The sequence below is a fragment of the Mauremys mutica genome, chromosome 17 (genome assembly GCF_020497125.1).
Source record: "Mauremys mutica isolate MM-2020 ecotype Southern chromosome 17, ASM2049712v1, whole genome shotgun sequence".
Classification (NCBI taxonomy): Eukaryota; Metazoa; Chordata; order Testudines; family Geoemydidae; genus Mauremys; species Mauremys mutica.
This window is the reverse complement of record NC_059088.1, coordinates 17,065,324-17,194,720: the sequence shown is the minus strand read 5'-3', so window position 1 is coordinate 17,194,720 and position 129,397 is coordinate 17,065,324. Positions and strand designations below refer to the sequence as shown.

Below are 129,397 nucleotides of genomic sequence, written 5' to 3'. Positions count from 1 at the left end.
ATGTCCATGCAGGACTGAGTTCCTTACCAGCCAAGCCACATTCCTGGGAAAGCTCAGATGTGGACTGGTGTCTCCAAGTTCATTCTTGGCTTCAGTATTTCTTGATGGGGCACTTACTGAGAATAGTTTTTTCTCAGGAAGCCAACCAACTGCTTCACTACAGCCGACTTAGCATCAAACAAGTATGCAGCCAATATTCATAACTTCAAATACAAAGATGATACATGCCTACAAATAGGATTAATAGATGTAGTAGATTATGACCTTTATAGAGATGTTACCTGGTATATGTAGCATAAAACACATTCTAGTTATGTTATATATATACACATTTATAAGCATATTTCCATAAAGCCTTATGGGTGGCACTGTCACACATAGAATACCAGGGTTGGAAGGGACCTCAGGAGGTATCTAGTCCAACCTCTTGCTCAAAGCAGGACCAATCCCCAACTAAACCATCCCAGCCAGGGCCTTGTCAAGCCGGGCCTTAAAAACCTCTAAGGCTGGAGATTCCACCACCTCCCTAGGGAACCCATTCCAGTGCTTCACCACCCTCCTAGGGAAATAGTGTTTCCTAACATCCAATCTAAACCTCCCCCACTGGAACTTGAGACCATTACTCCTTGTTCTGTCATCTGCCACCACTGAGAACAGTCTAGATCCATCCTCTTTGGAACCCCCTTTCAGGTAGTTGAAAGCAGCTATCAAATCCCCCCTCATTCTTCTCGTCTGCAGACTAAACAATCCCAGTTCCCTCAGCCTCTCCTCATAAGTCATGTGCTCCAGCCCCCCTAATCATTTTTGTTGCCCTCCGCTGGACTCTTTCCAATTTTTCCACATCCTTCTTGTAGTGTGGGGCCCAAAACTGGACACAGTACTCCAGATGAGGCCTCACCAATGTCGAATAGAGGGGAATGATCATGTCCCTCGAGGGAGGCGATGGTGGCTGGGGGGTATGGGCCAGCCCCCACACCCTGTGCAGCGGGGGTGTGTGTGTGTGCAGGCCCCATGCCTCAGCAGCGGGAGTGGCGTGACATCCAGCCCCAAAGCTCTGAACCCCAGGCAAGGCAGGGCTCTGCCTGGTACCCTACTTGTCAAACAGGAGTCACAGCTCTCACCCGCCTGACTCCAGCCCAGCCTTGGCAGGGGAGTGGGGTCTAGTGGTTAGAGCGGGGTTGGGGAAGGTGCTGGGAACCAGGACTCCTGGGTTCTGTCCCTGGCTCAGGGAGGGGAGTGGAGTCTGGTGGTTAGAGCAGGGGGTGGGGAGGTAGGAAGCCAGGACTCCTGGGGTCTGTAAAGAATGTCCCCTGACAGTGGGTGTCTGACCTGGCCAGGTTCCCCTCTGGCCTTGCTCTCAATAAAAGACCCAGCACCTGGGTGTGGTGCAGGGGCCCCTCCCTGCCCTGGGACCCATGGAGCTGCCCATCCAGACAAGCTGGTCCAACCTGCTTCACTCCCTGCCCTGCCAGAGCCGGCTGCAGCCAGGGCCTCCGCCCCAGGGACCCTGCAATGTGGATGACAGGGGTGGGGGGGAGCTGGGGCTCACAGCAGCTCTTGTCACGCTGCCCTCTAGTGGTGAGAGCTGTTCCTCCCCCCCCCAGCCCACTGAGGGGATTGTGTGGCCCTGCAGCCTCGGCCCCGCCAAGGGTGCTGGGCTCATACCTGGCATATGCTGCACCCTTGCCCAGCGTGGACACAGGCTCGCGGCAACCTCAGGCCCAAACGCTAAGGCCAGGAGCTTTTGCAGCCTGTGAATGCTGAGGCTCTGCGGGATGTGGTGGCCCCCAATGGAGCCCTGTGGCCCTGACTGCCCCTGTGCCTTGGTTTCCCAAGTTGCAGCATGGGGGTCACACATCCATCACAGGAGGGGGCTAGCGCAGCCATGGCCAAGGGGGCCGTGTGTACAAGGGCTCCAGGACAGTCACTAGCTAAGCTCCCTGTAAAATGAATGTTTCCAGGCCTCAGGGCCACCGTGCCACAAACAGCTGCTTGGGATCAGTCTCAGCAATGCTGCCGGAGGCTGTTGAGAGCCTGCGCCCATTGCTGGGTGAGAGCGAGTGTGACTTGCACCCTACGAGGCTTTATGGAACTATGCTTCTGAATGTATATATGGCATAACTGGAATATGTTCATGCTACGTATGCCATGTGACATATCTCTGCAAAGGTTATGATCTACTGAATCTATTCCTCCTATTCATATGCATGTAGCATTTTTGTGTCCGAGGTTATGAATATTGGCTGGGTACTTGCTTGATTTCTAAGTAGCCTTAGTAAAGCATTTGGGCAGCTTCTTGAGACAGGAATGCGCAAATTAAGTGCCCAGTCAAGAAACACTTAACGAACAATGGATCTTGGAAGGCTCCAATCCACATAAGTCTACTTGAGTACGTTCAAAGTAGCATGAGAACCATGGCTGCTACCGGTATGTTCTGAGTCATGCATGGACATGTGACTTGCCCATGAAAGTACAAAACTCCATTTTGTAGCTGGGATTCTACACAGCTACAAGGGGAGGGAGGAGTGTCCACCCACAAGAGAAAGTCTATTTAAACCCCTGGGAGACCCCTCCATTTGGTCTTCAGCTGGCTCCAGAGATAGCCTCTCCACCCCAAAGGATGCCTGACAGAGACTGGAACAAAGGACAGTAACTACAGGGGGTGTGAGTGACTGCTGGACCCAGACTAGAAGGAGATTAGTCTGTAAAAGGAAGTTTACTGGAACACCTCTGAGGGTGAGGTTTATCTGTATTCAGTTTTATTACTGTATTAGGCATAGGCTTGCGTGTTTTATTTGATTTTGCTTGGTCATTCACTTTGTTCTGTCTGTTACTACTTGGAATCACTTCAGTCCTACTTTCTGTATTTAATAAAATCACTTTTTGCTTATTAATTAACCCAGAGTATGTATTAATACCTGGGGGAGGGGGGGCAAACAGCCGTGCATATCTCTCTATCAGTGTTACAGAGGGCGAACAATTTATGAGTTTACCCTGCATAAGCTTTAGACAGGGTGAAACAGATTTATTCGGAGTTTGGACCCCACTGGGAGTTGGGCATCTGAGTGTTAGAGACAGGAACACTTCTTAAGCTGCTTTCAGTTAAGCCTAGAGTTTGTGGGACGTGGTTCAGACCTGGGTCTGTGTCTGTGGCCGGCAAGCGTGTCTGGCACAACCAGGCAGGGCTCTGGAGTCCCAGGCTGGCAGGGAAGGCAGGGGCAGAAGTACTCTTGGCACATCAGTTGGCAGTTCCCAAGAGGGTTTCTGTGATCCAGCCTGTCACAGCGAGGATGCAGCAAAGGCTGGATATGAGCCCAGTGCCCTGGCGGGGCCGAGCCTGAGGCCACACAATCCCCTCAGGGGTCAAGAACAGCTCTCACCACTAGAGGGCAATGTGGTAAGAGCTGCTGTGAGGCCCAGCCCTTCCACCCCCAGTACTGCCCCCATCTCCATTGCAGGGTCCCTGGCAGGGCCCCAGCGGGGCAGGGAATGAACCTGGCTCAACCAGCTTGGCTGAATGGGGCAGCTCCATTGGTCCCGGGGCTGGGAGGGTCCCCTGAACCCCACCCAGGTGCTGGGTCTTTTATTGAGAGCGAGGCCAGAGGGGAACAAAGAAGTCTGGGCTGGATGAACGGACTATAAGGTGGATAGAAAGCTGGCTAGATGGTCGGGCTCAACGGGTAGTGATCAATGGCTCCATGTCTAGTTGGCAGCCGGTATCAAGCCGAGTGTCCCAGGGGTCGGTCCTGGGGCCGGTTTTGTTCAACATCTTCATTAACGATCTGGAAGATGGCATGGACTGCACCCTCAGCAAGTTCGCAGATGACACTAAACTGGGAGGAGTGGTTGATATGCTGGAGGGTAGGGATAGGATACAGAGGGACCTGGACAAATTAGAGGACTGGGCCAAAAGAAATCTGATGAGATTCAACAAGGACAAGTGCAGAGTCCTCCCCTTAGGACAGAAGAATCCCATGCACTGTTACAGACTAAGAACCGAATGGTTAGGCAGCAGTGCTGCAGAAAAGGACCTAGGAGTTACAGTGGATGAGAGGCTGGATATGAGTCAACAGTGTACCCTTGTTGCCAAGAAGGCTAATGGCATTTTGGGCTGTATAAGTAGGGGCATTGCCAGCAGATCGAGGGACATGATCATTCTCCTCTGTTCAACATTGATGAGGCCTCAGCTGGAGTACCGTGTCCAGTTTTGGGCCCCACACTACAAGAAGGATGTGGAAAAATTGGAAAGAGTCCAGCGGAGGGCAACAAAAATGATTAGGGGGCTGGAGCACATGACTTATGAGGAGAGGCTGAGGGAACTGGGATTGTTTAGTCTGCAGAAGAGAAGAATGAGGGGGGATTTGATAGCTGCTTTCAGCTACCTGAAAGGGGGTTCCAAAGAGGATGGATCTAGACTGTTCTCAGTGGTAGCAGATGACAGAACAAGGAGTAATGGTCTCAAGTTGCAGTGGGGGAGGTTTAGGGTGGATATTAGGAAACACCATTTCACTAGGAGGGTGATGAGGCACTGAAATGGGTTCCCTAGGGAGGTGGTGGACTCTCCTTCCTTAGAGGTTTTTAAGGTCAGGCTTGACAAAGCCCTGGCTGGGATGATTTAGGTGGGAATTGGTCCTGCTTTGAGCAGGGGATTGGACTAGATACCTCCTGAGGTCCCTTCCAACCCTGAGATTCTATGATTCTATGAACCTGCCAGCCCACCCTACCGGGATACGAAACTGAGTTACCTTAATGGGCATGGGACAATTATAGCAGCTGCCTTGTCACCCGCGGGGGGGTGGGGGGCAGTTGATTATCGCCCTGCTGCTGGCTGAAGCGACCTCTGCTAAGGTTGCGCTCAATAGAGGCCAGTCTCTGAGCATCTCCACCAGCTGTAGCCGCTGCCCATCTTGTGATCCGGGTCTGACACCTCGGCCATCCCACGTTACACATCTCTACCCATCAGCCAGGACAGTTCCTCCCAGGCTGGCTAAGGTACAGCTAGGGTCAGTGTATGCCCAGGCCAAGTCCTCCCTCCCCCTCAGTGACCAGCCCGCCTGGCACTGGCAGGTGCCCCCAGAAGGCCAAAAGGGAGAGCCAGGAACTCACTGAGCCCAACTGGGGTGGTGAAGGCAGATTTCAGCTAGGCGACTGGAGCCAAGGGCACCAGCCAGTGGCCCATGGTGAGGTCCATGTTGGTAAGGAAACAGGGCTCCCAGCTTGTCTGGAATCTCGTCCGTCCCAGGCCCATGGCAGGTGTCAGACACCGGATCTGACTGACCCTTCTTTGGGGACCAGCACCATGGGAGGAGGCCCAGGGACTAGTAGACACTGGATCACCCCTAGGGCCAGCATGTCCCTGACCTCTCTCTCCAGGGCCTGGGCTGTGTTCCCAGTGACTCTGAATGGGGAACACCTGATGGGAGGGTTGGCTCCTGTGTCCACCCGGTGGACTGCCAGGTTAGTGAGCCCAGGCCAGTTGGAGAACAGTGGCCGGTAGGAACGCAGCAGCTCTCTGATCTCTGCCTGCTGGGCAGGGGTTAGCTGGGCAGAGAGGGGAATTGATTCCATTGGGCGGCTGGCTCCTGGCACAGCCCTGAGACCCACCAGGGTGTCTCCCCCCTTCTCCCACTGCCCACACACAACCAGCACCAACCGCTCCCTGTTCACGTACGGCTTCAGCAGGTGGACATGGCGCACTCGGTGGCTGTGGGCCCGTTTGGACAGCGCCACCATGTAGTTCACCTCATTCAGTTCTGTGATGCCCTTAAAGGGCCCATCCCAGGCAGCTTGTAGCTTGTTCTGCTGCACTGGGCTGAGAACCATCCCCTGGTGCCATAGGCGCGAACACATGCTGTGTGGTCATACCAGGTGGGCTGCCTCCCTTGGGCCCGGAATAGCTTCTCCCTGGCCCAGCCCATGACCTCAGTGAGCCTTTCCTGAAAGGACAGCACATACTCCACCACTGATTCTCCATCGGGCGAGACCTTCCCCTCCCATTTGTTCCTCACCAAGTCCAGGTGTCCCCTTCCTCTCCCCCAGTACAGCAATGCAACAGGAACCCTGTGGATTCCTCGGGAACTTCCTGGTGTGCAAACAGCAGGCGGGGTAGATACCTGTCCCAGTCCTGCAGATGCTGGGCTATAAAAGTCCTCAGCATCAGCTTCAGGGTCCCATTAAACCTCTCCACCAGCCCATTGGACTGGGGGGGATGTGCCGGATCCCACATTTCCCTCACAGCCCCAGAGCAGGGCTGGCATGACATTGGACCCCTAATCTGTAAGGACCTCCTGGGGGAACCCCACTCTGCTGAACATGGTCAGCAGCGCATCTGTCACATGTCTGCCTCGCTGGAGGACAGAGCCACCGCCGATGGGTGGTACAATCTACTGCCACCAGAATGTATTTCTTCCTGGCCCAAGTTGGCATGCTGAGGGGCCCCACTATGGCCACAGCCACCTTCTGAACAGGTCCCTCTGTGAGGGGCAGGGGTCTCCAGGCTGCTTTACCTTATCCTGGGCCTTCCCCACCCTTTGGCAGGGGTCATAGGACCTGCAGTGCTGCCTGACTGTGTCACGTTCTGCAGCAGCCTCTGCCTGGTGTGCTGGATTCCGGATGTCCTGTCAGAGGCCCTGTAAAATAGCCAGTGGTGGCACTTCTGGGAGACCCCCGCCTGCCTCCTGATCGCCCACAGTTCAGTTTTCCCCAGGGAACCTGCTCCAGGAATCCCATGTCCCCCAGGAATCCGGCCCTGCTGGCCTTTCCCCGGGGTCCTGCCGCACTGCAGCCAGCCAGGGCCCTCAGCTCTTCCAAGCAGGGATCCTTCTGCAGCTCTGGCTGAAATTTGGCTGCTGGGGTAGAGGGTGGGAGTCCCTCCTCGCTGGCCTGGGGTCAGGGCCCTCACTGGCTGTGTCTTGGTTTCCCCACCTTAGGACAAAGCCTTGAGCCTTGTTAAGCCCGGTGGATCCCTTCCTCTGGCACCAAGGCGGGGTGGCCGTCCCTGGCTTTAGCTCCAGGACAGACCAGGGCGCTCTGGGCATCACCCAGCCAGGCCATCAGCTCATTCCCCATCAGCCCCGCCTGCACCCCAACCTCTTTGGGCCCCTCTTTGGCCCCACCATCTCAGACCCTCGCTACAGGCACCATAACCAGGGGCTAAGCCCCCTCCCCCCGCCCCCAGAGTGAGGGATCATTGCCACTAACTGGGCTGAGTCCACCACCTGGGGCCAGGCCAGCATCCCCTCAGCGCCCATGGCCTGGTACCCCAGGACTCTCCTCCCTTCCAACTCAAGGGGCGGGGGGGGGGGTGTAGTGATTGCTCCCTGGAACTGCCCTGTGCCCACCCTGTAAATTGACTGCACCTGGCCCGCCCCCAGTGCGCAGCCATCCACACCCGCCTGGGAAGCTGGTGCCCCCTCTCTGCCTGGGCGCCCTCCCCAGTTAACCCTTCTGCTTGGCCACTAGTTCTTTACCCTTTGGGCCCCGTGCCCACTTGGGCCCTGTTTGCCCATAGTAATTACAGCTCAGGTCTTGGTGGTCTTCCCCAGTGGCCATCACTCCTGATTTGGCTTTGCCTGACTCCCACTTCTGGGGTGCCCGAGTGACCCCCCCCCGTCCTAGGCCAGTCCCCTTTGGGTCGCTTTTCACACCCAGCCCTACTGTCTGCAAACGCAGCTGCCCACCTGCCCTGTGCAGATCCTTGGACTTCAGGCTCCCTAACCCCATTGTCAGGGCCTGAGGCCAGAGCTCACCCAGCTGCGCCAACCCAGCCAGGTGCACCCCTCCCCCCAGCCTAGCAAGACCTGCACCCTTGCCCCATTTGCAGCCTGGGTCATATCACAGGCCTGCCCCACAGCAAAGAACTAGGTGTCTATAGTCCTCCCCCCGCTCCCAGTATCTAGGTTCCCTACGGAAGTGGCATCCGGGGGCCTTTCCCAACTCTCCCCTCGGTGGGTCCCTCTGCCTCTCCGTGTCTCCAGTTCCAGTTTATGCTGCCACTGCTTCTCCCACGCTTCCAGCTCCTTCACGCTCAGCTCCAGCACAGGACAGACAAGGTGTGAAACTCCCCTGCTGGACGGGGAACTGGGTTTGGGGGATGCCCAGCTGCTGCCTCTGCTGCTCCTGGAGCCTTGTGACCGCCCACTTGGGCCTGGAACCTGCTTCTCAGAGCACTCACCCTTCTTGTGCAATCGGCTGCATCTTACTGAGCCTCCCCGGGCCAGCCCCTTACTCCCAGTCCAGCTGGGCTGGCTACAGGCCATTTCCGGCTGCCAGTCCCTTCAGCATCCATCCAGCCACTGCTGCCTGTCACAGCTCTGCAGGCCTGGTGCCTTGGGGGTGGGCAGCTGTGGGCCAGCCCCCCTTATGGTCTCTCTCTGCCACCAGGGGAAGCCACTTGGCTTCTCCGTCCCCTGGGACTGACCCTTGGGGCCTCCAGCCGCCTGCTCCTCACTGGGGGCTCCCTCCAGCGACTCCTCCTGTGGGACCACAAGGGAGACGTGTACCCCCAGAGGGGGCCCAGCCCCACCCAGCCAAGCATCCATCACACTGGGGCTAAGCAGCAAAGCACCCACCTTGTCCCATCACCTAGTTAGCAATGCAGCATATGGGGGAACTGAATGCCCACTCCAGCACACTCAGCCCCACGCTAACCCTCTAGACCCCACTCCTCTCCCGGAGTTGGGGATAGAACCCAGGAATCCTGGCTACCAGCCCCCCCCCCAAACCAATCACTCAACCCCAGTCCTCTCCCACTCCCAGAGCTGGGGATAGAACTCAGGAGTCCTGGCTTACAGCCCCCACCCCCAAATTGAAGAACATAAGAACGGCCAGACTGGGTCAGACCCAAGGTCCATCTAGCCCAGTATCCTGCCTTCCACCAGTGCCCAGTGCCAGGTGCCCCAGAGAGAGTGAACAGAACAGGTAACCATCAAGTGATCCATTCCCTGTTGCCCATTCCCAGCTTCTGGCAAAGAGACTAGGGACACCATCCCTGCCCATCCTAATAGCCCTTGATGGACCTTTTCTGAACCCTGTTGTGGTCCTGGCCTTCACAACATCCTCTGGCAAGGAGTTCCACAGGTTGACTAGGCACTGTGTGAAGTCGTCCTTCCTTTGGTTTGTTTAAAACCTGCTGCCTATGAATTGCATTGAGTGACCCCGAGTTCTTGTGTTGTGAAGAGGAGGAACTACATAGGCAGCTTGGGTTTTTGTTTTTTTTGTCTTTATTAGTTAATGGGGTTGGTTTAAACCATTTAGTACAGAATCGGGGGAGGGCAGGATCTTCAACAAATACACTCACCAGGGGAACAGTCACAGCAGCACCCCAGTGGGGATGGGGCTGAATTAGGTGAACCAGGATTAGCCCCTCCCCCAATCTGTGGGATTTTGGCTGGGCGGTGGGTTATAGGATTAGGGTATTGGGAGAGGTCAGCACTCCCAGGGCAAACCCACCCACACTGCGCCCAGCTGGTCACAGCACTGCCCCTTTATCATGTGGGTGGGGGGTACAGGGTATGGGGGGGTCAAAGGTCATAACTCCCAGGGGACCCCCCCCCCAAAGTCACAATGGGAGTTAGTGCAATAAAATCAGACAGCTGCCACCCACCCCCAGCAATCACCGCTCTCAGCCACTGGGAGGATCAACAGGGAGTGCCCCCCGACACCTTCAGCTACCCCATAACATACCCCCACACATACACTGCGGTACTGCCACAACCAGACAACTACAGCCACAGCCACACAACACAACCAAGCACCAACCATCACACCCCCCAAGCAGGGCTCAGCTCCTCCAGCAGGGGGCAGCAGGCACACCCCTAATCTAGCCAGAGACGTACACCCCCCACCCCAGCCCATGGGTCATGCTGACCAGGGAGGTCAGACAGGCAGGCTGGGGAGAGATTTTTTTCCTTTAGCCTCCCTCCCCTCCCCTTGGTACCGCCCCCGGGGTCCCATCTCAGGGTGGGGGTGTTTTAATTGGGTTAATGAAGGGTTAAAACGTTAGAAATCTTGCTCAGCTTTAAAAACTTTATAGAACAGCCCCCCCCATCCCGCCCACAGGGGGTCAGGGAGGGTCCCCCTATTACCAGGGCTGGCAGCAGGGTAAGACCCCAAGAGTTTTATGCCCCACACTGGCCCCAGGGGGCAGTCAGGGTAGTGATGTCATTCATGGTTCTGCTGATGTCACCAGTGCCCCCTCCCTATGTCACACTGAGGCGGTTGCTATTAGTAGGTGAGGGCCTAGCCAAGGTGGGCAATGATGCATACTGGTTGTGATGGAAACTGTAGCCCAGTGGTGTCGTATGGGATGTGGTGATGTCACTGAGGGGCCCTGAGGTCATTGGAGAGCAGCTGTTACATCATTGGGGAGCAGCAATGCAGTTGGGCTGCCGTCACATCAGGTGTTCATCCCACCATTGATGGCCCTGTAGCGATGTCACTGTACCAGTCCTGTTGCCATTGGTGGCCTCATTGTGATGTCACAGTGCCCATCCTCCTGCCATTGATGATCCCAGTGTGATATCACTCCAGCCCTGCAGCAGCTCAGGCATGTCATACAGACTTTGGGTGACATCATTGGGGCCTCCCGTGATGTCACAGCCCGACTGTCTCAGCAATGGTCCCCAGTCAATGCTCAGATCCTGCACCTGGGGGGGAGGGGGTGTCAGCACTTGGGGAGCTCAACACAGGTCCTCCAGCCCCCCAGCCAGGGTCCCTCGTGGTCCAGCCCGGGCCCCCCCTCAGCAGTAGCTCCGAGTCTGCCCCTCAGAGCGCACTGTCCAGTTGGGAGCCAGGCATGCGGGCGGTGGGGGAGGCCCCTCCTTCCTCTCCACATTGCCATACTGGGGGGGCAGGTGCTCAGCGTAGGGGGAGTAGGGCCCCAGCCGGTAACCGTCCACCAGGCCAGGGCTGAGGAGGGCAGGAGGCCGGGGCGAGGGCTCAGCGTAGGTGGTGAAGCGGGGGGTGCAGGCGGCGGCCGGCTCCCAGCCAGGTGGTGCTGGGCGGTAGAACCGCAGCATGGTGCTCCCACAGGGCAGCACATCTAGTAGCTGGCGGTAAAGTCCCGGCACCGCTGGCGGTCTGTAGGCCCAGCCTGGTGCTGCCCGCAGGCCCTGCCTCTGTTTCTGCGGCAGGGCTGGCACTGGGGGGCGGCGCAGGGCGGTGCGGGCAGCGCCAGGGTCAGAGCGGCTGCGCAGGTGCCCGCCCTCCAGTGGAGGGGAGGACGAGGTGGAGGACGAGGGGCTGGCCCTGCCGCGGCGGTGCCCCCCGGCCTCTGGCCCTACCGCAGGACCAGCAAAGGGGACATTGACGTAGACGGGCTCCGGTGGCTCGTAGCGGACGCGCCCATCCTCGAAGATGGCCCAGAGGGGGGGTGTTGGGACTGAGGGGCTGGGCCTGGGCTGCTGGAAGACACCGTAGGAGGCGTTGAGGGCGGCCAGGTACTCGGGGGGTGCCGGAGGGTGCGGGGGGCCCAGGGGCCAGGGCCGGTACACGGGCGGCTCTGGGACGATCTCGTAGTACAGGTTCTCGGCTGCGGGCTCCAGCAGCGGGCGCCGGGGAGGGGTGGCAGCGCCGGGGGGGCGGGGAGCTAGGAAGTGGTGGCGCTGGTGCAGCTGTGGCTCTGGAGTGGCAGCGCAGGGGGGGCCCAGCCCCAGGGGGATGGCGTTGAGACAGGCTGCAGGTGGGGGGTGGAAGTGCAGGGGGGCCTGGGGCTTGGGTGGGGCCTGCGGGTGTCGGGGGGCAGGGTCCAGCGCTCGGGGGAAGGGCAGTGGCTGGGTCTGGCAGGGCGGGTGGGGTTCGGGGCCCCAGTGGTGGGTGCTGGGGGGGACTTTGCTGTAATGGGGAGGGGCTGCCAAGCTGGCCCTGCCCCCCTCCCCACCCGGGGCAGAGGCCTTGGCCAATGTGACCTGTAGGGAGCGAGAAGGAGGGTTAGTGAGTGGGGGTTCACACACACACAAGTCCCGCCTCCAGTTGACCCCCCAGCCTTCCATCACAGCCCCAACCTCAGCAGCCCACTGTACCCCCAAACCCTGCACTGCACCCCAATCCCCCAGTCCCCTCACCCAACCACAACCCTTCAAACTGCCCCTGCTGCAGCCCCCCCAATCTCCCCAGCCATCAACAATCGCCTAAATTCCCTCACTGTAGCCCACCCACTGCACCCCCTATTCCCCCAACCAGCCGCAACCCCACTGAATCTCCACAGACACCAAACCTCACCCCAACCTGACTGCCTGTCTGCCCCCAACCATTACTGCCCCCAGCCCAACCCACTGCCCCGCACTGTCTCCACAACCCCCCAAACCTCACCACCTACCTGCCCTCCTCCCAGGGCCCCCAAATCCCCCTTGTTCAAACTGGCAAACCCCCCTGCCCCAACCCAGCCACCAATTCCCCCCCACACACCCTAAGGGTCCAATGCCCCTAACTCCCTCCCGCCCAACCCCCCTACCAGCAATCCCTCCCCCTCCCCCTCACTCACCTGGGGGCCCCCTGCCCGCTCCTGACGCTGGCTCCGGGGTTCCCCCTCACTCTGCTGGCGCTGCAGAGAGGGGCCAGGGAGCTGGGCAGCAGGGCCAGGGCGCACCACAGAGTACAGGGTGCCCGGTCCCATCGCTGCCCCCTCCCCGCCACCTTCCAGGGACAGGGAGCGCCGGAACTGGGCCCGCTGCTCCCTGTGTGGCACCCCCTGCTGCTGCCGGGCGGCCCGGTGTGCGCTCTCCGCCAGTGCCAGTGCCATCAGCCGAGCTGGGTTCTTTGGGGGCGGCGGGGGCGGAACGTGCCGAAACAGGCACAGCGCCCCGGGCAGTGGGGGGGAAGCCTCCGACTCAGGACCTGAAGGGGGAGAGGAGAAAAGAGGGTGGTCAGTGCCAGCCGCACCAACAGGGGGCGCTGTAGGGGGGTGGGGCTGGCTGCTGGCTGTGTGGGGAGCTCCCGGCTACGCCAGCCCTGGCCTCGCCCAGCAGGAGGTGCTGTAGGAGGCTGGGGTGTTGTTGCGTGCTCCCCAACTCCCCCAGCAGGGGACATGGGGGGTTCTGTTTGGGGGTTCTGGGCAGTTCTGACTAGGGGTTCCAGCTGTGGGGGTTCTGGCTGGCGAATCCGGCTGGAGGGGTTCTGGCTAGGGGGGCGGCCATGGGATTCTGGATGGCGGGGGTCCGGCTGGGGCCTTCTGGCTGAGTAAGTTCTGGCAGGGGGGTTGCGGCTGGTGGGGGGTTCTGGAGGTGGCTGGGAGGTTTTGGCGGGGGGGGGAGTTCTGGAGGGGGCTGGGAGGTTTTGGCACGGGGGGGAGTTCTGGAGGGGGCTGGGAGGTGTTGGCGGGGGAGGGAGTTCTGGAGGGGGCTGGGAGGTTTTGGCAGGGGGAGGGAGTTCTGGAGGGGGCTGGGAGGTTTTGGCGGGGGGGGGAGTTCTGGAGGGGGCTGGGAGGTTTTGGCGGGGGAGGGAGTTCTGGAGGGGGCTGGGAGGTTTTGGCGGGGGGGGAGTTCTGGAGGGGGCTGGGAGGTTTTGGCGGGGGAGGGAGTTCTGGAGGGGGCTGGGAGGTTTTGGCGGGGGAGGGAGTTCTGGAGGGGGCTGGGAGGTTTTGGCGGGGGGGGGAGTTCTGGAGGGGGCTGGGAGGTGTTGGCGGGGGAGGGAGTTCTGGAGGGGGCTGGGAGGTTTTGGCAGGGGGAGGGAGTTCTGGAGGGGGCTGGGATGTTTTGGCGGGGGGGAGGGTTATGGCGGGTGCAGGCAGCTTATGGCAAGGGGGGGAGTTGTGGAGAGGGCTGGGAGGTTTTGGCGGGGGAGGGAGTTCTGGAGAGGGCTGGGAGGTTTTGGCGGGGGAGGGAGTTCTGGAGAGGGCTGGGAGGTTTTGGCACGGGGGGGGGAGTTCTGGAGGGGGCTGGGAGGTTTTGGCAGGGGGAGGGAGTACTGTGGAGGGCTGGGAGGTTTTGGCGGGGGAGGGAGTTCTGGAGGGGGCTGGGAGGTTTTGGCACGGGGGGAGTTCTGGAGGGGGCTGGGAGGTGTTGGCGGGGGAGGGAGTTCTGGAGGGGGCTGGGAGGTTTTGGCAGGGGGAGGGAGTTCTGGAGGGGGCTGGGAGGTTTTGGCGGGGGAGGGAGTTCTGGAGGGGGCTGGGAGGTTTTGGCAGGGGGGGGAGTTCTGGAGGGGGCTGGGAGGTTTTGGCAGGGGGGGAGTTCTGGAGGGGGCTGGGAGGTTTTGGCAGGGGGGGGAGTTCTGGAGAAGGGGGAGTTCTGGAGGGGGCTGGGAGGTTTTGGCGGGGGAGGGAGTTCTGGAGGGGGCTGGGAGGTTTTGGCGGGGGAGGGAGTTCTGGAGGGGGCTGGGAGGTTTTGGCGGGGGAGGGAGTTCTGGAGGGGGTTGGGAAGTTTTGGCGGGGGAGGGAGTTCTGGAGGGGGCTGGGAGGTTTTGGCGGGGGAGGGAGTTCTGGAGGGGGCTGGGAGGTTTTGGCGGGGGAGGGAGTTCTGGAGGGGGCTGGGAGGTTTTGGCGGTGGGGGGATTTCTGGAGGGGGGGAGGTTTTGGCGCGGGGGGAGTTCTGGAGGGGGCTGGGAGGTTTTGGCGGGGGGGGGAGTTCTGGAGGGGGCTGGGAGGTTTTGGCGGGGGGGGAGTTCTGGAGGGGGCTGGGAGGTTTGGGCGGGGGAGGGAGTTCTGGAGGGGGCTGGCAGGTTTTGGTGGGGGAGGGAGTTCTGGAGGGGGCTGGGAGGTTTGGGCGGGGGGAGGGAGTTCTGGAGGGGGCTGGGAGGTTTTGGCAGGGGGGAGTTCTGGAGAGGGGGGAGTTCTGGGTGGGGCTGGGAGGGTTAGGAAGGGGGGGGTGTGCTGTAGGGGGCTGGGAGGTTTTGGAGGGGGAGGGAGTTCTGGAGGGGCTGGGAGGTTTGGGCGGGGAGGGAGTTCTGGAGGGGGCTGGGTGGTTTTGGTGGGGGAGGAGTTCTGGAGGGGGCTGGGAGGTTTGGGCGGGGGAGGGAGTTCTGGAGGCGGCTGGGAGGTTTTGGCAGGGGGGAGTTCTGGAGAGGGGGGAGTTCTGGAGGGGGCTGGGAGGTTTTGGCAGGGGGGGGAGTTCTGGTGGGGGCTGGGAGGTTTTGGCGGGGGAGGGAGTTCTGGAGGGGGCTGGGAGGTTTGGGCGGGGGAGGGAGTTCTGGAGGGGGCTGGGAGGTTTTGGTCGGGGAGGGAGTTCTGGAGGGGGCTGGGAGGTTTTGGTGGGGGAGGGAGTTCTGGAGGGGGCTGGGAGGTTTGGGCGGGGGAGGGAGTTCTGGAGGGGGCTGGGAGGTTTTGGCAGGGGGGAGTTCTGGAGAGGGGGGAGTTCTGGAGGGGGCTGGGAGGTTTTGGCAGGGGGAGGGAGTTCTGGAGGGGGCTGGGAGGTTTTGGCAGGGGGGGGAGTGCTGGCGGGGGCTCGGAGGTTTGGGCGGGGGAGGGAGTTCTGGAGGGGGCTGGGAGGTTTTGGCAGGGGCTGGGAGGTTTTGGTGGGGGAGGGATTTCTGGAGGGGGCTGGGAGGTTTTGGTGGGGGAGGGAGTTCTGGAGGGGGCTGGGAGGTTTTGGCAGGGGGGGGAGTTCTGGAGGGGGCTGGGAGGTTTTGGCAGGGGGGGGAGTTCTGGAGGGGGCTGGGAGGTTTGGGCGGGGGGAGGGAGTTCTGGAGGGGGCTGGTAGGTTTTGACAGGGGGGAGTTCTGGAGAGGGGGGAGTTCTGGAGGGGGCTGGGAGGTTTTGGTGGGGGAGGGAGTTCTGGAGGGGGCTGGGAGGTTTTGGCAGGGGGGGGAGTTCTGGAGGGGGCTGGGAGGTGTGGGCGGGGGGTGGGAGTTCTGGAGGGGGCTGGGAGGTTTTGACAGGGGGGAGTTCTGGAGAGGGGGGAGTTCTGGAGGGGGCTGGGAGGTTTTGGTGGGGGAGGGAGTTCTGGAGGGGGCTGGGAGGTTTTGGTCGGGGAGGGAGTTCTGGAGGGGGCTGGGAGGTTTTGGCAGGGGGGGGAGTTCTGGAGAAGGGGGAGTTCTGGAGGGGGCTGGGAGGTTTTGGCAGGGGGGAGTTCTGGAGAGGGGGGAGTTCTGGAGGGGGCTGGGAGGTTTTGGTGCACTCACTCTGGGCCAGGCTTCCGCTCTCGGCTCGGGTCAGTTTGCGCTGCACCTCACGCTGGCAGCTGTCAGTCAGCATCCCGTCGCCAGCCTGCAGGAGCCGGGAGATCATGTGGGGGGGGCTGCGCGTCCCCCGGTGCTGTCCGGGCCTCAACACACCCCCAGCCTCGCCCCCCCCCAGCATCTCCAGCACCTTGGCGGGCAGCGAGATGGCCACGGGCTCCGAGATCTCCAGGGCAGCTGTGAGGGGCTCCGGGCCGCGGGGTGACAGCGCCCGGGCCACCTTGCAGGCGAAGGGAAGGCGGGCAGGGCTGGAGGCAGAGTCAGAGGCCTCAGAGAGCGAGGGGTGCCAGGGGGGGCTGCGCCGGAAGGGGAGCAGGTCCAAGTCCAGGAAGCCAGGGGGGCTGAGCTCTGGTTCCGAGTCCAGCTCGCCCTCATCGTCCAGCCAGAGGGAGGCGCGGTGATGGGGTGCCAGGTTCTCGCTGCAGCCGCCAGAGGCCGAGGAGCTCAGCGACTCGCAGGAGCGACAGGGCTTGAGGGGGGCTTGCGGGGACCCGGGGATGGCTCCAGGCAGGGCTGGGAAGGCGTCGCTGCTGGAGCGTGGGCGCCGCAGGCGGTTCAGTTTGTGCAGGCCTTGGGGACAGATGGACAAACAGCAGCGTAAACAACCCTGACATGACAGGCAGCTGGGGAACAGCCACACATAATGCCGCATGGGAACAGCTCACCTGGCACTGAGATGCAGCCATCTCTGGGGCGGGGCAGCTGGGGAACAGCCACACACAACACCATACAGGGACTGCTCGTCCAGCACTGGGACACAGTCACCTCTGGGGTGGGGCAGCTGGGGAACAGCTGTACATAACGCTGCATGGAGACAGCTCGCCCGGCACAGAGATGCAGCCACCTCTGGGTTTGGCTTCCCCCTGAACATCCCCTCCCGCCCCGGCGCTGCCCCTCATACCCGCAGTGCTGGACTGGGACGTGAGTGACTCCTCACTCTTGGCGGATCGCAGTGTGACAGTGTCGGCCCGGAGCCCTGCAGGGAGAGGGGAGGGGTGAGAATATCAGGCCCCCTAGCCCTCCCGCAGCCCTCCACCTCCGTATCGATCCCCTGCCTGGACCCCACTGACATCCTCTACTCCCACCTCTCCTGCCCCCAGCACTGCCCTGTCCCCACCCCAGACTGGCCCCCCAACACTCCTTCCTTCCCCCAGAAAAAACGGTTCTTCTGTAACTGTTGCTCCTTGAGATGTGTTGCTCGTGTCCATTCCATGGTAGGTGTGCACGCGCCCACGGGCCCGGCTGCCGGAGATTTTTCCGTTAGCAGTATCCGTAGGGCCGGCTCTGGCGCCCCCTGGAGTCCCGCGCCCATGCACCGGTATATGGGGCACCGCCGGTCCCGCACCCCCTCAGTTCCTTCTTGCCAACAACTCTGACAGAGGGTCAGGAGGGCAGGTCGTGGAATGGACGTGAGCAACGCAACCTGAAGAACAGCAGTTCTGAGAGGGAGGTACCGTTTCCTCCTCTTCAAGTGCTTGCTTGTGTCGATTCCAAGTTAGGTGACTCCCAAGCGGTATCCCTGGAGGTGGGCTCTGATTTCATGGACGTGCTGCTTGCAACACTGCTCTGCGAAGCTGGCCTCATCCTGGGCCTGCTGGCTGATGGCATACGGACCGAGGACCAGAGGCGGCTCTGCAGATACCCCGGATACCTGTGCGAGGAAGGCTGCTGACAAAGTGTGCGCTCTGTGGAATGGGCAGGCTGGATGGCCAGCAGTGACACTCTGCTGGCTCACAGCAGAGCCTGATACAGGCGGTTATCCACAAGGAGCAGACACAGGCAAACCTTTCATCCTGCCCGCCCTGCGACGAGGAGCTGTGTTGATTTACGGAAGGGTTTGGTCCCCTCAGTGCAGAAGGCTAAGGCCTGCCTAACATCCATACAGTGTAACCGATGCTCCTTGTTCGCCTTCGGGAAGAAACCTGGGAGGAAGAGGTCCTGATTATTGTGAACTGTGACACCACCTTAGGTAAGAAGGCTGGGTGGGGGCTCAGCTGGACCTCGTCCTTGTAAAACACCATGTAAGGGGGTGCTGACGTCATGGAGACCCTGTGGGCCGACGTGATCACCGCCAGGAAGGAGACCTCCCATAAGAGGAGCAGCAGAGAACACGAAGTCAGCAGCTCGAAAGGGGGACCCATGAGCCTCGCTAGCACCAGGTTTAGGTCCCAAGGAGGGATGGGATCCCAAACCTGTGGATATGGCTTCTCCAGATCCTTCAGGAACCTGATCGTCATGTCATGAACCAAGATTGACCGGCCCTGGATCAGAGAGTGAAAGGCTGAGATGGGCGACAAGTGAACCCTGATTGCCAGGCCCTGGTGCTTGAGGTGGAGCAGGTATTCCAAGATGGATTGTAGCAATGACCGGGAGGGAGAAAGACCTCGATCCGTGGCCCTTAGTAGATGAAGCGCTTCCACTTGACCAGGTAGGTCGTCCTGGTGGAGGGCTTCCTGCTACTCAACAGTAGCTCCAAGCAGGCCTGTGTTCAGCCATGCCATCAGACGCAGCGACGCTAGGTTCGGATGGAGCAGACAGCCTTGGTGCTGTGAGAGCAAGTCTGGGCGAAGCGGGACCTCTAGTGGGGTTGCCATTGAGAGATCCGAAAGCTGCCGAACCAAAACTACCATGGCCAAGCAGGAGCTACCAGGATGCCCTTCGCTTTGTTCCTAGGACCTTGTGAACTGGGAGTATCAATGGGAAGGTGAACAGCAGGGCCCCATCCAAGGGCGCAGGCAAGCCGGGAAGGCAGGGAGCCGCTGGCTAGCCCGTAAAATGAGCACAACTGCTGACACGTCTGAGTGGCCACGAATAGGTGCACCTGGGGAGTCTCCCACTTGGGGGAGATCGTGCTGACGCCCTTTGGGTGGAGTGACCACTCGTGGCGAGAGGAGAAGTACCTGCTGAGGGGATCCACCCGCGCGTTCTGGGCGCCCGGGAGGTGCGAAGCCTTGAGATGAGCAGTCTGCTGCACACACAAGTCCCACAGGCGAAGAGCCTCCCGACACAGGGCAGACGAGTGGGCCCCGTCTTACTTGTTGAAGAACATTGCTGCTGTATTGTCCATCAAGATCTGCACCACTCTGCCCCTTAGATAGGGAGGAATGCATGGCCAGCCGAGCGTATCGCCCTGAGCTCCCTGGCCTTTCTGTGAAGAGAACCAGAGACCTTGGGTACTGCAGCTGCCAGGCTGGGCTCCCCACCCCTGATCTGACACATCAGAGACCAATGTTACTGATGGGAGTGAAGCTACGAAGGGGACCCCATCCAGAAGAGCTCGCAGGGCTGGGCACCGAGCCAGAGATGACAGGACGTTCGACAGAACTGTAACCATTAGCTCCAAGTCGTGAGAAGACCGACTCCAGCCACATCTGGAGACTGAGCCGCAGCTGTGCACGTTGCACCACGTTGGTACATGCCGCCATGTGACCCAGCTGCTGGTGGCATACCTGGGTGGCTGTGAGCGACTGGGCTCTGACATGCCCAGAATTGGGACTCCGGCAGGTGGGCTCTGGCATGGGTGGAGTCAAACACTGCTCCTATAAACTCTATTCTCTGAATGGGGGACAGAGTCGACTTCTGGTCATTGAGATGCAGGCCTAGATCCCGGCATGTGCTGCACGTGAGCCTGGGACCTGCCTTTGACCAGCCAGTCCTCAAGGGATGGGTAGATTTGAATGCCGCGACACCTTAGGCCAGCACCACCAGGCACTTTGTGAAGACCCTTGGAGCAGAAGAGAGGCTGAATGGCAGTGCCGTGAACTAGTAGAGGCGCTGCACCACCACCAAATGGGGGAATCTCCTGGGGCCATGGAAGATGGAAATATGGAGGCAGGCGGACGTTAAGTCAAGAGCAGCATACCAGCCTCCTGGGTCCAGAGAGGGGATGATGGAGGCCAGGGAGACCAGGCAGAACTTTGACATCTTCAGATAACTGTTGAGGCGACACAGGCCTAGGATGGGTCTGAGGCCCCCCTTGGCCTTTGGGATTAGGAAATACCGGGCATAAAACCCTTTCCCCCTAATGTCTAGGGGAACCTCCTCCCTGGCCCCCAGACGTAGGCAGGAATTCCCCTCCTGTGAGAAGGGTCTCTGAAGAGGGACAGAGAAGAGAGGTGTGAGGGGGAGATGGAGGAAAACTCCAGGGTGTAGCCAACTGCTATGGTGTTGCGCACCCAGCAGTCCGAGGCGACCTTGGCCCATGCAGGAGAAAGGGAGACAGGCGGTCCCGGAAAAAACAGGGGGACAGATCCTGAGATGAGACTGTAACTCCGGCCTCAGGCACGCCCTCAGAATACCTGCCGACGGCCGCCTGAGCAATGTGCAGGGCCTGGCTGGGCAGCCGCGGGCGCTGGGGAGGGGCGGCAGCATTTAAAGCCCCTGGCTCTACCACTGAGGGATGGAGAATCTATGTGGCCGGAGTCCCAGGCGTTAACACCGTCTCTCCCCAGCAACGCCTGCCGGCCGGAGTCCCAGACGTTAGCACCGTCTCTCCCCTGCAACGCCTGCTGGCCAGAGTCCCAGGAGTTAGCACCGTCTCTCCCCAGCAACGCCTGCCAGCCGGAGTCCCAGGTATTAGCACCGTCTCTCCCCTGCAACGCCTGCCGGCCGGAGTCCCAGGTGTTAGCACCGTCTCTCCCCAGCAACGCCTGCCAGCTGGAGTCCCAGGTATTAGCACCGTCTCTCCCCAGCAACGCCTGCTGGCTGGAGTCCCAGGTATTAGCACCGTCTCTCCCCAGCAACGCCTGCCGGCCGGAGTCCCAGGCGTTAGCACCGTCTCTCCCCAGCAACGCCTGTCGGCCGGAGTCCCAGCATTAGCACCATCTCTCCCCAGCAACGCCTGCCGGCCGGAGTCCCAGGAGTTAGCACCGTCTCTCCCCAGCAACGCCTGCCGGCCGGAGTCCCAGGTATTAGCACCGTCTCTCCCCAGCAACGCCTGCCAGCCGGAATCCCAGGTGTTAGCACCGTCTCTCCCCAGCAACGCCTGCCGGCCGGAGTCCCAGCGTTAGCACCATCTCTCCCCAGCAACGCCTGCCGGCCGGAGTCCCAGGTGTTAGCACCGTGTCTCCCCAGCAACGCCCGCCAGCCGGAGTCCGAGGTGTTAGCACTGTGTCTCCCCAGCAACGCCTGCTGACCAGAGTCCCAGGTTTTATCGCTGTGGTGGCCCCGGCAATGGTGAGCAGTGCCGGGAGGCAGTAGTGTAGCTGGGGGGAAGCTCCCCCACTGACCACAAGTGGCGCCTTGTCAATTTCCTGGCGCCTTTGTACTCACCTGGTAGTGATAAAAAACAAAAAAAGGTGCCACCCACTGTGGCGCTTTTATTTTGCTCACCCGGCAGCGCTCCGGGTCTTCGGCGGCACTTCGGCGGCGGGACCTTCAGTGCCGCCGAAGACACCCGGAGCGAGTGAAGGGCCCACTGCCAAGGACCCGGAGCACCGCCAGCTGAGTAAAAGCGCCACAGCAGGTGATGCCTTTTTTTTTTGATTACTCCCCCTGTTCCCTCCACCTCGGTACGCCACTGCCAGGAGGAACCTGGTGCCGGTGGGGCTCGCCGTAGGCAGAGGGACTCAGCGCTGTGTCGGAGTGGGAGGGTTCTGAGGCCTGTCTGAGAGTCGCCTCCGGGAGAAGGGCTTGGAGATGAACGGCCCTGTTCTTCCGAGTGTGTTGTGAAGCCCTGACAGATCTGGCACTTCCCTTTGGTGTGGGATTCCCCCAGACACCTCAGACAGCTGGTGCGGGGCTCACTGACCTGCATAGGTCTATGGCAGACGGCTGGGATCCCGGAGAATGGGGCAAGCCCCATGCTGGGGACAAAGTCCCTAAGGGGACTAACTGTCCCCTTACTAAAACTTAGTGGGATTTTTGGTTGGCTACCTCCCAGTACCAAAAGAAAGGGGAAGGGGCAATGGAAAATCAGGACCCTGAGATTGACAGTCCCCAGGAGCAATGGGGAGAGGCCAATGCTACAGGTCAGCCTGATTGACAGGGTGGGCAGGCTAATCAGGGACTCAGGAGGCCAGGGCGGTCCTGTCCTCCTGTGAGCTGGAATTGCCTGGGTCAGACAGAATGGGGCCTAATGGATAAGGCACTGGCTTCAGAGCTTGTGGGTTCACGTCCCAGCTGGGGTGAAAAACTACCCTCAGCGGGGAGGAATAGCTCAGTGGTTTGAGCACTGGCCAGCTAAATGCAGGGTTGTGAGTTCAGTCCTTGAGGGGCCATTTAGGGATCTGGGGCAAAAAGCTGTCTGGGGATTAGCCCTGCTTTGAGCAGGGGGTTGGACTAGATACCTCCTGAGGTCCCTTCCAACCCTGATATTCTAAGGAGAGAGCAGGGGCTCATGCTGTGCTGGGAGCAGAGCTGCAGCAGCTGGGGAGAGCGAGGGGGACCCTGGGCAGTGGGCCCAGCACAGGGAGATGCCTCTAGCCAAGAGGCCTGGCAGGCCAGACTTGGAGGGGGATCGTAACCCTAACAGGGTGGGAGTGACACTGGGAAGAAGGGTCCTGCCACCTCAAGCCTGAGCAAGTGTCCAACCTGCAGCATGGCCTGGGATGTGTGAGGAACGGACTGAACTTCCCTGAGATGCTGGTTGCAATGTCCCTGTGCCACAGAGCAGGGTGAAAGGTTTTCCTTTAACCTTTCCTGTTTCTTCCTTATTTTTTAAAATGGGGTGCACTTTAATAAATTGTATTTGCTTTGAACTGTATGTAATGGTCAGTGAGTCAGGGAAGCATCCAGTGCAGAGAGAGCACCACGGAGTGGGGACACCCTAGCCCCTGCCCTAAGTGACCATGACAAGGTTGGGGGTCGAGCCCCCCAGGAATCCTGGGCCCAGCCTTGTTGGGGTTACGAGGACTCTGCCACACAGGAGATGGAAGGGGAGCCCCTGAGGAGTGGGAGCGAGGACTCAGATCCTTTCGCTAGCCCATTTCACCGGGGTAGTGCATAAGCCAGGAAAGTTCCCCATAATAGCGGGACCATTCCCCCACTTACATAACTATCTAACCTAATTACTCACCTAACTAACTACTTCATGATCTAGATCCAACTATATCCAACACCTATAAAGTTACACTGCTTGGAGCACTTTGGAATTGCAAAGGGAGACGAGGAACTGAGGGGTGCGGGGCCAGCAGTGCCCCATATACCGGCGTGTGGGTGCAGGGCTACATGGGGTGCCAGAGGCGGCCCTACGGATACTGCTAAGGGAAAAATCTCCGGCAGCTGGGCCCGTGGGCGCGTGCACATCTAGCATGGAATGGACATAAGCAAGCACTCAAACATACACCCCCCATCCCCACTCCATGGGGCAGGGGGAGAGACAGAGAACAGGAGGAAGAGCGATGTGGGGCTGGGAGGTCGGTGTGGAGCTGGGGGGAGGTTTGTGGGGCAGGGCTGGAAATGGGGGGTACGTGGGTCAGGGGGAAGCTGGGAGGCTGTGTGGGGCTGAGGGAAGCTGTGGGGGCTGCATGGGGCAGGAATCAGGGGGGTTGCGTGGGGCTGGGGGGCTGCATGGGGCAGGGCTCACTCACCCGTCTGCCCGCCCGGAAGCTGCACTCTCTTGTGGCTGATGGCAGGTGCCCTGCCCAAGGCAAAGAAGGTTTTCCAGCTCCCGCCCCGCGCCTGGCGCCTGTGGAGAGTCAGCATCAGCCCAACCCATGGCCCTGCCAGCCCCATTCCACACACCCCTGAGCCCACCACCTTCTGGGGCCAGATGGGGGCCAGCACCCCCTAGGGAGGGAAAGGCCCCCATGCCCCATCCCCCCTGAGTTCACCAGCCCCCACCCCAGAGCCAGCAACCCCAGTGGGGGAAGGCCCCATTACCTGTCATGGGGAGAGTCCAGCGCGAGGGGCAGCCTCCCCGGGGGCCCCCGTCCGGTCTCGGCCTCAGGTCTCTTGGCCTGGCCAGGGGCCGTGTGCTGGGCTTGGGCTTGGGCTTGGGCTTGGGCCTGGGCCTGGGCCTGCGTCCGGGCCTGGGCCTCCTCCAGCGAGAGCAGGCGGGTTGAGGGGCAGCTGCCCAGCAGGGACTTGGGGCGTGGGAGGCAGGAGCGCCCTGGGGGACAGGGACACAGACGGGGGGGAGGTCAGCTGGGCCTGCCCCACAAGAATCTCAGTCCCTCGCTGGAGCACAGAGCCCCCTACTGAGCCCCTCTCTGCAGCTCCCCCGCCCCGCTCCCCGCAGCCCAGCACCCCCTGCTGAGCCCCCACCCCGCTCCCCGCAGCCCAGCACCCCCTGCTGAGCCCCCACCCCGCTCCCCAGCGCCCCCTGCTGAGCCCCCGCCCCGCTCCCCAGCGCCCCCTGCTGAGCCCCCGCCCCGCTCCCCACAGCCAGCGCCCCCTGCTGAGCCCCCGCCCCGCTCCCCGCAGCCCAGCACCCCCTGCTGAGCCCCCTCCCCGCTCCCCAGCGCCCCCTGCTGAGCCCCCGCCCCGCTCCCCGCAGCCCAGCGCCCCCTGCTGAGCCCCCTGCCCCGCTCCCCACAGCCAGCGCCCCCTGCTGAGCCCCCGCCCCGCTCCCCGCAGCCCAGCACCCCCTGCGGTGCCCCCGCCCCGCTCCCCAGCGCCCCCTGCTGAGCCCCCGCCCCGCTCCCCGCAGCCAGCGCCCCCTGCTGAGCCCCCTCCCTGCTCCCCGCAGCCCAGCGCCCCCTGCTGAGCCCCCGCCCCGCTCCCCGCAGCACAGCGCCCCCTGCTGAGCCCCCTGCCCTGCTCCCCGGAACCCAGCGCCCCCTGCTGAGCCCCCACTCCGCTCCCTGCAGCCCAGCGCCCCCTGCTGAGCCCCCGCCCCGCTCCCCGCAGCCAGCGCCCCCTGCTGAGCCCCCGCCCCGCTCCCCGCAGCACAGCGCCCCCTGCTGAGCCCCCTCCCTGCTCCCCGCAGCCCAGCGCCCCCTGCTGAGCCCCCGCCCCGCTCCCCGCAGCACAGCGCCCCCTGCTGAGCCCCCTGCCCTGCTCCCCGGAACCCAGCGCCCCCTGCTGAGCCCCCACTCCGCTCCCTGCAGCACAGCGCCCCCTGCTGAGCCCCCACTCCGCTCCCTGCAGCACAGCGCCCCCTGCTCCTCTCCCTGCAATACGGCACCCCCTACTCAGCCCCAAGCACTATGGTGCCCCCTAGTGCCAGCAGCAGGACAGGATTTAACGCCCTGGCAGGCTGCAGGGATCTCACTGTGGAAACCAGCGATGGCACTGTGAGCCCATGGGGAGAGGCGGGCCAGGGGGAGGCTCGACTCCGCAGAGACGCAGCAGCGCAGCTGGGCACTGGGAGTTGTTACCTGGGTGAGGGGCGGGGAGCCAGGTGCCAATGCAGGGCCCAGCCCCCTCAGCATGGCCGGGCGCTGGGCTCAGGGCTCCGCAGGTCCCAGCTGGTCAGCACAGAAGGCAGCTTCCCCGGTGTGTGTGTGTGTGGGGGAGGTTGCCCCCCCCCACTGCAGCTCACGTTGGCCTCGGCCTCAGCCCCCCAGCATCCAGGCCCAGCACTCTATGGGCCCCCCCAAGTTCCACACCCCACTGCATTTGGTCGCAGGATTGTCCACCCCTCCCTCCCACCACAGGGCTAGCCTGTCTCGGCACCTCCCAGCCTACCTGGGCATCCCCAGAACGCCCCTCCCCAGCCTGCCTCGGTGCCCCCAGCACCCCCTCCCCAGCCTGTCTTAGCACCTCCCCACCTCAGCACCCCCTTTCCTAGCCTGCCTTGGCACCCCCTAGCCTTCCGTGGTGCCCCCCTAGCACCCCCCACCTCAGGCCCCCACCTGCCTCAGCACCCTCCTCCCCAGCCTGTCTGGGCACCCCCCCCCAGCACCCCCCTCCCCAGCCTGCCTCAGCACCTCCAGCAGCCCCCCAGCTCAGCAACCCCCTCCCCAGCCTGTCTCGTTGCCCCCCTAGCACCTGCCTCCCCAGTCTGCCTTGGCAGCCCCCCACTTCAGCAACCCCCCATCCCCACCAGGCTCAGTGTCCTCCCACCACCAGGCCCAGTCAATGTCAGCCCCCCATCCCCACCCCCAGCCAGTTGTCTCCCCAGGGCGAGCCGCTGGGTGCCGGGCACCATGAATCACCAATGCGGGGCATTACCAGCTGGACATTTAATGTTCTCTTGTTCTCAACAGGAGCTGGTTAAATCCAGGGCCTGAGCCTCCCTGCCTGGGTGGGCACTGACCCTGTCCTGCCCTGCCCCAGCCCTGAGAGCCCATGGGGCCCCACGCAGGGAGAGCTGTGCCACCCTGCTCCTGCCCCACAGCCAGCGACCTGGGCCGCCAGAACCCCCTGCTATGGGCACCTCCCCACCGCAGTGTCTGGGATCAGCGCTTATCTGGGGGTGCAGCTGACTGCACCAGAGCGGGGGGTGGGGTCACGGAGCCATGGTACCCCACAGCCCATGTAGAGGGGCCGGTGGGTGGCAGGGAGGGGTCAGGATACCGGGGGGTGGAGGGGCCCGTGGGTGGCAGGGAGGGGGCAGGATACTGGGGGGCAGAGGGGCCCGTGGGCGACAGGGAGGTGGCAGGATAGAGGGGTTCATGGGTCCATGAATCTGATCCAGGGGGAGTGGATGATCCCCCCCGCCCCCTTAGTCCCCCTGTTCCTCCGGCACACCCCCCACCCCATCTTGCTGCGTCTCCGGCTCCCTCTGGGCCTTGCTCAGGGCTTCGGGCAGGGTGAGCAGCCGGCCGGTCTTGGGGGGCCAGGCCAGCTTCCGGGGTGCCGGCTGGGGGGCTGGAGAGAGAACAGGGTTAGAGGGTGGTCGGGGGGGCATCACGCCAGAGCCCAGGGGCACCCCCATGCCCAGAGCAGAGCCCCCTCTCCCTGGGCCTGGGATCCTGACATGCAGCAGGGGAGCGGGGGTACAGCCCCAGGCTAGGGACCGGGGGGTAGCTGCAGAGAACAGATCAGCTTGCTACACAGAGAGCAAAGCACAGGGTGGGGGCGGGTGGCACTGGCTGCCCCAATAGCTCCCCATGGCCCACTGCCCCCAAACTTCTCCCACTGCCCCACTGCCCCCCACCCCTCCAAACCCCACTGCCTCCAGCCTTCCCCAGTGTGACAAAGTGGGAATGTTCTTAATGTTTTCTCTGAAAACTGGTGTGTCTCAGTTTCCCCATGTGGTGGGATAAGGGGGGGTGATCGTTGCAGAGACCCCTAGAGGGCAGGTGTGACTGCTGGTGGGCTGCAGAGAATGGCCCACACGCCGTATCCTGGCAACTGAGGGCCGGGCCAGGCCCCCTCCTCTGCAAGAACCAGCCCGAGTGCTGGTGCAGACCAGAGACCCGGGACCTGCTGGCCCGGGAAAGAAACAAAGGAAGGAGAGGGGGCAATGGGCAGCTGAAAGGGTCAGTCCCCTGGTTTGGGACTGGGGGGAAGGGGGAGGAGCCAAGGGCTCTGGACGTCCCCCCAACCCCTCCAGATGGACTCTGGTGAAAGTTCCTGATTTCTGTGCTAACAAGATCCCCCGACTAATAAACCTCCTGTGTCACACACTGGCTGAGTCCCTGTGACTGCGGAGTGGGGGTGCAGGGCCCTTTGGGGGGTGAAGGTCCCCAGGTGGACTCGCTGTGGGGACCTCAAACCCCACTGCCCCCAAACTGTCCCCCCAAACCCACTGCCCCCAAACTTCCCCCAAACTGCCCCATCCCCCTAAACCCCACTGCACCCAGCCTCCCTGTGCCCCCCACCCCCCAAACTGCCCCATCGCCCCAAACCCCACTGTCCCCAGCCTCCCCAATGCCCCTCCACCCCTCCAAACCCCACTGTTGCCAACCTTCCCCAGTTCCCCCCACATCTACCCCTCAGAATCCCTCAGGTGTCTCCCTCCATCCCTTGCTGCCCCCATCCCCCCGAGCCCCTCCCTGCCACACCCCCAAGGACACAAGACAGCGAGAGGGCACAAAGCTGGATCTGGGGGGATGGGGTGAGGCAAGGAGACCACCCCTCAAATCCTGCTGCTGGCCATCCCCCCTCACGCACCCCGCCCAATGCCACTGGGGACAGGTCCCCACCCTTGGAGCAGCAGCCTCCACCCAGCCCCACCCCAACCCCCTGCTGGGGGCCAGGGAGCAGGTCTGAGTGGGGGGGGGGTGCCCAGCAGCGCAGCATCACAAACAAGGCAGCAGACAAAGATCCCAGCCTCCTCTAGGGCAGAGTCTGTTCCCCCCCACAGCTCAGCAGCCAGCCAGTCTCTGTATGCCCCCCCACCACTGAGCACCTTGCTCCCCCCCGCATGCCCTCCATGCTGCCCCCTTGGGCTGAACCTCCCCTCCAGGCTGTGCTGTGCTACCCCCAGGGCCACCCCATGCTGCCCCCCAGCTTCTCCTAGGCTGGTCCCCAGCACTGCCCCTCCAGCCTGTACTGTGCAGTCCCCTCCCACATGCTGCCCCCCACCCCGGCTGTCCTTTCCACATTGTCTACCCCCCACTGCCTCTCCATGCCCCGCCCCCCACTGCCCCACATGGCTCCTGTGCCCCCGATGGGCCCCCCACATGCCCCACCTGCGCTGTCCTTGCCGATGGAGGTGAACTTGTCGCTGAACAGCACCTGGACATGGCTGAGCAGGAACTCAACCACCACGGACTGGACCCGCACCTCGTGGAAGGCCTCTGCCCCGCTCAGCCCCACGGCCTCCAGCTCCAGCGACCTGGGGGGCAGAGGGGAGCGGATTGGAGCTGGCACGTGGGGCCTGGCAGGGGTGCACTCACCGGAGGAGGCTGGAGGGATTGGAGCCAGCATGGGGGGGCTGGTGGGAGGAATTCAGTGGAGCAGGTTGGGGGGATGGTAGCCGGTGCGGGGGCCTGGCAGGGTGGGCGGAGGGGAGCCGGAGGGGGGTCGGAGGCACTTACAGCAGCAGGTTGGGGTGATGGTAGCCAGTGCGGGGGCCTGGCAGGGTGGGTGGAGGGGAGCTGGAGGGGGATGGGGGTGCTCAGCAGAGCAGGTTGGGGGGATTGTAGCAGGGGCAGGCTGGGGGGCCAGAGGGGGGTTGGGGGGGGCACTTACCGAAGCAGGTTGGGGGGATGGTAGCTGGTGCGGGGGCCTGGCAGGGCGGGCGGAGGGGAGCCGGAGGGGGGTCGGAGGCACTTACCGGAGCAGGTTGGGGGCCCATACGATGGCCAGGTTCCTGATGTGCATGCTGGTTTCTGGGCTGTGTGTGGCCACCCGGGCCAGGTGCCGCAGCAGGAACTCCAGGGTCCTGAGGGGGGCGGCAGCTGGTGAGGGGGACCCGGCCCCAGCCTGCCCTCCAATTACCCACAATCCCACAGGGCCCTGAGCCCTCCAACTGCTATCCACACCCTTTGGGGTCCCCTAGCCCTCAGCCACCCCCCCCCGTCGTCACCCACAGACCCCTGACCTCCCCCCCCAGCCGTCGCCCATGACCCCGTGGGGCTCTGACCCCGCTGGGCATCACCCACCACCCCAGCCCCCCAGCTGTCACACACGGCTCTGCGACACCAGACCCCCGCGGCCCTGTGGGGCAGGTACCTGTAGTGGGGCGGTGGCAGCTGCTGGATGACATCATGCACCCGCACCAGGCGCTCCTCCTCGCCGGGCACTGCCACAGCTTCCTGCAGGGCAAAGGGGCTGTTATCAGGGCGGGGGGGGAGGGTGTTAACATGAGGGTGGGGGGATGCGGAGGCAGGAGGCTGGGGAGCAGCCCTGGACTCACCGCGAACTTGTGGTAGAGCTGGTAGGTGAGCAGCGGGTTGGGTTAACGCGAGGGGTGCGGGGGCGGGAGTAGCGGAGTTGGGGGGCAGCCGGGGCATCCCGGGCTCACCGCGAACTTGTGGTAGAGCTGGTACGTGAGCAGCGGGTTGGGTTAACGCGAGGGGTGCGGGGGCGGGAGGGAACGCGGGAGTTGGGGGGCAGCGGGGGCATCCCGGGCTCACCGCGAACTTGTGGTAGAGCTGGTACGTGAGCAGCGGGTTGGGTTAACGCGAGGGGTGCGGGGGCGGGAGGGAACGCGGGAGTTGGGGGGCAGCGGGGGCATCCCGGGCTCACCGCGAACTTGTGGTAGAGCTGGTACGTGAGCAGCGGGTTGGGTTAACGCGAGGGGTGCGGGGGCGGGAGGGAACGTGGGAGTTGGGGGGCAGCAGGGGCATCCCGGGCTCACCGCGAACTTGTGGTAAAGCTGGTAGGTGAGCAACGGGTTGGGCAGCTCGCGGAAGTAGAGCTTGCACAGGGAGCTCACGCAGTGGATGTCCTGCAGGTAGGTCGCCCGGCCCAGCTCTGGCACCCGCTCGCTGTCAAACTCGTGCCTGGGAAAAGGGGAGAGCGGGTATGGCGAGGCCAGTGCCTGCCCCCAAACCCTGCCCCCCTGCCCCAGCCACCCAACCCTGCTCTCCTGTGCCCTGCCCCCTGCGCCCTACACTCTGCCCCCCAACACTGCCACCCAACCCTGACACCCTTCTTCCCTTGCCTTGCCCCTTCACCTTACCCCCTAACCCTGGGGGCCAGTCTGGTACCACCCCACACAGTGCCCTGCACCCCCCACCCTCCCCTGCCTATCGCCGCGCCCTGCACCTCTCCCGTGCCCAAATCCCCTGGCTGCCTGCCACTCCCCTGTGCCCCCCTCCTGTGCCCACCCCCAACTCCCCATCCCCGGGCCTCACCGCAGCTTCTGGATGTTGGAGGCGACGCCTGAGAGGCGATAGATCCCATCCACCATGCCGTGCTTCTCGATGAACTCTGAGCAGCAGCGCAGGACCTGGGGAACTGTGCGAGGCACGGGATAAGCAGGGGGTACGGGAACGGGTGGCAGCATCAAGACCTCCAAAGCCAGGCCAATGGGGTGGGGGGGCGCACGGCTGGGGGGATGGGAGGCAGAGTCCCATAGTGCCAGGCCAGGAGATAGGGCGCGGCCGAAGGACGGGGCGCAGCCGGGGAGGTGGGGGTGGGAGGCAGTGCCCCATAGCGCCAGGCTGGGAGATGGATGCAGCCAGGGTGCGGGGTGCAGCCAGGGGTTTGGGAGGCAGCGCCCCATAGTGCCAGGCTGGGGGGACGGGGCAAGGGCAGGGCTGGGGAATGGCCGGGTTGGGGAATGGCCGGGGGCATGGGAGGCAGTTCCCCATAGCGCTAGAATGGGAGATGGGGTGTGGTGGGGGGGATGGCAGGCAGTGACCCATAGCGCCAGGCTGGGGGAAGGGGGTGCAGCTGGGGGAGGATGGGAGGCAGTGCCCTATAGCGCTGGGTTGGGAGATGAGGCACGGCCAGAGGACGGAGCGCGGACGGGGGGATGGGGAGGCAGTGCCCCATAGCGCCAGGCCGGGGGATGGGGCGCGGATGGGGTATGGGAGGAGGATGGGAGAAGAGGTGTGGCCAGGGGGGGCACAGCCGGGGGAATGGGAGGCAGTGCCCCATAATGCCAGGCTGGGACAGGGGGCACGGCTGGGGGGGGATAGAAGGCAGTGCCCCGTAGTGCCAGGATGGGAGCAGAGGCGAGGCCAGGGGACGGGGCATGGCCAGGGGGAAAGGAGGCAGTGCCCCGTAGTGCCAGGATGGGAGCAGAGGCGAGGCCAGGGGACGGGGCATGGCCAGGGGGAAAGGAGGCAGTGCCCCATAGCGCCAGGATGGGAGCAGAGGCGAGGCCAGGGGACGGGGCATGGCCAGGGGGAAAGGAGGCAGTGCCCCATAGCACCAGGATGGGAGCAGAGGCGAGGCCAGGGGACGGGGCATGGCCAGGGGGAAAGGAGGCAGTGCCCCGTAGTGCCAGGATGGGAGCAGAGGCGAGGCCAGGGGACGGGGCATGGCCAGGGGGAAAGGAGGCAGTGCCCCATAGCACCAGGATGGGAGCAGAGGCGAGGCCAGGGGACGGGGCATGGCCAGGGGGAAAGGAGGCAGTGCCCCATAGCACCAGGATGGGAGCAGAGGCGAGGCCAGGGGACGGGGCATGGCCAGGGGGAAAGGAGGCAGTGCCCCGTAGTGCCAGGATGGGAGCAGAGGCGAGGCCAGGGGACGGGGCATGGCCAGGGGGAAAGGAGGCAGTGCCCCATAGCGCCAGGATGGGAGATGGGGCATGGACGGAGGACAGGGTGTGGCCGGGGTGGATGGGAGGCAGCGCTCTATTGTGCCAGGCAGGGAGACAAGATCTGGTCAGGGGGATGGGAGGCAGTGCCCCACAGCGCCAGGCTGGAGGATGGGGCACAGCTGGGGGGATTGGAGGCAGCGTCCCACAGTGCCAGGCTGGGAGACAGGGCACGGCTGGGGGGATTGGAGGCAGCGTCCCATAGTGCCAGGCTGGAGGATGGGGCACAGCTGGGGGGATGGGAGGCAGTGCCCCACAGCGCCAGGCTGGAGGATGGGGCACAGCCGGGGGGATTGGAGGCAGCGTCCCATAGTGCCAGGCTGGGAGACAGGGCACGGCTGGGGGGATTGGAGGCAGCGTCCCATAGTGCCAGGCTGGAGGATGGGGCACAGCTGGGGGGATGGGAGGCAGTGCCCCACAGCGCCAGGCTGGAGGATGGGGCACAGCTGGGGGGATTGGAGGCAGCGTCCCATAGTGCCAGGCTGGGAGACAGGGCACGGCTGGGGGGATTGGAGGCAGCGTCCCATAGTGCCAGGCTGGAGGATGGGGCACAGCTGGGGGGATGGGAGGCAGTGCCCCACAGCGCCAGGCTGGAGGATGGGGCACAGCCGGGGGGATTGGAGGCAGCGTCCCATAGTGCCAGGCTGGGAGACAGGGCACGGCTGGGGGGATTGGAGGCAGTGCCTCAAAGCGCAAGCCTGGGGGAAGGGGCGCGGCCATGGGGATGGGAGACAATGTCCTATAGGCCAGGGGTCCCACCGTCGTGCCCCGAGTTCAGGAGATGCTCCCCCAGGTCGCAGCCGAAGACACGCTCACGCAGGATCCCGCGCTGCTTCAGTCGCTGCTTGCTGGGCCGTGACTTCATGAAGGTGCGAAGAAAACCAAGGAGCTTCCCGTGCTTCTTACACACTGCGGGACAGAGACCGTCACGACCCAGGAACAGCCGCACATAACACTGCATGGGGACAGCTCGCCCGGCACTGGGACACAGCCACCTCTGGGGTAGGGCGGACAGGAACAGCCACACATAACACTGCATGGGGACAGCTCGCCCGGCACTGGGACACAGCCACCTCTGGGGTAGGGCGGACAGGAACAGCCACACATAACACCACATGGGGACAGCTCGCTCCATGCTGAGATACAGCCTCTCTGGGGCGGGGAAGGTGGGAACAACCGCATATAATGACACATAGGAACAGCTCCCCCGGCCCTGGGATGAAGCCACCTCAGAGGTTATAGCCGCAGATACTACTGTGCAGGGACATATTGCTCATTGCTGGGACGCAGCCACCTCTGGAGCAGGCCAGCTGGGTACAGCTGCATATTACTCCACAGTGGGACAACTCGCCCAGCGCTGGGACGTAGCTGGTGGGGAGCGGGGCAGCGGCCGCTCCCCCACTGAGCACAAGTGGCGCCTTGTCAATTCCTTGGTGCCTTTTGAATTTTTACTCACCCGGCGGCGCTCAGGGTCTTCGGCGGCACTTCGGTGCTGGGCCCTCACTCGCTCTGGGGGTCTTCGGCGGCACTTCGGTGCTGGGCCCTCACTCGCTCTGGGGGTCTTCGGCGGCACTGAAGGACCCGCCGCCGAAATGCCGCCGAAGACCCGTGGAGCGAGTGAAGGTCCCGCCGCCGCGGTGCCGCCGAAGACCCGGAGCGCTGCCGGGTGAGTAAAAGCACCACCCCTCCAGTGAAAACGCTGCAGTGGGTGGCCCCCCTTTTTTTTTGTAAAAGCAGCAGAGTTCTGTGGCACCGTATAGACTAACAAAGCTCCCCCTGTTCCCTCCACCTGGCTACGCCACTGCAGCCACCGCTGGGGCGGGAGAGCCAGGAACAGCCACACAACTCCTCATGGGGATGGTACGCCTGGCGCTGGGACGCAGCCACCGCTGGGGTAGGGCGGACAGAAACAGCCACACAACACCGCCCGGGTACAGCTCGCCCGGCGCTGGGACGCAGCCACCTCTGGAGTAGGGCGGACAGAAACAGCCACACAACACCGCCCGGGTACAGCTCGCCTGGTGCTGGGACGCAGCCACCGCTGGGGTAGGGCGGACAGAAACAGCCACACAACACCGCCCGGGTACAGCTCGCCCGGCGCTGGGACGCAGCCACCGCTGGGGTAGGGCGGACAGAAACAGCCACACAACACCGCCCGGGTACAGCTCGCCCGGCGCTGGGACGCAGCCACCTCTGGGGTAGGGCGGACAGAAACAGCCACACAACACCACCCGGGTACAGCTCGCCTGGCGCTGGGACGCAGCCACCTCTGGAGTAGGGCGGACAGAAACAGCCACACAACACCACCCGGGTACAGCTCGCCTGGCGCTGGGATGCACCCACCTCTGGGGTAGGGCGGACAGAAACAGCCACACAACACCGCCCGGGTACAGCTCGCCCGGCGCTGGGACGCAGCCACCTCTGGAGTAGGGCGGACAGAAACAGCCACACAACACCGCCCGGGTACAGCTCGCCCGGCGCTGGGACGCAGCCACCTCTGGAGTAGGGCGGACAGAAACAGCCACACAACACCGCCCGGGTACAGCTCGCCCGGCGCTGGGATGCAGCCACCTCTGGGTCGGGGTAGATAGAAACAGGAGCACGTGCCACCACAGAGGGACAGCTCGCCTGGTGCTGGAAAACAGCCACCTATGGGGTGGGACAGCTGGGAACAGTAGCACATAACGACTCATGGGGCCGGTTCGCCTGGCACTGGGTCGCAGCCACTTCAGCAGCAGGGTGGAGAGGAACAGCCACACACAACTCCCCATGAGGACGGCTCACTCAGTGCTGGAGCACGGCCACCTCTAGGACAGGGCAGGGGGGAACAACTGCACATAACGCCGCAGCTTGCGCGGTGCCGGGACACAGCCGTGACAGCCGGGAAGAGCTGCACATAAAACCACATGGAGAGAGCTTGCCCGGCTCCAGGATACAGCCACCTCTGGGACGGGGCAGGGGGGAACAACTGCACATAACGCTGCAGCTTGCGCGGTGCTGCGACACAGCCGTGACTGGGCTGGGACAGCCGGGAAGAGCTGCACATAAAACCACATGGAGAGAGCTTGCCCGGCTCCACGATACAGCCACCTCTGGGACGGGGCAGCTGGGAACAGTAGCACATAACACCGCATGAGGACAACTTGCCCGGCGCTGGGACGCACACACCTCTGAGTCGGGGCAGCTGGGAACAGCCGCACATAATCCCTCATAGGGACGGTTCACCTGGCACTGGGACACAGCCACCTCTGGAGTGGAGTGGACAGGAACGGCCACCCCTAACACCACATGGGGATGGCTCACTCGGTACTGAGATACAGCCATCTCTGGGGCAGGGCAGGTGGGAACAGCTGCATATAACGACGCATTGGGACAGCTCACCGGGCACTTGGACGTCGCCACCTCTGAGGTGTGGCAGCCAGTAACTGCCGCACATAACACTACACAAGACGGGGTCAGCTCACCTGGCACTTGGACACAGCCACCTCTGGGGTGGGGCAGCTGGGAACAGTCACACACAACTCCTCATGGGGATGGTTCGCCTGGCACTGGGACAAAGCCACCTCTGTGGCAGGGCAGCTGGGAACAGTCACACATAACACCACACTGGCACAACTCGCCCAACGCTGGGACACAGCCACCTATGCGGTGGAGCAGCCAGGAACAGTTGCACATACTGCACAGGGACAGCTCGCGCGGTGCCAGGATGCAGCCACCTCTGGGGTGGGACAGCTCGGGACAGCCACACATAACAGCGCACAGGGACTGCTCGCTCAGTGCTGGGACGCAGCCACTGCTGGGGTAGGGCGGACAGAAACAGACACACATAACACCACATGGGGACGGTGTCACGGAGTGTGGGGGAGTCAGGGCCCTGCACCCCCCACTTCCTACGATTCACCGTGACTCTGAGCCAGCCAGTAAAACAGAAGGTTTATTAGACAACAGGAAGACAGTCCCAAGCAGGGCTTGTAGGTACAACCAGGACCCCTCAGCCAGGTCCCTCTGGGGGGCAAAGATCTTAGACCCCAGACTCGGGGTTCCCTGCCTCTTCCCAGCCAGCCCAAAACTGAAAAAACCTCTCCAGCAGGCTCTCCCCCTCCTTCTCTCCCCCTCTCCCTTTGTCCAGTTCCCCAGGCAAAGGTGTCGACTCCCCCAACCCCCGCCTCAGGTTACAGGCTCAGGTACCGTCCCTCACCTAAAGTCATCCCCTGCTCTCCATTCCCCATGCAGACAGTCCCAGTAAAACTAAATGACATTCCCAGGTCAATCCACCCCGCTCCCTCCTGCGTCACAGACGGCTCACTTGGTACTGAGATACAGCCACCTCTGGGGCAGGGCAGGTGGGAACAGCCGCATATCATGCCACATGGGGACAGCTCGCCCGGCGCTGGGATGAAACCACCTCTGCGGCAGGGCAGCTGGGTTATAGCCGCAGATAACACTGCACGGGGACATATCGCTCATTGCTGGGACACAGCCACCTCTGGAGTGGGGCAGCCAGGAACAGCCACATATAACACTGCACAGACAGTTCGCCTGGCGCTGGGACGCAGCCACCGCTGGGGCAGGAGAGCCAGGAACAGCTGCACATAACACCACAAGGAGACGGCTTGCGTGGTGCCGGGACACAGACACCTCTGGGGCAGGAGAGCCAGGAACAGCCGCACATAACACTGCAGGGAAAGAGCTCGCGCAGCACTGGGAAGCAGCCATGTCTGGGGCGGGGCAGCCAGGAAGAGCCGCACATAAAGCCACACTGGGAGAGCTCGCCTGGCTCCAGTACGCAGCCACCTCTGGGGTGGCACAGCCGTGAACAGCCGCACATAACACCACACGGGGACGGTTCGCCTGGCGCTGGGACACAGCCATCTCTGGGGTAGGGCGGACAGAAACAGACACACATAATACCACATGGGGACAGCTCACTTGGTACTGAGATACAGCCATCTCTGGGGCAGGGCAGGTGGGAACAGCCGCATATCATGCCACATAGAGACAGCTCGCCCGGCACTGGGATGAAGCCACCTTTGGGGCGGGGCAGCCGGGTTATAGCCGCAGATAACACTGCATGGGGACATATCGCTCATTGCTGGGACACAGCCACCTCTGGAGTGGGGCAGCCGGGAACAGCCACACTGGGACAACTTGCCTGGCGCTGGGACGCAGCCACCGCTGGGGCAGGGCAGCGGGGAAGAGACGCACATAACATTACAAGGGGACAGCTTGCCTGGGGGCGGGTCACAGCCACCTCTGGGGTGGAGCAGCTGGGAACAGGCGCACAAACCACTGTGACAAAGTGAGGGATTTTCATGGTTTTTTCAATGGTTTGCATGCAGAGGGGTTGGGACTCAGTTACCCCGGGTGTTGCTGGTTTAACAAGGTTATAGGAGAGGGTTTGTTGTTACACAGGACCAGTGAGGGAACTAGGGACCCCGGCCCATGGCCTGGAGAATGGATACGCCAGCAACTGGTGACCTGGCGATTGGGAGGCCCAGCTCAGGAGTCACAGCCAGTTCTGGCCAGAGGCAGGACAGTGGGCTGTGCAGAGAGGACCCCGGTGACCTAACCAGCTGGTTCCAGCCAGAGGGGAACAAAGGACGGCTGAGAGGAGAGGAGGCCCAAGTGACCCTGTTTACCTGGACAGAGGTAGGTCTAAGGGAAGGTGCTCTCAGATTCTCAGCTGGAAAGTCCAGGGTCTCTGGGCTGGGAGAAGAGAGCAGGCAGAGCCCACCTGGATGCAGGGGAGACTTAGATGTCCTGTGCTGAGGGAGGCCAGGCCCTGAGAGTTTCCTGTGCTGGGTTCAGACGCTCCATAAACCCTCCTGTTTTACGCTGGCTGAGAGTCGCTCTGGTCCAGAGATCAGGGTGGCATTATTCCCTCTGGGAGTGGAGGCCCCGGGGGTCCAGAGTGAGTGGACACCCTGAGGGGGCTCACGGTGCGAGACAGGTGTGCTAAGGCTCAGAGAGGTGCGGTTCCAGGAGGCTGAGGGGCTTAACTCCCGAGAGAGAGTGGACCCCCGGGAAGGGCTGTCACACTGAAGGGGGTTCCCCCCAGGGACCGTACGGGGCCAAGAGTGGGGCACAACCTGTGAGTCTGTGACAATGTAGTAGCAGAGGATGGTTTGTGGATGCACCCTGTAGACAGCTGGCTGTGAGCACAGTCACTTTGCAGTGAGTGGCTGCCAGCAATAAAACGAGGGAACTGAAGGAACCAGCATGGAAATGGCCTATAACCAGCTCCGTAAGAGAGACCTGGCATGTCTGTGCAGGGAGGGAGGGCTGAGTGTGGGGAGACTCACTAAGGAGCAGCTGATGGCTCAGTTTGTAGAGAATGACCAGCCTGAGGAACAGGCGCCAGACCCCAGCAGGGGCAGCCGGGGAGTAGCCATGGGGGCAGTCCATGTAGCAGCTGGGAGTCTATCAGACCCGACTCCCTGGAGCTGGAGCTAAAAGTGAAGGAGCTGGAGATGGAGGAGCAGCATGAGTTGGAGGAGAGGCGGGCTGTGACGAAGTGGGAATGTTCTTAATGTTTTCTCTAAATACTGTGTGGGTGCCTCAGTTTCCCCTATGCATTTCTTAAGTATCTAAGGGTGTGCGATTGTTGCAGAGCATAGAGGGCAGGGATGTGCAAAGGTCTGCACAGAGAATGGCTGACACCCTGTCTCCTGGCAACTGATAGCCTGGGTCCCTCCCTTGCAAAGGTGCCAACTGAAGGTGTTGGAGAACAAAGAAATCAGGTGGCCTCCTGGACTGGGAAAGAGACAAAGGGAGAGGAGGGGCTGGAGAGTTTCAGTTTGGAGCTGGTTGGGAAAATGGAGGGGAGGCCAGTCAGACCTCCTGGCCTCCCCTGCTCCCCCAAGATGGACCTGACTGAGGAGGTCTTGTTGTCTGTACCTGCAATACCTGTCTTGGACTGTGTTCCTATCGTCTAAATAAACCTTCTGTTTTACTGGCTGGCTGAGAGTCATGGTGAATCGCAGGAAGCCGGGGGTGCAGGGCCTTGTCTCCCCCAACTCCGTGACACGGGCCAAGAGGGCCTTCCGGGGCGGCTGGGGGTACGTGGGAAACGGCCCCGAGACACCAGTTTTGTGGGGAATCTAGATACCAAACTGCTACCTCAGTTTAAGGAGGCGGGGGGGGGGGGGGGATATTGATGCCTACCTCACAGCCTTTGAGAAGGCTTGGGATCTACACCAGATTGATCCCACAGACAGGCTCTGCTGTCTAACCCCCTCCTGGGTCCCAAGGCCATAGAGGCATTCAGCCAAATGGATGGTATTGAGATGGGGGACTATGACCTGTTCAAACAGGCTTTGCTGCTGAAGTTTGAACTGAGCCCCAAGGCGTATAGGAAACGATTCCAGGGTGTAGGCAAGATCTCAGGTGTCACTTACAAGGAGGTCACCAACCTGCTGTAGGAACATCTCCACAAGTGGGGAAAGGGCACAGGAGCCACTACCGCAGAGGATGTGTATAACCTGGTGGGGTTGGAGCAGCTGTATGACATCTGCTCTCCAGACCTTAAGGTGTGGTCAGTGGACTGGAAGCCCAAAGATCTGCGCAGTGCGGGTGCAGTTTGAGGACAGCAGATGGGATGTAAGGAGGGACCCAAAGAGGCTGGGGTGCATGATCACCTAAAAGGCAGTCAGCTGTGAACCAGCTGAGCAGCGAACAGCGGAGAGGCTCACAGAGGGAGTTTGACTGGGAGTTCGCCTGGGGAGAGCCCACTGAGGCATTCAACTTGCAGGCTCCTCTGAGTAGTTGCTGCAGCAGCTGAGGAAGCTCTTAGAAGGAAAGTGCTATGGATGGTGAGTGGTCAGCTGTTGTGACCTGTGCCATGTTTGTCTTTCTTCCACAGGACAGAAGCGACTTTGTCTGTACAACGTGCAAGCTGGTCTCCATATTGGAAGAGAAGGTTCAAGGTCTGGAGAAACAAGTATCGACCCTGCGTTGCATAAGAGAAAATGAAGATTTCCTGGACAGACGTCAGGATATGCTTCTATGGGCACAACATTCTGAAGAATCAGAGCAGGCTGCACAGCAGGGACAGAAGGACGGTGAAGAAATTTGGCAGCATGTGACCTCCAGAAGAAGAAAGAGGAGCATCCATGTACCAGAAATGCAGATACAGGTGAGCAACCATTTTCATGTTCTTTCCACAGGTACTAATGCAGAGAGTGGACTAGATGATACATCTGAGGGAAGGGAGCAGAAGGAGACTCCACCGATTGGAAGGCATGAGATGCACTGTCCTAGGGATGGGGGTTCCACGAGCACCGCTCCCAAGAGGAGGAGGCAGGTGGTGGTGGTCGGGGACTCCCTCCTCAGGGGAACTGAGTTATCTATCTGCCGTCCCGACCGGGAAAACTGAGAAGTGTGCTGCTTGCCAGGAGCTAGGATTCATGATGTGACGGAGAGACTGCTGAGACTCATCAAGCCCTCGGATCATTACCCCTTCCTGCTTCTCCACATGGGCACCAATGATACTGCCAAGAATGACCTTGAGCGGATCACTACAGACTATGTGGCTCTGGGAAGAATGATAAAGGAGTTTGAGGCGCAAGTGGTGTTCTCGTCCATCCTCCCTGTGGAAGGAAAAGACCCGGGTAGAGACCGTTGGATTGTGGAAGTCAACAAATGGCTACGCAGGTGGTGTCGGACAGAAGGCTTTGGATGTTTGACCATGGGATGGTGTTCCAAGAAGGAGGAGAGATAGGCAGAGACGGGCTCCACCTAACAAAGAGAGGGAAGAGCGTCTTCGCAAGCAGGCTGGCTAACCTAGTGAGGAGGGCTTTAAACTAGGTTCACCGGGGGAAGGACACCAAAGCCCTGAGGTAAGTGGGGAAGTGGGATACGGGGAGGAAGCACGAGCAGGAGAGCACAATGGGGAAGGACTCCTGTCTCATACTGAGAAAGCAGGACAATCAGCGAGTTATCTTAAGTGCCTATACACAAATGCAAGAAGGCTGGGAAACAAGCAGGGGGAAACTGGAAGTCCTGGCACAGTCAAGGAATTATGATGTGATTGGAATAACAGAGACTTGGTGGGATAACTCACATGACTGGAGTACTGTCATGGATGGAAGGACAGGCAGGGCAGAAAAGGTGGGGGAGTTGCACTGTATGTAAGAGAGCAGTACGACTGCTCAGAGCTCCAGTATGAAACTGCAGAAAAACCTGAGAGTCTCTGGATTAAGTTTAGAAGTGGGAGCAACAAGAGAGATGTCGTGGTGGGAGTCTGCTATAGACCACCAGACCAGGGGGATGAGGTGGACGAGGCTTTCTTCCGGCAACTAACAGAAGTTACTAGGTCACAGGCCCTGGTTCTCATGGGGGACTTCAATCACCCCAATATCTAGAGCAATACAGCAGTGCACAGACAATCCAGGAAGTTTTTGGAAAGTGTAGGGGACAATTTCCTGGTGCAAGTGCTGGAGGAACTGACTTGGGGCAGAGCTCTTCTTGACCTGCTGCTCACAAACTGGGAAGAATTAGTAGGGAAAGCAAAAGTGGATGGGAACCTGGGAGGCAGTGACTATGAGATGGTCGAGTTCAGGATCCTGACACAAGGAAGAAAGGAGAGCAGCAGAATACGGACCCTGGACTTCAGGAAAGCAGACTTTGACTCCCTCAGGGAACTGATGGGCAGGATCCCCTGGGAGAATAACATGAGGGGGAAAGGAGTCCAGGAGAGCTGGTTGTATTTTAAAGACTCCTTATTGAGGCTGCAGGAACAAACCATCCTGATGAGTAGAAAGAATAGTAAATATGGCAGGCGACCAGCTTGGCTTAACAGAGAAATCCTTGCTGATGTTAAATGCAAAAAAGAAGCTTACAAGAAGTGGAAGATTGGACAAATGACCAGGGAGGAGTATAAAAATATTGCTCAGGCATGCAGGAGTGAAATCAGGAAGGCCAAATCACACTTGGAGTTGAAGCTAACAAGAGATGTTAAGAGTAACAAGAAGGGTTTCTTCAGGTATGGTAGCAACAAGAAGGTCAACGAAAGTGTGGGCCCCTTACTGAATGAGGGAGGCAACCTAGTGACAGAGGATGTAGAAAAAGCTAATGTACTCAATGCTTTTTTTGCCTCTGTCTTCACGAACAAGGTCAGCTCCCAGACTGCTGCACTGGGCAGCACAGCATGGGGAGGAGGTGACCAGCTCTCTGTGGAGAAAGAAGTGGTTCGGGACTATTTAGAAAAGCTGGACAAGCACAAGTCCATGGGGCCAGATGCACTGCATCCGAGGGCGCTAAAGGAGTTGGTGGATGTGATTGCAGAGCCATTGGCCATTATCTTTGAAAACTCACGGCGATCGGGGGAGGTCCTGGATGACTGGAAGAAGGCTAATGTAGAGCCCATTGTTTAAAAAGGGAAGGAGGATCCAGGGAACTATGGGTCTGTGGATGAGGGGAAAGCAGTGGACGTGTTATTCCTTGACTTCAGCAAAGTTTTTGATATGGTCTCCCACAGTATTCTTGCCGGCAAGTTAAAGAAGTATGGGCTGGATGAATGGACTATAAGGTGGATAGAAAGGTGGCTAGATCTTTGGACTCAATGGGTTATGATCAATGGCTCCATGTCTAGTTGGCAGCCGGCATCAAGCGGAGTGCTCCAAGAGTCAGTTCTGGGGCCGGTTTTGTTCAATATCTTCATTAATGATCTGGAGGATGGCGTGGACTGCACCCTCAGCAAGTTTCCAGATGACACTAAACTGGGAGAAGTGGTAGATACGCTGGAGGGTAGGGATAGGATACAGAGGGACCTAGACAAATTAGAGGATTGGGCCAAAAGAAATCTGATGAGGTTCAACAAGGACAAGTGCAGAGTCCTGCACTTAGGATGGAAGAATCCCATGCACTGCTATAGACTAGGGACCGAATGGCTAGGAAGCAGTGCTGCAGAAAAGGACCTAGGGGTTACAGTGGATGAGAAGCTGGACATGAGTCAACAGTGTGCCCTTGTTGCCAAGAAGGCTAATGGCATTTTGGGCTGTATAAGTAGGGGCATTGCCAGCAGATCGAGGGATGTGATCATTCCCCTCTATTCGACATTGGTGAGGTCTCATCTGGAGTACTGTGTCCAGTTTTGGGCCCCACACTACAAGAAGGATGTGGAAAAATTGGAAAGAGTCCAGAGGAGGGCAACAAAAATGATTAGGGGGCTGGAGCACATGACTTATGAGGAGAGGCTGAGGGAACTGTTTAGTCTGCAGAAGAGAAGAATGAGGGGGGATTTGAACCTGAAAGTGGGTTCCAAAGAGGATGGATCTAGACTGTTCTCAGTGGTAGCAGATGACTCAACAAGGAGTAATGGTCTCAAGTTGCAGTGGGGAAGGTTTAGGTTGGACATTAGGAAAAACTGAGGCACCATCAACCAGGGCTGTACCCTCAAACCCAGCAGCCGAATTCAGATGGAGCTGCAGGAGGATCTCTCTTTAGAGAAGCTGAGGACCACAGCAGTGCAGGATCCCAAGGGAGGACCGCCAGGAGATATTCTTGTGGGAGAAGGGATTCCTGTACCGGGAACGGGCTGGTTTGGGGCAAACTGAACCTTGGAAAGCCAGGAGGCAGTTGATGGTTCCCAGAGGTACTGCCGCAGACTGTTGTACTTGGCCCACAATATTCCTTAGAGGTTTTTAAGGTCAGGCTTGGACGAAGCCCTGGCTGGGATGATTTAGTTGGGAATTGGTCCTGCTTTGAGCAGGGGGTTGGACTAGATGACCTCCTGAAGTCCCTTCCAACCCTGATATTCCCCTTTCAGGGCATCAGGGAGTACGGCACAACAGGCAGAGGCTGCTGCAGAACTTTTACTGGCCTGGGGTCTTTGATGCTGTCCAACAGTATTGCAGGTCCTGTGACTCCTGCCAGGGGGTGGGAAAGGCCCGGGATAAGTGTAAAGCACCTGTGACGAAGTGGGACTGTTCTTAATGTCTCCCCTGAATATTGTGTGGGTGCCTCAGTTTCTGGCCCGCCCTCTGTCGCCTAGCAACTAATGGCCAGGCCCTTCCCCCCTGCAAGGTGATAGCTAAAGGTGTGGGAGAACAAAGAGGTCAGGTGACCTCCTCGCCCAGGAAAGGAACTCAGCAGAGAAGGAGGGGCTGGAGGGGGTTTCAGTTTGGGGGCTGGCTGGGGACGAGGAGTGAGGGCAGACGTGGGGGTCTGCCTCACTGGGCCCCAGAACGGACCCGGCTGAGGGGTCCGGTTCTCTGTACCTACAAGCTCTGTTTTAGACCATGTTCCTGTCATCTAATAAACCTCTGTTTTACTGGCTGGCTGAGAGTCACGTCTGACTGCGAAGTGGGGGTGCAGGACCCTGTGTGGACTCGCTGTGGGAGGCGCATGGAGGGGCAGAGGACGCTGAATGCTCCAAGGAGAGACCCAGGATGTGAAGCTGTGTGAGCTTCTTGCCCTGGAGACAGTCTGCTCCAAGGAAGAGGAGGCTCCCCAAAGTCCTGACTGGCTTGGTGGGGAGCAGTTCCAGAGCATCACCCGGGAACTCCGTGACAGCACATCTGAGACCTTTGCCCATCATAGATGAGCCTTTTCAGAAGGTGGCCATGGACATAGTGGGGCCCCTCAGCAGGGTGAGTGTTGGATTTCGCTTCGCACTACCCTGAGGCGGTGGCCTTGTCCTCTATCTAGGCAGACACCGTGGCAGATGCACTGCTGCCCATTGTCAGCAGAGTGGGTTTCCCCAAGGAGGCCCTTACAGACTTCATGTCGGGCCTGCTCCAGTGCTTGTGGGAGAAGTGTTGGGACCAGCACACCTGGGCCTTAGCATATCACCCTCAGTACAATGGGCCGGTGGAGAGGTTCAATGGGACCCTAAAGATGATGCTGAAAACCTTTATGGACCATCACCCGCGGGACTGGGACAAGTATTTACCCCACCTGCTGTTTGCATACAGGGAAGTGCCCCAGGAATCCACAGGGTTTTCCCTGTCTGAGTTGCTGTACAGGAGGAAGGTGAGGGGACCCCTGGACTTGATGAGGGACAAGTGAGAGGGGAAGGCCTCTCCCGACAGTGAATCAGTGGTGGAGTATGTACTGATCTTCCCGGAAAAGCTCGTGGAGCTCATGGGCTTGGCTAGGGGAAACCTAGCCAGGGCCCAGAGGAAGCAGAAGGTCTGGTAAAACCGCTCAGCACGTGCCCGCTCCTATGCTATCAGGGACCAGGTGATGCTTCTCATCCCCGTGAGGAAGAACAAGCTGCAAGCTGCCTGGGACGGCCCCTTCAAGGTCATCAGACACGTAAAAGAGGTGAACTATGTAGTGGAACTGTCCAACCGGGCACACAGCCACCTGGTGCACCATGTCAACATGATGAAGCTGTACTGGGACCGGGAGAAGTTGGTGCTGGCTGGGTGTGGGCAGTGGGAGGAGAAGGGAGGGACTCATCCCTGAGGTTGGGGCTGACCCCTTGCTGGAATCGATTCCCCACTCAGACCAGCTAACCCCTGCCCAGCAGGCAGAGATCAGAGGGGCGCTGCATTCATTACCAGCAGCAATTTTCCAACCGACTGGGGCTCACAAACCTGGCTGTTCACTGGGTGGAGACGGGAGCCAACCCTCCCATCAGGTGTTCCCCATTCAGGGTCACTGGGAAAGCAGCCCAGGACCTGGAGAGAGAGGTCGGAGACATGCTGGCTTTAGGGGTGATTCAGCCACCCTCCAGCCCCTGGGCCTCTCCCGTGATGCTGGTCCTCAAGAAGGACGGGTCGATCCGGATCGGAAGCTCAATGCCATCACCATGTCCGATGCCTAACCCATGCCTAGGACCGATGAGGCCCTAGATAAGTTGTGGGGTGCCCGGTACCTCACTACTATGGATCTCACCAAAGGCTACTGGCAAGTGCCTTTGGACCCAGAGGCCCGGGTGATGTTTGCCTTCACCACCCCAATAGGGCTTTTTGCATTCTTGGTCCTACCTTTTGGCCTCAAGGGGGCACCTGCCACCTTTTAGCACCTGGTGGACCAGTTACTGCGGGGATGGAGGACTTTGCTCTAGCGCAGGGGTCGGCAACCTTTCAGAAGCGGTGTGCTGAGTCTTCATTTATTCACTCTGATTTAAGGTTTCCCATGCCAGTAATAAATTTTAATGTTTTTAGAAAGACTCTTTCTATAAGTCCATAATATATAACTAAACTATTGTTGTATGTAAACTAAGGTTTTAAAAATGTATAAGAAGCTTCATTTAAAATTAAATTAAAATGCAGAGCCTCCCTGAATCAGTGGCCAGGACCCGGGCAGTGTGAGTGCCACTGAAAATCAGCTCACGTGCCGCCATAGGTTGCCTAACCCTGCTCTAGTGTATATTGACGGTATCTGTGTCTTTAGTCAGACCTGGGAAGAACATGTGTCCCAAGTGAAGAGGCCTCCAGGATGCAGGACTGACCATAAAAGCTGGAAAGTGCAAGGTGGGGATGGCAGAGGTGTCATATCTAGGCTACAAGTTGGGGAGCGGCCACCTGAAGCCAGAACCGGCCAAAGTGGAGGCAATGAAGGACTGGCTCACTCCCCAGACTAAGAAGCAAGTCCAGCCTTTCACTGGGATGGCGGGGTACTACTGGAGGTTTGTGCCCCACTTTAACTCCCTGGCAGCTCCCCTCACAGAGCTTTGTAGGAAGGCAAAGCCAGACAGGGTGGTCTGGACCGAGCAGTGCCAGAGGGCTCTCTGTGGGCTAAAGGGGACGCTCATCCAAAGCCCAGTGCTGGTAATTCTGGATGTTAACAGGTTTCAGAGTAGCAGCTGTGTTAGTCTGTATCCGCAAAAAGAACAGGAATACTTGTGGCACCTTAAAGACTAACAAATTTATTTTAGCATGAGCTTTCGTGAGCTATAGCTCACTTCTTCGGATGCATAGAATGGAACACACAGACAGGAGACATTTATACATACAAAGAACATGAAAAGGTGGAAGTATGCATAACAGGAAAAGTCTAATCAATTGAGATGAGCTATCATCAGCAGGAGGAAAAAACACTTTTTGAAGTGATAATTAAGATGACCCAGCCTTCTATGGGTCATCTTAATTATCACTTCAAAAAGTGTTTTTTCCTCCTGCTGATGATAGCTCATCTCAATTGATTAGACTTTTCCTGTTATGCATACTTCCACCTTTTCATGTTCTCTGTATGTATAAATGTCTCCTGTCTGTGTGTTCCATTCTATGCATCCGAAGAAGTGAGCTATAGCTCACGAAAGCTCATGCTAAAATAAATTTGTTAGTCTTTAAGGTGCCACAAGTACTTCTGGATTTTAACAAACCCTTCCTGGTGTTCACCGACGCCTCAGACATGGGGCTGGGTGCGGAGCTGATGCAAACTGATACTAAGGGGGAGAGACACCCCATTGTGTATGCAGCGGGGTGGATACCCACTCCTGCTCTGAGGGGTTTAAAAAGTGGCCTGGGAAGGCTTGAAAGCTGCAGCTCTAAAAGCTGGGCTGACTGAGGAAGCGGCCGCAGCTGGGCCATGCCCCAATCAGGCCCAGCTGGTCCCTATAAGAGGCTGTGAGCCAGAAGCCCAGGGGAGTCTCCCTCTGCCTGTAGAGGGAGAAGGGCCTGGCTGCAGGGAGCTGGACACAGGGTACCTGAGTGAAGCAGGGCTGGGGAAAGGCAGAGGAGCTGGGGAGCTCCAGCCTGGAAAGCCCCAGGCTGCGGCCTAGCATTGGGCCAACAGGTACTGGGGGTTGCAGAGGGCAGCAGGTCCAAACCCCTTTGCCGATGATGAGTGGCCAATACTGCAGCCTGCCCCAGTGAAGGGGGGCCAGATGGAGACTGGGCAGTAGCCAAAACTGAGGCAAAGTGGGGATAGTGGGTTGGGGGTTCCCCAGGGAGGGGAGACCCAGATTGGTGGGGTACTGCCAGGGGGCAGCACCCCAGTTAAACAGGCACTGGGGTCCAGGGAGGGACACAGGGGCCAAGAGGACAGGCAGATCACCAGCCTGCAGAGGGCGCTCCGGAGCTAATTCCCTGAGAGACCAGCAGGAGACCCCGTGGGGGTGAGTCCGCACATCTACAGTGTACTTGAGTGAGAAGCTGCTGCCCCAGGAGCAGCACAATGTGGCCATAGAGAAGGAATGTCTGGCCATGGTGTGGGCCGTCAAAAAGCTGCAGCCGTATCTATTTGGGCAGCACTTCACCGTGTACACTGACCTCTCGCCCTTGATGTGGCTGCACCAAATTAAAGGGGCTAATGCCAAGCTGCTGAGATGGAGCCTGCTCCTCCAGGGTTATAACATGGACGTGGTCCATGTGAGGGGGAGTTCCAGTGTTACAGCCGCTGCTTTGTAATGGGGCAGGTGCCGTGAACTTCCCCAGGTCACTGGCTAAGTGACCCCGCTCAGTTCAGACTTGAATGGGGGGAGATGTGATGAAGTGAGGGATTTTCACGTTTTTTTTTCAATGGTTTGCATGCAGAGGGGGTGGGACTCAGTTTCCCTGGGCATTACTGGTTTAATGAAGTTTGATGTTACAGAGGACAAGCGATGGAACTTGGGACCCCAGCCAATGACCAGGAGAATGGATACGCCAGCAACTGGTGACCAGGAGGCCTAGCTCAGATGCCACAGCTGGTTCTGGCCAGTGGGAGGACAGTGGCCTGCAGAGAGAGGACCCTGGTCAGCTGACCAGCCGGTTCCAGCCAGAGGGGTACAAAGGACGGCTGAGAGGAGGCCCAGCTGACCCTGTTTACCTGGACAGAAGACAAGGGACAGAGGTGGGGCTTGGGGCCAGGTGATATCAGATGCCCAGCTGGAAAGTGCAGGGGCTCTGGATTGGAGAGAGAGCAGGCAGAGCCCACCTGGATGCAGGGGGAGACTTAGATGTTCTGTGCTGAGGGAGGCCAGGCCTAAGGCCTTGAGAGTTTCCTGTGCTGGGTTCAGACACTCAATAAACCCTCCTGTTTTACGCTGGCTGAGAGTCGCTCCGGTCTAGAGAGCCTAGGCATTATTCCCTCTGGGAGTGGAGGCCCTGAGGGGGCCCATGGTGAGAGACAGGCATGCAAGACTCAGAGAGGTACAGTTCCAGGAGGCAGAGGGGCTTACCCCCCAAGAGAGAGTGCACCCCTGAGAAGGGCTGTCACATTGAAGGGGGGTCCCCCCCAGAGACTGTATGGGGCCAAGAATGGGCATGACCTGTGAGTCCGTAACAGCCACCACACGGGGACAGCTCGCCTGGCACTGGGACACAGCCACCTATGGGGCAGGGCAGCTGGGAAGATCCACACAACACCACAAGGGGAGAGCTCGCCCGGCGCAGTGACGGAGCCACCTCTGGGGTGGGGCAGCTGGGAACAATCACACAACGCCTTACAGGGACAGTTCTCCTGGCCCTGGGACACAGCCATGTTTCAGGTGTGGCAGCTGGGAACAGCCTCACATAACACTGCAAGGGGAGAGCTGACCCGCTGCTGGGATGCAGCCACCTCTGGGGCGGGGCAGCTGGGAACAGCCACATATACTACACAGGGACAGCTATCCTAGTGGTGGGACACAGCCAACACTGGGGTGGGGCAGAGTGCAACTGATGCACATAACACACAGGGACAGCTTGCCAAGTGCTGGGATGCAGACACCTCTGGGGTGGGGCAGCCAGGAACAGCCTCACATTACACAGCACGGGGATGATTCGCCTGGCACTGGGACACAGCTACCTCAGGTAGGGCAGACAGGAACAGCCACACATAACACCACATGGGGATGGCTCACTTGGTACTGGGACACAGCCACCTCTGGGGCAGGGCAGGTGAGAACAGCCACACATAACACCGCATGGGGACAGCTTGCTCAGTGCTGGCACAGCCACCTCTGGGTTGGCGCAGCCGGAAACAGATGCACATAACACGTCACAGGAACCGTGCTCCTGGCACTGGGATACAGCCACCTCGGGTGGTGCAGCCAGCAAAAGCCACACACAACACTACACAGGTACAGCTCGCCCAGTGGTGGGATGCAGCCACCTCTGGGACAGAGCAGTTGGGAACAGCCGCACATAAATCCGCATGGGGACGGTTCGCTTGGCACTGGGACACAGCCACCTCTGGGGTAGGCGGACAGGAACAGCCACACATAACACATGGGGATGGCCCACTCTGTGCTGGGACACAGCCACCTCTGGGGTGGGGCAAGTGGGAACAGCTGCATATAATGCCACAGGGGGGACAGCTCGCCCAGTGCTGGGATGCAGCCAGCTCTGAGGTCAGAATGATATTGTAGTTTCCCCCTGCCTCCCTTGTTTAGGCTCCCTGTGCCAGCTCTACTGTACTTACCCAACGTGGGGGAGAGGGGCCCCTGAGGCGTGAGGACCCCAGGGATGCTGGCGCCCGTCCCATCTGTATCTGTTGGGGGTAACAGAGGGGAAGAAATAGGGTTGGGATGGTGGAGACAGAGCTCTCCCCCCCCCAGCACAGGGTCACCCTGAGTCACCTCTCCATGGAGCAGACATGGGCTGGCCCTGCTGAGCACCAGAGCCCAAGATGTGCTCCAGGGTGCCAGAGAGACCCCGGAGTCCCAGGGGAGACCCCAGCTAGGGGGAAAGGATGCCCTCACACCCCCTAACCCAACCCCTGCACCCCATCCGCTCTGCACCTTGCCCTGTCCCTATATCCCATCCCCTCCATAACCCCCCAACCCCAGCTACACCCCTACACCCTGTAGCCTCCATACCCCAAAACCCCTACTGCATCCCTGCACCACATCCTCTGTACCCCTGTACTCCCTGTCCTGCCCCTACACCCTGTCCCCTCCATACTCCCACACCCCAGCACCCCTGCCGCACCTCTACACTCTGTCCCCTCCATACCCCCCACTCCCTACCCCTACACCCCACCCCCTCTTTACCCCCACAACCCAGCACCCCTTACCCCACCCACCCTATCTCCACCCAAGTCCCTGCCGCCCACCCCACCTTCCCCATATCCCCCATACTCCTGTGCCCCTCCCCGTCTCACCCTAAACACCCTGCTCCCTACTCCCCCCAAGTCCTCAGGGCCACCTCATTGTGGGGGAGCAGCACCCCAGCTGTGGGGCCCAGGCATCACCTGCTTTGAGCTCTGGCGCCAGACGGTCCGGGAAGAGCTCAACACACTCGCTGGGGAAGAAACCGACCTGGTGAGATAGACAGATGGGGTCAGGATCCACTGCCCCACCCCCAATAGCTGAACATAGGGGTGTGACCGTATTGACATGATCTGTGACCGTATAGATCATTGTTGCAACCAAGGGCCTAAAGCGCTACCAAATCTTGTAGGAAGGAGGTCAAGTAAGGTGCCTATGGAACAGGTATGACGTGCTGGGTATGATTACGCTATCTGTATGCAGGTATCATTTTTGTATTTAAAGTTATAAGTATTGGCTCTACACTGTCTGTATTTCAAACCTGTGCTCTGCTTCTGGGTAACACCCCAGACAGTTTGGCATCAGCACTGCCTAGCCTGCTTGATGGCCCATTAAGGACCGTCAGCTGTACAACTGACCCATTGAGAGAAGGCAGATACACCTTGTGACTCAGCAAGGCAGGCAGGGACATGCCTATGGAGAGAAAAGACGGTTACTCACCTGTAGTAACTGGTGTTCTTCGAGATGTGTTGCTCCTATCCATTCCAGTTAGGTGTGCGCGCCGCGCGTGCACGGCATCTCGGAACTTTTTTACCCTAGCAACACCGGCGGGCCGGCTGGCGCCCCCTGGAGTGGCGCCGCTATGGCGCTAAATATATACCCCAGCCGGCCCGTCCGCTCCTCAGTTCCTTCTTGCCGGCTACTCCGACAGTGGGGAAGGAGGGCGGGTCTGGAATGGATAGGAGCAACACATCTCGAAGAACAACAGTTACTACAGGTGAGTAACCGTCTTTTCTTCTTCGAGTGATTGCTCCTATGCATTCCAGTTAGGTGAATCCCAAGCCTTACCTAGGCGGTGGGGTCGGAGTGAGACGTGGCGGAGTATAATACCGCGGAGCCGAAGGCTGCGTCGTCTCGAGACTGCTGCACCAACGCGTAATGGGAGGCGAAGGTGTGGACCGAAGACCAGGTGGCCGCTCGACAGATGTCCTGGATCGGAACGTTGGCCAGGAAGGCAACAGACGAGGCATGTGCCCTCGTCGAGTGTGCAGTGACGCGGCCTGGTGGTACGCGAGCCAGCTCATAGCAGGTCCTGATACACGCAGTGACCCAGGAGGAAATCCGCTGGGAGGATATCGGCTCTCCCTTTATGCGGTCAGCAACCGCTACGAACAGCTGGGGCGAACGCCGGAAGGGCTTAGTCCGCTCGATGTAGAAAGCGAGCGCTCTGCGGACGTCAAGGGTATGCAGCTGCTGTTCCCGAGGCGAGGCATGTGGCTTCGGGTAGAACACCGGGAGGAAGATCTCCTGGTTGAGATGGAAAGCTGACACTACCTTCGGGAGGAAGGCCGGATGAGGGCGAAGCTGCACCTTGTCCCCATGAAAGACCGTGTATGGCGGGTTGACTGTTAGAGCGCGAAGCTCAGAGACTCATCTCGCTGATGTAATAGCGACGAGGAAGGCCGTCTTCCAAGAGAGGTATTGCAGGGAGCACGTGGCTAAGGGCTCGAATGGAGGACCCATCAGTTTGGCCAAGACGAGATTCAAATCCCAGGTCGGGGCCGGGCGCCGCACCGGCGGGTACAAGCGGTCCAGGCCTTTGAGGAAGCGGGAAACCATCGGGTTCGAGAAGATGGACCGCCCTTCCACGGAGGGAAGGAAGGCAGATACCGCTGCCAGGTGGACTCTCAAGGAGGAGACCGCCAGACCTTGCTCCTTAAGGTGCCAGAGGTAGTCCAGGATGGTAGGGACCGGGACCAGGAATGGATTAAGACCTCGTTCATCACACCAGAGTGCGAATCTCTTCCATTTCGCTAGGTAAGTGGAGCGAGTGGAAGGCTTCCTGCTCTCGAGCAGGACTTGTCGAACTGCTGCCGAACAGCCTCTCTCTGCGTGGGTCAGCCACTCAGGTACCAAGCTGTCAGATGGAGGAACTGCAGGTTGGGATGGCGGAGTCTGCCGAAGTCCTGGGTGATGAGGTCCGGCCACAACGGGAGGGGGATGGGTTCTCGAACGGAGAGCTCGAGCAGCAGGGTGTACCAGTGCTGCCTCGGCCAGGCCGGCGCGATCAGAATGACGTGAGCTCTGTCCCTCCGAAGCTTCAGGAGCACTCGGTGCACGAGCGGGAACGGAGGGAAGGCGTAGAGGAGGTGATCCGTCCAGGGGTAAAGGAAGGCATCCGACAGGGAGCCCGGCGAGCGACCCTGGAACGAGCAAAATAGGTGGCACTTCCTGTTCTCCTCGGAGGCGAATAGGTCTATGTGGGGAAACCCCCACCTCCGGAAGATTGTGTGGGCGACATCTGGACGGAGGGACCACTCGTGGGAGAGGAACGACCTGCTGAGATGGTCGGCCAGCGTGTTCTGCACTCCCGGAAGAAAGGATGCTTCCAGGTGAATCGAGTGGGTGACGCAGAAGTCCCACAGGAGCATCGCTTCCTTGCACAGGGGGGAGGAACGGGCTCCGCCCTGCTTGTTCACGTAAAACATCGCGGTGGTGTTGTCCGTGAACACTGTCGCACAACGGCCTTGCAGGTGGGTGCAGAAGGTGCGACAGGCCAGGCGGATGGCGCGCAGCTCGCGAACATTGATGTGGAGGGTGAGCTCCTGCGCCGACCACTGGCCCTGCGTGTGGAGATCGCCCAGGTGGGCTCCCCAACCGAGTGCTGAGGCATCCGTGGTCAGAGTGACGGACGGGCGAGGAGGGTGGAACGGAACTCCGGCACACACGACCTGTGGGTTGAGCCACCAGTTGAGGGACTCGAGGGTCGTCCTGGTGACCGTGACCACCATGTCGATGGGGTCTCGATGCGGCCGATACACTGACGCGAGCCAGGACTGGAACGGACGAAGGCGGAGCTGCGCATACTTGGTGACATACGTGCACGAAGCCATGTGGCCCAGGAGGCGGAGGCACAAGCGCACCGTCGTGGTAGGGAAGGCGACAAGGTCCCGGATGATGGAGACCATCGTCTGGTGCCGAGCGCGAGGGAGACAGGCTCTGGCCACTGTGGAGTCGAGAACCGCTCCGATGAACTCCAGCCGCTGTGTCGGAATCAAAGTGGACTTCTCTGTGTTGATGAGAAGACCGAGCCGACGAAAGAGATATATGATTTCTGACATCTGATCCATCACCAGTTGCCGGGACTGGCCCCGAACCAGCCAGTCGTCGAGATACGGGTAAACGTGCATCTGACGACGTCGGAGGGCTGCGGCGACTACTGCCATGCATTTGGTAAACACCCTCGGGGCGGTGGACAGTCCGAACGGCAAGACGGCGAACTGGTAGTGAGTGTGGTTGACCACAAACCGGAGGTAACGACGATGGGGAGGATAGATTGCGACATGGAAGTAGGCGTCCTTCATGTCGAGGGCGGCAAACCAGTCTCCCTGATCCAGAGAGGGAATGATGGTCCCCAGGGTGACCATACAAAACTTGGGCTTGAGCAGGTACTTGTTCAGCTCGCGAAGGTCCAGGATAGGACGCAGCCCGCCTTTCGCCTTGGGGATGAGAAAATAACGGGAGTAGAATCCCCTGCCCCGTCTGTCCTGAGGCACTGCTTCTATGGCACCCACGCTCAACAGAGTCTGGACCTCCTGTAAGAGGACTTGCTCGTGAGAGGGGTCCCTGAAGAGGGACAGGGAGGGTGGGTGGGAAGGCGGGGGCGAAACAAATTGCAGGCGGTATCCCGACTGGACTGTTTGGAGCACCCAGTTGTCTGATGTCAATTGGGACCACGCCGAAAAGAAATGGGAAAGGCGGTTGTAAAACAGAGGGGAAGGATCCGGTAGGGAGAGTGATGGGCCGTCCTCGAGCGTCCCATCAAAAGGCCTGTTTGGCCCCCTGAGGAGCCTTCGAAGCGGCCTGGCCCTGGTTGCGGCGGTTGCCGGATGGACGACGGCGATTTTGGGCCGGACGTCGGCTGTTGTAAGGGCGATACCGGGACTGGTAGGCCGGTCGGGAGGGCTGTGGACGGAATGGCCTACGCTGCGTCGCTGGCGTATGCATGCCTAACGTGCGTATCGCGATACGGCCATCTTTTAAAGTTTGGATCCTAGAATCCGTCTTCTCAGAGAACAGCCCTTTAGTATCAAAGGGAAGGTCCTGTAACATATATTGGACCTCCGGCGGCAGGGTGGAAGACTGCAGCCAGGCGATACGCCTCATTGTGACCCCAGAGGCCAAGGTCCTCGCACCCGAGTCCGCAGCGTCGAGGGCGGCTGAAATGGAGGATCTGGACGACCTCCTTCTCTCCTCCAACATGGCCATGAACTCCTGTCGGGAGGCTGACGGCAGGAGCTCGGTAAATTTCGCCAGGGACGTCAGGGAGGACCATCTGGTTGGCAATCCTCATTTGCAGGCCTCCTGCAGAATAGACCTTTCGGCCTATCAGGTCCATACGCTTCGCGTCCTTTGACTTGGGCGCCGAAGCCGGTTGACCGTGCCGCTCCCTGTCATTAACCGACTGGACTACCAGGGAGTCCGGGGTCGGATGTATATACAAGTATTCATAGCCCGTGGGAGGGACAGAGTACTTTCGCTCAACACCACGGGCTGTAGGGGGCACGGACGCTGGCGTCTGCCAGATGGTGTTGGCGTTCTTCTGCACCGTCCGTACAAACGGAAGTGCAACGCGCACCGGCATGTCAGCCTCGACCACGTTGGTGATAGGGTCCTCGTCCTCGTGTACCTCCTCTATGGGCAAGGCCATCGCCGTCGCCACACGACGAAGGAGGTCCTGGTGAGCTCTCACATCAATGGGGGGAGGCTCCTTAGTCGCTGCACCGGCCACCGCCTCATCAGGCGAGGACGAGGAGGACAACCCCTGGACGACCGTCTCCAAAGAGGGGTCCGCCACCTGCCCGTCGGAGGGTGCGGGCTGCGCATGGCCTTGGGACTCCGATGCTACAGCATCCGCCGCCGCCGGCGAAGGGGCCGGTCTGGATACCGTCGCCTCTGGGACTCTGCGCTCTGACGCGGGGGGCCTTGGTGGAAAAGGCACCCCCTGGGCCTCGTACTGGGCCCATGGAACCCAAAAGCCCCACGGTTGTGCCCCTTGAGGATGGTCCCGTGGGGTGGGCGGCAGGAGTCCGTATCCGTCCGTGCCGGAAGCGACCGACTCGGGTCGAGAGGGCCATGGCGGTGCCGAAGCGCTCGCAGAGTGCGCTGCCGAATGGGGCAGTCCGTCCCCGGATGGCAAAGCAGCGCGAGGTTGCTCCGGTCGGTACCGGGAAGGCGACCGGGAGTGACGTTCGCCACGGTGCCGGGAGCTTGACCGAGACCTCCGGTGCCGTGAACGCCCTCGCGAGTCGCGGTGCCGGGACGGCGATCTTCTACGGTGCCGACGCGATGGCGACCTGGACCTCGTGCGGCGTCGGGAGTACGACCGGTACCGCGATGACGAGCGGCACCGGGACTGCGACCGACGTTTCGACAGCGATCGGTGCCGCGAAGGCGAGCGGCGCCGAGATCGCGACCGACGTGATGGAGATCTGCCGCCGGACTGGGACCGGGACCGGGTGCGTCGTCCATGGCGCCTGTCCAGGGACGGTGGCCGGGTCATTCTAGCCGGCTTCCCCGCCGACCTGGTGCCTCTATAAGCTTGATCAGCTCTCGCGCGGAGGCAAATGTCTCCGGCGTTGACGGCAGCCGGGGCTCAACCTCGGACGGCACCGGGGAGCGTGGCGGCGCCGGACTCGACGGGCCTTGCGGCGCCGGAGTCAAGGGTCCGGTGCACGGCTTGTGCACGGGCACCGCGGGGGCCACCAGGAGCGCAGCCGCTTTCGCCGAGTCTTCAACGCGAGCCTGAGCCAGTGCCTTCGCTAGCCTCTGCTTCTTCGCGGGCGAAAGCGAGCGGTGCCGAGACTTCTTAACCGCTTTCTGCGTCGGCGGTGCCACGGAGGTGGAGCGGCTCGGTGCCGCCGGTGCGCTCTGCACCGAGGCAGTTCGCGGTGCTGGCGCGGACGGTGCCGGTGGCTGAAGTGACGCCTCCATCAAAATCTGCTTCAGGCGGATATCCCTCTCTTTCCGGGTCCGCGGTTTAAAAGTCGAGCAGATCGAACACTTGTCCGTTCTGTGCCCTTCGCCCAGGCAACGGAGACAGGCGTCGTGCGGGTCCCCGATGGGCATAGGCTTCTGGCACGCCGCGCAGGGCTTAAAGCCCGGTGCCTTGGGCATGAGCCCGCACCGGGTGAGGTAAAAAAGGGAAACCCCCCCCCCTTTCACCTTATCTATATACACTAACTAACTATCTAAAACTGTAAAACTAACTACAAAACTAACTATATACAAGAAAGATGTGAACGCTAGGGATCGTGGAGAACGAAGAGCACTCCACAGTTCCAGCTGGCCGTCACGGGCGGTAAGAAGGAACTGAGGAGCGGACGGGCCGGCTGGGGTATATATTTAGCGCCATAGCGGCGCCACTCCATGGGGCGCCAGCCGGCCCGCCAGTGTTGCTAGGGTAAAAAAGTTTCGAGATGCCGTGCACGCACGGCGCGCACACCTAACTGGAATGCATAGGAGCAATCACTCGAAGAAGAACTCGAAGGCTTCCAAGCCATGTGCTGGGCAGCTTGTGTCTGGAACCAAGGAAGCACAGGCCGCATGGCAAGAGACTAGAAAAGGCAGCTGCATCGTCCCCATTTTGTCTTCAATCCTGCTTCTTACCTCTGGAGCAACTTTGCTACAAACTGAAGCTCTGAACAAAGGACTGAATGACCCATCCCAGCAGGGGATGTACTCCAGAGACTTAAGCCAGAAGTTTATTCCATCACTGCTACAAGCCTGAACCAAGAACTTTGCCATTACTGTGTGTAATTGATTCCATTTAACCCATTTTAACTCTCATCTATATTCCTTTCTTTTTATGAATAAACCATTAGATTTTAGATTCTAAAGGATTGGCAACAGCGTGATTTGTGGGTAAAATCTGACTTGTATATTGACCTGGGTCTGGGGCTTGGTCCTTTGGGATTGGGAGAACCTCTTTTCTTTTACTGGGGTGTTGGTTTTCATAACCAGTCATCCCCATAACAAGTGGCGCTGGTGGTGATACTGGGAAACTGGAGTGTCTGAGGGAATTGCTTGTGTGACTTCTGGTTAGCCAGTGGGGCAAAACCGAAGTCCTCTCTGTTGGGCTGGTTTGCTGTGCCTTAGTAGTGAAGGAAACCCAGCCTTGGGCTGCAACTGCCCTGCTCTAAGCAATTTGTTCTGAATTGATACTCTCAGTAGTGTCCCACCAAAGGTCGCTTTGTTACAGAGGCATCCCCCCAAGCTAGCCTGAGAGACACCCCCCCGCCCCATCCTGTGTGGTGAATTCCTGCCCCACCCCTCGGATGGCATGGGCATCTGTCCATGTGACACGATGGAGGACACTGGACCTGATGAACCCCAGGGCTGAATCCAGAGCAGCCAAAAGCGTGAACTCAAGGTGCGTTCCTTAAACTGAATTAAGTCCCTGGGTGGATGCTTAGCTTCCCAACAGCAACGGTCTTCCTAATCCACTTCCAAAGGGAGTGACACTCACCCAGATGCTGCCCACTCCCATTCGGAAGGAGAACCTTGTGACTAAGTGGGGTTTTCCTCCTTGTTATGCTGTACATGAGCCTATGTGAGTCTTACTGTTTTGCATGAATATTGTGCATGCCTCAGTTTCCCTATGTATTGCACCAATCAATGCCTAGGTGGTGGACATAAGGGGGTGTGACTTTTGCTGAGACCCTTGGAGCCACCTCACCTGCTCCGGCTGCCTGCACATATGCTATGGCCGGTGCCCTTCGTAACTTTAGACCCAGGAGGGGGATGCGACCAGGTGATACTTCGCCCGGGACGCGAGATAAAGACCAGGAGGTGTGTCGGAGCTCGGGTCACTGGTAGCTGGCAGTTGGCTGTGGGGGTCTCGGAGAGGAGGGAGTCTAGGAAATCTGGCCCAGGGTCCCCCCAAAATAGACTTTGCTGACAGTCACTGATTTCTGTGCTAACAAGCTCTGTTCTACACTGTGTTCCTGTTGACTAATAAACCTTCTGTGTTACTCGCTGGCTGCAGAGTGGAGGTGCAGTGCCGTCTGGCTTCCCCAGGGGTTCCGTCCAGCTGGACTGGCCAAGGGGAAGTGTATGGTGTGAACAGGGATGCTGGATGCTCCGAGGTCAGACCAGGACTTTATCTCGCGTCCCGGGCGAAGTATCACCTGGTCGCATCCCCCTCCTGGGTCTAAAGTTACGAAGGGCACCGGCCATAGCATATGTGCAGGCAGCTGAAGCCACCTCACCTGCTCCGAGGGTCTCAGCAAAAGTCACACCCCCTTATGTCCACCACCTAGGCATTGATTGGTGCAATACATAGGGAAACTGAGGCATGCACAATATTCATGCAAAACAGTAAGACTCACATAGGCTCATGTACAGCATAACAAGGAGGAAAACCCCACTTAGTCACAAGGTTCTCCTTCCGAATGGGAGTGGGCAGCATCTGGGTGAGTGTCACTCCCTTTGGAAGTGGATTAGGAAGACCGTTGCTGTTGGGAAGCTAAGCATCCACCCAGGGGCTTAATTCAGTTTAAGGAACGCACCTTGAATTCACGCTTTTGGCTGCTCTGGATTCAGCCCTGGGGTTCATCAGGTCCAGTGTCCTCCATCGTGTCACATGGACAGATGCCCATGCCATCCGAGGGGTGGGGCAGGAATTCACCACACAGGATGGGGCGGGGGGGTGTCTCTCAGGCTAGCCTGGGGGGATGCCTCTGTAACAAAGCGACCTTTGGTGGGACACTACTGAGAGTATCAATTCAGAACAAATTGCTTAGAGCAGGGCAGTTGCAGCCCAAGGCTGGGTTTCCTTCACTACTAAGGCACAGCAAACCAGCCCAACAGAGAGGACTTCGGTTTTGCCCCACTGGCTAACCAGAAGTCACACAAGCAATTCCCTCAGACACTCCAGTTTCCCAGTATCACCACCAGCGCCACTTGTTATGGGGATGACTGGTTATGAAAACCAACACCCCAGTAAAAGAAAAGAGGTTCTCCCGATCCCAAAGGACCAAGCCCCAGACCCAGGTCAATATACAAGTCAGATTTTACTCACAAATCACGCTGTTGCCAATCCTTTAGAATCTAAAATCTAAAGGTTTATTCATAAAAAGAAAGGAATATAGATGAGAGTTAAAATGGGTTAAATGGAATCAATTACACACAGTAATGGCAAAGTTCTTGGTTCAGGCTTGTAGCAGTGATGGAATAAACTTCTGGCTTAAGTCTCTGGAGTACATCCCCTGCTGGGATGGGTCATTCAGTCCTTTGTTCAGAGCTTCAGTTTGTAGCAAAGTTGCTCCAGAGGTAAGAAGCAGGATTGAAGACAAAATGGGGACGATGCAGCTGCCTTTTCTAGTCTCTTGCCATGTGGCCTGTGCGAGATAAAGACCAGGAGGTGTGTCGGAGCTCGGGTCACTGGTAGCTGGCAGTTGGCTGTGGGGGTCTCGGAGAGGAGGGAGTCTAGGAAATCTGGCCCAGGGTCCTGGCAAATCTGGATTAACTCACCAACAGTGAATCTGGATTAACCCAACTAGAGTGAATGTATATTACCCCACCAACAGCAAATCTGGATTTCCTTTTCTAATCCAGTTTAACCATGAATCTGTATTAACCCATCACCAATGAATCCAGATTTCCTTTCCTAAACCACTTTAACTATGTATCCGGATTAACCCAACAACAGAAAATCCAAATTAACCCACCACCTGCAAATCTGGATGCCCATTCCTGTGTGTCAATGGCTATGACAGACCCTCTGCCAGCAGAGCTTCTAGTGTAGATGCAGCCTACGCCAACAGAGGCTCTTCTGCAAGTGAGTGCATACATACACACCCAGCACAGCACGCCAATGGGAGCCCTCCTCTGTTGACACAGCTGTGTCTACACTGCTCTGGCCCTGGGGTGGGGAGATCTGACACCCCAGACTGAGGTAACTGTGCCAGGATCAGTTTTCAGTGTAGACCAAGCCCTAGTTAAATCGCATTCAGTTCCTCCTCCCAAACTGAAGCTGCCTGAATTCGGTTTAGCTTCACTCGCTTGCTAAGTGGGTTTGCCTCCTTGGGGCCAGGCACATGCAGTACAGATGACAAGTGTCCACCCAGGCAGCTAGTGAGCAATGGTTAATCCTGCGTGACGTGTTATTCCTTGACTTTAGCAAAGCTTTTGATACAGTCTCCCACAGAATTCTTGCTGGCAAGTTAAAGAAGTATGGGCTGGATGAATGGACTGTAAGGTGGATAGAAAGCTGGTTAGATCATTGGGCTCCATGGGTAGTGATCAATGGCTCCATGTCTAGTTGGCAGCTGGTTTCAAGCGGAGTGCCTCAAGGGTTAGTCCTGGGACCAGTTTTGTTCAATATCTTCATTAATGATCTGGAGGATGGCATGGACTGCACTCTCAGCAAGTTTGCAGATGACACTAAACTGGGAGGAGTGGTAGATACGCTGGAGGGTAGGGATAGGATACAGAAGGACCTAGACAAATTAGGGGATTGGGCCAAAAGAAATCTGATGAGGTTCAACAAGGACAAGTGCAGAGTCCTGAACTTAGGACGGAAGAATCCCATGCACTGCTACAGACTAGGGACCGAATGGCTAGGCAGCAGTTCTGCAGAAAAGGACCTAGGGGTTACAGTGGACGAGAAGCTGGATATGAGTCCACAGTGTGCCCTTGTTGTCAAGAAGGCTAATGGCATTTTGGGCTGTATAAGTAGGGGCATTGCCAGCAGATCGAGGGACGTGATCATTCCCCTCTATCCAGCATTGGTGAGGCCTCATCTGGAGAATTGTGTCCAGTTTTGGGCCGCACACTACAAGAATCAGAGGGGTAGCCATGTTAGTCTGTATCTGTAAAAGCAGCAAAGAGTCCTGAGGCACCTTATAGACTAACAGATGTATTGGAGCACGAGCTTTCGTGCTTTCACGCACGAAAGCTCATGCTCAAATACGTCTGTTAGTCTATAAGGTACCACAGGACTCTTTGCTGCTTTTACGCTACAAGAAGGATGTGGAAAAATTGGAAGGAGTCCAGTGGAAGGCAACAAAAATGATTAGGGGGCTGGAGCCAGGGCCGGCTCCAGAGCCCAGCGGGGCAAGCCCCTGCCTGGGGCGGCCCTTTCCCGGGGGGGCGGCAGGCTGGGCCGGCGGACCTGCCGCAGTCATGCCTGCGGGAGGTCCACCGGAGCCCCGGGAGCAGCGGACCTGCCGCAGGCATGACTGCGGAGGGGACGCTCGGCCGGCGGCTCCAGTGGACCTCCCGCAGGCATGACTGCGGCAGCTCCACTGGGAGCCGCCGGACCTGCGAACCGCCCGCAGCTGCGGGAGGTCCAGCCGAGCCGCGCGACCAGCGGTCCCTCTGCAGTCATGCCCGCGGGAGGTCCGCTGCTCCCGCGGCTCGGGGGCGCCTCCCGGGCATGACTGCTTGGGGCGGCCAAAAACCTAGAGCCGCCCCTGGCTGGAGCACCTGACTTATGAGGAGAGGCTGAGGGAACTGGGATTGTTTAATCTGCAGAAGAGAAGAATGAGGGGGGATTTGATAGCTGCTTTCAACTACTTGAAAGGGGGGTTCCAAAGAGGATGGATCTAGACTGTTCTCAGTGGTAGCAGATGACAGAACAAGGAGTAATGGTCTCAAGTTGCAATGGGGGAGGTTTAGGTTGGATATTAGGAAAAACTTTTTCGCTAGGAGGGTGGTGAAGCACTGGAATGGGTTACCTAGGGAGGTGGTGGAATTTCCATCCTTAGAGGTTAAGGTCAGGCTTGCCAAAGCCCTGGCTGGGATGATTTAGTTGGGGATTGGTCCTGCTTTGAGCAGGGGGTTGGACTAGATACCTCCTGAGGTCCCTTCCAACCCTGAGATTCTATGATTCTGTGACTCCCCAGGCAGGCCTGCCCCTGTTCCAGGACAGCTGGTGCCAGGCAGCTGGGCCATGGGGGCTCACTGCCATGGTGGGGGAAGTCAGCCATGGGGTATGTGCTGGGGAGACCCAGTGCCAGGACCAGCGACTGGACACTGCCCAGATCCCAGGGAGCAGGCGGGCAGCTCAGCCGGAACTGTGACCCCCCCACACCCCGAACTGCCCCCACCCTGCATCCCCACCCCCCATGCACCCCCATGCCCCCGACTCTCCCATGGAACCCCCCTGTGACCCAAGCGTGGGGGTGCAATGCCCAGCAGGAAGCCCTCCCTGCAGACCCTCCCCAAGCCCCACACCCACCTGGAAGCCGTGCTTTCCCCGCCACCAGCTGACCTCCTCCTTGGGGGGCATGTCGATTACCGACACAATGTCCCCAACCTGCACAGAGCAGAGAGACAGTCAGGGGGCCCCCAGCCCCACAGGGCAGTGCCCCAGAGGGGGCTCCGGGGATGTGAGCTTCCCCAGGGCAGTGCCCCAGCTGGGGGGGGAGGGGAGGAGGAGGAAAGGGCTCCTGTGCTGTGAGCTTCCTCAGGACAGTGCCCCATCTGGGGAGAGGGGGTTCTGGGGCTGTGAGCTTCCTCAGGACAGTGGCCCATCTGGGGAGAGGGGGCTTTGGGGCTGTGAGCTTCCTCAGGACAGTGGCCCATCTGGGGAGAGTGAGCTTCCCCAGGACAGTGCCCCAGCCAGAGAGGGAGGGGGCTCTGGGGCTGTGAGCTTCCTCAGGACAGTGCCCCATCTGGGGAGAGGGGGCTTTGGGGCTGTGAGCTTCCCCTGGACAGTGCCCCGTCTGTGGAGAGGGGGCTCTGGGGCTGTGAGCTTCCCCTGGACAGTGCCCCGTCTGGGGAGAGGGGGCTCTGGGGCTGTGAGCTTCCTCAGGACAGTGCCCCATCTGGGGAGAGGGGGCTCTGGGGCTGTGAGCTTCCCCTGGACAGTGCCCCGTCTGGGGAGAGGGGGCTCTGGGGCTGTGAGCTTCCCCTGGACAGTGCCCCGTCTGGGGAGAGGGGGCTCTGGGGCTGTGAGCTTCCCCTGGACAGTGCCCCGTCTGGGGAGAGGGGGCTCTGGGGCTGTGAGCTTCCCCTGGATAGTGCCCCATCTGGGGAGAGGGGGGTTCTGGGGCTGTGAGCTTCCCCAGGACAGTGCCCCAGCCAGAGAGGGAGGGGGTTCTGGGGCTGTGGGGCCCCCCACACTCCACCTCAAAGGACAGCTCGTCAGGGGCCTGGGCCGCATAGCGCTTGATGACGTGGGCGGCCGCAATGGCCGGGACGTTGATCGAGGCCTCCTCGTTCACCAGCAGCCGGTTGCCATGATTATCGATCTGCAACAGAGGAGGTGCAAGACTGAGCCTGGATGGGGCATGGGTCTGATCTGGGGGAGGGTGGGAGGGGGCGGTAGGTGATCAGGGGTGGGGTGGATACTGGGCTGGGTGGGCTATAGGTCTGATGGGAGGGATACAGGGCTGGGGGACTGTAAGTCTGATTGGCAGGGGGGAGGATGGGAGGAGCTGTGGGTCTGATGCAGGGGCAGATGCTGGGTTGGACGGGCTCATGGCTCTGATGGGGGGGGGAGGGAGATGCTGGGTGGGATGGGCCATGGGTCTCATGGGGGTCTGTGGGGTTACCGGCCTGGACAGGGCCGGGGCTGGTGTAGGGGCGGAGGTTGGGCGGGATGGGCCCACAGGTTTGACCGGAGGGGGGGACCCATGCTGAACGGCCCCTACCGTTTCTGCCCCCCACCAACACCCCATCTCACCTCCATCCAGGTGAGGACAGGCCCACAGTTAATGTTGCTGTCCACAATGGCCGAGAGCTTCTCCAGGTACTGCCGCAGGACCGGGGCCAGCATCTGGGGGGCAGGAGCAGAATCAGGGCCTGGCAACCACCCCCTTCATGTCTGCCCCACAGTGACGGCTCGCCTGGTGCTGAGATTCAGCCATTTCTGGCGTGGGGCAGCTGGGGAACAACTGCACATAATGCTGTCCGGGGACGGCTTGCCTGGCACTGAAATGCAGCCATCTCTGGGGTGGGGCAGTCCAGGAACAGCCGCACAGCAACTCCCACAAGGTCTGCCCAGCACCCCCCATGACTCACCTCAGCCTGCCCCCGAGCCTGGCAGGGCGGTGGCAGCTCCGGCAGCTGGGAGAAGCGGCGGTCGAAGATGCAGCAGTGCAGGTGCCCGTCCAAGCTGCAGAACTCCTCGTAGCTGCGGTGAACAGGCCATGTCTTCCCCTGGGGGGCAGGAGGCAAAGCGGGATGTCGGCGGGGGAGGGGTGTCAGCGTGCTCAGGGGGGAAGGGACTCTGGTGAGGTGGGCCTGGGAGGTGCTGGGACAGCTGAGGACGGAGAGGGGGGTGGATCTGGGGGGTCTAAAGAAGGAAAGTGGGTAGCAGTGGCACAGTGTGGGGGTGCCACTGTGGGGCACGAGAGGATGGACCAAGGGAGGACTGCAGGGGAAAGGGGAGGGGGCAGGTCTGGGGGTTCAGGGGGCAGGTCTGGGGGTTCAGGGGTCTGCTCTCCCTCACAGTAGTTGGCATGGCAGAGAGAAGGAACCTGGGTTGGGAATGGGAGGGTCGGGAAGGGGGGGGCCCTGGGCAAGATTGGGAATGGGAGGGTTGGGGGGAGCACTCACCTTGCAGGTGACCTGGACGATGAAGAGCAGCTCCCTGTCCCCCAGGGTAGCGGGCAGCCCCTCCCCTTGCTCGGAGGCCAGCAGGAGCTGTGGGCACACAGCGGGTGAGAGGTGCCCCTGTGGGACCCAGGCATCCGGGGCAAGTTGCCTCTCCGGCGTCACTTGGTGCAGGCTCATCCCAGGAGAGAACCCAAGTGTCCGGGAGTTCAGTCCCCAACCCCGACACCAAACCTGCATCTGATCCCCATTGGGACCCAACGTCTGGCTAGCTCCCACCTCCCCAAGGACCCAGCTGTCTGGGAGATGACCCCCACCTGGCCCTGTACATGGGACCCAGGCAATCAGAAAAGCCCCCCAAATTGGACCCAGGCATCCTCCCCCCGAAAGGACTGGGGCAGCACCTGGGAAGAGGATTGCCCAGATGGGACCCAGGAGTCTGGGGAGAGGGCTCTACAGGCTGGGGGCGGGGGGAAGGGAGGTGCAGGAGGAGGGATCCCTGTGGGGGGACCCAGGAGTCTGGGATTGGGGCTCCCCGGGCGAGGCACGGCAGTCGCTCACCTGGATGTGTCCAAAGTCCACGGCCTCGTAGTGGAAATGGGCGCATTCAGCCAGCTTGGGGAAATGGGCTCGGGTGATGGACAGCCTGGGGGGAAAGGACACCCCACTGAACCCCAGTGTGCCCCACACAGCACCCTACTGTACCCCACCCCTGCTGCAACCCACACAGCACACCACCCCTGCTGTACCCCACAAAGCACCACACCCCTGGCGCACCCCATACAATACCCCACTGTAACTCACCCCTGTCCCCCAGTGTGCCCCCCACAGCACCCCACCCCTGCTGTACCCCACACCAAACCCCTGCTGTCCCCACTGTCCTCCAGTGTGCCCTACACAGCAACCCACTGTACCCCACCCCTGCTGCAACCCACACACCACCCCACTGTACCCCAGTGTGCCTCACACAGGACCTCACTGTACCCCACTGCTGTACCCCACACAGCACCCCATCCCCGTCCCCACTGTACCCCACTGTGCCCCACCCCCACTGCACCCCACACAACACCCCACTGTAACCCACCCCCACTATACCCCACACAACACACCACCCCCACTGTACCCCAGTGTGCCTCACACAGGACCTCACTGTACCCCACTGCTGTACCCCACACAGCACCCCATCCCCGTCCCCACTGTACCCCATTGTGCCCCACACAGCTCCCCACTGCAGCCCACCCCTGCTGTACCCCACACAGCGCCCCATCCCCACTGTCCCCCAGTGTGCCCCCCACAGTACCCCACCCCGCTGCACCCCATACAACACCTCACTGTAACTCATCCCGCTGTCCTGCTGTCCCCCAGTGTGCCCCTCACAGTACCCCATTGCACCCCACCCTGCTGTACCCACCGAACCCCACCCCTGCTGTCCCCAGTCCCCCAGTGTGTCCCAGAGATCGCCCCACTGCACCTCATCCCCACTGTACCCCACACAGCACCCCACCCCCGCTCTCTCCACTGTACCCCAGTGTGCCCTGCACTGCACCCCACTGTGCCCCACCCCCACTGCACCCCACACAACACCCACTGTAACCCACCCCCACTATACCCCACACAACACACCACCCCCACTGTCCCCCAGTGTGCCCCACACAGCACCCCACTGTACCCCGTCACCACTGTACCCCACACAGCACCTCACCCTGTTGTCCCCACTGTCCCCCAGTGTGCCTCACACAGCACCCCACCCCTGCTGCACCCCACTGTACCCCATCTCTGCTGTACCCTACACAGCACCCCACCCCACCGTCCCCACTGTACCCCAGTGTGCCTCACACAGCACCGCATTGCACCCCACCCCCTCTGTCCCCACTGTACCTCACACAGCACCCACTGTTCCCTACCCCCGCTGCACCCCACTGTATCCCACCCCTGCTGTACTCCACACAACACCCCACCCCCGCTGTCCCCCACAGCACCCCACTGTTCCCCATCCCCGCTGCAACCCACACTGCACCCCACTGTACTCCACTCCTGCTGTACCCCACACCCCACCCCCGCTGTCCCCACTGCACCCCACACTATCCCACCCCTGCTGTACCCCACACAGCACTGGATACCCCGATCCCCTCATGGTACCCCTCAAAGCACAGATTACCCCAACATGCCGTGGTATCCAACTATAAATAATCCCATTTGATTGAGCAAGAGCCAGGCATCCGCATGGGCCATTCTCTGCTACATCCCCGCACAGCACAGCAGCAGGAGAAAACATCTCAGCACCAGGAGTTCTCGGGACAGGGACAGATCGTCTGAGAGAAAATCTTGTAACGCCGGCGCTGTATGAACCCCGGGTGCCCCTGCCCCGGCCACTGCCCAGGAACACTGCCACGAAGTGGAGATTTTCCTTGTTATGTTCTATGTGAGCCTATGTGAGTTTTACTGTTTTGCATGAATACAGTGTCTGCCTCAGTTTCCTTGTGTGCTGCACCAATACCTCGGTGTGTGACTTTGGCTGAGACCCTCTGGAGCAGGTGAGGCTGCTCCAGCTGCCACACGTATACTATGACGGGTGCCCTTCCTAACCTGAGACCAGGAGGGGATGCAACCAGGTGACTCTTTGGCCGGGAAGCGAGACGAAGACAAGGAAGAGCAACGGGGGTGTCTGAGGTCAGGTCGCTGGAAGCTGGAAGTGTACTTGGGGGGACTGGAAGAGGGGGAATCCAGGGCATCTGGCCCAAGACTCCCAGCATGGATTTGGCTGAAAGTCACTGATTTCTGTTCTAACAAGCTCTGTTCTACGCTGTGTTCCTGTCGACTAATAAACCTGTTTTACCGGCTGGCTCCAAGTCACTGCTGACTGCAGGAGGTGGGGTGCAGGGCCCTCTGGTTTCCCCAGGAGCCCCGCCCGGGCAGACTCGCTGCAGGAAGCGCACGGTGTGGAAGGGGATGCTGAATGCTCCGAGACGGTTGAAGCTTCTTGCCCTGGAGACAGTCTGCTCCCCCAGGCATAGGCGGCAGGTTTGTATAATTTTTGGTGGGGCCCAAAATGGTGGTGCCCCCCCGCTCCCGCCCTGTAAGCCGATATAAAATGAAGCTACAACGCGTCAGTGCCACAAGATTACAAGGGTCAATTAAAAGTGGAAAGTCAGAAGCAGTAATTGCCTACTTCAATATACAGTATTATATTTTGTTGCACCTGTTGTGATGAAGTGGGAATGTTCTTAATATTTTCTCTGAATACTGTGTGGGTGCCTCAGTTTCCCCTGCAAGATGCCAACTGAAGGTGTTGGGGACAAAGAGATCAGGTGGCCTCCTTGTCCGGAAGAGACATAGAGGCCAGAGGAGGGAGTGTCAGTTTGGAGCTGGCTGGGGAAATGGGGAGAGACCCAGAACTTGGTTCTGGGCTCCCCACCCCCCAAGATGGACCTGACAGAGGGGTTCTGTTTTCTGTACCAACAAGCTCTGTTTAAACTGTGTTCCCGTCATCTAATAAACCTTCTGTTTTACTGTCTGGCTGAGAGTCACATCTGACTGCGGAGTTGGGGTGCAGGGCCCTCTGGTTGCCCCAGGACCAGCCTGGGCAGACTCACTTTGGAAAGTGCATGACGTGGAAGGGCAAGCTGAATGATCCGAGGTCAGACCCAGGAAGGTGTAAGCTTCTTGCCCTGGAGACAGTATGTTCCAAGAGAGGAGGCTCCCCCAGAGTCCTGACTGGCTTTGTATGGAGTTGTTCCAAAGCATCACAGCATCCCCTTCCACACCGTGCACTTCCCAGAAGTCCGCACAGGCACTGACACTCCCTCCTCCGGCCTTTGTCTCTTTTCCAGGCATTAGGAGGCCACCCGATCTCTCTGTTCTCCAACACCTTCAGTTGGCACCTTGCAGGGGAAACTGATTTGGGAGAAATGAAGTAAAAGCTGCCCAAACCGAGCTTGAGCACTCCTGAATTTTGAGGTGTTCAAATCTGGAAGGCAGGTGCTGGGGGTGGGAGAGGGCTGTGGGCTCCATGGGGGAGCATGGCAGCAACTGTCTGGAGCTGCACGGAGCCAGACATGCTGGTCTGAGTGGCACAGTAAGCGGTTTGGGAGTTGGAGAAGAGGTAGGGGGTTCCGGGGGGCAGTCAAGGGACAAGGAGCAGGGTGGGTTGGATGGGGCAGAGGTTCGGAGGGGCAGTCAGGGGACAGGCAGCAATTGGATAGGCATGGGAGTCCAGGAGGTTTATCAGGGGACAGGTAGGAGGGTCCTGGGGGGAAGTTGGGTGGGGTCTCAGGAGGGGGCAGTTGGGGACAAGGAGAAGGGAGGCTTAGATAGGGGCTGAGGTCCCAAGGGGCAGTTAGGGGCAGGGGTCTCGGGAGGGGGTAATCGGGGGACAAGGACCAGTGGTGCTTAGATAGGGGGTGGGGGTCCTGGGGGGGCAGTTGGGTCAGGGGTCTGGGGAGGGGGCAATCAGCGGCCTGGGGCGGGGATTCAAAGAGCGCTGGGCTGCGGGCAGCCGCGGGGAGCCCAGAGCCTTTTAAATCCCAGCCGCGGCCGGGAGTCAGAGGGCGCTGGGCTGCCCGCAGCCACGGGGAGCCCAGAGCCCTCTGACTCCCGGCCGCGGCTGAGATTTAAAGGGCTCTGGGCTCCCCGCCGCAGCGAACAGCCCAGAGCCCTCTGACTCCCGGCCGCGGCTGGGATTTAAAAGGCTCTGGGCTCCCCGCAGCCACGGACAGCCCAGAGCCCTCTGACTCCCGGCCGCGGCTGGGATTTAAAAGGCTCTGGGCTCCCCGCCGCAGCGGAGAGCCCAGAGCCCTCTGATTCCCGGCCGCGGCTGGGATTTAAAAGGCTCTGGGCTCCCCGCCGCAGCGGAGAGCCCAGAGCCCTCTGATTCCCGGCCGCGGCTGGGATTTAAAAGGCTCTGGGCTCGCGGCGGCTGCCGGCAGCCCAGAGCAGGGGAGAAACCTAGCTCCAAATATTGCTGGAGCAGAGCCCCTGACTGTGAATATTCCTGGGGCTAAAGCCCCAGGAGCCCATATAAGTTGGCGCCCATGCCCCCAGGGGCCTGACTGGCTTCATATGGAGTATTTCCAGCGCCTGTCGGGTGACTCCGTGACAGACACTGCCTGGGGACACTGCCTGCCTGCAGATCCAGGCCCAGTGCCGAGCAGAGACCTGGGCGAGGTGCAGGGAAGGGAACAGGGAACGAGGAGAGAGTCAAAGGCCTGGGACTGTTCAGCTTGGCACAGAGCGGATTGAGGGGGCAGGCCAGAGGGCTCTAAAAGCCTGTCTGGGGTGGGGGGAGTGACGGGGGGTGTTATTTACCCCTTCACCTAACACGGGCCAAGGGCATCCAGGGAAATGAGCAGGCGGCAGGTTTCAGACAAACAGAAGGATGGACTCAGCACACAGCCGGCCTGGGGAGCTCACTGCCAGAGGATGTGGTGGGAGCCAAGAGTGTAACAGGGTTCAAAGAACGAGCTAAGTTCCTGGAGGAGGGGCCAGGCACGCGCTGTCCCTGAGCCACTGACTGGCAGCCAGGGGCTGGATGCTCCTGTTCCCCTGGCCCAGGCCCCTGCCAGGCACCCGACACTGGGCTGCCCCAGCCTGGCCGTTCTTATGTTTGTACTTCGATGGTACCCAACATAGCACAGGATACCCCGATACTGCTGTACCCCACACACAGCACCGGGTACCCACCCCCCATGGTACCCCACAGGCACCCCCATACTGCTGTACCCCACACACAGCACCGGGTACCCACCCCCCATGGTACCCCACAGGCACCCCCATACTGCTGTACCCCACACACAGCACCGGGTACCCACCCCCCATGGTACCCCACAGGCACCCCCATACTGCTGTACCCCACACACAGCACCGGGTACCCAGCCCCATGGGACCCCACAGGCACCCCCATACTGCTGTACCCCACACACAGCACCGGGTACCCACCCCCCATGGTACCCCACAGGCACCCCCATACTGCTGTACCCCACACACAGCACCGGGTACCCACCCCCCATGGTACCCCACAGGCACCCCCATACTGCTGTACCCCACACACAGCACCAGGTACCCACCCCCCACGGTACCCACAGGCACCCCCATACTGCTGTACCCCACACACAGCACCGGGTACCCACCCCCCACGGTACCCCACAGGCACCCCCATACTGCTGTACCCCACACACAGCACCGGGTACCCACCCCCCACGGTACCCCACAGGCACCCCCATACTGCTGTACCCCACACACAGCACCGGGTACCCACCCCCCACGGTACCCCACAGGCACCCCCAAACTGCTGTACCCCACACACAGCACCGGGTACCAACCCCGCACGGGACCCCACAGGCACCCCCATACTGCTGTACCCCACACACAGCACCGGGTACCCACCCCCCACGGTACCCCACAGGCACCCCCATACTGCTGTACCCCACACACAGCACCGGGTACCCACCCCCCACGGTACCCCACAGGCACCCCGATACTGCTGTACCCCACACACAGCACCAGGTACCCAGCCCCCACGGTACCCCACAGGCACCCCGATACTGCTGTACCCCACACACAGCACCGGGTACCCAGCCCCATGGTACCCCACAGGCACCCCAATACCGCTGTACCCCACACACAGCACCGGGTACCCACTTCCATGGTACCCCACACAGCATGGGGCACCCCAACACTGCTGTACCCCACACAGCACCAGGTACCCACCCCTATGGTACTCACACAGCACGGGCACCCCAATACTGCTGTACCCCACATAGCACCGGGCACCCACCCCCATGGTACCCCACACAGCACAGGGTACCACAACACTGCTGTACCCCACCCAGCATGGGATAACCAAGCACTGCTGTACTCCAGACAGCATGGGGTACCAACCCTCCATGGTATCGCACACAGCATGGGGTACCCCAACACTGCTGTACCCCAGACAGCATGGGGTACCCAGCCCCATGGTATCGCACACAGCATGGGGTACCCCAACACTCCTGTACCCCAGACAGCATGGGGTACCCAGCCCCATGGCACCCAACACAGCACAGGGTACCCCAACACCGCTGTACCCCAGATAACATGGGGTACCAATGCCCCACAGTATCCTACTCACCATGAGGTACCCAACCCCACATGGTAAGCCAGGTAACCTGACACCCTGATACTCACACAGCACTGGGTACCCCAACCCCCCATGATATCCCAACCCCCTGCTATACACAACCAGGGACCCCCAACCCCCCTCAGAACCCATCCCCCCTCGGCTGTACTCCAAACCCCCAGAACCCATTTCCCTTCTGCTGTACCCCAACCTGGGACCCCAACCCCCCAGAACCCATCCCCCCTCAGCTGTACCCCAACTCCCCACAGAACCCTTCCCCCCTCAGCAGTACCCCAACCGGGGACCCTGCCTGCAGACAGAATGCTGTTCTGTTGCTATATCCCAAACTCCAACCGCCCAGCATACAGCACCCCCAGAATACCCCAAGCACCCACAATACCCTCATCAGGTAACAGCCATGTACCCAACTGCGAGACAGAGCCCAGTGTCTCCCCTGCCCCCTGCTATATCCCAGCCTTGGGACCCACCCAGCACCCAGACACCCCCCTCTATATCCCAGCCCTGGGACCCCCAGCACTTAGACACGCCTCCCCCCCCCACCCTGCAATATCCCAGCTCTCATGGCACCGAGACATCCCCGTCCCCTCACTATACCCCAGCACCCCGGACTCCCTCGCACCCAAACACAGCCCATCCTCCCCCCAGGCTATATCCCAGCCCTGGGACCCCCTGCATCGAGACATACCCTCCCTCCCGCTATATCCAGACCCCCAGGCCTTCCAGCACCCAGACACGCACACGGCCCCTCGCTATACCTGAGCCCCTTGGAACCCCTGGCACTCAGCCCCATCCTTCCCCTGGAGCTATATCTCAGCCCAGGTATTAGAGGATACTGTCCTTTCTATTGTTCTTTTAATTGTCTGTTTCTCTAGCTGGACTCCCATGGGACACATGCCCCCGAGGGGGGAGCCTGAGATCTGAGCCCTCCCCTCCCATCGGCGACCGCCCAGGGCACGGGGACCCCAGCAGAGAACCCACTTGCTCCCCAATTGCATTGACAGGCCAGGCACAAGTCATGCCACACTCACCACCAGGGACTCCCCTCCAGGAACAGGGCTCCCCTTGCTTACCTCTTGGGGCCTTTCCCCTTGACACTGGCGGCTGTGTTCCCCAGAGGGCGGAGCGGCCCATCCCCCGCCCTGTCCAGACTGTCCGTGCTGCGGGCCTGCAAGGGCAAATCAAACAGACCTCAGCACCAATTTACCATCCCCCAAAAGGAGCCCAAAGCCAAGTTGCAGCCACGTCAGGGGGGAGAAAGCTGGGGAGCAGCTGCACATAACACTGCCCAGGGACAGATTGTCTGGTGCCGAGATGCAGCCAGCTCTGGGGCAGGGCAGCTGGGGAACAGCTGCACATAACACCCCATGGGGACGACTTGTCCAGTGTGGAGATGCAGCTAGCTCTGGGTTGGGGCAGCTGGGGAACAGCCGCACATAATGCCGCTCGGGGACAGCTCACCCAGCACTGAGATGCTGCCCAATCCCAGAGGTGGCTGCATCCCTGCTACATGACAACTGTCCCAGTTCTCCCCCCTGCGCCGTGTAATTCCATCCCCTTTGGCTTTAGTAACCTGCGGAGCAACAATCTCCATGGATCAGGTTTCCTGTCAATAATTCACACCCGAGCTGCCTGCTCTTTGCCATGACCCCCACCCCTTCCTGCAGCTCCCCGTTTTACCCTTTGGGACAGCCCCCATCACCCCCAAATCCCTGGCACTGTCCAGAGAGATTGGGGGATTGCTGGGAAAGGGACATCTCCCCTCCTATCCCCACCAGACAGATTTGGGGGCAGAACCTTGTTGAGGGGTGGCGAGGGAGGGGTATGGGCACGGTGGAGGCAGCTCACGAGGGGTAGAAGTCACCGCACCCGACAGCCCCAAATGCATACGTAGCTCCAAACGGCACCCCAAAATCCAACCCAACCTGAGGCTGCATCAGAGCTGGTGTAGGGGAAAGACCCCGTGCCCCATTCCCTGCCCTCGGGCTGGATCGGAGCCCACGTCTTCTCTGTCAGTTGTATGGAGGCGCCGGTTATTGACTGGGGGGGGGAGCCCCCAATGGCCTCAGAACCGGGTCAGGCCCAGAACCCCGGCCTGGCCCTTCTCTCTGAGAGGGATGGGTGTAAGGGGGGGTGGGAGTGGGGGATGCCATGAGGGGAAGGGGGTGCCTGGGCTCGGGGGGGGGGGCAGAGCCCAACAGACCAGATCTGGGGGAGGGAGAAAGAAGACAAAGGGTGAGATGGACACAGGAGGGTAACTCCCGCATGCACCTTCCCTTCCCATCCCCCCGCCAAGGAACTGACCCCCTGAAACACCTGGTCGCTGCTCCCCCACTGCCTCCCTTCCTCCCACAAGGGGTTGCGTAGGAGACACACACACCCCACTCCCGCCACCTCCACGTTGGCGGGGGGGGGGGGTTAAGACACGTGGTGGGGGTTACATAACAGATTCTTGCAATGGCCCAGTTCCTCCCACAGGGACCCAGGAAAAGCACAAGATGCCCCCCATAACCCACTTCCCTCTTCCCCAGCCCAGCTGTCCCCCCGATCACTCCCCCCCAGCCCAGCTGCCCCCTTATCTCCCACCCCCTACCTAGCTGCACCTCCAATCCCTGCCCCTCAGCGAGCTGCTCCCCCATAACCCACCCCCAGCCTATCTGGCCCCCTTATAACCCACCCCAATAGTTTGGGGTTGGGGCTCTCTCCCCCCACAACTCTGGTATGTGTCCCCATTTCCCCCATCTAGCTGCATCATTTGGGGTTAGGGGGATGAATATCCCCCCACTGGATTAAAAGAGACCCCCCATTTCCTCTGCAAAAGTGGAGAGCACAACCCCTCATGGGGGCCTAAGATTGGGGGCCAGGTGATTTCAGGCAGAAGGGGGCCAAGACCCCAAAATACAGAGCAAGACAGCTGGAAAAATTACCCCCCCCAATAAAAACTGATGAGAGAAACCGGGCATCCCAAAATACCTACAGCGTGGGAGTGGCACTGCCAAATCTCAGAGCATTTACAGGGGTGATTCCCTTGGCCCCCCAAAAGAGGATTTTGGGGGTGTGGGGATTTTGGAACTGGGATTCCCTGCAAAATCTCTCCCCCCCCACACACGAAACTGAGAGAGATGTGCACTGGGGGGGTGGGGATCCCCCACAAATCTTTATGGCCAGGGAGGTTTATGGGGGGAAGACCCCCCATCTGAAAACTGCCCCGAGGGGGGATTGTGGGGTATGGGGAGGGGACCCTAAGTACACATTGGAATAGATCCCCCAATCTGAGACACGCCCCGAAGGGGGATTAGGGGTGCAGGGGAGGAGACCCTAAATATATCTATGGGGTTTGGGATGTGGGTGGGGCTAAGGAACAGGTGCATGTGGGGGGAACGCTGGCGCCGGGGCCAGCCGGGTGGGGGGGCAGCATTTTGGGGTGGGTAGAGGGTTAACAAACATGGGGGCACAATCCAATGGGGACCCCTCCCCGTCAGCCCAGACAATAACCCCCCCACTTACCACCATTGTGTCTCCGGTCCGCTAGGAGAAGCCGGAGGTGGGGGCCAGAGCCATGCGGAGGGGGGCGGCATCTAGGGGGGCAGGACCCCCATCCGCAGCCCCCCCCCGGGAGGGAGCGTGGGTGGGGGCGGTCAGCTCCCAATGGCCATGGGGAGAGAGAGGCACAATGGGGCGTGAGGGTGGGGAGCTGGGGAGAGCGGGGAGGGGCGGGGGAGACGGACGGACAGACACAGGGACGGCGGGCGCAAGGGCAGCGCCTAGCCCAGAGCAGAGCCTGGCCGGGCTCCGAGCCGCGCAGGGGGAACGAGCGAGGGAGGGGCGGAAGGAGCCAGGCAGACGGAGGGACGGAGGGAGGGGCGTGGGGGGGAGGCGGACCGAGACAGGCAGACGGGGGAGCAGGGGAAGGGGGAGCGCTCGTTCTCTCAGACCCCCCCACCCGCGGGGAGAGCGGCAAAGCCCCTGGGAGAGGAGGGAGGGGGGCAGGATCCAGGGGTGCCCCCCACGTCCAGCCCCACCGGGAGGGGGTCCCAGGGAGCGCCCCCGGGGTTGGGGACTGGGAGGGCGGAGGCCCCCCCGCGCCCGCTGGTACGTCCCCATTGAGATGCAAAGGGGCAGAGGCACAATGGGCCGGGCGCCAGCAGCTGGGCAACCCGCACAAAGGGGCTTCTGTTAGCCCCGCCAGGGAGAGAACCCAGGAGTCCCAGCCCCCACCCCCACTCTAACCACCAGACCCCACTCCCCTCTCCGAGCCAGGGAAAGAACCCAGGAGTCCCAGCCCCCCACCTCCGCTCTAACCACCAGACCCCACTACCCTCCTGGAGCCAGGGAGAGAACCCAGGAGTCCCAGCCCCCACCCCCCACTCTAACCACCAGACCCCACTCCCCTCCCCGAGCCAGGGAGAGAACCCAGGAGTCCTAACCCCTGCCCAATCTAACCACCAGACCCCATTCCCCTCCCAGAGCCAGGGAGTCCTGGCTCCCAGCTCCACCCTGAGACCCAGGTCCTTGGTGACAGTGTCAGGGCTTGGAATCTGGGGGGGGGATGCTCCTATGTTACTCAGCACAGGATCCAGCACGAACCCCTCCCAGCCTCCCCCCACAGACTGACCCCCAGTGCTCCACATATTGACCTGCCAAGACCCAGTGCCCCACAGATTGACCCCCAGCGCCCCACAGACTAATTCCCACCCCCAGCTCTCCACAGACTGACACCCTCAGCTCCTCCTCCCCACCTGAGCCCCCCCAGCCCACTCTCTGCTCAGTGTGAGGAACAGGACAGGTTAGGGTTAGGGTGTGGGGGGTGTCAGTGCCGGGGGTGTTTGGTGTGGGGAGGGGATTACACGAATGAGGGGGTTGGGAGCTGCATGGGGGGCATGAGGGTGGGGGGGTGTAAGGGGCTGTGGGGTGCAGGAGGGGGCTGTGGGGGGACACTAATCAGGGTGAAGGTGGGGGGAGAGGGAGGGAGGCTATGGGGTGGCCAGGGTATTCCATGCCGGGCTGTGGGTTGGGGGCTGTGGCTGCAAGTGATGGGGAGGGTCATGGAGTCTGTCACAGGTGGGGGGATGGGAAAGGATTGAGGGTCTGGAGGGATTGGGGGGCTGTGCGGGGAAGGGGACCTGTACAAGTCAGTGTGGGAGTCCCTACTGCCCCCAGCGGGGGGGGATGGGCCCGCTCTGTGTGTGTTGGGCGGGCTGTCTGGGTTCAGGGGTACCAATCTGGGGGGACTCCTCGGCAGGGGAGCTGCATATCTGGGTCAGGGCAGAGAAGTTGGGGGGCTGTGCTCTGGGAGAGATCAGGGAGCAGCGTTGTGGTGCATCTCCCAGACCCCTCCATGAATCCCTGCCCTGCCCCCCAGCACTCATTGTGTCCCCCCCAGACCCTGCCCCATGGTGGGGTAGGGGGATGCCGAGTTCCCTTTCTGCTCCCTACCGTGGAGAGAGAGCGCAGACGGGGCATCCACTTCTGTTGGCTGTTGTCCACCAAGGAGAATCGGCGCAGCATGCGGAGCTCCATGGTGGGGGGCTGGAGACCCTGAGGCAGGGAGGGGGTCAATGGTAGGGTCCAGCTGTGGCCAGGGTCCCTGCCACACAGGGACACTTAAGAGAGGTCCCTGTGTGGCCTTACATCTGGCTGTTCCCCAGCTGCCCCACCCAAGGTGGCTGCATCTCAGCGCTGGGCAAGCCATCCCTGTGCAGTGTTATGTGTGGCTGTTCCCCAGCTGCACACCAGTGCTGGGCGAGCATCCCCAGAGCTGCTTGGATCAGATCTCGCTCCTCCTGCAGATGCTGCTTCTGCTTTCTGCCCGCATTTGGGAGCCGCAGCAGGAAGCGGCTGGGGGTTGCCAGATCCCATCGGCGCTAAATCTGTGGGCTGAATTCTGAGCTAAGGGTGAGCTGGGTGCAGGCTGGCATAGCTGTGCTCATGGCACTGAGATTCCCTTGTGCACACTAGCTCACAAGTCTCATGCCAGCGCCTCCCTGCCACACACGCTGGCCTGGGCCCTGTGCACCTACATCAGGGATGGGCAAACTTTTTGGCCCGAGGGCCACATCTGGGAATAGAAATTGTATGGCGGGCCATGAATGCTGACAAAATTGGAGTTGGGGAGAGGGCTCTGGTTGGGAGTATGGGCCAGAAATGAGGAGTTCAGGGTGCAGGAGGGGGCTCCGGACTGGGGTGGAGGGGTGTGGGGGGGAGTAATGGCTCCAGCTAGGGGTGCGGGCTCTGGGGTGGGAGTTTGGGGTATAGGAGGGTGCTCTGGGCTGGGACCAAGGGGTTCGGAGGGCATGAGGGGGACCAGAGCTGGAGGTTAGGGCACAGGGGGAGGCTCAGGGCAGCACTTACCTCAAACGGCTCCCAGAAGCAGTGGCATGTCCCTCTCCGGCTCCTACGCGGAGGTGCAGCCAGGCGGCTCTGCACGCTGTCCCATCCGCAGGCACCGCCCCTGCAGCTTCCATTGGCAGCGGTTCCTGGCCATGAGAGCTGCAGGTACAGCACTTGGGGCAGGGGCAGCATGCAGAGAATAGCCAGAGGGGGGTCATGCCACTGCTTCTAGGAGTTGCGTGGAGTGGCCCCCGACCCTGCTCCCTGGCTGGAGCAGGGCAAGCCCCAGACCCCGCTCCCCAGCGGGAACTGGAGGGCCAGATTAAAATGGCTGGCAGGCCAGATCTGGCCCACAGGCTGTAGTTTGCCCACCCCGACCTACATCCTCCTGGGCACACTCACCTGTGCCCAGTGCATGAGGCTACTCTGCCCCCACCATGCACACACCCCCTTGCCTTTTGCACTAGGACGCCGTTTGTGCTTGCCACAACTGTCCTCTTTATCAGCACCACTGCCTACATAGATGGCTCGCCTGGCACTGAGATGCAGCTACCTCTGGGGCAGGGCACCCAGGGAACACCAACAAATAATTCCACACACGGATGGCTCGCCCACAGATGAGATGCAGCCACCTCTGAGGTGGGGCAGCTGAGGAAGAGCCGCCCAGGGACGCCACACTGAGGCCAGCCTTGACTGCATGGGAAGCGCGCCCCCTGCAGCCCACCCGCTGTTCTGGAGGTTTCCTACCCACCTCCCTGCCCAGCCCGAGGCTGCGAGATCACCGCCAGGGCAGCCCCAGCTGGATTGCGACTCGCCAAGCAGGGCAGCGGGTTTCAGAGAGCAGGGGTGGGGTGGTAACACTGTGGGGCTCTGCCAGGTATGTCTGTGGGCCCGGCTGGGTCTGTCCCACTGTCATGTGCATAGTGTCCCTCCGTGCCAAGCTTAGAGATGGAGCAAGACTGGGGGGTCAGAGAGCAACATCCCCTAGCACAGGCTGGGGCTGGATTGAAGCTGGTGCCCCCTGGAGGGGAAAGGTCCCATGCCCAGTCCCTGCCCCCCAAGCCCGCTGGTTGTGAGCTGGCTCCGTCACCTCCAACGTAGTCGGTGGCTGTACTGGTGCCATCATGTCCCACAGAGCTTCAGCTTTCATGGGCTGCTAAAGCTTCTGGCCTTAGTGGTTGGGATAGAGGCTGCCTGGGTCTGCTGAGAGCCTGAGCCTATCACTGGGTGGGGAGGGGGAGGGGGAGGGGGAGGGGGAGCTGGCCTGCCCCTCCATGATCTCCAAAGTCCAGTGTCCCTGACATTCACTGTTTCCCTCCTGGTGATCTTGGCGGCAGAGGGCAGGGAGGGAAATGCAGAAGGAAGAGACAGGCCGAGGGGGAAGTGCAAGTGGGGAGGGTGGGAAAGGAGAGAGCAAAAAAAAGGCTGTGTTGGGAAGGGGGCGGGGACAAGGGATTTCCCTCCCCACCCCTGCCTGCTGGGAAGGCAGATGGGCTGACAGCTGGGCTGGGGCTTTCCCAGGAGGCTGGAGGAGAAAGGCCCCCCATGCAGGAGTCGGAGAGGGGCTGGGAGTCAGTGAGTGACCGACACACATAGGGACGGGGACTCAGCCCCTCCAGCAGGGGGCAGCACACAGAGCTGGGCTCATGCCCTGTAAAGGGGGGCAGTGGTCACACGCACACACAGACGTGGGGCGGAGGGAAACCCCAGTCCCAGGGAGTGGGGCCCCATGTGGCCCGGGGAAGCAAGAAGAAGCTGCGTCAGGAGCCAGAGTGGCTCTGGCAAGCATCTGGGAGCAGGGCCAGTGGGGGAGCGTACAAGTGTACATGCAGATGGACAGACATGTGGGCATGGGTGGAAAGCCAGGTGGAGGAGGGCGTGGGTGTGGGGAAGGCTGGATGGATGGAGGGGTAGAGGATGTGTGTGGGCAGGGGAAGGGGTGGGTGTGGGGAAGAATGGGGGGTGGAGGGTGCATGTGGGGGGCAGATGGAGGGAGGGGTGGGTGGAGGGTGCATGTGGGGCAGTGTAGATTGGTGGGAGGATAGCGGAAGTGTGGAGGGGGGCAGATGGAGGGATCATAGACCCATAGCAATGTGGGGCTGGAAGGGACCTGGAGAGGGCATCCAGCCCAGCCTGGGCTTTGTCTGACCTGCTTTGAGACGCCTCCTGCGCCGAGGCCCCCTGCTGAGGTCCCCGTGCCCACCCCATGGCACCTGCCAAACTTCTTGCACGCAATGTGCAACCTAAGCCGGCCTTGCTGCACCGCCGGCCTTTGCACCTCGTCCTGCCGAGAGGCCTGGCTGCCCCTCTGCACAACACGCCAGAGCCGGTGTCTTGGCTCCAGCCTCCCAGCCCCAGGTTTCAGTCTCTCCTCCTTGCTCAGGGGTCCAGACCTTTCCTCCTTTGTTGCTTTCCTTGGGGTTTTGCCAGCAGCCGCTTCACCCCCCTTGCACAGGGCCCAAAACCGGACCCAGAACCGAGGGCTCCTCAGCGTGGCCGCAGGGCTGCTCCTTTCTGGCTCCCAGGCCCCTGCTGATCCAGCCAGGACGACGGGCGCTGGCTTGGCACTAGTATTACTCTGGTGACATCTCTAGTTTGTGACCCACTCTCCACCCGGCTCCTTCTCTGGCAGACTCTCCTAAACCGGCAGCACCAGCTGGGATCTGGGCAGTGGTTCCCCCCTCAGATCAGGGCTACACTCAAATTGTGCAGTGGTAGAACCATGCCGCTCGGGGTGTGAAAATCCCGCCCGAGCAAGGCAGCTGCACCAGCCTAACCCCAGTGCAGACAGCACCCAGGCGACCCCAGGGTGCCTCCAAGGGATGTTGCTACCTCTCTCAGGGAGGTGACGCGTAGCTGTCTGCTCAGCGCAGCAGCACCAGGCAGCATTGCGTCGACCTGCTTTAGCCTTGTATTTTCCACGTGAATTTCAGCCGGTGTTTCCCGGGCCATTTTTCCAGATCACTTGGGTTTCGAATCCTATCCCCCAAAGCACTCGTGCCCCGCCTGGCTGGGTACTGTCCGCTACAAGCTGCCATTAGCCCAGACCTGATCCTGGCGGGCCCCTCGCTGCCAACCACCAACACGACCCCCTGGGAATGGGCACCTGCCCCTAGCAGACTCGGCTAGGCTGCATGGCCCTGGTTTGCTCAGGAGGTCACATGGGGCAATATCAACAGCCTCACTGAAGGGGAGATAGTTCATGTCAACCGCCTCCCTTGCCCCAAGGCTGGGCCCTATTGGAGGAGAGTGGGTCAGGGACGTGATTTGTTCTGGACAAATCCATGTGCCCTGGATGGCCACGTCTCACCGCCCCACCTGCTAAGGGCCAATGGGAGCGTCCATTCTCTCTCCTGGGCTGGTCTAGGAGCTCCTGGGTAGTCCCTATGCACAGACAGATGCAATGTTTCCCTTTTCCAGGCCTCTGGGGTCTCTCCCGTCCCAAACCAGTTCGCAAAGGTGGAGTGGGTGCGTGGGCAGGGGCGGGTGGATGGATGGTGGGGGCGCGTGAGGGGGGCAGATGGATGGATGGGGCGCATGGGCAGATGCATGGAGGGGGTGGGTGGCAGGGTGGGTGGAGGGGCATGTGCAGGAGGGGAGCGAAGGAGACCAGCCAGGCACTGCCCCGATGGACAGCCAGAGCCCCTGGGGCAGATGGTGCAAATGGGTACAGGTGGCAGCCCAAGCGAGCAGGGAGTGAGCCAGGAAGTGACAGAGCGTGAAGGCCCCCACTGAACAAGCGCTCCGGGATCCCTCGGACTCAGGTGGTGTCTCCGCCCCCAGGGGACTCTGCAGTTGGCGCTCCCCAGCCCATGGGACCCAGGCGTCTGGGGCACTGGCGGGATCCCCCCAGACCCCCCCTACCTGTGGGGGCTCAGAGCCCGTGTCCAGGGGTGCAGGGGGCTCCAGCGTGGAGCCTGGGGGCTCTGGCAGAGCTGCGACTCTGCACTGCCTCGGGCCGCCCAGTGCAGGAAGCTGGAACCCGCAGGTTAAACCACATTGTCACGCTGCTGAAAGGGGAAGTCGAGTTGCTGAGCGGTTCCTCCTGGGCTGCCTGCAGGGAGCAGCCCTGGGCACAACACACAACAGAGGGCTGGGGGCAACAGGCAGCATCAGCACATGGCACCGAGCTTTCCAGCCCCCACCCTGGGGCCGGGTCGGGGCTGGTGTCCCTAGAGGGAAAGCCCCCGTCCTCCCCTGGCAGCCAGCCAGTCCCCGCAGTTAGAACACCAATGGGTGCTGAGGGTTGGGATTGAAGGGCACCAGCAGGGCTGGCGGGGGAGGGAGGCTGGGACGGCAGGGGGCTGCAGGTTGGGATTGAGGGGCACCTGCAGGGCTGGGTGGGTGGGTGGGGGGGAAGCTGGGACAGCAGGGGGCTGTAGGTCCCCCGTCATCCTCCCCACAGTAGCCGTGGGGACAGGAATTGCCCCCACCCCCTCCCCAATGCTGCTGGGTCCCACTTCCTGTTTGCAGGCCGCTGGGGCCGAAGAGCCGGGAGCCCGATTTAGCCTCCAGCTCACACTCACTTCCTGAGCACAGGGCCGAGTTGGGCCCAGCCTCAGAGCGCTGGGGGGAAGGGATCACTCTGCTGGACTAGAGGTGGCTGGAGCAGAGGAGAATCCCCCCTCTGCTGCCAGCGGGACAGGGTGCAGGACACACAGCAATGCAGCTGGTGTTCCAGCCAGCAGAAGGCAGTGAGGTGTGTGTATGTGTACACACCCCACTTTCCAACAGGGGGCAGTGGGGTACACCCCCAGCCAAGGCAGTGTCTCACAGCCCCCTCAGTGAGCGCCCACTAACCAGTTCCCCCCAGCAGAGCTGCCCTGGCAGGATGCAGTTGCCATGGGGCAGGGAGCAGAGCCCTTGGCTTTGCGGTGCCCTGTGTGTGTGTGGGGGGGGGGGCGGCGTGGGGTAGACAGCATACACACACACGGCCATTGAGGACTGGACACACAAAAGGCTGATTATGAGGGGCCGGGGGAGCCAGGAGCCGGCACTTGCCGGCCTGACACGGGCGCTGGCCCCCAGCCAAGGAGAGCCAGAGTTGGGCACAGGGGGCTGGGCAGAGGGCCAGGCTTCCTCACCTGGGAGGCAGTACAGGATGAGGCATGGGGCTTCCCCACTAGGGAGCACCAGCTCTTTCGGGGCAGGGGGGGGGCAAACTCCCTAGAGAGGAAAGGCCCCCTGCCACATTCCCTACCCCCTGAGCCAGCCAGGCCCCCGCCATGGGCCAGATGGGAGCCAGTGCCCTCTAGAGAGGAAAGGCCTTGTGCCCCATTTCCTGGCCCCTGAGCCAGCCAGCCAGCCCCCCATCATGGGGCTGGATGGGAGCTGGCACCCCCTAGACCCCATTTCCACATCACAGAGCCGGCTGCAGACAAGCCCATCCCATGCCAATTAGCAAACCCACTTTTATTACATTGCCTAAGAAAACAGCAAAAACTATCCACACCTGGCCAGGGAACAGCTCCTGTGCCCTAGAGCACCCCTCCGCTGGGCCAAGCTTGGCCCACAGCCAGCGCTCCCACCCCGCTCCCTACTGTGCCCCCACTGAGCCAATGACCCACCCCCAAGGGTGCGAGGTCCTGGCTGAGGTGCAGGCGGCGCTAGGTAGCCTATCTGGCCCGAGGGGAGCTGGCAGATTCGCCCACCTCCAGCTCTGGGCTGACTCGGCCCCGAGATGGGGGCATGTGGACTCACAGCTAGTCACCCCGGCTCAGAATATTGTTAACAGCCCCCCAGGCCGATTCCAGACAGAGCAGGGCCGGGAGGGAGGGAGACCCAGAGACCCTCAGCGGGGGCGGCTGAGTGGCTCAGCCAAGCCCTGGGACACGAGCCTGGACACTGCGATGTCGACGGCCCTGGGGAGTGAGAGAGCACAAATTAGCACTGAGTGTGCCCCGGATAGCTGCATCTCTGAGCTAGGCAGGCCAGCTCTGGGGTAGGGCAGCTGCCCCATGGCGACAGCAGCCATCCTCTGCCCTGCCCCACAGCACCCCCTAGTGTTGCGCAAGGTAATTACCGGAGCTGGCTGCGCAGATCCTCCCGCTGGCCCCGCAGCACCTCCAGCAGTGGATCCTCCTCGAATTCAGTGCCATCTGATTCTGGGGGTGACAGAGAGAGCCCGGCTCACACCCCAGCCAGGCCCCCCCAAATCCCACCTGTGCCCACTCACACCACTACCCCACCCCCGCTCAGACCCCAGCAAGATCCCCCACCCCCAAGATCCCATCCAGTTCTCCCCAGCCCCCACCTCCACTGGAACCCTGGCTAGATCCCTCCCAAGCCCTGCTCAGAGCCCCTCCCCTCCCAGCCTGAAATGAGATCTCCCACTTCCTGCTGCCACTCCTCACTGAGCCCCCCCACCAGCCCTCTCTCCCCTACCCGGGCTGCCAGCCATCCCCTGCACCCCCTCACCCTCCGCCTCCTCTAGCAGCTGAACCGCCAGCTGCAGCAGCTGTGGGTGCTGGGAACCAGGGGCCGGGAGTTTCTCTGCTGCACTCTGCTCTGGAGGGGAGACTGCTCCCTCCCCTGACTGGCATCCCCTGGTAGGGGGGTGGGATGCTGGGGGGGAGAACAGCCTCTCAGAGATCACCTGGGAAAGAGAGAGATATGGGAGGTCACTTGCCCTGCTGTCTGCACCCCCAGCCCACACCACTATCGTGTTCCCACAGGCTGCACCGCCAGCCAGCACCCCAAACCCACTCCCTTACCCTGCCAGCGCCTCACCCCACCCCACTCCCCCCAGCCAGCGCCCCTGCCCCATCCTCCTCTGCTGGGAGGTCAGGTGCTCCCCACGCACTACTGCCCCCCACAGTGCCCCTTTCTAGGAGAGGAGCTCCCTCCACAGTCTGCGCCCCCACCCCACTCCCCACAGCCAGGCTCTCTCTGGGTACTGCACCTGCCCCAGGACACTGTGGATGGATGATTCCTCCTTCAAGCCTCTTCTGCTCCAGCTGGGGTTTGCCTCTGGCTCCGTGGCAGCTCTGCCTCGCCACGGCTGAGGCTTGGAAGGCCGCTCGGTCTCTTTAGGCATGTGCTGTACCACACCCACTGCCCAGGCTTCCCGCTGAGCATCCCGGGAGCCGTGCCGCTCCGCTGGTCCTGCTGCCCGCCGAGCATCCCGGGAGCTGGGCCGCTCCCCCGATCCCGCTGCTCGCTGAGCATCCTGGGAGCTGGGCCGCTCCGCCGGTCCCGCTGCCCGCCGAGCATCCCGGGAGCTGGACCGCTCCGCCGGTCCTGCTGCTCGCCGAGCATCCTGGGAGTTGGGCCGCTCCCCCGATCCCGCTGCCCAGTGAGCATCCTGGGAGCCAGGCCGCTCCACTGGTCCCACTGCTCGCTGAGCATCCAGGGAGACGGGCCGCTCCCCCGATCCCGCTGCTCGCTGAGCATCCTGGGAGCTGGGCCGCTCCGCTGGTCCCGCTGCCCATTGAGCATCCTGGGAGCTGGGCAGCTCCGCTGGTCCCACTGCTCGCCGAGCATCCTGGGAGATGGGCCGCTCCCCCGATCCTACTGCCCGCCGAGCATCCTGGGAGATGGGCTGCTCCGCCGGTCCCGCTGCCCGCCGAGCATCCTGGGAGACGGGCCGCTCCGCCGGTCCCGCTGCTCGCTGAGCATCCTGGGAGACGGGCCGCTCCCCCGATCCCGCTGCTCGCTGAGCATCCTGGGAGCCGGGCCACTCCACCGGTCCCACTGCTCGCTGAGCATCCTGGGAGCTGGGCAGCTCCGCCTGTCCCACTGCCCGCCGAGCTGCCTGGTAGCCGGGCCGCTCCGCCTGTCCCACTGCCCGCCGAGCTGCCTGGTAGCCGGGCCGCTCCGCCTGTCCCACTGCCCGCCGAGCAGCCTGCGAAACAGGCCGCTCCGATGGTCCTGCTGCCCACTGAGCATCCTGCAAGACAGGCTGCTCTGCCGGTCCCGCTCCCCACCGAGCATCCTGGGAGGCGCGATGTTCCGCTGGTCCCACTCCCTGCCAAGCATCCTTAGAGCTCCACCTCTCTGCAGCTCCTCCTCTATCTCCCTCAGGCTGTGGTGTGCTGGAGGGGGTGGCAGCAGATGCCAGCTGCCTCAGGACGTGGACAGCTATGGGGTTCTGCCCCACAGCTGGCTTAGCACTCAGGAAGGGCACCTCCAGGTGGTGCCCCATCTCTTGGCGAAGAGCAGAGGGTCCTGGTGCCCACTCCAGGCCAGATCTGACTTCTGGCTGGGCAGCAGGTGCTGGGAACGCAGCACCATCTCCGCTCCTCCATGCCACTGCACCTGGCAGCAGCCCAACGCCAGGACGTGCCATGCACGCCCCATGGCCCTGCAGGAATAAGGGGAGAGGTGTGCCGATGAAGGGGCATTGCCTGCAATATCCTGGAATAACATGAAGTATCGCCAGAGCTCGCTGCATTAAAAACACAAACGTTTCTGCGTCACCACAGGATCGATTTCGCTAGGAGACGCACCTGATGGAACCCTGGGAAATGCTACGAGCTCAAGGCGCTCTCCAAACCAACGGGCCAGCCAACCCCAGCTTGGGGTTGGTTTAGTTGGGAATTAGTCCTGCTTTGAGCAGGGGGTTGGACTAGATACCTCCTGAGGTCCCTTCCAACCCTGATATTCTATGATTGGGGGTCCCTAGGAGATGCTCAGGTGATGGGGAAGGCACCCTCCAGAGCAGCCAGCGGGTTTCCCTTCGGTCGGCTGCTCACCTGCGACAGGAAGCCCAGCCCAAGGGCCCAAGCTGGACAAGGGAAGGACTCACGGACTGATGGGGTTGCTTGTGCGGAGCTAAGAGTTGCTACAGATTCCTAGATCCCAAGGCCAGAAGGGAACATAATGATCACCCAGTCTGGCCCCCTGTGTAACACAACCCGAGACCTGCCCTGAAAAATTCCTCGAGCTACGTGGCAACAGGGGAATTTTCTGTCATATTTTTATGACGACGATGTGTGCCTCAGTTTCCCCTATATGATGCATTGTTACCCGGTGGGAGGATGGGACGAAATGGGAACATTCTTAATGTTTTCTCTGAATACTGTGTGTGTCTCAGCTTCCCCTATATTGGGGTGGGCAAACTACGGCCCGTGGGCCGTGACCAGCCTGTTGCACCTTTTAATCCGGCCCTTGAGCTCCCACCAGGGAGCAGGAGCTTGCCCCTTTCCGTGCATGGCTCCCGGAAGCAGCAGCATGTCCCCCCAGGGGGCTCCACATGCTTCCCCCGCCCCAAGTGCCGGCTCTGCAGCAATCATTGGCCACAAGAGCGGCTCCTACAGATGGGGCAGCATACAGAGCTACCTGGCTGGTGCTGTGCCTCCGCGTAGGAGCCGGAGAAGGGACATGCCACTGCTTCTGGGAGCTGGTGGAGGTAAGCACCACCTGGAGCCTGCACCCCATACCACCTCCCGCGCCCCAACCCCCTGCCCAAGCCCTGACCCCCCTCCGAACCCCAGTCCCAGCCCAGAGCCCCCTCCTACACTCCAAACCGCTCGTCCCCAGCCCAGAGCCTCCTCCCATATTCCGAACCCCTCTGCTCTACCCCCAACCCCCTCCTGCACCCCAAGCCCTTCATCCCTGGCCCCACCCCAGAGCCCGCACCCTCAACCAGACCCCTCACCCCCCAATTTCGTGAGCATTCATGGCCTGCCCTACAATTTTCATACCCAGATGTGGCCCTCAGGCCAAAACGTTTGCCCACCCCTGCCCTATATACTACTCAAGTATCTAGGTGGTGGGATAAGGGGGGGTGATCGTTGCAGAGACCCCTAGAGGGCAGGTGTGACTGTTGGTGGGCTGCAGAGAACGGCCCACACGCCGTATCCTGGCAACTGATGGCCAGGGCCCCTCCTCTGCAAGAACCAGCCTGAGGTGCTGGTGCAGACCAGGGGACCTGCTGGCTCAGGAAAGAGACAAAGGAAGGAGAGGGGGCAATGGGCAGCTGAAAGGGTCAGTCCCCTGGTTTGGGACTGGGGGTGGGGCAGTAGAGCCCAGGGCTCTGCCCCACACCCCACCCCCCACCCCAGATGGACTCGATTGAAACAACATTCCTGATTTCTGTGCTAACAAGATCTGTCCTACGTTGTGTTCCCGACGACAAATAAACCTCCTGTGTCACACACTGGCTGAGTCCCTGTGACTGCGGAGTGGGGGTGCAGGGCCCTTTGGGGGGTGGGGGGGTTGAGGGTCCCCAGGTGTCCCTTCCAGGTGGACTTGCTGCAGGGAGCTCACAGGGTGAACAGGGGGCTGAACGCTCCGAGATCAGCCCCAGGAAGTGCTGAAGCTGAAGTTGCTCTGGTGGAAGGGCCCCTGCAGGGAGACGTGTTACACAAGAGTCTGGGCTGACCCTCATACAGATCAGTTCCAGAGCACCCACACTGTGACTCCATGACCGTGGAAGAGGCTTGTTTGCTGTCAGGGTGGGCTGGGAGAGGAGACAAAGGTATGAAGGGAGTCCGGGTCCTTCGAAAGGACTGGCCAAGGGAGGCCCTGTATCAATGGAAAAGCCTAGAAGACAATGGCAAGCAGTCAGCAGGCCGTGGCTGCGCCCCAGAGTGGGATTTCCCCACTTCTCCCCAGGGAGCAGAGCAGAGACCCAGCTGGAGGACAGGGAAAGTGTGAGGTGGGGAGAATAAAGCCTTGGCTGCTGGAGGGGTCTGGGGCTCTCCCCGGGACCTGACCAAGTCAGTTGGATGTTCAGACAGACAGACAGACAGGTGGAATGTGAGGTTCATTACAATGTGGTTGGGCTTGGGGTTTGTCATGGAGTCACCGGGCGATGCTCTGGAACTACTCCCTATGAAGCCAGTCAGGGCTCTGGGGGAGCCGCCCCTCTCTGAGCAGACTGTCTCCAGGGCAAGAAGCTCACACAGCTTCGACCTTCCTGGGTCTGAGCTCGGAGTATTCAGCATCCCCTTCCACACTGTGCACTTCCCACAGCGAGTCTGCCTGGGCAGGGCTCCTGCGGAAGCCAGAGGGTCCTGCACCCCAACTTCACAGTCAGACGTGACTCTCAGCCAGCCGGTAAAACAGGTTTATTAGTCGACAGGAACACAGCGTAGAACAGAGCCTGTTGGCACAGAAATCCATGACTTTCAGCCAAGTCCGTCTTGGAGGGAGGGGAGCCCAGAGTCAGGGCTCTGGTCCTCCCTGTGCTCCAAGCCAGCCCAGATGAGACTGACTTCCAGCTGCCTGGCCCCTGCCCTGCCCATTGCTCCTCCTCCAGCCTTTGTCTCACTTCCTGGGCCAATATCCCCCTCCTGGGTCTCAGGTTACAAAGGGGTGGCTACAGCATCTATATGGGCAGCTAGATCACACACACCCCAAGTCACACACCCTTATTCCCACCACCTAGACATTGGTGCAATACACAGGGAAACTGAGGCATACACAGCATTCATGCAGAACAGTAAGACTCACATACAACATAACAAGGGAAAATTCCCACTTTGTCACAGGGTTGACCTGGCTATGTTTGAACCCTGAGCTCTCTGCGCCAGCCTAAGGCCTCCCTAGGCTGCAGCTAGGTGTATGGTGCATCGCAGGGGCTCCTCCCAGGGACAATTCTAATGTGGGAGCCCCGATCCTATGCACCCGTGACAAGCAGGTATTTAGAAAAACCTCCCACCTTGATCTAAAAGTTGCTGGTGACAGCAAATGCCCCCGCTCCTTGGGAAATCCTTCCAGTGGTTACTTTCTCGCACCGTACGCCTCATTTCCAGGCTGACCTGGTCTAGCTTCACCTTCCAGCCCTCGCGTGGTGGCAGAGCCCAGGATGTCACATTCCTCCCCCACGTAGACACTCACAGACTGGGATAAGTCACTCCTTCACCTTCCCTTCATTAAGCTATAGACTCAGGCTGCAGCTATGCTACAAAATGACATTGATCTAACTTACATTGGCACATGGCTGCTGCAGTTACTGAACTGCAACTGTGTGCCCACGTAAGCTGGCTACCTTGCATTGCCCTAACTCTAGTGTAGACCAGGGCTTAGGGACGACACTTCCGCGGCTAGGTCAACCCAACACAGCCTATGTCGACCTAACCGAGTAGTGCAGACCAGGCTTCCATCTGTCGTTCTCGGGCGGGTTTTCTCTAGTCCCCCTCCAATTTATTCTCATCCTCGAGCAGTGGGCACAGAAGTGGATGATGAGGTCCAGCGCGTGGGCTATGGGCTGGACAGTGCTGCGGCAGGGCGAGTGCTGGGAATACAGTGCACAGGGGAGCTGACCAGAGGGCTCTGAGCAGTTTGTGGCTAGGAAAGGCAACAGTGGTATGATGCCCTGTCACACATAAGGGCTCACCCGGGAGCGTCACTGGTGCTAGAACTGGTGGGGGGTGCTCTGAGTGGGGGGTTACACAGAGTCAGTAGGGTGACCTATGATGAAGCGGGGGGATTTTCTTAGTGTCTTGCATGAATGCTGTCTGTGGCTCAGTTCCCCTGTGTGCTGTGTGTTTAACGAGGTGGTGGGAGGGAGTTTGTTGCTGGAGAAAAGCAGGTGTTACCTCACCTGGCAGTAAGGACCCCGACAACTGCCTGGAGATTGGGAACCCTAGTGACGGGTAGGTCCCCCCAGCTTGGCAGTCAGCCGATTCTGGTCCGTGGAAGGACAATGGGCTGAGGAGAGAGGACCCCTGCGGCTGGGTTCCAGCCAAGGGGCTGCTGGGCTGGGGACAAAGAGCAGCCTGAGCCCAGCAGGACTGAGACTGGCCAGGCTCAAGAGCCCTGAGAACTGCCTGTGCTGGATTCAGATGCTCAATAAACCCTCCTGTGTTACGTTGGCTGGGAGTCACTGCAGGGTAGAGATCGGGGTTGCATTGCTCTCTCTGGGTGTGGAGGCCCCGGGGTCCAGCACGAGTGGACTCCCTGAGGGGGTTCACGGCGAGGCATGGGTGAGAGGTGCAGGTCCAGGAGGCGCTGGAGCGCAGGGCTTAACCCCTGGAGAGTGTGTGGACCCACGAGAAGGGCTGTCATGCTGAGGGGAGCTCCTCCCAGGGACCTTACAGAGCCGAGAGCGCACGGGGCATGAGAGTCCGTGACATGACCCCAGGGTAGATTGAATTGCCCAGCACTCTGAGGCAGGGCAGGCAGGGAACAGCCCCACAGATGGCTGTGCCCCCATTATCCCTGCTGGGAGAGGCAGGTCTCCCAGAATCATCCCCCTCAATCACCCCTGGGCTCCTACCGTCCTTGGGCCCCAGGCCAGCTGAGTCCTCCAGTCCAGCAGGGGCAGCGACCTGCCAGCCTGGCTTGCCTGCTCCATCTTCCGACGCAGGCGCCACTGGAACAGGATGTCGTCCTCTGGCCGAGTGGAAGAGGAGCATTGTGGGATACGGGCAGGAGGCCAGCAGGCAGGGGGCAGGGGCTCTGGGGGAAGATAAAGAGTGTCACGGGAGGAACACGAGACAGGAAATAACCCGCTCTGGGCCCAGATGAGAGCCGGTGCCCCCTGGAGGGGAAGGTTCTGTGTTCCATTCTCCCCTCCTTGAGCCAGCTAGTCCCCACCCTGGGGCCAGATGGGAAAGGCCCAGTACCTCGGTTCCTACCTGGGGAGGGCTCCGGCAGGGAGAGGTGAGAGGGGCTGGGAAGCGCCTGGTCCGAGTCCATGGTGCTGGATGGAGGTGTGGAGCGCAGCCCCTCAGAGCTGACGGGGATGGTGCTGCTCAGGGAGGACTCACTGCAGGAAGAGCAGGCAAGCTTAGAGGGGACAGAGGGTTTGTCCGTTGGAGGGCATCCTGCCTCTCCCCAGTGTGCAGGAGGGGCTGGAGGGGGGATACCCAGTGTGGGTGCCATGGGGGGGTGTTGCAAGGGGGGAGATGTGTACACAGCAGAGAAGGGGCTGCCATGGGGCGGGAATACCCAGTGCAGAGTGTGTGTGTGTCAGGACAGTACCTTCTCAGCAGCAGCCGAGTGGCTCTCTCCTGCAGGCTGTGGCTGTCGGGGTCAGGCGACTCCAGTGGGGAGGTGTCTGAGGGGGCCCCCTGGAAGAGAGCGAGCGTGCAGTGCAGGGAACAGCCCCACAATCAGGCCCCAGGGGGCTGGTAGCACCAGGGACTGTCCCCCACAAAGCCAGCCAGGGGACATGGTCCCCTGCTGCCCAAGAGAGGGGCTGGGCAGAGTCCTGGGAGTGGGGTGGGATCCCCAGAGTGGATAGAGAGGGGCTGGGCAGGGTCTTGTGAGGGAATCCCCAGAGCAGATAGAGAAGGCCTGAGCAGGGTCCTGGGGATGGGGTAGGATCCCCAGAGTGGATAGAGAGGGGCTGGGCAAGGACCGGGGGGCAGAGGGATCCCCGGAGTGGAGAGAGAGGGGCTGAGCAGGGTCCCAGGGGCACCCCAGAGCCAGCCTGCCCCTCTCCCTAGCTATGTAGCTGCCCGGTGCCCCCCAGCTCTGTCTCCCTGCAAGTGACATACTCACCATGGGGCGCAGCGGGGGACTGACAAGCGCCCATCCTGGCCTGGCCTCTTCCAGCTTGGCACAGTCTGTAAGGAGATGGCCCAGTTAAAGGAGGGGCCAGGGAACCAACCAACTCCCCACCCAAAGGGACCTCAAGCAGGGGAGGAGTAGGGACCCCTTAGTCTAAGTGCCCTCCCCCAAGCAGGGACCCTGAGCTAGGGAGTGCGGGACCCCTGCCCAGCAAGGGAGTGTACCTGGCTTTGTCCCCCGTTTTGGGGTGGAGCTGTCAGAGGGAGGTGCTGGCTCCAGCCACCAGAACTCCCTGGCTGTGGAGATGGGGGGCACCTGGCGCTGGCTGCGGCTTCTCGGCTGCCCATGGCGGAAACGCTCTATGTACCTGCAGGGAAAGGAGATGGTGTTAATGGTCACCCTCCCCGCCCGGAGCCAGGCCTAAAACCAAGAGTCCTGGCTCCCAATCCTCCCCCCCGCCTGCCCCCCGCCCCTGCTCTAACCACTAGACCCCACTCCACTCCCAGAGCTGGGATAGAACTCAGGAGTCCTGGCTCCTAGCCCCCACTCCCTGCTTTAATGACCAGACCCCACTGCCCTGGGAGCAGCTCACTTGGCAATGATGGACTCCCCATCCTGGGCTGAGGCAGCCCCTGGGCCCCCTAGCCTCAAGGCTGGCGTCTCCTGGGGGGTGCTAGGGGAGCTGCGCTCGGTCGAGGGCCACGATTCGGGGAAGGGGTTGGTGGAGTCCGAGTCCAGAGCTGTCCCCTGGCAGCTGGGGCCCTGCAGGAAGCTGAGGTCTGGGGGGCTGGAGGCTGTGGGATCAGGGGGGCACCGTCGGTGCGGGGCGAGGGCAGGGACACCGGTCAGCAGGCGGGCCGGGCTCAGCGTCTGGGGGAAAATAGAGAAAGCTCAGGGGTGCGATGCGGGCCAGCCTGGGCAGAAAGTGCACCCCCATCTCTCCCATAATGCAGCCCCCACAAACCTCCACAGCCCAACCCGGTTTCCCCATAGCCACCCCTGCCTGACCCAGCTCCCCCCCTAATGCAACGCAGCTCCCCTCTGCATCACCCCCCCAGCCCAAACCAGCTTCCCCCCAAACACAGCCTTTCCCAGCACCCCCAATGCCTCCCTGCAGTCCCCACCCCGACACAGCTTCCCCCCAAACTCCACAACACAGCATGACCCCGCTCCCCCATCCAGCCCCCCAACACCAGACCATGCACTGGTGCTGTGGGCCGGGCAGGCGGGTAGGTGAGGGGTGGTAGTGGCTCCGGGCTGGGCTCTTCATGGCGAAGGGGCTCCCCTGGACAGAGAACAGAGCCGTGCTGCAGGTGAAAGGGGAATTAGCAGGGCTCAGGGCAGCCATCCCCCCCTCCAGTCAACCCCACCCCTGGGACCAGACAGCATCACCCCCCGCATTCCCTCCACACCCCAGGACCAGACACCATCGGCCCCCCAGTCTCCCACACACCCCAGGACCAGGCGTCATCACCCTCCAGTCCCCCCAATCCCCGACAGCATCGCCCCTCATCCCCTCCCCCACAGCATCGCCCCCCATTCCCCGGGACCAGACAGCAGCGCCCCCCCCATTCCCCGGGACCAGACAGCAGCGCCGCCCGTCCCCTCTCCCACAGCATCGCCACCCCCCACCGACAGCATCGCCCCCCATTCCCAGGGACCAGACAGCAGCGCCCCCCGTCCCCTCTCCCACAGCATCGCCCCCCCATTCCCCTGGACCAGACAGCAGCGCTTCCCCAGCATCGCCGCCCCCGTCCCCCCGGGACCCGACAGCAGCGCCCCTTCCCCGGCCTGAGAACGCTGGGACGCAGCCAGCTCTGCTGGACGCCGCGGGGGGGACACAAGGGGCCGCGCGCCCCAGAGGGACCGGAGACGGAGGTTGGGGAGGCGGGAGGACCCAGGGGCGGGGCCCGATCTCGGGGGGGACCGTACCTGGATTCCATCCTTCCCGGCCCCTGAGGGGCGGGCCCGCAGGGGTATTGGGAACCCAGGCGTCCGGGCTCCCCCCTCTGTACCAGCAACTTCCAGGATGCACGACCCTCCCCCAACCGAACTTGCCGCCTAGGCCATCACCTAGCAACGGCCGCCAGGCATGACGGGTAAAGCCAGCGGCGGAAGAACTGGGCGTGTATCCCATAATGCACCACGCTGTCCGGGATTTTTCCCCCGCCGCTCAAAATGGCCGCCCAGGCGTCTGTGGGCAGGTCCTGACTATACTTCCCATGAGGCACAGCGTCACTTGACTACGCTCCCATGGTGCCCCGCGCCTCTTTTAACGAGCTCAATATGATCGCTGGCGTTGGGGAAATGTTTTGACTACAACTACCGTGAGTCATTTCGCCACCGACTACAACTCCCATGGGGCAGCGCAGCGCGCCACCAGCCACTCCATAAAAATGGCCGTCGGGCTTATCTGTACAGGAGTACGTGGGGCACTTTAGAGACTAACAAATTTATTTGAGCAAAAGCTTTCGAGGGCTAGAACCCACTTCATTGGCTGCATGGACAGGAACATACAGCAAGATACATATACACACACCGAGAACATGAAAAGGTGGAAGTAGCCACACCAACTGTAAGAGGCCAGTCAAGTGAAACGAGCTATTATCAGCAGGAGGAAAAAAAAACTTTTAAAGTGATAATCAAGATAGCCCATTTCAGACAGTTGACAAAAGGTGTGGGGATACTTACCATGGGGGAAATAGCTTCCATTTGTGTAATGTACATTGGCCAAACCAGATAGTCTCTATGCAAAAGAACAAATGGACACAAATCTGACATCAGGAATCATAACATTCAAAAACCAGTAGGAGAACACTTCAACCTCTCTGGTCACTCAGTAACAGACTTAAAGGTGTCAATTTTGCAACAGAAAAGCTTCAAAAACAGACTCCAACGAGAAACTGCTGAACTTGAATTAATATGCAAACTAGATAACATTAATTTAGGCTTGAATAGAGATTGGGAGTGGCTGGGTCATTACACAAATTGAATCTATTTCCCCATGGTAAGTATCAACTGTCTGAAATGGGCCATCTTGATTATCACTACAAAAGTTTTTTTCTCCTGCTGCTAATAGCTCATCTTAATTAATTAGCCTCTTAGCGTTGGTATGGCAACTTCCAACTTTTCATGTTCTCTGTATGTGTATATATCTCTTCTTACTATATGTTCCATTCTGTGCTGATGATGAAGTGGGCTGTAGCCCACAAAAACTTATGCTCAAGTAAATTTGTTAGTCAGGTGCCACAGGTACTCCTGGTCTTTTTACATAGCGCCCTTTAACTACAGCTCCCGTGGTGCTCCGCGTCCAATTCGACCTGTTCTAGCTCTACTATTCCCAGAAGGCAAAGCGCCGGTCCGCAGACACGACGCGGACTACAGCACCCAGCGTGCCTTGCCAGAGAGACCGGGCTGCAATTGGGGCTTGGGCGCTGATTGGCGGCGAAACTCACCAATGGGAGGGTCGCAGATGGCTGGGCCCCGGGTCGCGCTCGGGCGGTTCCGAGTAGCTGCTGCTGGTGTCGGCTGGAGGGAGGTGAGGGGGGGTGTCTGAACTCTGGGGGGTGGGAGAGGAGGACGGAGCTATGTGGGGGGGGAAGGGGAAGGTGGGGTTGGAGCTGTGGGGGATGTAGGGGGTGCGGAGGTGTATGGAATGGGGGAGTGTTGTCGGTGGGGGGGATGTGTGGGGTATCTTGGAGGGGTGGGGGAAGCGTAAGGGGTGTATGGGAAACGTGGGGTGCTATGTGGGGGAGAGTTCGGAGGTGGGGAATGTGGGGTGGGTGGGCTGGAGATCAGGGTGTAGCTATGTGGGGGGAGAGTTTGGGGGTGGGGGATGTAGAGGGTGGGTAGGTAAGATATGTGTGGGGTAGCTCGGAGGGGTGCATGGAGGAAGTGTAGGGAGTGTATGGGGAATGTGGGGTGGGTAGGCTGGAGTAGAGTTATGTGGGGAGAGAGTTGGGGATGTGGGAATGGAAGGAATGTAGAGGATGGGGGGGTAGGTTGAGAGGTGTATGGTGGGGGGGGTGAAGATACCTGTGGGGGAGAGTATGGGGGGTGTGGTGGTGATACTGGGGCTGGCCCTGGTCCCTAGGAGAGGTGGGGTATGTGCAGTGGGGGTTGTATGGTACTGGGCTCTTGCCTGGTCTGCACTGGTGTGTATGGGGTTGTGTGCGCGTGGTGGGCTGGGCCTGGTCTGCATTGGGTGGGGGTGCAGGCCCATGGCAGTAGGTTGGCTGCACATGGGCCGTGGAACGGCAGGGCCTCTAGCTGCCTCTCACTGCCCCCAGAGCACCCATGGAACTGTGCTTGAAGTTCAGAATCCAACTGTTTCCCAGCACGGCCCTGCCCCAGGTACCATCTTGTCCCTGAGAGGCCCAGAAACTGGCCAATACCACCTGAGCATTACTGCCTCGAGCCGGCATTCGGCTTTGTCAAAGCAGAGTGGTCTGGAAATTGAGCAGGTGCTGTCCCCCGCTGCAAGCTTGGCTGGTTCTGGTTTTGCCGCTACATTTGGTAGCCGAATGGCTCGCGGTTTGCAATCCACCATCCCCAAGGAAATGGGCCCAGAACAGAAAAAGGTACTGTGGCCAAGCCCTGAAATCCTGGATTGTCCCCTTTCTAGAGGATATCAGTTTGGCTGGCTTCAGACGTGAAGATGGTGCAGGTTTTGTGCAGTGTCCTGAGGTGGAAAAGTGTCTGTGAAGTGCTGCTCCATTTCTCCATCTGCCCTTGTGGGGCTTTTGGGCTAGCACGTTTCCTCTTAGGTCAGCGTCCCCTTCAGTCTGTCAGCTGGAGCTGAGTGCAGCTGGAGAACTTGGTTTGTCATGCTATGCACTTGGCCCATTTCAGCCCATCATATCAGTAAACTAAGCTACAAAGAGCAGGGAAATGACCCTGGTTTCTCTCTGTGGCTTTGCCCTACTGCCAGAAAAACAGGCCAAGCAAAAGCTCTGTACCTTGTTGCATTGGGCAGTCGGTTCCTTTGTTGCTGCTGCTTTGTGTTCCTGTAGCACTGAGTGCTCCAGTTCTCGTCAAAAGCTGGTTGGTGACTTATTCTGGACTCCTAAGGACCAATAGAGCTTGTTGTTGAAAAATGTGGCAACTTGATTCAGCATGGAAAGGTCAGGACTCCCGGGTTCTATTTCCCTCCGCCCCATCCCCCTTCTGAGCCAGGATAGAACCCAGGAGTTCTGACTCCCAATGCCCCCCAGCTGTAACCCACCAGACCCCATCCTGCTCTCCATGCCTGTGTCCCCATAGCACGTTCTCTGACCCCTGGTCTCTCTCTGCAGGGTTCCCGGCCCCAGGTCACCATGCTGCCTACAAAGGTGGAAATCGAGAAGCAGGGTAGGTTCTGTGGATCTGCCTGAAGAGCCCTGGTGGTACCAGATGGCAGGGTGGGCACCCCCAGCCACCTAGTCTGGGATTCTAGCTGCCCCCCAGCCAGGCACTGAAAGACATTCCCACCGCACGGATGCTCTGTGCCCAGCGGCTGATGCATTCTAAGGAGGCCACAGAACCCACACCCCCGGGGGAGGGTGGTCATGGGGGAAGTTGGGGGTTACATGCCTGTCTCTTCATGGGCTCTCCCTGCCCTGGGCATGTTTTGATCCTCAAAATACTTTGGCGAGTGGAGGGTCCCAGTCGCTTGCCATCCAGGATCTTTGGGGTGCAGACCCAGGCATCCACACCCATTCAAAGGGACAAGTTTTGTGACAGTCCAGTCAGGGTTCAGGGTGCACTCCAGCCCAGTGAGGGGTTGTCTCCACTTGCCCTGTAGCCTGGGGTGCCTTCCAGTGCTTTGGCTATGAGCATCCCAGCAGCAATCTATTAGCATGCAGATCACACCTTGAGTGTGTGCTAGACAGCTCTGGACCAGCAGCCTGTCTGCAGCCCCACCAGCAAGCTGACCCCAATGTGTTCCAAGTCCGAAATTTCCCCCAGACTATACTCTGCCATGTCCAGCCCTCTCCTAGAATCATAGAATCTCAGGGTTGGAAGGGACCTCAGGAGGTATCTAGTCCAACCCCCTGCTCAAAGCAGGACCAAACCCAACTAAATCATCCCAGCCAGGGCTTTGTCAAGCCTGACCTTAAAAACCTCTAAGGAAGGAGAAATAATGTGGTTCCTTTGCTCCTCGAAAGACACCCACCCATCACAGCTTATTAACCTCACTGGGGTGAATGCACCTGCCATTTAAACACAGCGCTGAGTTGGCTTGTATTAAGAATAAGACCCATTTATGAACAATAGGACACGATAAGTGATGCCAAGTAAAAACAGTCAAGTTAGAAAGGGGTACAGGCAAAACACAAGTGAAAACATATGTCTGAAACAATCGATCAAGGTGGTCAAGCTGGTCTGTCTGCCCACTTGCTCTTCCCAGCCTCAATCAGGACCTTAACAAAAGCACAACACACTGGCTTCCTTGGTCCTTTTAGGTGCAAGAACTTTACCTAAGTAGATTTCTCACCTGTATTCAGTTCCAGAGACTTCAACCCCCCTATGGTGGAAGGACACGTTTTTCTTAGCTTGCAAGAGCTCTGATCTCTTGTGTCTAGTGCCAGGTGCCGGAGGTGGCTTCTCTACTTGCCTTATACCTTCAGAGAACTTGTTGTAAGCAGCAGGTTGACCTCAAACTGTTTGTTTCCCATGGTCTTCCCATCCCCAGTATGGTTTCTGTGTAAATGGGCCTGTCTGTTGGTTGTGATCACACCTTGCTTAATCTCCTGGGAGGCAGGGAGCTGCCTGGCTGGAGTGAGCTGTTTCTCCCTGTGTGTGGACACAGGCTGTAAAACATCACCTCACTAAGTGTCAGTATTTCCCCCATAGCATTAATACAGACGTCTCCCCAGGATATTCATCACCAAGTGTGAGGTCTTTCAGAAAATACCTCACTTGATACCCTCTGATAATACGTAATATCGTATGCAACCCGTTGAGTCAGTTGCTTATCATTGAGGTTCAGTGCCCGAGGGGGGGGCTCCATCTTTATAGCACAATCAACCTTTGCATTGTTTGCTGTGGACAGTAGAACCCCGACCCAGCTTCTCTGGGCATGTGGGTTCAGTGACATTGTAGTTGCAATCACAGATGTGTGTAGAAAGCCCGACAACATTGTGTGGTCGAAGGCATGTCGAGGGCTGTAATAAGGGACAGAAAATCTTGGCTGAGAAGCCTGTTCTGGCTAGTCCAGACTTGAGCTGTGCACAGACACCTCACGTGTTGGATTAGGGGCTGCACTAATGCAATCAGGGGACAGTAATAACCCCCCCACACACACCTGCTTTCTGAAGCAAGAATCTGAAACCCACTGAACAGAATGATGCTGTCATAGAAAGAGAATGCTGGGCCAGAGCGTGGGCAGTGCAACAGAAATTCTGGGGCCTAACCGATCACTCTGCATTAGCATGATGGCTCCAGTCCCAAACCGCTCTGATGGAGCATGACGCTCCAAGAATATGAGATGGAAATTGTACATAGAAAGAGAACAGAGACCCTGGTCTAGGAAACAGGGCCTTTGGGTCGGCCAGCGGGTAACCCTCCTGCAGTGTTGTAAGGGGGGAGGTGACCTGAAATATGGCTGGATTCACGCCCTTTGTACAAAATATGCCTTGAGAAGTGCCAGTGGAAAGCTCATGACTCACTGGGTATTAATATCATCGTGTAGTGTGGCTACAGGCAACTGGTGCAAAGTTATGGATGTAAACGGAAATAATTGGCAAGTGGTTGCCAGCCGAGCAGGAGCTACCCCACTGTAGCCAGAAGGGTGAGTTTTCCACTCCTGCAGTGCTCTGAAAGACAGTGAGAATGTCGTGTAAACAGGCCCACCACACTCACAAAGAGGGGAGGTGAAAGCCAATCACGTGTCTCGTGCATTCGGTTACACGGGCAGAGGCAGGACTAAATGATTTCCATCTTAGCAGACAACTCCAGTGGGGTGGTAGGGGACAGACCTCACGGTGCCACCTCACAGCTGAAATAGGCTTTTGTCATTGACATTTTCGAGGGGCCAGGTGATCTGGCTGTCCCCTAAGACGACAAAAGATCTAGCCCCCTTTGACTTTGGGGAATCGATCCGGCCCTTGGGGTTCGGTCAGCCAGTTTGGCAGAGACATGGGGAGGTTTTTACCTTCCACCACGTCTGCCTTGTTAAGTTTCAGTCACTAGACCATGTTTTCTCTCCTTTTCTCTTGTAACTGTTCCTGCCACTTGAACTCATTGCAAAGCTCTCTTTGGAATTACATGAACGTTATTTATGTTGAATCTCGACCCATCCCGGGCTGTGTTTGAACTCAGCTGTTGGGGAACTTCAGTTCAAGTAACAAACAGTGGGCTGTTGACTCTGTAAAGAAGCAGCAGACCCAAACCTCCCTCTGAGGTCTGGACATGTCAGAACACGCCGTTTGGGGAGATTCCGGGCTGGCTAGGGCATGGACTCACCTAACCCATTGATAACCAAGGCTGGGTATCACAGGCCGGCTCCTGGAGCAAAAGTATTGGATGAGGGCTGCCCAATGCCTGGCCATAGAGCGCATGCTTGGTCCTGACCGGGGGCGTCCCAGGCAGACAGCTACAGTAGCAAGGTGTTGAGAGACATGTTGGGGTAAGCGAAGACACAACTCTTCCCCCGGCTGGATTGCACCCCACAACGTGACAGATTCTGTTTTGCCTCCCCGTGTTCAGGTTTCTTCAATTCCTATCCCACAGCAGTCTTTGGACTTCCTGTGTTCTGTCCTGGCTTGGGGAGGGGAGTGGGGTTTAGTGGTTATGGCAAGGGGGGGATTGGGGAGGGGAGTGGGGTTTAGTGGTTATGGCAAGGGGGGGATTGGGGAGGGGAGTGGGGTTTAGTGGTTATGGCAAGGGGGGGATTGGGGAGGGGAGGGAAGTTTAGTGGTTATGGCAAGGGGGGGCTTGGATTCAGGACTTTTGGATTCTAGTCTAACCCTGCAAGAGACAAGGTGCTAACCCCTTTGCTCTGGCCAGTTGTAGCTTGTGTGTTTAGCTCTTCCCCAGCTGCCCCGCCCCAGAGATGGCTGCATTCCAGCACCGGGCAAGCCATCCCTGTGCATGGAGCCCTTTGGGATGTGCAGAGCCTGGAGGGGCTGGCCATGTGGGAAGGCGCAGGCTCCTCTCCCACCATTGCGCTCAGGGCTCCATGTGTCTGTTACACTTCCCACCGCAGATCAGGAGACGACCAACGCCCGGAGCCGTCTTGATGCTGTGCTGCAGTGTCTGCTGGAGAAGAGCGATGTGGACCGGTGGGTGGAGACGCATGCAGATTGGTTGGGGGGTGAGAGTGTAGGCTGGGAGTTGGGCTTAGAACAGAGCTGGGGGCATTTGGGGCCTTTCACCTCTAGGGGGCACCAGTTCTAATCCACCCCCAGGGCAGGAGTCTAGTGGGCTGCCTTGGGGCAGCAGAGAAAGGGACACGGGGCCTTTCCCTGTTAGGGGGCACCCCTGGGTGGGGGACTGGCTGACTCAGGGGCATGGGGAATAGCAATGGGGCCTTTCCCTTTTTGGGAGTGCTGGGTCCCTCCAGCCCCACGGCAGTGGGTCAGCTGGCTCGGGGCCTGGGCCCCCAGGGTCGCATGCCATAGGGGACGGGATTGGGCTGGCTCTGATTTGGACTGACATGCTCCTTGCAGGGAACAGATGGACGAGGATGCCGGGAAGACCTCCAGCGACCCGCTCAGCAAGTAAGGGGCCTCCGGCCAGGAGCTATTGTGGGGCTTGGTGGGGGGAGCCTTTCTCTTGGGGCCCCTTGGAAAAGCAAGTCAGAGCTGGGAGGGCTCGTAACGTTCCAGCGCTGAGCTGTGGGGTTGGCTGGATTGTCCCCTTCACTCAGCAGTGCGTTACCCCAGCTGGGTTCAGCTCCCCACCCCCTCAGCTGGGCAGATTCTACCCCACTGACCTCCACCCTGCTCTTCAGACCCCGTTCCTCCTCTCGGGTCAGGGGTGTGGGCAGGATTGGAGCAGGGGGCACCATGTCTAGCAGCTGGGGCCTGCTGCCCCTGAGAAGGGTGGGGGGCCTTACACCTTGGGCCTCACCTCCCGTCTCCTCTTGTCTTTGCAGGGACTCCTCCCCCTCCGCAGCTGGGAAGAGGTGTGTACATCCAGCAGCATGGTGCCTCGCTGTGCGCCATAGGGCTGCCAGGCCCAGACACCACCCCGACGGGAGATGGACGAGCAGTGGGGGCCTGGGGTCTAGTGGGTTAGAACAGGGGGGCTGGGAACCAGGATGCCTGGGTTCTCTCTCAGCTGTGGGCAGGGAGTGGGGTCTGGTAGATTGGGAGGAGGCAATCAGGACTCCTGGGTTCTTTCCCTCTTGAGCCATTTGACCTGATGCAAGTCCCTTTGCAATCAGCACCTCAGTTTTGAAGTGGAGGTGACACCCCCAGCTCTTGGAAGGGCATTATGAGGCTGAAGTTGTTTGTTGTTAAAGGGCTTAGAGATTCTGAGGCAATAGTCATTGTGTGGCTGTTCCCCAGCTGCCCCACCCCAGAGCTGGCTGCATTTCAGTGCTGGGCGAGCCCTTTACGGGGTGCGGGGAGGGGGGGGTGGCAGGATGGTGCTGGGATGGGGATATCTGTGTAGGGAAGAGCTGGCAAGCTCCATATGTCTGGGCCCCCATTTGGCCCTATGGCGGGGAGTCCCTTGGGCCTCTGTCCCTGGAGGTGTCGGGGCTTGGCTGCCCACCATTGCTCTGTGTCTCCCCCTGCCCCCCATGGCAGGCCCTCCGCACGGTTCTCCCATCACCGGCGCAAGAAGAGGAAGGAGACAGATGATGGATTGACTGAGAGTGGCCAGCAGAGACAGAGTAAGTGGGGGTGGGGCATGGGGCCTTCCCCTCTAGGAGGTGCTGGCTCCTATCTGGCTCCAGGGCAGGGGACTGGCTGGTTTGGGGGATGCGGGGGACTGGAACACGGCTGGGTTGCGGGGGGGGCACGGAATGGAGCATGGGGCCATTCTCTTCCCCCCCCCCGGGTGCCGGCTCAGATCCTGGGCGGTGGGCTGGCTAGTGGGGGTTCCCATCTGACGGTTTTGCCGCCCTGACCCCCAGACACCTACATCATCAAGCTGTTTGACCGGAGTGTGGACCTGGCACAGTTTGCGGAGAGCACCCCGCTGTACCCCATCTGCCGGGCCTGGATGAGGAACAGTCCTGCTGTGCGCGAGAGGGAGCGCTCGCCCAGCCCCCCACTGCCCACCCTGCCCGAGGATGAGGAGGTGGGGTGTATATGGGGGGAGGGGCTGTGTGGGGTACCATCCCCCTCATGGGGTAGGGGCTGAGTGGGGTGTCCCTTCCCCCTGCTCTGTGTTCCCAGTGGGCTGAGGGGCAGGAATGGGGGAAGGGCTGTGTGGGGTCCCCCCACCCCCTGCCGTGACCTGCTCTGTGTTCCCAGGGGGCTGAGGGGCAGGAATGGGGGAGGGGCTGTGCGGGGTCCCCCCACCCCTTGCCGTGACCTGCTCTGGGTTCCTATGGGGATGAGGGGCAGGGATGGGGGAAGGGCTGTGTGGGGTCCCCCCCACCCCTTGCCGTGACCTGCTCTGGGTTCCTATGGGGATGAGGGGCAGGGATGGGGGAAGGGCTGTGTGGGGTCCCCCCCACCCCTTGCCGTGACCTGCTCTGCGTTCCCATGGGGATGAGGGGCAGGGATGGGGGAAGGGCTGTGTGGGGTCCCCCCCCGCCCCCTGCCGTGACCTGCTCTGCTTTCCCAGGGGGCTGAGGGGCAGGAATGGGGGAGGGGCTGTGTGGGGTCCCCCCCGCCCCCCTTGCCGTGACCTGCTCTGCGTTCCCAGGGGGCTGAGGGGCAGGGATGGGGGAAGGGCTGTGCAGGGGGTCCCCCCCACCCCTTGCCGTGACCTGCTCTGCTTTCCCAGGGGGCTGAGGGGCAGGAATGGGGGAGGGGCTGTGCGGGGTCCCCCCCCCCTTGCCGTGACCTGCTCTGCATTCCCAGGGGGCTGAGGGGCAGGAATGGGGGAGGGGCTGTGCGGGGTCCCCCCCCCCTTGCCGTGACCTGCTCTGCGTTCCCAGGGGGCTGAGGGGCAGGAATGGGGGAGGGGCTGTGCGGGGTCCCCCCCCGCCCCCTGCCGTGACCTGCTCTGCGTTCCCAGGGGGCTGAGGGGCAGGAATGGGGGAGGGGCTGTGCGGGGTCCCCCCCCCTTGCCGTGACCTGCTCTGCATTCCCAGGGGGCTGAGGGGCAGGAATGGGGGAGGGGCTGTGCGGGGTCCCCCCCCCCTTGCCGTGACCTGCTCTGCGTTCCCAGGGGGCTGAGGGGCAGGAATGGGGGAGGGGCTGTGCGGGGTCCCCCCCCCCTTGCCGTGACCTGCTCTGCATTCCCAGGGGGCTGAGGGGCAGGAATGGGGGAGGGGCTGTGCGGGGTGTCCCCCCCCCCCCTTGCCGTGACCTGCTCTGCATTCCCAGGGGGCTGAGGGGCAGGAATGGGGGAGGGGCTGTGCGGGGTCCCCCCCCCTTGCCGTGACCTGCTCTGCGTTCCCAGGGGGCTGAGGGGCTGAACGGGAAGAGCCAGGATGTGTACAAGCTGCCCCCGCCGTGTGCTGGCCTGGAGAATGCAGGCGGGGAGTCTGTGAGCGCCAGGATACCCTCCCCACTGCCGCCCGAGGATGGGGAGTCGCCCCCTGACACGGTGAGGGAGGGGCCCCAGGCGGCTGTGTCCACCCCCTGCCCAGGGCCTCGTGCCAGCTGAGCTTTGGCCTCTTCCCTCCCCCACCTGCAGGGGGTGCTGCAGCCCCCCTCAGTCTGCCCCCCATCCACTGCTCTGCTCTCACAGCCTGGACTAATGCCCCGCCACTCTCCATGGGGTCCCCGATACTGGGTCCCAGCCTTGCAGGCTGCCTGCCCCCTATCTCCCACCTGGTTCTCTCTACCCCCGCCTTCCTGCACTTCCGACCCACTTCTCCTGGGGCCCACCCCCCAACTACCCATCTCCCCCCACATACTATGCTCCAACCATGACACTGCCCCTCCCCCCGGGGGGGTCCACCTCCTGCAGGCTACTGCTCTCCCAGGTTCCCCCCTGACCTGACGTGTTCTTTCTCCCCCTCCCTTGTAGACCCCTGATGCACGGCCCTCGATGTCTTCACTCATCTATAAGAACATGGAGCGCTGGAAGAAGATCCGCCAGCGGTGGGTGTGCCAGAGGGGCGGAGGGAGGGTGTTCTTCCCCTGGGGGCGCTTCAGCCTTGGGGGGGGGGGGTCTTGATCCTCCTGCCCCATCTCTTCTCTCTGCTGCCCCCACAGGTGGAAGGAGGCATCGCACCGGAACCAGCTGCGCTACACTGAGAGCATGAAGATCCTCAAGGAGATGTACGAGCGGCAGTGATGGGCCCCGCACCCTGCCCAGGCCCCCCTCTGGGAGTGGAGCCGCTTGGGTGCCCCACCTCCAGGGGGGGCCACTCCTAGTAGAAAGCAGCCTCGTACGCTGGGCTTGGTGCTGGGGAGAGTGGTCTAGCTCGGGGCTGCCCCTCATGCCCCGCTTCTGTCCCCTGGCTGGGCTCTGTAAGGGGTGGGGCTGCCCCCAGTGGAGGCAGTGGCTAGTGCATGTAAAGGGACCTAGTCTCCCATCCCACCATTCTCTTCCCTCTCCCCTCCCCCCCACTGTTCTAACATAGCCAATAAACAGAGTCCCTGGCACCTGGCTCACCTGTGTCATGGGGGGGTGACACCCCGGAGCAGCCCAGGCAGAAGCCCCCTTTGGGGGGAATTCACAGCTGAAGGCAATGCAGCAGGGGCAGGGAGATAGGTGTGGCTGAGAAGTGGGGTCCTGCCTCACCCCTGTGGGTAAAGGGGCTCAGGTGGGGCCAGACCCCTGTAAACCACACCTGAGCTGTTCCACAAAGGGTTAATCAGCCTTGAGTGCCCCCTTCCCCTCAAGAACAGAGGGGTGTGTCTCAGTGATGTCATGCTGGTACAAAGGGGCAGAGCAGGGCATTTGCACTGACCACACCCTGGTGGCTGGGCTAGCCAGTGTCTGGCAGCTTGTCCAGGGTGGGACAGCGCCCCAGGGCCTCTAGTGAGGGGGTGCAGTGTGTGTGGGACCTGGGGGGAGCATGAGGTGAGAGAGCAGGGTTGGGGGGGTTACTGTAACCCATGCCCTGTGAGTATGGTTACATGTGTACCCCCAGCAGCTCCCCCACCCCACATACGCAGCCATAGGTACACAACCATATGGCCCAGGGCCACCCCGGTTATCTCTTTCAGCCCCAGGCAACAGGTGCGCCCTAACACAGTGCCAGAAAACAGGCGCACCACACAGCCCCAAACACCTGTTACACTCTGACATACAACTCCAAACTGCTGCCTGCCATGCGCAGCCCTGGGCAACAGGCGCCCGTGCCTGCCATGCGCAGCCCTGGGCAACAGGCGCCCGTACCTGCCATGCAGTGCCCTGGGCAACAGGCGCCCGTACCTGCCATGCAGTGCCCTGGGCAACAGGCGCTTGTACCTGCCATGCACTGCCCTGGGCAACAGGCGCGTTCTGCTGTATAATCTTAAACCGGTGCACCCTGACATCCTCTTTGCTACGCACTACCTGCCCCCACTGCCAAACAACCCCAGCCAGGTTCATCCTGACCACCACGCCTGTCCTGTCCCCCAACAGGTTCAGACCAACCACTGCACACAATTCCTACCATGCATCCCTGTGACTTACTTCCACAACTCCCCACCCTCCTCCCAGGCAGCACCCCTGGGTGAAATTCCACCCCACCCCCAGCAGTGCCCCCCAGAAACAACCACAGGGAGGCACCGGTCCAGCAGGTGAGTGGAGTTTATTGGCCGAGCTCCCGGCTTCATACAGCACCAGCCATAGATAAGAAAACACCCTGCAAAGCAGCTGGGGGCGGGGGGGCAGGAGCAAATCCCAGCTCTCTGCTCCCCTGGGCCTGGAAAGGGGACCCCCTGAAATTCTGCTGTCCCAAGGGGCTCGGGGAGGGTGATGCCCATAGGGGGTGGCTGTGTCCTTGGGGGGGGGGGGGCGGGTAGAGGCGGATTCTTGCCCCCCCTATTTCCCAGTGACAGCAGGGCTCTGCTGGTGGGTGATGGGGACGGTGCGCTCCTGGGCCTTGCCCTCTGGTTTGGTGGGCGCAGTGATGGAGAGGATGCCGTCGGGCGAGAGGGACGAAGTGATGGTGGCGGGGTCCACACCCCGGGGCAGCCCATAGCGCCGGTGGAACTCGCGGGAGATGTAGCCGTGCTCGTCCTGGGGACAAGAGAGAAGGCATTAGTGCGGGGCGGGGGGGGAGGAGGGCGGGGGGGCACCCTGGGCTGGGGAGGCCATACCGGACGCTCCTCATGTTTGGCGTGCACCTCCACGTAGTCACCCACCACCTTCACGCTCAGCTCCTCGGGTGAGAAATGCTTCACGTCCAGCAGCACCGAGAACCGGTCCTTGTCCAGCGTCATCTGCAGGGGCAGAGCAGTGGGTGAGGGCACTGCCGGGGGAAGCTCACTGGGGCTGGGCACTGTCAGAGGGAAGGTTGCAGGGCTGGGGGCCAGGCACTGCCAGGGAGAAGCTTGCAGCACCGGGGGCTGGGGCTGGGCACTGCCAGAGGGAAGCTCACGGGGCCAGGGCTGGGCACTGACGGGGGGAAACGTGCAGTGCTGTGGGTTGGGACTGCACACTGCTGGAGGGAAGCTTGCAAGGCCTGGGCCGGGCACTGCCGGAGAAACGCTCACAGCACCTAGGGCTGGATACTGGGGGAGCTTGGGGGGGCTGTGGCTGAGCACTGTTGGGGAAGCTCACAGACCTGAGGTTGCGGGAGATGTTCCCAGGGCTGGGCACTGCTGGAGGGAAGCTTGCAGCACCTAGGGCTGGACACGGTAGGGGGGCGGAGCTCATGGGGGCTGGGCACTGTCGGGGAAGCTCGCAGCGCCTAGGACTGGGCACTGCATGGGGGGGAGCTCATGGGAGCTGGGCACTGCCAGGGGGAAGCTCGCAGTGCTGGAGTCCCAGCCCTCCCGCTGAGCCCTGCCCTTGCCGGCCCTGCAGATGCTGGTGCGGTGAGGGATGCAGAGCCTGGGGGAGGACGGAATACTGGGGTCCAGAACTGGGGGGGAGATAGCTGCTCCCCCCCACCCCTGTGGCCGGCAGCCCGACCAGCTGGCAGCAGGCGCTGCACGGCACAGGAATGTTACCATAATAGGGCAGCCTCTGCTTCTGCCCTGTCACCTCTCTCCTCGCTGGGGCTCCAAGGGTTGGGGGGGCACCTGCACCCCAATATGCCTGTGTATAGCAGCAGCACCCCCCCCCCAGTCTCCCTGCTCCCAGCACAGCCCTGGGGGAGCTTGTAGCCCCTGGCTGGGGCACTGGGGTGAGGCTCTGGTATTTGGGGTATGGACCTGGCAGAGCAGAATTTGGGGGTGCAAAGAGCATGCGGGCCATGCATGGATCTGGGGGTACAGTGAGCACAGGAAACACCTGGATTTGGGGGTGCAGAGCAGAGGCTAGCCCTGGATTTAGGGGGCGGGGGGCAGCAGGGAATGGGGATGCAGGGGGGGACAGAAGGGGTGTGGATAATAGGATGCAGCAAGGGGACATGGCCAGAATTGGGGGTGCAGGGTGGAGGCTATACATGGAGTTAGGGGTGCAGCAAGAGTAGGGGACATTAATGGGTGGCTCTGGGGGGCCAGCAGCGGGTGGGGCCTCGGTGCGGCTGTACAGGAAGGGTGGAGGCCACACACAGATCCAGGGGATGAAGCAAGGGGGAGCAAGGATGTGAGGAGCAGTGAGGGTGATGCAGAGATTTTTTGGGCAGTCAGAGGGTGCAGAGCTTGGGGGGGTATAGGGATTGGGGACAGTGAGGGTAATGCTAGGATTTGGGGGGCAGTGAAGGGGCAGGAGTTTGGGGGTGCAATGAGGGTGGGGCAAGGATTGGGGGAAGGGATTGGTGCAGCGAGGGAGTGGGGATTCAGCGGGCAGTAAGGGGGTGCAGGAATTTGGGGGCAGTGAGGGTGATGCAGGTTTTTGGGGTGCAGCAAGGGAGTGCAGGGCTGGAGGGGTGCAGGAATTTGGGGCAGTGGGGGTGCAGGAATTTGGGGTGCAGTGAGGGGTGCAGGCTTTAGGGTGCAGTGATTTGGGGCAGTGGGGGGGTGCAGGGAGTGGGGGCAGCAAGGGGAGCAGGGATAGGAGGCAATGAGGGGCACCTGACCCACCTCGGAGAGGCCAGTGTCGGGCAGAGTCACACCAGGGGGGCGACCATAAAGGGAGCCAGGGCCGAGGCCGGCAGCAGGGCAGAGGGTCGCCAGGTCGCTCTCCAGCAGCCCCTCGCCGAAGCGCTGGTCGAAGAGACGGTTGGTGAGGAAGGGGCTGAAGCCAGCGCCCATGGGCCGGCGCAGCCAGGGGTGGTGGATGGCGACGTCCATGGCAGCTGGGTCGGGGCGTCCGTCTGCAGCCGCCCTGCATCAGGGCCTTATATCCCATGGGCGTGGAAGGCGCTAGAAGCCTGGGCGAGGAGGGATGGCCGGGCACTGGGCCAAGAGGAGGGCTGGGCTGCCTGCCAGGCCTGCGGGGCCAGGCGGGACCGGCACAGAGAGACAGACCGACCTGCACTGATGCAGACAGACGGACAGGGTGGGCAACCCAGTCGCCTGTCACCAGAGACAGGCCAAGTCGGGGGCAGATCGCAGGCCTGGATCCCACAGAGGGGGGAAGGTCCTGGGGCCGGGGGGGGGGGCATCACTCCTGGCCAAGGGGCTGGGAAGCTGTGGGCACAGACAGACAGCTCTGCCCCTCCAGCTGTGGGATGGACAGACAGACACCCCCAGGGCTCTGCCTCTCCAGCTGGGACAGACAGACACCCCCAGGGCTCAGCCCCTCCAGCTGGGGGATGGACAGACAGACACCCCCAGGGCTCTGCCCCTCCAGCTGGGGGATGGACAGACAGACACCCCCAGGGCTCTGCCCCTCCAGCTGGGGGATGGACAGACAGACACCCCCAGGGCTCTGCCCCTCTAGCTGGGGGATGGACAGACACCCCCCCACATTCACACAAGTGTGTATGTCTCTCCCTGCTGGAGGCGCTGAGCCCTACTCTGTGCACCCTCACCCCCATGAGAGCCCCTCTGGGAGGCCGGCTCCAGACACAACACAGACTGTGCCCCTGACCCCCACCAGGACCTGACTCCCCTCCCCCTCCTCCCAGCCCTGTGAGCACCCACCCCACTCGTCTGTGGGCCACTGCCCAGGGAGGGCGCTGCATGTGGTGTGCTGGGGAGGGGCAGGGGTGGGATGGCCAGGCAATGGGATGGGGTGGGTATCCGGCACCTGCACCCTGCCCAAGTCCCAGGCACATGGGCACATTTGTTTCCCATCCTCCCCCAATCCCATTCGGGGAGCTGCGCCCCAGACACAGAGCCAGGCTGAGCTGGCTGGGCACAGGAGTGGCTTGGGCACAGAATAAAGGAGATTGCGCTACCAGGGTCCTGCCTGGCTAGATGCTGCTGCAGGGAAGCTCACAGCAGCAGTGTCCCTAGTTGGCTTGAATACATTGTGGGTGGTGCTTAGAGCATTGGGGGGAGGGGGGGACGCTGGGAGCCAGGACTCCTAGGTCCTTTCCCCAGCTCTGAGAGGGCTGGGGGTTAAAGCAAGGGGGTCTCTTTAAGGCTCTGTCCCAGGTACCACCCAGCAAGATTCTGTGCCCAAAGCCTGAGGCCAAATGTGCTCATGTTACTATATCAGGGATTAGCCCATGTGTCAGGCATCCGCCAAGGGACTGTGGCTAAAGTGCGTGCCGCACATGGGGGGTGGGGGACTGGCTGGCTCTGGGGGATGGGGCACGGGACCTTTCCCCTCTAGGGGGCGTCGGCTCTGGTCCCTGCCCAGCTGGTGGTCTCTGTGTAACAAGTGTTGTGGGTGTGAGCAGGGGCACACCGCCACGAATCCCACACACTGCCCGATGCCCTCGGCACGGTGCCTGCCAAAGATCCAAACCCAGCTACAGAGCCACAGCTGGACACGGGTGCCACCTGGCTCGCAGCCCCAGACACAGCTAGAGCACCCCACACACCGACCCAGCTGCAGCCTGAGCCCCACAAACACATGCATAGCTGCAAACACAGCCACAGCCACACACACAACCATGCCCACAGCCAGACACGCACAGCCGCAAACGAGACAGAACTGCCACAGCCCACAGATGCAGCCAGACCCCGCCACCCAGAAACGCACAGCCACAAATGCATGCACAGCCACAAACACACACAGCCGCAAACACGAGAGACAGAACAGCCACAGCCCATGCCCCACAACAGACGCAGACACATCCAGACACACACACAAACCAGCCACAGCCTGAGCCCTGAAACAGCTGCAAACCCAGACAGCCAGATACACGCACAGCCCAGCCACACGCAAGGAGTCACCGCAGAATTGAAAACACCAGCCGCAGCTACCCCCCAGCCCAGCCTCCGGATCCCCACAGGCCTGGGTGGTTTTGTCTCCCCCTGGGCCACTGCAGCCAGCCCCCCATAGCAGCACAATAACCACCAAAAAGCTCCATCCTGCTGCCTTGCCCCCTGGTTGTGGGCACAGGGGGTGTCAGTGGCCGACACACAAAGGCCCTTCAGTGATGGGCTGATCCTACAAGCAGGGAGAAAGTGCAGGCTGGGCACAGGAGACGAGAGCTGGGGAGAGAACCCCAGGGGTCCTGGCTCCCAGCCCCTGCTACTCTAACCCACCAGACCCCACTCCCTTCCCAGACCCAGAGAGAGAACCCAGGCATCCTGGCTCCCCATTTCTAGCATTACATTCTGGCAAGGAAAGGGTGTTTATCTCCCTAATGCAAAACAGCTGAACTAGCTCAGCTCAAATCTGGACCATAAAAATTGACCTGGGGGCTGGGAAGTTTCACTTACAAAATCAGTGTTGCAATGTCTGTCTCACGGGGTTTAACACCCTCAGAACAAGGGCCCGGTGCTCAGACGCAGACACCTGTAGGTGGGGCGGGAGGGGAACAGCTGTACATAATGCCACATGGGGATGGCTCCCAAGGCGATGCAGCCACCTCTGGGCCAGGACACCTGGGGACCAGCTACATAGCAATACTGCACAGGGACAGCTCAATGGGTGCTGAGATGGAGCCACCTCTGGGCTAGGGCAGTTGGGGAACAGCCGCACATAATACCGCACGGGGCCGGCTTACCCGGCGCTGGGACACCGCCCCCTGTAGGCAGAGCAGCTGGGACTCAGCCGGGCTGGCTGTGCAGGGCAGAGGAATCTGGCCCGAGGAGCGGTGAGACCCGCAGCAGGATGTTACATTGCTTTCCCACTTTGATGTGCCAGGGCTGGGCCGATTGTCTCACCTGTTCTGAACGCAGGAGCTGGTGGGGCCCTGTAATTAGTGCCGGCCTGACGCCTGGGACTTGTCTGAGCAGCTGGGCCTGGAGAGCAGGCTTGGTCCTGGTGCCTCCCGCACCAGAGACACCCCACCCGCCGCATCCCCCTGGGGCCAGGGCTTGGTCTCTAGACTAGCCCCCTCTGGGTGCTAGCCCCAGCTCTGGGGGGGAGTGGGGTCTAATGGCTGGGGGGAGGGCTGCAAGCCAGGACTCCTGGGTTCTATCCCTGGCTCAGGGGGCAGGGGCTAGTGGTTAGAGCAGGGGGATTGGGAGCCTGGGTGACTGGGATGCTGCTGAGTGACGCTGCGGGGGTCCTGTTGCCAGGCTGTACTTGAGCTCTCCAGTACAGGGAGTACCGTGGGCCTTAGCCTGGGCCTGTGCAGCCCTGTGACTGGGAGCTGGGCGAGGCCCCTGGAAGGGGCTTTGGGGACGTCAGCAGGTAAACTGGGGCCCGTGACTCAGCGCTGGCCACAGGCCATGTCAGCCTGGCTGCTGCCTGGCATAGTGGCTGCGGAATGTGCTCGCTGCAGACTGGGGCGACCCGCAGCAGACAGGGCGCAGCAGGGAGTGGCTTAGCTCATGGCCCACTCCCTGGAGTGGTGGGGGGGTCTTTCCTGGGCCGGGGGCGGTGAAGGGGGAGTATCCTGAGCCCCCCTGTGGCTGGCTGGTTCCAAGCAGGGGGCTGAGGCTGAGCCAAGGCTGGGCTTCCAGCTGGGCAGTGATATAATTAGCACCCAAAATAGATGAGTGGAAATTGACGACTGCCACTGGATCCATGCATGTGTGCAGGGGCGTGCGTGTGTGCATCAGCCAGAGGGTGTGTGGGCCTGCACGTGTGTGTGTGTGTGTGTGTGTGCGCACGCACCGCCGGGGGGGTGGGTGTGTTTGCGTGGAGATGTGTGCATATTGTTCGGTGTGCGTGTAATGGCTGTGTGTGTGGGGGGGAAGGTGCCATTGGGGAACGTGTGGGTGGGTTGTTGCCATGGACACGTGTGTGTATTGCCGGGGGGGGGGAAGGTGCCATTGGGGAACATGTGGGTGGGTTGTTGCCATGGACACGTGTGCATTGTGGGGGTAGAGGTCTGTCTGTGCACTGTTAAGGGGGAGGGGGGTGTGCTTGCGCATCTGACTTTTGAGGCACACACCTGGGCGTATGCTTGTGAGTGCATGTGTGTATCTGTGTGTCCTCTGGCTGCTAGGCTCTGACCCAGGACGTCAGTGCAGCCGGGTCCATGGGCTGAGGCTCAGCCAGGGCGCCCGGGTGCAGGGCTGGCAGGGTGGGGACGCTAAGCAAGGCTGGGCCTAGCTAGCAGAGGGAGGGGAAATTAGGAGGGTGACGAAGTGGGGATTTTCCCTTGTTATGTTGTGAGAGTCTTACTGTTCTGCATGAATGCTGTGTGTGCCTCAGTTTCCCTGTGTATTGCACCAATGTCTAGGTGGTGAGAATGAGGGTGTGTGACTTTTATGGGGGCTGCACCAGCTGCCTGCAGGAATGCTATGGCCGCCCCTTTGTAACCTGAGACCCAGGAGGGGGATCCGACCAGGTGATTCTTAGCCCGGAAACAAGACAGAGGCTGCAGGAGGAGCAACAGGCAGGGCAGGGGCCAGGCAGCTGGGAGTCAGTCTCGTCTGGGCTGGCTTGGGGCAAAGGGAGGACCAGAGCCCTAACTCTGGGCTCCCCTCCCCCCAAGATGGACTTGGCTGAAAGTCACTGATTTCTGTGCTAACAAGCTCTGTTCTACGCTGTGTTCCTGTCAACTGATAAACCTTCTGTTTCACCGGCTGGCTGAGGGTCTCCTCTGACTGCAGAGTTGGGGTGCAGGGCCCTGTGGCTTCCCCAGGAGCCCTGCCCAGGCAGACTCGCTGTGGGAAGCGCACGGTGGGCAGGGGATGCTGAATGCTCCGAGGTCAGGCCCAGGAAGGTCGAAGCTGTGTGAGCTTCTTGCCCTGGGGCCAGTGTAGCCCAGAGAGAGGCTTCCCCAGAGCCCTGACTGGCTTCGTGGGGAGTAGTTCCAGAGCATCGCCCGGTGACTCCATGACAGGCAGTTCTTCAGGTGCCAGGGCTCATGGAAAATGCTGCCCCCAGTAACTATCCCCCCTTTTGGTCCCCAGAGGCTGGGGGTCAGGGCCATGGCTCTGACCCAGGCCAGGTTCCTGGGGGCTGGTGGGGGGCTGGTACATGGAGGTGGGGGGGGGTGGACTTCAGGACCCTGTCCCCTGGGGCACTCACCAGCCACCTGACAGGCTGCCCTCTCCTGTGCTGTGGCCTAGTGGGGGCAGGAGGAGGCCTGGCCTGGGCGGGGGCTGCCCCTGGGCCTGGGGGGCCATCCAGGCCCTGGCTTGCTGGGCACAGAGGGGATAGGTTCCTCTGCCCGCATGGAGGCTGCCTCCCGCTGCATGGCAGGGACCGCAGCCCGTAGTGCAGGGAGCCTTGGGCAGCCTGGAGCAGGAGGGGAAGGGGCGGGTGGAGCAATATGGGGCAGGAAGTGGGTGCCAGCTCAGCCCACATCGAGGACCCTCTCCCCCTAATTGCGCTGGGCTGGTGGGGGGATGGTGAGGAGGAAGGATCCAGCAGAGGTGGGGACAGGGCAGGAGGCTGAGATGGAGGGATAGAAGAGGGCAGGGATTTGGGTACAGTCCTGAGCGTGGGAGGGGTCATACTGCTCTGACACAGTCCAAAATGAAGGTTGAGCTCCCCACTCCCAACAGCTGGTAGCCAGGGACACAAACAGATGAGAAAACTTCACTGGGTATGGTGTGGGAACGGGGGGGGGGCAGGATTCCTGGGTTCTGTCCTCAGGTCTGGGAGGGGAGTGGGGCCTAGTGGTTAGAGGGGGGCTGGGAGTCAGGCGGGAAGAAATCTCCATTCTGACTGGCTATAATGACAATCTCTTCCTGCCCCCGGCTCTAGGGGAAGCAGCAGCTGTGCCAGGAGAGTGGTGGTGAAGCCGGTGACTGGAGTGGCGCAGAGACCCTGCCCCAGGGATGGAGCAATGGCATCCGAAGTATGTCCTGAAACACGCATGGGGGAGGTCAGCAGGGGGCGCTGTGCTGCAGGGAGCGGGGCGGGGGCTCAGCAGGGGGCGCTGTGCTGCAGGGAGCGGGGTGGGGGCTCAGCAGGGGGCGCTGTGCTGCAGGGAGTGGGGGGGGGGCTCAGCAGGGGGCGCTGTGCTGCAGGGAGCGGGGCGGGGGCTCAGCAGGGGGCGCTGTGCTGCAGGGAGTGGGGGGGGGCTCAGTGCAGGTGCTGTGCTGCAGGGAGCAGGGTGGGGGCCCAGCAGGGGGCAATGGGCTGCAGGGGGCGGGGGCTCAGCAGGGGGCGCTGTGCTGCAGGGGGCGGTATGGGGAGTTGAGTGTGTCAGCAATGGCAGCAACTCCCTGGCGCCCCCTACAGCATTTCTAGGCCAGTACAGCCTTTGTCAGCCTGCTTTGTGGCCGGTCCAACAAGCCACGTGAGATGGACTCTCTGTGCCTGGGCTCAGCCTCTCGCTGTACCGGGTCCAGTGTGAACCCCATGTCCGGAATGTGGGGGAACAGCACAGAGCTGGACCCCTCCTGCTGGGCTCTGAGCTGCCCCTTGGCTGGCAGCGCTAACCCGTCTACCGCTGCTGGAAGCGCCGCGCCTGATGCACCTGGCAGCGCGCTGGCTGTTGGCACAGCGCCTGATCCTTCTGCTGACAAGCCCCGTCTATCCTCCCAGGGGCCCTACACCACACCCTTGTTTTTTCACATGGTCACATCCCCTGTCTGTCCCTCCCATGGGCAAGGTCATCCAGGGCTGATCCCACTCCCGGTTGCCCAATTTCCCCCCCCCCACACCCAGCGTCAGCAGGTTTCACCCGCCCATGCTGGGTCAAGCTCGTTAATGAAGAGATTAAATAAATGAGACTTCAGCCAGAGCCGGGGGCATGACACCCCGCCCTGCTTGGAGTCAGGGCAACACCCCTGGTTGCCAACCTGCCACGCTTCCCTAGGGCAACTCGGCCTCTTTCGCCCAGCAGCTGGCACGAGCCCCCTGCCCCTCTAGAGCTACTAGCTCCGGGGAGTGGGGTGAGGGGCTCAGTGGGGGCAGTGCTGCGCTCCCGAACCCAGAGCAGCTGCTTCCCTGGGGCAGAGCCGGGCTTGGCTGACTCGACTGGAGACAAGAGCGATGTTGCGTTTTACAGGCCCTGGCTGTGCACAACTACAGCGCCCGCGTCGTCTTTGAAAGGTGAAGCCAGTGACGCGTTGAGCGTGGCAGGAAATCGGGGGGGCTCAGACAACAGCCTGCAGGGGCAGCCAATAGTCAATGACAGGCACTGCTGAGATTGGAAAGGCTAAAGCTGGTTAAAGCATTAAACGCAAACTGGGCTCATCCCCTGTCTAAAGAGACACGGCAGGAGCCTTCAGCTGTGGCCCTGCTCCCAGGCTGCAGTCTGCTGGCGCTGCCGGGCAAGGGAGATCTCGACAGGTGGGCTCGTGTGCATCCCGCACAAGTGACACGTACCGATAAAACCCAGCTCCTTGCAAGCCCAGGCACAGACTCCTCCTCCCTCCGGCCCAAGAACTCCGTAACCGACACGGAGCAGGAGGGACTCAGGCCAGAATATTAGGGGTTTCCCTGGGAGGGGAAGGCCAGGGGCCAATCCCTGCTCCAAATCAGGCTCAGCGGTCACCCCCCCAGCCCCTCGTTCTGGGGTTAGGTGTTCTCTGTGTCTGGCTCAGCCAGCCAGGGAACACCTGGTTTGTGAATCCCAGAGCTCCTCTCCACGGCATCAGGACTCGGGCAGGGATTGTGAGGCTCTTGGGGGCCCCTGCATGCAGGACTTGGGTGCCAAAGCCCCTTTATGGATCCAGCTGCCAGGGGGGTTTTGCTGAGGAAATCTGCTGGCTGCCACAGCCAGGAAATCCTGGGCCCTACATGTTGGAGGGATTCAGTCACCAGCCTGCCTGGGAATCACAGAGATGCAGGACTAGAAGGGACCTCAGAGAGCAGCTAGTCCAGCCCCCCACACTGAGGAGGGACCAAGTAACCCTAGAGCAGCCCTGACGGGTTTTGTCCAGCCTGGGCTTAGAAACCTCCAGTGCGGGGGATCCCATGACCTCCCTTGGACACCAAGTCCAGGCGTGAACTCCCCTGGGAGCTAGCAAGTGGCTCCTAACATCTACCCTCACTCTCCCTGGCTGCAGGTTAAGCCCATTGCTGCTCGTCCTGCCTCCGGGCACAGAGAACAACTATCCCTGGCCTCTCTCTGGCAGCCCTGCATGGGGCTGAAGACTGTTCTCAGGTCCCCGCCCAGGCTTTAACTTTGCCTCCCAGGTCAGGTTTTCTAACCCTCGGATCAGTTTTGCTGCTGCCATCTGGACTCACTGCAATGTGTCCCCATCCTTCCCAAAGTGCCACACCCAGAGCTGGACCTAGGACTCCTGCCAAGGCCTCACCAGGGCCAAGTAGAGCGGGACAGCGGCCTCCCGTGTCTCACATCCAACACACCCATTAACCCAGCCCAGAACGAGCTGGGCCTGCTTCGCAGCTGCAGCCCACTGCTGCCCCCCTTCCATTAGTGATGTGCCGCCCCCGCAGCCTGTTCCTGCCCGGTACGACCCCCTTGCCAGTTACTGCCCGGGTTGGAGTTGTGATTTCTCCTGCCTTTGCACTTTATTCGCCAAGCTGGGCGTGGTGAGCTGGAGTCTCCCATAATGACATTGTCCACAGACGTATTTCTAATACCAGAGATCTCAATCCACATAAATATCTGACCGGGAGTGTGTGTGTGGGGGTGTCTATAGCAGTCCCCTGACACTACCCTGCTGGACCATCTCTTGCGATCCTTCCCCAATGCGATCTCTGACCCACACTGCTTCTGTTTTATCCACACTGCCACTCCTGATTCCTCTACGGCGTCCACATCTCTGCTGTAAAACTAGGCTTGGCAGGGGTGTCACTGCAGACACACCAACCTAAACTATTTCCATCCACGATAATCACAATTTACAGGCACACTAGCCCCTGAATAGTGAACACAGGTACAGTTTGGAAATTTAAATTGATGAACATAGAGAATGGTGAAACCCCTAAGCTCACGCAACTGGGAAAATGTAAATCAAAAAAACCTTAAAAGAAACTAATCGTATCCATCGGAATCAGAAAACAAAAATAAAATCCTGCCAAGTGCAGGTACAACCTTTACTTCCATCGCTTCTGACCACCACGTACCCTTCAACCCCTGCTCCGGCCCGAGGGCCAGACCCCGGGATTCTGCTGCTCCTAAGCAGGCCGGCACAATCCCATTTGGATTTCTGATCATTTTGGCAGATATTAGGGTTTAGTTTTAAGCATTTTTTTAGATTTTTATCAACTTAAATTTTCACACTGGCAAAAAATTATGGGGTTTAAGCCTCCCCACCCATTTCTATTGTTTGAAATAGTCACAGTTGTGGGAAATTGGGAGGATGTCACACAATGGGAGGATCAGACCATTGTTTAATGACAGCGCCTGCAAGATGCAAAAGGCTAAAGCTTTAACCCCATTCCAACACCCTGGGGAACATCCCCGGCCAGAACACACCTGTACATCACCTGAGCGCCACTTGAGCCACTTCTCAGGCTGCATTTTCATTACGCTGCCGAGCTGTAGCGGGCAATTGCCAAGGATGGAGACACTCGGGCGCCAGCTGCGGTGAAATCCACATTTACCGCTGACAATCTAACCCCTGCCAGTCTATATCCAGCGTCACGGTCTGCCCCAGTTCTCCCTTCTGGGCCCAGGCCTTAGCGTGGCATTAAAGTGCCAACATCTCAGTTGTTTCTCCCCACCCACCTGCTGCTTCCTGGCCACATCCTACGCTCGCGCTCTCTCCCTGCCTCCCTGCTCCATGCCCAGGGCTCCAAGGTACCATAAATAATCATTTTCCTCCTATTAAAGCCAGGTGTGGAGATGACAGGAGCACCTGCTGCCTCCTCTCCTAGCTTACAGCCCTGCTCTTCATAAGAGGCTTGATTGCAGAGGGATCCCTCATTATGAGCAAGCCGAGGGCTGCTTCCTGCCCCCTGCAGTTACAATTGCCCAGCCTGCGCTCAGCTGCCTTTGGAATGTCACTGTGCAGCTGCTCCCCAGCTGCCCTACCCCAGTGGTGGCTGCACCTCAGCACGGGGTGAGCCGTCCCCATGCAGCCTCACGTGTGGTTGTTCCCCAGCTGCCCCACCCAAGAGGCGGCTGCATCTCAGTGCTGGGTGGTGTCCCCGTGTGGCATTGTGTGCGGCTGTTCTCTGGCTGCCCCACTGGAGAGGTGGCTGCATCTTAGGGCTGGGCACACCGTCCCCGTGTGGCTGTTCCACAGCTACCCTTCCCCAGAGATGGCTGTGTCCCAGCACTCCCTGCCCCATCCCACCGCACAGCTGGGCAGCCAGGCTCCAGTTCTCACCCAGACGAAGTTACATGCCACCTCTCTGGTCTCTACCCCCGCAGGGAATGTGCATGTCCCCCCAGGAAAGGCAGGAGCCAAGACTATTGTGGTGGGGACGCCCCCTTTCCTCACACGCTGCCCTCCCCCACTTGCCTGTCTCTGCTGCCTCTCTGGGCCCTACACACCTGTCCCCCAGGAACTCACCCCCCAGCCGGCTCCCACACACAGCCGCAGAGCCAGGGGGACAGGGGGAAACGGGCCTCAGCTTTATTGATTCTCCTGCAGCCCAGCTGGGATCACGGGGCAGAACCGGGCACGTTGGAGGATCAGCATCCCCGGCCAGGAACGGCAGCTCTGGCAGGAGGGGCAGGAACGTGAGCCCTGCTGGTCCCAGCTGGAGGGCGCCCCCTGGATGCCCTCTGAGCGGGGCGCCATCAGGGGATGCCCAGCGGAATGGTGAAGGACAGGTAGTCGCCCAGCTCGCCCCACCGGGCCCGGTGCGTTTGGAAGATGGTGACCCATGTGGTCAGCACGACCACCCAGAACAGCAGCCCCACGGCTGAACGCTGGACGTCTGAAAGAGACGGGGGGCTGAGTGCGGTGCCCGTCACATGTAGGCCCTGCCCCGCTGGCCCCTCCCTGCTGCCCCCAGGGTCCTGTCCCCTGCCCCAGGGGCCCCTCCCTCCTGCCCCCCAGGGCCCTGTCCCCTGCCCCAATGCCTCCCCACCGGGCCCTGCCCCAGGGGCCCCTCCCTCCTGCCCCCCAGGGCCCTGTCCCCCAGCTCCCCAGGGCCCTGTCCCCCTGCCCCCCAGGGCCCTGTCCCCTAGCTCAGCTCCCAATACCCTCTCCCCATCCTCTGGGCACTGTCCTCCATGCCTTAGGCCCTGCCCACTAGCTGCACCCCCCAATGCACCCCCATGGTCTACAGATACCCCCCTTCTGTCCCCCTCCAAGGAACCACCTGCCATGCCCCTGGTCCCTGCCCCCAAGCTCAGCCCCGATTACCCCTTCCCTGCCCCCGATGCCCTTGGCATTGCTCCCAGCACAGAGCCATTCCCACCCCAGCCCACTGCAGCACTGTGCCCAACCCCCCACCCCTCAGCAGGCTCTGCCCCACTCACAACTCTTGATCTGCGGCTGCTCGGTGTAGGCGGGCGCCAGGAAGGCCTCGCGGCAGAACCACAGCACATTGACCAGCCAGAGGAAGGGCAGAAGGGCAAAGCCACCTGGGAAGAGGGCAGCAGAGAGGGGTCAGACCCCCACCCCATCCAGCTTTGGCAGGCTGCCAGCCAGGGCACTGCCACCAGGAGCTCTCAGCACTCCAGGCACCAGACTAGGGGTCACATGGCAGGCAGCCCCGAGGCTGGTAGAAAAACATGACTCGCTGGGTGGCTGCCATCTATACCTGCTGCTCCCTGACACCACAAACCCCAGTCCAGCGCCCGGGCACCTGCCACTCCCCCTCTCCTCCCACCCTGCCTGCCCGGTGCCCCCTCCTGCCCCCCACATCCCAGCACCCGGGCACCTGCCACTCCCCCTCTCCTCCCCACCCTCCCTGCCTGGTGCCCTCTCTTCTCCCCCAATCCCAGCACCAGGGCTCCCAGCACGCCCCCCTCCTCCCCACCCTGCCTGCCCAGTGCCGCCTCCTCTCTCCCCATCCCAGCACCCGGGCTCCCAGCACGCCCCCCTCCTCCCCACCCTCCCTGCCCGGTGCCCCCTCCTCTCTCCCCATCCCAGCACCAGGGCTCCCAGCACGACCCCTCCTCCCCACCCTCCCTGCCCGGTGCCCTCTCCTCTCCCCCAATCCCAGCACCCGGGCTCCCAGTACACTCCCTCTCCTCCCCACCCTCCCTGCCCGGTGCCCCCTCCTCTCTCCCCATCCCAGCACCCAGGCAAACACACTCCCCCTCTCCTCCCCACCCTGCCTGCCCGGTGCCCTCTCCTCTCCCCCAATCCCAGCACCAGGGCTCCCAGCACGCCCCCCTCCTCCCCACCCTCCCTGCCCGGTGCCCCCTCCTCTCTCCCCATCCCAGCACCCAGGCAAACACACTCCCCCTCTCCTCCCCACCCTGCCTGCCCGGTGCCCCCTCCTGCCCCCCACATCCCAGCACTCGACTACCCAGCACGCTCCCTCTCCTCCCCACCCTCCCTGCCTGGTGCCCCCTCCTGCCCCCCACATCCCAGCACCCGGGCACCTGCCACTCCCCCTCTCCTCCCCACCCTCCCTGCCCGGTGCCCTCTCCTCTCCCCCAATCCCAGCACCCGGGCTCCCAGTACACTCCCTCTCCTCCCCACCCTGCCTGCCCAGTGCCGCCTCCTCTCCCTCGCATCCCAGTACCCGGGCAACCGCCTCATCCCCTCTCCCCCCCATCTTCACTGCCCAGTGCCCCCTCCTCTCCCCCCATCCCAGCACCTGGGCAACCACACGCCCCCTCTCCTCCCCACCCCACCTGCCCAGTGCCCCCTCCTGCCCCCTACATCCCAGCATTTGGGCACCCATCATGCCCCCTAGCCTCCCCTCTCCCCCAATCCCAGCACCTGGACAACTGCCACTCCCCCTCTCCTCCCCACCCTGCCTGCCCGGTGCCCCCGGTGACGAAGTGGGGATTTTCCCGTGTTATGTTGTATGTGAGCCTATGTGAGTCTTACTGTTTTGCACAAATACTGTGTGGTGCAATACACAGGGAAACTGAGGCTTGTGACTTTTGCAGAGGCTGCTCCAGCTGCCTGCACAGATGCTGTAGCTGCCCCTTCGTAATCTGAGACCTAGGAGGGGGATGTGACCAGGTGACTCTTGGCCCTAGGAGCAAGATAAAGGCCGGAGGAGGAGCAGGCCAGGCAGCTGGAAGGGAGTCAGTCTTGGCTAGCTACAGGAACAGGGGGAGGACCAGAGACATGGCTCTGGGCTCCCCTTCCCATAAGATGGACTTGGCTGAAAGTCACTGATTTCTGCCCTATGCTGTGTCCTTGTCAACTAATAAACCTTCTGGCTGAGAGTCACATCTGACTGCAGAGGTGGGGTGCAGGGCCCTGTGGCTTCCCCAGGAGCCCTGCCCGGGCGGACTCGCTGTGGGAAGCGCATGGTGGGCAGGGGATGCTGAATGCTCCGAGGTCAGACCCAGGAAGGTTGAAGCTGTGTGAGCTTCTTGCCCTGGGGACAGTGTAGCCCAGAGAGAGGAGGCGGCTCCCCAGAGCCCTGACTGGCTTCACAGGGAGTAGTTCCAGAACATCGCCCCGGTGACTCCGTGACAACTGGTGGCAGAGGTGGGATAATACAGGATGCTCTGTCCACGGGGCACAGTTTAAGTGACTGGGGAGCAATAAAACAAAGGGGGATTAGTGAGAGATGGGCGTCCTGAAGGCTCAGAGAGGTGCGGTTCCAGGACACCGAGGAGCCTATGGCTTAACCCCCGAGAGAGTGGACCCCCGAAAAGGGCTGTCGCACTGAGGGGGTTCCTCCCCTGTGAATCCGTGACCACTTGGGACCAGCATGGAGAGGGCCTGTAACCATCTCCTTCAGGAGGACATTGTAGAGCTGTGCAGAGAGAGGGCTGCACTTTGGAAAGCTCACTGAGGCACAGCTGACTGCTCAGTTGGAAGAGGAGGGTGGCTCTAAGGAGCTAGTTCCTGACTCTGCTGGGGCCACGAGAGAGGCTGGGAGCAGCCAGACCGCCCCAGGGCCCACACTGGTTGCTGACCCAGCTGGGGGCCCGAGAGAGGCTGGGAGCAGCCGGGTGTTCCGGAGACCCCTGTCCCCGACACCAGGGGGTCTCCACCAGGATCTGAGAGGGATGGAATTGGAGCTGAGATCGAAGGACTCGGAGGACCATGAGAGACATGGAAGCCGTGAAGCAGAACAGCAGGAGAGGCAGGCAGCAGGAACTGGGGATGTGACTGAGCTGAGAGGCAGAGGGACCCATCCAGGGGTGAGTGGGGATGGACCCTGAGGTGCCAATTCTGCAGGGAACCTCGACACTAAATCGCTGCCCCAGGTTAAGGAGGGGGGAGAGATAGATGCCCGTCTCGCGGCCTTTGGGAGGTTGGCAATTGGAACCAGGCTGGCCCTGCAGAAAGGCTCCGGTGTCTAGTCCCCTTCCTGGGTCCCAAGGCCATAGAGCTGTTTAGCCAGATGGACGGTGTGGCCAACTGGCTCCCACTCCTGGCCCCAGCATATAGGTCTGCATGGACTCTCCTGGGCTCAGGCCCCCCAGTACAGTGGAAGGTGGTGGTCAATGGGGAGACATTCCTGGGGTGGGGAGACATTCCTTGGACTGAGAGAACTGTTGTCAGGCCCCAGGTGGTGCAGCCTCACCAGACGCTGCAGCCTCACCAGATGCTGAGGGGCTGTGTAACTTGGGTGAAGGTCCGAGGGATGAAGCCCCTCGCCCTGCCTATGGCCCGGATCCCTGTGCAGACACAGGAGGGTTGTGCTGGCTGGTAGTTGGAGTTCTCCAAGATATTGGCAGTGACCTCCTGTTGGGGGATGACTGTCTGTCTCCGGGACAGGATCCAGGCCCTGCTCCTGTAACTGCTGAGGATTTGGTTCCCTGAATTCAAATTCAATCGGCTGAGACTGAAGCAGTCAGTGAAATTGCAAATGACCTGGCTGGCGGGGAGGAGGAGCTGCTAGGCTCAGGATACCTGCCTGTCTATAACCAGTGCCCTGGAGCTGAGTGGGGCAGAGAGATACTTCCCACCCCCGCTGCACACAGGGCTGGGTGCGGAGGCAGGCAAAGGGGGAGAAACACCCCATCATGTACCTGAGCAGGAAGCTGCTGCCCTGGGAGCAGGGCTATGCAGCCATAGAGAAGGAATGCCTGGCCATGGAGTGGGCTCTTAAAAGGCTGCAGCCAGATCTATTTGGGCAGCGCTTCACTGTGTACTCGGACAACTTGCCCTGCCATGCATGCACCTGATGAAAGGGCCAATGCCAAGCTCCTCAGGTGGAGTCTGTCCTTCCAGGATTATGAGATGGAGGTGGTCCATGTTAAGGGGAGTGCAAATATTATAGCTGATGTTTGTGCCGGAGAGGGAGGCGTGAACTTCTCCAGGTCACTGGCCAAAGTGACCCCGCTCAGTTCAGTCTCGAAGGGGGTATTTTCCCTTGTTATGTTGTATGTGAGCCTATGTGAGTCTTACTGTTCTGCATGAACACTGTGTGTGCCTCAGTTTCCCTGTGTATTGCACCAGTGTCTAGGTGGTGGGAATAAGGGTGTGTGACATTTGTGGGGGCTGATCCAGCTGCCTACATGGATGCTATGGCCACCCGCTTCATAACCTGAGACCCAGGAGGGGGATGCGACCAGGTGACTCTGGCACGGAAGGGAGATAAAGGCCAGAGGAGCATCAGGAGGACAGGGGCCAGGCAGCAGGAAGGGAGTCAGTCTCAGCTGGCTACGGGAACAGGGGGAGGACCAGAACCATGGCTCTGGGCTCCCCTCCCCACAAGATGGACTTGGTTGAAAATCACAGATTTCTGTGCTAACAAGTTCTGCCCTACGCTGTGTTCCTACTAATAAATCTTCTGTTTTACCGGCTGGCTGAGAGTCATGTCTGACTGTGGAGTTGGGGTGCAGGGCCCTCTGACTTCCCCAGGAGCCCCACCTGTGCGGACTCGCAGTGGGAAGCGCACGGTGGGGCAGGGGATGCTGAATGATCCGAGGTCAGACCCAGGAAGGTCAAAGCTGTGTGAGCTTCTTGTTCTGGAGACAGTCTGCTCAGAGAGAGGAGGGTCTCACAGAGTCCTGACTAGCTTCGTAGGGAGTAGTTCCAGAGCATTACTCTGGTGACTCCACGACACCCCCCGTCCTCTACCCCCCTCCCAGCACCTGGGCACCCACTACGCCCCCTCTTCCACCCCATCCCAGCACCTGGGCACCCACTACGCCCCCTCTTCCACCCCATCCCAGCACCTGGGCATCTACCATGCCTCCTCTCCTCCTTGCCTGGTACCCCCTCCTCTTGCCCCAATCCCAGCACCAGGGCACCCACCTCATCCTCTCCCCATCCAGTGCCCTCCCTTCCCCCCCATCCCAGCACCTGGGCACCCACCACGCCCTCTCTGCTCAGTGCCCTCTCTTCCTCCCCAAAGCTCTACCCTGGGCACCCAGCACACCCCTCTCCTCCCCACCCTGCCTGCCCGGTGCCCCCTCTTCTCCCGCCCCAACTCCCCAACCCAGTACCTCCCCTGCCCCCCATCTCCTCCCCCTGCAACCTGCAGCGCCCCGGGCCCCGCCCCCGGACTCACCCAGGTAATATTTCCGGCACAGGTTGAGCTTCTCCTCGTTGGGGACCCGCTCCAGGTTCATGGCGGCCCCGTCCCCACGGGCAGCTGCGGGGAGGAGCAATGGGGTCAGCCCGGGGCCCACACACCCTGGCCCCCCAGGGGAGCCCAAAGCGACCCCCCCCTCACTGGGGCAGGGAGATCCCACCTGGCTGCCCCCACCCAGACACTTACCCGACTTCCTGAGCCCCGCTCAGCGCATGCGCCTGCCTCGCTGCATGCCGGGAGTTGTAGTCCTCCGGCCCGCGATGCATGTTGGGGGACGTATTCCTCCTTCAGAATACAATATGGCGGGCGGCCATCCTGTCGCGGTGCGTTCTGGGAGCTGTAGTTCCGTTCTCTCGCGGGACTGGGCGGGGACGCTCCTCAACTCTCCCCCTGGGCTCTTTGGTCCCCAGGAGCGCGAGGCTCAGGATGGTGCTAGGCGGGGGTCCGGGCAGGACTCGTTTTCGCCACTGGGGTGGGGAGTACAACTCCCAGCATGCCCCGGGGCTGGGGTCAGGGCTGGCAAGGGGTTAGAGGGCAGCTGGACCCAGCTTTTTTTTGAGGGGGGTCTCGTGGTTAGAGCAGGGTGGGTCTGGGATCCTGGACTCCTGGGTTCTGTCCCCAGCTTGGGAGGGTCTGTCTAGCAGGAAGCAAATCCACAGCTAATTCCAAGTTTTGATCCCAGGCCCTGGTCAATTTCAGGCCAGCTCCCAGCTGCCTTGTCCATTGGGTTGGGGCTGCTAACACTGCATTTAAAAACAGGGGATTGTTTTCTTCGCACCCCACCCCACCCCCTCCCGATATTAGCATTGTTATTAATTAACACGTTCGCCTGGGAGATTCCAGGCTGCACTCAGCAGCTCCCGATCTTGTACAGCAACAAAGAAACAAGGACGTCCCTTGTAAGACGTGGCTGTTGTCAGGCCTAGTTGCAGGGCCCAGCCTGCGGGGTGGCGACACCTTTGCAGGCCAAAGGCTGTGTTACACCAAGCTTGGAGTCTTTCTTTCCCTACCCAGAGCGATGCCCTGTGTTTATTCCCAACCGCTCCTCTGATTCATCACAGAGCAATAGTCATGACCAAATTCCCCATTCCACGCTGGAGCAGGGAACGTGTCTCTCTGCCTATTAGCAACAACAAAGCTACTAATCTTATCACTGGCCAGGCACTTCTCTGGTTTGCCCTGCTTGTGCTTTTAGTGCCCTGTCCTCAAGTCAGGGACATCCCAAAAACACAGTAACAGGATCTTTAGCACGCCAAGAAGGCTGCCTTTGCATTCCTTCCTGAAAGGGTTATCAAAGGTCTTATCAACCACACTAACCACTAGGCCAACAAGTCAATTGCTTATATACAACCTGTTAAATGCGCTTAGGCCTTTACCCTCTTCATCTAATTGCTGTTTCACGTACATACCACATCCCCTGGCAGTGAGTTCCACAAGTTGACTATGTTGTGTGAACGACTTCCTTTTGTTTGTTTTAAATCTGCTGCCTGGTAATTTCATCAGGGGACCTCTAGTTCTTGTAATCTGTGAAGGGATAAATAACATTTTTATATTCACTTTCTCCACACCAGTCATCCTTTGTAGATCTCTATCATATCCCCCCTGAGTTGTCTCTTTTCTAAGCTGAACAGTCCCAATCTTTTTAATTTAACCTCCTATGGAAGCTGTTTCATCCCCCCTCATCATTTTCATTGCCCTTCTCTGCACCTTTTCCAATTCGACTATAACTTTGTTGAGACAGGGCAACCAGAACTGTGACCAGACTGCTTCCCGAGTCTTTCATCTTCTTTCTTTTGGCTCCTGGGTGCTTTCTTAG

At 60.7% G+C, this 129,397-nt stretch overlaps 5 protein-coding genes across 14 annotated transcripts; 1 reads left to right on the top strand and 4 right to left on the bottom strand.

Annotated features, from left to right (window-relative positions):
* Positions 1-9,188: 9,188 nt before the first annotated feature.
* On the bottom strand, positions 9,189-83,157 carry ARHGAP33 (Rho GTPase activating protein 33). Of its 5 annotated transcripts, none has more exons than XM_044991286.1 (23): positions 83,029-83,157; positions 78,271-78,372; positions 73,908-74,002; positions 66,285-66,369; positions 65,727-65,813; positions 65,190-65,327; positions 64,852-64,944; positions 64,295-64,417; positions 63,403-63,480; positions 51,143-51,209; positions 50,372-50,440; positions 32,855-33,004; positions 30,684-30,786; positions 30,185-30,329; positions 29,557-29,639; positions 29,159-29,266; positions 28,572-28,717; positions 23,929-24,157; positions 23,637-23,734; positions 17,009-17,083; positions 16,051-16,677; positions 12,482-12,834; positions 9,189-11,906 (listed from the first exon to the last, which is right to left on the bottom strand). In XM_044991286.1, exons 2-23 carry the CDS (start codon positions 78,352-78,354, stop codon positions 10,740-10,742), a joined length of 4,203 nt encoding a protein of 1,400 aa, XP_044847221.1. In that variant the 5' UTR covers positions 78,355-78,372; positions 83,029-83,157; the 3' UTR covers positions 9,189-10,739. The 5 variants fall into 5 exon arrangements, with proteins under 5 accessions (XP_044847221.1, XP_044847222.1, XP_044847224.1 ...); XM_044991287.1 differs by having other exon boundaries at positions 78,271-78,363; positions 83,029-83,109; XM_044991289.1 differs by lacking the exons at positions 78,271-78,372; positions 83,029-83,157 and adding exons at positions 76,342-76,403; positions 76,456-76,589.
* On the bottom strand, positions 83,038-95,688 carry PROSER3 (proline and serine rich 3). 3 transcript variants are annotated; one of them, XR_006574050.1, is made up of 13 exons: positions 95,500-95,688; positions 94,766-94,874; positions 94,160-94,437; positions 93,792-93,934; positions 93,559-93,623; positions 93,037-93,125; positions 92,691-92,821; positions 92,330-92,511; positions 86,066-87,466; positions 85,582-85,759; positions 85,187-85,268; positions 84,865-85,025; positions 83,038-83,174 (listed from the first exon to the last, which is right to left on the bottom strand). XR_006574050.1 is itself a non-coding variant. In XM_044991291.1 (12 exons), the coding sequence occupies exons 1-12, from the start codon at positions 95,508-95,510 to the stop codon at positions 83,167-83,169; spliced, it is 2,760 nt and encodes a 919-aa protein (XP_044847226.1). In that variant the 5' UTR covers positions 95,511-95,688; the 3' UTR covers positions 83,138-83,166. The 3 variants fall into 3 exon arrangements, 2 of the variants coding, with proteins under 2 accessions (XP_044847226.1, XP_044847227.1); XM_044991291.1 differs by lacking the exon at positions 84,865-85,025 and having other exon boundaries at positions 83,138-83,257; XM_044991292.1 differs by lacking the exon at positions 83,038-83,174 and having other exon boundaries at positions 84,663-85,025.
* Positions 95,689-95,804: 116 nt separating this feature from the next.
* On the top strand, positions 95,805-107,228 carry LIN37 (lin-37 DREAM MuvB core complex component). Of its 3 annotated transcripts, none has more exons than XM_044991295.1 (10): positions 95,805-95,894; positions 98,862-98,916; positions 102,755-102,830; positions 103,218-103,268; positions 103,646-103,675; positions 104,304-104,389; positions 104,633-104,799; positions 106,075-106,221; positions 106,648-106,721; positions 106,836-107,228. In XM_044991295.1, exons 2-10 carry the CDS (start codon positions 98,883-98,885, stop codon positions 106,915-106,917), a joined length of 747 nt encoding a protein of 248 aa, XP_044847230.1. In that variant the 5' UTR covers positions 95,805-95,894; positions 98,862-98,882; the 3' UTR covers positions 106,918-107,228. The 3 variants fall into 3 exon arrangements, with proteins under 3 accessions (XP_044847230.1, XP_044847228.1, XP_044847229.1); XM_044991293.1 differs by lacking the exon at positions 95,805-95,894 and adding an exon at positions 96,929-97,105; XM_044991294.1 differs by lacking the exon at positions 95,805-95,894 and adding an exon at positions 97,768-97,920.
* A 1,117-nt stretch (positions 107,229-108,345) lies between these two features.
* Positions 108,346-111,030, bottom strand: HSPB6 (heat shock protein family B (small) member 6). The gene is made up of 3 exons (XM_044991296.1): positions 110,748-111,030; positions 108,876-108,998; positions 108,346-108,795 (listed from the first exon to the last, which is right to left on the bottom strand). Exons 1-3 carry the CDS (start codon positions 110,955-110,957, stop codon positions 108,598-108,600), a joined length of 531 nt encoding a protein of 176 aa, XP_044847231.1. The 5' UTR covers positions 110,958-111,030; the 3' UTR covers positions 108,346-108,597.
* A 10,231-nt stretch (positions 111,031-121,261) lies between these two features.
* On the bottom strand, positions 121,262-127,837 carry PSENEN (presenilin enhancer, gamma-secretase subunit). Of its 2 annotated transcripts, XM_044991298.1 has the most exons (4): positions 127,768-127,837; positions 127,558-127,641; positions 122,432-122,536; positions 121,263-121,884 (listed from the first exon to the last, which is right to left on the bottom strand). In XM_044991298.1, the coding sequence occupies exons 2-4, from the start codon at positions 127,616-127,618 to the stop codon at positions 121,745-121,747; spliced, it is 306 nt and encodes a 101-aa protein (XP_044847233.1). In that variant the 5' UTR covers positions 127,619-127,641; positions 127,768-127,837; the 3' UTR covers positions 121,263-121,744. The 2 variants fall into 2 exon arrangements, with proteins under 2 accessions (XP_044847234.1, XP_044847233.1); XM_044991299.1 differs by lacking the exon at positions 127,768-127,837 and having other exon boundaries at positions 121,262-121,884; positions 127,558-127,761.
* Between the last annotated feature and the right edge of the window lie 1,560 nt (positions 127,838-129,397).

Excerpts from the sequence above, each read along its gene's own strand:
- ARHGAP33 (XM_044991286.1), bottom strand. The coding sequence starts at position 78,354 with ATGGAGCTCCGCATGCTGCGCCGATTCTCCTTGGTGGACAACAGCCAA. Across the intron at positions 66,370-73,907 it reads AAGGGGAAAGGCCCCAAGAG|GCTGTCCATCACCCGAGCCC; the intron begins GTAAGCAAGGGG and ends CTTTCCCCCCAG. Across the intron at positions 28,718-29,158 it reads TGGGCCCCCAACCTGCTCCG|GTCGCTGGAGCTGGAGGCCG; the intron begins GTAAGTGCCTCC and ends TCTGCCCCCCAG.
- PROSER3 (XM_044991291.1), bottom strand. Across the intron at positions 93,624-93,791 it reads AAAACGGGGGACAAAGCCAG|ACTGTGCCAAGCTGGAAGAG; the intron begins GTACACTCCCTT and ends ATCTCCTTACAG. Across the intron at positions 93,126-93,558 it reads GTCCCCCGCTGCGCCCCATG|GGGGCCCCCTCAGACACCTC; the intron begins GTGAGTATGTCA and ends GCTCTCTTCCAG.
- LIN37 (XM_044991293.1), top strand. The coding sequence starts at position 97,025 with ATGGGAGGGTCGCAGATGGCTGGGCCCCGGGTCGCGCTCGGGCGGTTC. Across the intron at positions 104,390-104,632 it reads GAGTGGCCAGCAGAGACAGA|ACACCTACATCATCAAGCTG; the intron begins GTAAGTGGGGGT and ends CCTGACCCCCAG. Across the intron at positions 106,722-106,835 it reads TGGAAGAAGATCCGCCAGCG|GTGGAAGGAGGCATCGCACC; the intron begins GTGGGTGTGCCA and ends CTGCCCCCACAG.
- HSPB6 (XM_044991296.1), bottom strand. The coding sequence starts at position 110,957 with ATGGACGTCGCCATCCACCACCCCTGGCTGCGCCGGCCCATGGGCGCT. Across the intron at positions 108,999-110,747 it reads CCGACACTGGCCTCTCCGAG|ATGACGCTGGACAAGGACCG; the intron begins GTGGGTCAGGTG and ends CTGCCCCTGCAG. Across the intron at positions 108,796-108,875 it reads CCAAACATGAGGAGCGTCCG|GACGAGCACGGCTACATCTC; the intron begins GTATGGCCTCCC and ends TCTTGTCCCCAG.
- PSENEN (XM_044991298.1), bottom strand. The coding sequence starts at position 127,618 with ATGAACCTGGAGCGGGTCCCCAACGAGGAGAAGCTCAACCTGTGCCGG. Across the intron at positions 122,537-127,557 it reads GTGCCGGAAATATTACCTGG|GTGGCTTTGCCCTTCTGCCC; the intron begins GTGAGTCCGGGG and ends CCCTCTTCCCAG. Across the intron at positions 121,885-122,431 it reads GCAGCCGCAGATCAAGAGTT|ACGTCCAGCGTTCAGCCGTG; the intron begins GTGAGTGGGGCA and ends CGTCTCTTTCAG.